At 40.7% G+C, this 144,179-nt stretch overlaps 6 protein-coding genes across 16 annotated transcripts in view; 3 read left to right on the forward strand and 3 right to left on the reverse strand.

Moving 5' to 3' along the window:
- Positions 1 to 4,024: 4,024 nt before the first annotated feature.
- On the reverse strand, positions 4,025 to 35,577 carry aspa (aspartoacylase). Its single transcript, XM_061897925.1, has 6 exons — positions 35,111 to 35,577; positions 15,857 to 16,052; positions 10,984 to 11,077; positions 10,779 to 10,886; positions 6,080 to 6,189; positions 4,025 to 5,022 (listed from the first exon to the last, which is right to left on the reverse strand). Exons 1-6 carry the CDS (start codon positions 35,353 to 35,355, stop codon positions 4,831 to 4,833), a joined length of 945 nt encoding a protein of 314 aa, XP_061753909.1. The 5' UTR covers positions 35,356 to 35,577; the 3' UTR covers positions 4,025 to 4,830.
- Positions 35,578 to 46,510: 10,933 nt separating this feature from the next.
- LOC133551330 (uncharacterized) lies at positions 46,511 to 58,105 on the reverse strand. 2 transcript variants are annotated; one of them, XM_061897927.1, is made up of 5 exons: positions 57,693 to 58,105; positions 55,325 to 55,574; positions 55,125 to 55,240; positions 52,203 to 52,242; positions 46,511 to 48,788 (listed from the first exon to the last, which is right to left on the reverse strand). In XM_061897927.1, exons 1-5 carry the CDS (start codon positions 57,941 to 57,943, stop codon positions 47,046 to 47,048), a joined length of 2,400 nt encoding a protein of 799 aa, XP_061753911.1. In that variant the 5' UTR covers positions 57,944 to 58,105; the 3' UTR covers positions 46,511 to 47,045. The 2 variants fall into 2 exon arrangements, with proteins under 2 accessions (XP_061753911.1, XP_061753910.1); XM_061897926.1 differs by having other exon boundaries at positions 52,197 to 52,242; positions 57,693 to 58,104.
- A 475-nt stretch (positions 58,106 to 58,580) lies between these two features.
- LOC133550558 (ester hydrolase C11orf54 homolog) lies at positions 58,581 to 77,894 on the forward strand. Of its 2 annotated transcripts, none has more exons than XM_061896517.1 (8): positions 58,581 to 58,728; positions 59,869 to 59,967; positions 66,344 to 66,417; positions 66,494 to 66,595; positions 68,875 to 69,051; positions 69,160 to 69,309; positions 69,378 to 69,494; positions 77,440 to 77,894. In XM_061896517.1, the coding sequence occupies exons 1-8, from the start codon at positions 58,662 to 58,664 to the stop codon at positions 77,584 to 77,586; spliced, it is 933 nt and encodes a 310-aa protein (XP_061752501.1). In that variant the 5' UTR covers positions 58,581 to 58,661; the 3' UTR covers positions 77,587 to 77,894. The 2 variants fall into 2 exon arrangements, with proteins under 2 accessions (XP_061752501.1, XP_061752502.1); XM_061896518.1 differs by lacking the exon at positions 77,440 to 77,894 and adding an exon at positions 69,635 to 69,758.
- Positions 77,895 to 82,331: 4,437 nt separating this feature from the next.
- Positions 82,332 to 122,090, forward strand: LOC133551331 (tRNA selenocysteine 1-associated protein 1-like). Of its 4 annotated transcripts, none has more exons than XM_061897929.1 (9): positions 82,334 to 82,532; positions 87,741 to 87,838; positions 87,923 to 88,022; positions 88,105 to 88,154; positions 103,103 to 103,234; positions 112,713 to 112,829; positions 116,809 to 117,007; positions 117,092 to 117,125; positions 121,490 to 122,090. In XM_061897929.1, exons 1-9 carry the CDS (start codon positions 82,509 to 82,511, stop codon positions 121,648 to 121,650), a joined length of 915 nt encoding a protein of 304 aa, XP_061753913.1. In that variant the 5' UTR covers positions 82,334 to 82,508; the 3' UTR covers positions 121,651 to 122,090. The 4 variants fall into 4 exon arrangements, with proteins under 4 accessions (XP_061753915.1, XP_061753913.1, XP_061753914.1 ...); XM_061897930.1 differs by having other exon boundaries at positions 87,926 to 88,022; XM_061897928.1 differs by having other exon boundaries at positions 82,335 to 82,532; positions 87,908 to 88,022.
- Positions 122,091 to 128,248: 6,158 nt separating this feature from the next.
- Positions 128,249 to 138,336, forward strand: LOC133551333 (ester hydrolase C11orf54 homolog). Of its 5 annotated transcripts, none has more exons than XM_061897933.1 (9): positions 128,249 to 128,355; positions 128,715 to 128,861; positions 128,934 to 129,032; positions 133,174 to 133,247; positions 133,326 to 133,427; positions 136,672 to 136,848; positions 136,947 to 137,096; positions 137,172 to 137,288; positions 137,655 to 138,336. In XM_061897933.1, exons 2-9 carry the CDS (start codon positions 128,795 to 128,797, stop codon positions 137,826 to 137,828), a joined length of 960 nt encoding a protein of 319 aa, XP_061753917.1. In that variant the 5' UTR covers positions 128,249 to 128,355; positions 128,715 to 128,794; the 3' UTR covers positions 137,829 to 138,336. The 5 variants fall into 5 exon arrangements, with proteins under 5 accessions (XP_061753917.1, XP_061753919.1, XP_061753916.1 ...); XM_061897935.1 differs by having other exon boundaries at positions 128,301 to 128,627; positions 137,172 to 137,292; XM_061897932.1 differs by having other exon boundaries at positions 128,303 to 128,627.
- Positions 138,337 to 138,813: 477 nt separating this feature from the next.
- The window catches only part of timm22 (translocase of inner mitochondrial membrane 22 homolog (yeast)), an 8,509-nt gene continuing 3,143 nt past the window's right edge, over positions 138,814 to 144,179 (reverse strand). The window contains exons 2-5 of one of the 2 annotated variants that reach the window (XM_061897937.1): positions 144,105 to 144,179; positions 143,726 to 143,847; positions 139,385 to 139,457; positions 139,247 to 139,313 (exon numbers count right to left, since the gene is read on the reverse strand). The exon at positions 144,105 to 144,179 is cut by the window's right edge and continues 122 nt beyond it. In XM_061897937.1, the coding sequence (XP_061753921.1) occupies positions 139,409 to 139,457; positions 143,726 to 143,847; positions 144,105 to 144,179 (246 nt within the window). In that variant the 3' untranslated portion in view covers positions 139,247 to 139,313; positions 139,385 to 139,408. Of the gene's footprint in view, positions 139,314 to 139,384; positions 139,458 to 143,725; positions 143,848 to 144,104 lie in introns of both variants that reach the window. The other variant, XM_061897938.1, reaches the window with a different exon arrangement.

Genomic DNA, 144,179 nt, shown 5'->3' on the forward strand with positions numbered 1-144,179 from the left:
GGGTGAAGCGTCTTGCTCAGGACACAACGGACGTGACGAGGTTGGTATTAGGTGGGGATTGAACCAGGGACCTTCGGGTTGCGCACGGCCACTCTCCCACTGCGCCACGCCGTCCCCCATACATAAACATATATATATGCACACTGCATGTGAATAATAAATCATTATCGCTTTATTATAAATGGATGAAGATTAATCACACTATTTGTTATGACCGCACGTAAACCCTGAAGTCGGCGTTCATTATTACATGTTGCAAAGATAAACGATGGGAGGCAGACAGTTTTGCTTCAAAACACTCAATCCTAACTTTAATTAAAACTGAGGTTATTTGTTGGCACTGCAGCGACAAACTTTCTTATCATCGGCGAACAACAAGATTAAAATTGCATCTCTGCTAGCATGAATGCTACTTTGACACCAACTTGACCAAGCGAATAACGACAAACAACATCCACGCTGGTGGAGTTTATCTGCGTCAATGTTGTCAACAAAAGTAGCAAAGATAAGTTAAACATAGCCTTCATTAAATGGTGTGGCGCATTCATTTAAAAAACGCATCACAATGTTCGCTTTTTTTTCAAACATCACTGATTGTTACTCACTGCAGAATTCATGAGAGCCAACAAACATAATAAAACATCACTTACTGTACAATGTCCGCTGTCACTAGAATGCAGACTGATAGAATCTTGTTGTATGAAGAATGACTCATAATCCTTGCAAACAAAAGTGGGGTGGAATCAAGTGTCTTTTTGTGTCGTTTTTTTGGGGGGCCATCTCCGGGTCTAAATTGGCTGTCAAAGTGTACCAACATGTCTGAATACGTCTTCATCCTTTTACTATCAAGGTGAGCGGCATGATTTATGGTTTACAATAGAATAGTTTGACGAGCAAGGAAGCGAGGAAGCATCTGATCAGTCGATCATGTCAACATTAGCACTCAAGCTCATTTTTTTGATTGACTGATACTTTTATTAGTAGATTGCACAGTTCAGTACATATTCCGTACAATTGACCACTAAATGGTAACACCCGAATAAGTTTTTCATCTTGTTTAAGTCGGGGTCCACGTTAATCAATTCATGGTGAATCAATTCATGATCACGGCGCCGCTATAAATAGTTTGTTTGCGTTCGCGCTTATAAAAACAATATCATTAATACTTGGTTGATATTCAAATCACTAAATGTAAATGAGTAATTTTGGCCGTTTTCAGATGGTTATTTATTGGATTTTATGGGCAGAATAGAGGACAACTCATTGGCTCCGTTGTAAACTGACTTTTATTTACACTTAAATAAATTCCCAGAAATAGCCAATTTGCTCAATTTACCTTTAATAAATAAATCTAAATATATATTAAAAAAATGGGTATTTCTTTCTGTAATTCCGTCGTACATTTTTTTTCCTTTTACGGAAGGTTTTTTGTAGAGAACAAATGATGGAAAAAACACTTAATTGAACTGTTTAAAAGAGAAAACAGGAAAAAAATGAAAATTTAATTTTGAAACATAGTTTATCTTCAATTTTGAATCTTTAAAATTCAAAATTCCACCGAAAAAAAGAAGAGAAAAAGTAGCTAATTCAAATCTTTTTTAAAAAATTTAAAAAATAATTTATGGAACATCATTAGTAATTTTTCCTGATTAAAATACATTTGAGAATTTTGATGACATTTTTTAAATAGGTTAAAATCCAATCTGCATTTTGTTAGAATTTATAACAAATTGGACCAAGCTGTATTTCTAACAAAGACCAATAATTATTTCTTCTAGATTTTCCAGAACAAAAATTTTAAAAGAAATTCAAAAGACTTTGAAATAAGATTTCTAGATTTGCCAGAATAATCATTTTGAATTTTAAGGCCCTGCGATGATGTGGCGACTTGTCCAGGGTGTAAACCGCTTTCCGTCCAATTGTAGCTGAGATAGACGCCAGCGCCCCCCACGACCCCAAAAGGGAATAAGCGGTAGAAAATGGATGGATGGATCATAAGTTTGAAGAAATATTTCACAAATATTCTTCTTTGAAAAAACAAAAACTAAAATGAAGAATTAAATCAAAATTTATTTATTATTCTTTACAATAAAAAAAAATAATTTACTTGAACATTGATTTAAATTGTCAGTAAAGAAGAGAAAGGAATTTAAAAGGTAAAAAGGTACATGTGTTTAAAAATCCTAAAATCATCTTTAAGGTTGTATTTTTTCTCTAAAATTGTCTTTCTGAAAGTTATAAGAAGCAAAGTAAAAAATTAATGAATTTAGAGTTAAACAAGTGAAGAACAAGTCTTTAAAACATTTTCTTGGATTTTCAAATTCTATTTGAGTTTTGTCTCTCTTAAAATTAAAAATGTCAAGCAAAGCAAGACCAGCTTGCTAGTAAATAAATAAAATTATAAAAATAGAGGCAGCTCACTGGTAAGTGCTGCTATTTGAGCTATTTTTAGAACAGGCCAGTGGGCTACTCATCTGTCCTTGCGGGCTACCTGGTGCCCGCGGGCACCGCGTTGGTGACCGCTGGTGTATATTATTCAGACAAGTTTGTTGATAAAAAAAACAAAAAACATTTTGTTTGCTTAACATCTTTACAATCATAATCAACACAAAAAAAATATAATCATAAAGTATCGGTATCCGTATCGGCAATACTGTACTGCAAGGGGTCACCAACGCGGTGCCCTCGGGAACCAAGTAGCCCATAAGGACCAGATGAGTCGCCCGCTGGGCTGTTCTAAAAATAGCTCAAATAGCAGCACTTACCAGTGAGCTGCCTCTATTTTATAAATTGTATTTATTTACTAGCAAGCTGGTCTTGCTTTGCTTGACATTTTTAATTTTAAGAGAGACAAAACTCAAATAGAATTTGAAAATCCAAGAATATGTTTTAAAGACTTGTTCTTCACTTGTTTAACTCTAAATTCATTAATTTTTTACTTTGCTTCTTATAACTTTCAGAAAGACAATTTTAGAGAAAAAATCCAACTTTAAAAAAGATTTTAGGATTTTTAAACACATATACCTTTTTACCTTTTAAATTCCTTCCTCTTCTTTCCTGAAAATTTAAATCAATGTTCAAGTAATTATTTTGTTTTTATTGTAAAGAATAATAAATACATTTTAATTTAATTCTTCATTTTAGCTTCTGTTTTTTTAACGAAGAATATTTGTGAAATATTCCTTCAAACTTATGATTAAAATTAAAAAAAAATATTCTGGCAAATCCAGAAAATCTGTAGAATCAAATTTAAATCTTATTTCAAAGTATTTAGAATTTCTTTTAAAAATTTGTTCTGGAAAATCTAGAACAAATAATTATTTGTCTTTGTTAGAAATATAGCTTGGTCCAATTTGTTATATATTCTAACAAAGTGCAGATTGGATCTTAACCTATTTAAAACATGTCATCAAAATTCTAAAATTAATCTTAATCAGGAAAAATTACTAATGATGTTCCATAAATTATTATTATTTTTTTTTTTTAAAAAAGATTCGAATTAGCTAGTTTTTGTCTTCATTTTTTTCGGTTGAATTTTGAGTTTTAAAGAGTCGAAATTGAAGATAAACTATGTTTCAAAATTTTATTTTCATTTTTTTCGTGTTTTCTCCTCTTTTAAACCATTAAATTAAGTGTTTTTTTTCATCATTTATTCTCTACAAAAAACCTTTCGTAAAAGGAAAAAAAAATGTACGACGGAATTACAGACAGAAATACCCATTTGTATATATATAAATAGATTTATTTATTAAAGGTAAATTGAGCAAATTGGCTATTTCTGGCAATTTATTTAAGTGTGTATCAAACTGGTAGCCCTTCGCATTAATCAGTACCCAAGAAGTAGCTCTTGTTTTCAAAACGGTTGGTGACCCCTGCTGTACTGTATTCGGATTATCGTCCAACTTTAGTCTCTAGCAGTAAGTGCTGTTGCCATTTAAATGATAGTTAACTGGCGCCCTCTACCTGCACCAATGTGTTACTACACAGACAGAGCAATTTAACATGGGAGATTACAGCATCAACACATGTTTTTCTGTGTTTATTGGTTGGATGATTTCCACATGATTGAAAGGACAGTGAACTTGATTTTTTTTATCATACAAATGTTGGTAACACCCATAGTTATTAAACATAATGAGTGACCTTCATGACAACAATGACAAAAAACAACACCTGCCTTGACACAACTACACAGCACATCAAACATACAGTACAAGAATATCAAAATAGACACATATATTACTTTTTGTGTGTAGAAAGGAAAGAAACATACTATTATTATTAAAATATGTCGTTATCCAACACGTTTATAGTTCAATTTGGCAGTGCAATCAAGTCTCTTTTAAGGCAACAATGGGAGAGCACCACAGATGCAACCACAGGAGTTACAGGAAGGTAGTGTCAAAGGCCACAAATACCCTCCCAGAATGTCACAAACATATGTAAAGAGGAAGACAAACCACTACAGTTTCGGGTCAAAGTTTGTAGGTCATGCTCCTTAATTAGCTTCCTGAGCATCAAAAGGAAAATATACAGCAACTAAAAAATGATTAAGCTGGAGATTTCATCCCATAAAAGGCGTTGATTTAATAAAAGTATCTCTTTAAATAACAGTATCATATAACCACAATGTTTAATCAGATCGCCACTGCAAAGATTCCACCTCTTTGCATAGTTAACAGATTTGCTGTCAGTAAATGCGCCAAAAAAATAAAATCACTGGGCAGAAGATGGCGTCTATCGTTATGTCTGAATGGTCAAATTTGCTAAGAGAAGAAAGTGCAAAAGTTATATACAAATAGTTCTGGCGGCTCGCGTGTTCTCGCCATTCTAAGCTTTTCTTATGCCACTCGCCACCAGAGTTTCTCTCCTGGTGGTCACAAAAGCCTGTTGTTTTTCATAATAGGCTGCTTCGTTTATAAACGTGGGATAAACAGTGCCGGATCCTTGGAAGGCGATGGTTTTCCCGTCAAATGTTTGGAACATGGGGTCACCGGGGTTCAGTGGCTCCCAGTCGCAGTCCTGGAACAAAAAGTGACTCATTGTAACATTATACTAGGGTTGTATAACGGCTAAAAGTATAGTACCGCAATACTAATGAATCAGAGCGGCTAAAGTCCATCCGCAGTCAGCAGTGTTTTAACTACTTCTAAATCACTAATCCCCGCCTACATGGTGACAAATAAAATAAGTTTCTTACAAATATCATCCTGCAAGGATGAGGAATAGCTAAACATGCTTCACTACACACCGTAGCTCACCAGCGTCAAAATATAAACAAACGGCAACTAAGAAATGATTAAGCTGGAGATTTCATATCAAGTACAGTAGCGTATCTAGTCGATACTACTATGATATTATGATATGATACTACTATTTTCCTGAGGGAACTCTCTTGAAGGAATCAATAAAATACTATCTATCTATCTATATATGATTATGTCGATATTTGTTGGCATCACAACATCGTCTTTCGTTTTTTTTTAAATGTATGTTATGTTTATAAACTCAGAAAATATGTCCCTGGATCCTGTAACGACTTGTTGTTGGATTCATACCAAAATTTGTGGTAACATCCATAACTAATGTAAAGCCTCCAAACAACAGAAAAATAAGTGATTATTCCATTTTAACAGAAGTGTAGATAGAACATGTTGAAAGAGAAAGTAAGCAGATATTAATAGTAAATGAACAAGTAGATTAATAATTCATTTTTTTCCACTTGTCCTTCATAATTTGGACAAAATAATAGAAGGGGAAAATGATACAATATGTTACTGCATACGTCAGCAACTATATTAGGAGCCTTTATTTGCTTACTTAGTACTAAAAGACAAATTGTCTTGTATGTTCACTATTTTATTTAAGGACAAACTTGCAATACAAAAAACATGTTTAATTTACCCTAAGATTTTTTGTTAAAATAAAGCCAATAATGCATTTTTTTGTGGTCCCCTTTGTTTAGAAAAGTATCGAAAAAGTTTTGGTACCAAAATATTGGTAATGGGACAACACTACCTTATACTATGTGTTTTACAACCATTTCTCATGTCCTTTTCCTTGTTTGGTTTTTTTTCACCTGTAGATTGGGGTGCACCATGGCTATGATGTTTCCGTTGGCGTCTCTTGGGTAGTCGACCCGCTCAGAAACGCGGAAAACTTCAACAGTGCAAGAAGGGAATTCCATGCCTGAAAGACACATGGCAAACAAACAATGTTAACCAAAAAACTTCTAAAATAACTACGAGATAGCGCAGTACCATCCACAGCACCATCTTGAAAACCAATCAGGCAAACAGGTTGGTTAAGAATGCAGTCAACATGGAACTAAACCACATTCTGCATCACCTCGACTCTTCAGGGACCGAGGCTGGGATCCTGTTTGTGGACTTCACACTATAATTCCGTATATTCTGCACCATAAACTCACCCAGCTCCTAGTGACTGGCCTCCACCTGTCAGTGGAGCACCAACTTCCTGACTGACAGAAGGTAGCAAATAAGGCTGACATTGCATCCCTCATTATAATCAGTACTGGTGCTCCCCAGGGCTGTGTTCTCTCCCCACTGCTCTTCTCCCTCTCCACCAATGACTGCATCTCAAGAGAGCCTACTGTGAAACTATTGAAGTTTGCAGACAACACCACCATGTTGCCATTTCATCCAAGTTGGAAACAAGTCTGCCTACAGACAGGAAGGTGGAACAGCTGGCTCTCTGGTGCAGTTAAAACCATCTGGAGCTGAATTCGCTCAAGATTGTGGAGATGACAGTGGACTACAGGAGAAGCCCTCCTTCGGGACTGTAGAAAAGGTAATTGGTGTTGCCGTTTCCCCCATCAAAGACTTATACAGGTCCAGGGTCAGGAAACAGGCAGATAGCATTACTGCAGACCCCTTACACTGTTCACAACCTGTTCAACCTCCTCTTTTCCAGCAAGCATGACAGATCACTGTACGCCAAAACAACTTAAGAACAGTTTCTTTCCCCAAGCTACCACTCTGATGAACACTAAACAGTCATGTGAATGTACTATCTCCACCTCTACCAACTAATACAACTTAAAAAAGGAAGGAGAAAAGGTCAAACTGAATCTACTGCAGGTGTGCCAAGCTTGCGGCATCACTTTATATCTTGATAAAAGACTAAGAGGGGAAATGCAGTTTTTTGGGAATTTTGCCTATCGTTCGCAATCATAAGAGACATGACAGATTGTTTTTTTTTTTAATGCATTCTAACTTGTAAATAAACGTCTGCTTACAGCGGAGCCGATATAAGGTTCTCTATTCCGCCCTTAAAACCCAATATCATCATCATAGGCATCCGTCCGTCAGTAGTGACGATGGGTTGCGCCTGGGGGAGTTCATTCCCTCTCCGTGGCGCAAGCCTGGGCAGAAAGTATGGAGATCTTGGGTTGCCCAGACATCAAGATCCCCCTCTCGGCCGTGTCGATGTGGCCCAGAGGAAAGCAAGGCAATACATCTGGCATCGGCTTGGCTGCAGGAGCTGCCGGCAGGGGGTCAGCAATGACACCCAGTCGCCTCAGGGGCTCCACTCCTGATTTTCTGTCTGGGTTTTCTCCCGTAGCCTTTCCTTCTCCCAAAGGTACCACAAGGCAGCGGGTGTGGGGGGGTGCGGGGGTTGGGTAATGACAACTATTTGACCCATAGATGGGGCAGTGGTTGGCGGATGCCAGGGCGTGTCCACACACCGGTGGGCCTGCACACCTCGCCTCTGGGGCCCACTGCTGCTCTGAGATTATCTACAGTTTAGCCTGAGACCGCCAGGTCCCAGTTACCGTGTGTGGCCGCGAGGAGGCACTGTAGGAGTCTTGGTGGTGGAGAGGCTGTGTACCGGCAAGAGGAGGCTTAGCGCTCGGCTCCTCTTTTCACCCCCCGTAAAGACAGTAGCAGGCAGAAGCAGCATGCAACATGCAACATGCGCCAACTACAAGCACTTCTACACAGTGCTACTGCACTGACGCATCACACACACCCTGTTTTACAAACAACCCAATATATATCCGGCCAAAAAGCGCCAAAAATACTCAATTTACGTTTAGTGACTTAAATATTAACAAACCCCCCGCAACCCCGAACACGACAAGCGGTAGAAGATGGATGGAATATTAACTAAGTAATAGAGTGATATTGTTATTATAAGCGCTAACTCAGACAAACTATAGCGGCGCCGTGAGCACTACTGACATCGAGTAGTCTGACGCTTTCTCGCTTCCTTGCTACCTGGAAATTTATTGTAAATCATAAATCATGCATCTTGCATAGGATAAGACTGAAGACAAACTCAGACATGTTGGTGCACTTTGACAGTCAAATTAGACCCAAAATTGGCGAGAACGACACGAAAAACACTCGGTCCCAGGCGCCGTCTCTTCGTGAGGTTTATGAGTCATTCTTCATTTAAACGTGATTATAACAAGATTCTTTAAATCGGCATGCTAATGACAGCAGACCGTGTACAGTAAGTGATGTTTTATTATGTTTGTTGGCTCTCATGAAGTCTGCAGTGAGTAATAATTAGTGATGTTGGAAAAAATAAAAGCGAATGTCATGATGCGTTTTTTTTTATTAATGCGTCGTGTATGCTTAAAATCATCAAAATACATAAATATCAAATGTTGTAAATAAGCCTGTTACTACATTACATATATACTTACATCATGTATATAAAACCTTAATAGAGGTGTTTTTTGGCTTTGTAGGCAGAATAGAGCACCTGCCGTAAACTCCATTGTAAACAGACTCGTGGTCAAATTTAATATTAAAAAATCCATACGTCGTTATGTCTCTCATAATGATTGTGAACAATAAGCAAAATTCCAAAAAAAGTACAGTTCCTCTTTAAGACAAACTGAAATTGAGAAAAGGCTTTCGTACCTGTGAGTTCTTATCTTTTAATTACCATGCAAATATTAAAAAAAATTATGTCATTATGTTGTTGTATTGGGAAATGTTTTTACTTATTTTATTTCGGAATAAGGCTGTAACATAGGAAAATGGGGGAAAAAAGCACAGTTGGTGTTTGTTATTGACATGTCCCTTACACTCTTAAGAGAAATGTGATCTTGTATACCAAAACAGGTTATTTCCTCAAGTAACTCGGCTTCCGAAAGCGTCAACATTGATTCATTACCATGTCACAGCATTCATCAGCACAACCAGGGTGGCCGTGAGACAGAAGATTGCTCCACCATTGGCACGGAAGACATGGAAGCTGACCAGCTCTGAACAAACAAGAGTATTCAACAACTGCCCAGTTTTGTGCAAAGCGACGGACTGCAACTCATATGGAGAAGAAAAGGGTTGCCTTGCTGCGTGTCAACATAGAACACGCTGTACCATTCCGTCGGGCAGGCACTGGACTCGATCTATTCAGACTTCTGAGTGCAGGTACGTGTGAGTGAAATTGTGGCGCACCCATGAGCAACTTGTCATCTCTCATTGTGTGTCTTGCTCTGCTGAGAGGACTGTACAAGGACCAATTAGACCATAGCTTAGCATCATCCTATTACATAACCCTTTGAATAATCATAGTAGGTTCAAAAATACAAGCTGAACTAGGAGACATTTCATTGGACAATTTCACTGGATTTCTTTGAATAAATAAATTGTTTTATGTATGTATTTAGGGTACATTGAATGTACACTGCACACCAGGAATTAAACTCAATTGTTCTGGGGACATTTTCAGAACGACTTCTACCTGTACTATTATTCTTATTTTTTACATAAGGTCAATGCTAGGGAACGATCCTCTGTGCTGGGTATGTTCTCACTGCTAGTCAATTCCGATTGGTGATTGATGAACTGGATGAGAATGAATTGAACTGGTTGAACTGAGTACGGCCAGAGAGAGATGAATGGAACCAGTCGAGGGGTGTGTGGGATATATGAGAGTTGGTGACAAAGGTGGCGCTCAGATTGAGAGGGAAGGATAATAGTCCCGTGTTTGCCACCAACAGGAGGTCATTTGTGATTTTAAGGAGGGCTGTTTCAGTGCTCTGGTGGGGAACTAAAACTGCTCTGTATTGTTGGAGAGATGAACATGAATCTGCGAAGCCAGTGTTTTTTTCAGGATTTTGAAAAAAATGCCAGGCTGGCAATGGGACGGAGGTTTTTGAAAATATTGTGGTCTGAATTAGATTTCAGTGTTACAGCAGCGGTTTTAAAATAAAAAAATCAGATGTATTAAAGATTGCACAGGCACTAATCCAAACACATGTTTGTTACATTCCAATTAACATGGAATTGATCTCAGATGTCTCCTGCTTGGGCAGCCCAGACCATGCCACCTTATAAATACACAAATCATATTGAAATTAGCCATGTGACTGAGATCTGGACACTCTGCCCAATCAGAATTCACCCCCAAGCATTCTTTCTCGTGTTTCCAGCGAAGGAAAGAGGATTGAGATTGTGAGCCTGTCAATGCTCTGTCCTCCAAGAACCACACACAGGCTGAAATAAAATAAGAAATGGTCGACATCTTCAAGAAAGTTAAGAAGATGGATGTGCCAGCCAAAACATACAAAATGACCAGAGATAAAGTAGTGCTGCACCTCGTTTGAAAAAACTTTAGAAGAGGTGAGTGACTCTGATTACCCCCAAAATAAATATAATTTGTTGTAACTTGAAAAAAATGTGTTCGTACAATAGCCTGCTAATTGTACATAATTGACCATCATTCATTACTATGCCCGTTCTTATTGGCCATGTTTGCAAGTAAGTACATGTTAACAGCTGTGGTCATTTCTGTCTTACCTTCATTAAACAAAGCAATGAAGTCCAGGGCATGTCTGAGTATGACCCTCATAGCTTCAAATATGTTACTCCTCAAAACTCCTTGAGGCTGAGGACCGACCTCCAGGCCTAAAACAACAATCAAAAAGATGCAGATGTTGTACCTGCCCTGCAAATATTCTTACAGCTACGTCACCAATGAACCAATTTGCTTTAAGGTACTCACCCACAGGATGTTTGGCTATGGAGCGTGAAGTGGAATACTTGAGCAGTGGATGTTCATTCAGCAGAACAAGACAACTTGCAGGGGCCATGGCTTTCTGCAAAACAGCAAAAATAAACAATGATACAATCAAGTTTTTACATAAGTTTTTATCATTACCTTTGTTTGCTTATTTGCTAAAAGAAGTCAATATATTGAGGCATGTGGCAGCTATTCTAATTATGTTGGTTCCCATTAGAGGTGAGCAGATTGATACACATTTCAATATTATCGACACCAATAAGTAATAGCGTTGAGAGTTATATTGTTCACTTTTCTTTGTTTATTTGACACAATATCTGTATTTTTTATTGTGTTTTTCAAATATATATTGTCTCTATTATAATATTGTTGTATGTATTGTTTAAAAACCCAGGGAATAAGTCATTGGACACAGGAGGGCTTTGAGGCAAAAAGCCAAATAATTTGAATGAGAGTCAGTAATTTTTGCTTTTCTTTACTATTGAATTTATTTTGCTCAATTGTATGTAAAAAAAAAAAAAGAAATAAGGGAATTGTTTATTCATGTTTTTGCTATTGTTACACCGTATTTCACTTGTTCTCTCACAATACATATAGATTTTTTTGCATTAAATATTTATCCCGCACTTTATTCTCATAAAAATCATTAGTAACAAATTCAAATCACAAAAACATTAAATGTTCCTGAAAATGTGGAAGTAAAAATTATTGGCGATACTGCTCCTGTATTTATTTGGTATGGATACAAGATTTGTAGTCTTAACCACTTCTAGTTTTTGTCACACCTATGGATCATGTTTTGTTTTGTCATGTTATGTTTTGTTTGTGATTTTGGACAATCAGTCACGTTTTGCACTTCCTGGTTTGTTTGTTTCCATGCCAACCTCATTAGTTTTCACCTGTCACGTCCCTGTTCTCAGCCTCACCTGTTTTCACTAATCATCACAGCTATTTAGGTCACTCTTTTTCTTGTCTTCGTCCTGGGATCTACACACCAACTTTCATTGTTATCTACGACCTTGCTGCTCATTCTCCATGCCCACGATCACCTGCCACGCACCTTGCTATTCTTGCCTCCTGTTTTTGTTGTCACAGAGCACACACAATCCAAGTCCAAGCCTGACAGAAAGATCCCAGCATAAGAGCTCCTTCGCAGATGGTCATTTGTACGAGGCTTCGTTGGCGGTGCTGCGCGCTATGGAGGAGGAAGCGCTCCGCTATTCCTCCATGGTGCTCAAAGATATGATGTGGGGGCCAAATGGCAAATTGGCGCCAATAACATCCATTTGGTCCGAAGATGACACCATGCCGTCTTCCCGGAAGCGTCACCCTCAACGAAGGACGTTGGGGAAGGCTTCCAGGTGCGGAAAGGAAGCGTCGCGCCAGCAAGCTCCTCCCACTCAGGGCGGAAGTGGACCGCGAGCTGCCCGGACTCTCCACGACAACGTCACGCCATCGTCAACAGACATCACAGACCAGGATTTTTTTTCCAAATCTTTCACAGTTAATCACCCACCTCCATCAGAAGACTCAGACCCCATAGCAATGATAAATCATTACCAAAACATGATTTTGAACATTAGAGCACATGAATCACAGCCATCCAAAGTACATGCCACGCGCCCCAGGACTCAAGCCCCCCCCAAGCCACAAGATTTTTTTTCAGATAATCAAACAAAGACAATAAAAAGACAATATGGACAATTTAAAGGGGAAGATTCTGCCCTCCTCCTCACCTCCCTCCGCCCACCCCAAAAGACTTTAAAAGGTCATGATGAAAGTGTCTGGCAGCCACTCCTTGAGGGGGGGGGGGGGCTGGGCTGGGAGCTTGTGGGTTGGTTCTGCCCGGTGCGGTTCCAAGCCACAGCGACCAGCACATCCCCCACTTCCAGTTCTTCAACCGGCCAAGCCACAGCGGCCAACACGGCCACATCCACCAGTCTTTCAGCCTGCTAAGCCGCAGCTTCCAGCGAGGCCACCTGCACCAAGATCAAGTCCACGTCCAGCTCCAAGACCAAGTCCACGTCCAGCTCCAAGACCAAGTCCACGTCCAGCTCCAAGTCCACGCCAAAGTCCAAGTCCATGCCGCCAAGCGCCGCCAGTGTCAGCTCCACGTCGAAGCCAAGCGCCGCCAGTGTCAGCTCCACGTCGAAGCCAAGCGCCGCCAGTGTCAGCTCCACGTCGAAGCCAAGCGCCGCCAGCGTCAGCTCCACGTCGAAGCCAAGCGCCGCCAGTGTCAGCTCCACGTCGAAGCCAAGCGCCGCCAGTGTCAGCTCCACGTCGAAGCCAAGCGCCGACAGTGGCAGCTCCACGTCGAAGCCAAGCGCCGACAGTGGCAGCTCCACGAAGCCAAGCGCCGCCAGTGTCAGCTCCACGTCGAAGCCAAGCGCCGCCAGTGTCAGATCCACGTCGAAGCCAAGCGCCGCCAGTGTCAGATCCACGTCGAAGCCAAGCGCCGCCAGTGTCAGCTCCACGTCGAAGCCAAGCGCCGCCAGCGGCAGCTCCACGTCGAAGCCAAGCGCCGCCAGTGTCAGCTCCACGTCGAAGCCAAGCGCCGCCAGCGTCAGCTCCACGTCGAAGCCAAGCGCCGCCAGTGTCAGCTCCACGTCGAAGCCAAGCGCCGCCAGTGTCAGCTCCACGTCGAAGCCAAGCGCCGACAGTGGCAGCTCCACGTCGAAGCCAAGCGCCGACAGTGGCAGCTCCACGAAGCCAAGCGCCGCCAGTGTCAGCTCCACGTCGAAGCCAAGCGCCGCCAGTGTCAGATCCACGTCGAAGCCAAGCGCCGCCAGTGTCAGATCCACGTCGAAGCCAAGCGCCGCCAGTGTCAGCTCCACGTCGAAGCCAAGCGCCGCCAGTGGCAGCTCCACGTCGAAGCCAAGCGCCGCCAGTGGCAGCTCCACGTCGAAGCCAAGCGCCGCCAGTGGCAGCTCCAAGTCCAAGTCCAAGTCCAAGTCCAAGTCCAAGTCCAAGTCCAAGTCCAAGTCCAAGTCCACGACCAAGTCCACGCCGACCGCCAACACCTGCCACGATGACGATGCGCCCGCCTCCTTGTTGGCCACGGAAGTGGCTGCTACATGGGTGTCCACCACGCCAAAGATGCCGACCTCGTCGGCCACAATTATGGCCATTACGTGGTCGTCGGCCACTACGTGGTCGTCCGCCACGCCAAGGGGGTCGGCCACGGATATGGCCGTTCCCGGGTCGCCCACCTCGGTCCTCCACGCGTCGCCGCCACCTGACCTTGCCCTGTTGGATACGGGGACATGTGGTTTGGCGATCCACCGCCATGTCCCCCTCCCGCCCTCCCATGACTCTCGATCATAGTTTTGTTTTGTTTTTTGTTTTGGACATCTGGGAGCTGTCTTTAACGGGGGGGGGGGCTCTGTCACACCTATGGATCATGTTTTGTTTTGTCATGTTATGTTTTTGATTTTGGACAATCAGTCACGTTTTGCACTTCCTGGTTTTGTTTGTTTCCATGCCAACCTCATTAGTTTTCACCTGTCACGTCCCTGTTCTCAGCCTCACCTGTTTTCACTAATCATCACAGCTATTTAAGTCACTCTTTTTCTTGTCTTCGTCCTGTTATCTACACACCAACTTTCATTGTTATCTACGACCTTGCTGCTCATTCTCCAAGCCCACGATCACCCGCCACGCACCTTGCTATTCTTGCCTCCTGTTTTTGTTGTCACAGAGCACACACAATCCAAGTCCAAGCCTGACAGTTTTTTGCCGTATGAAGTGTGTAAATTTATTTCAAGCAGTCATTTTTAAATTGTATGAAAAAAATTCAATTTTCTTTTCTTTTCGGAGAGAAACATGTAAGATTTTAAAGTATATAGGGAGTGTAGTAAAACTTCTAACTTAGAAACTTTATTGGGAATATTTGAGCATTTGTCGGAATCTTAAAATAAATAAATATAAATTTAAACAACTGTGTTTCTCCCAAACAAAACCTAAAACCAACACACTGCTTGACTCAAAAAAAAGAATACGTAAAAGTTGGTTTCCATGCATGTCTGCTTCTCACAAAAATATAATGAATATGCTTGTGTACGTTTATGCACAAAATTCCAGTGAATTTCCTTTCATTCCCACAAAAAGTTTCCAAACTTCCAACTAAATATTACAAAAATTAATTTCCAAATTGGTTTTGGAAATGTTGGTACAAAACTGACCCATAATTGACCCTACGTACTCAGTGGCTTAGTGGTTTGAGTGTCCGCCCTGAGATCGTTAAGTTGTGAGTTCAAACCCCGCCCGAGTCATACCAAAGACTATAAAAATGGGACCCATCACCTCCCTGCTTGGCACTCAGCATCAATGGTTGGGATTGGGGTTAAATCACCAAAAATAATTTCCCGGCGCGGCACAGCTGCTGCCCACTGCTCCCCTCACCTCCCAGGAGGTGGAACAAGGGGATGGGTCAAATGCTGAGGACAAATTTCACCACACCTAGTGTGTGTGTGACAATCATTGGTACTTTAACTTTAACTTGGGTGATAGCCTACGCATACTGTTTTTTAAATGTGCTTGTATATTAATAAAGGGGTGTACTTATAATCATGAAACCAACAACATAAATCTTTAGCTGGACCTAGCACATAATATTTACAGCCTAACTGGGTTGTTATCGCTCCTGCCTTAACCACATTAAGCTGGGGTAACCTAATGACACGGGTCACTAGGGGACAAAACAGTTTACTGAATCTCCCCAGTGACACATTAACTATTCTGCACATGAAAAAATAACAGTAAGGAAGATGTGATATGTGTCCACCTATTATTGTTTTTCATTGGGTGCTTTAAAAAACATATTGACACATGAATAATAATCAATATCAAAAACAACCTTGATGTAGTTCATCATCTGCAGATTGAAGTGGTCTTTAGAGTCCTCCAGAATAAGAGTGCAGCCCATGTTGGACGTGGTGTTGTGGAGGTCAAAGATGACGTCATAGGCCTCGGGACTTCCTTTGGGTCCGAATATTCTGTTGATCTCCTGGGCTCTCTGCACCTCGTAAGGCAATTCTTTGCCTCCCGCAGCACTGCACACACAACATTAAAACATGCTAACTTGCAAGGGTTTGGTACTATTTGACTCTCAACTGGGCAGTAAAGCCAAAAGAGAGTACACAACGGTTTCTATTCATAATTGAGGTCTTCTGAAATTTTTATCATTTCTGTGGATAAAATTCACGGTAAATATGACGTTCTTCATTAGAGAAAGATGAAGGAAGTATTAAATAACACAGGTCCTTATGGTTTGATGATTTCACACAGAAAACATTTGCGTAGAAACCAATGCCGTCTATTATTGATGCATCTAAACTTTCTATTTCACTTTTATATTAAAGGAAAACTGCACTTTGTTTGTTTTGCCCACCATCCAAAAATCCATATGTGAGACAAATCCCACGTCTGTACCTTTAATGCAGGGGTCGGGAACCTTTTTGGCTGAGAGAGTCATGAAAGCCAAATACTTTAAAATGTATTTTCGTGACAGCCATATCGTCATTTTCTAACATTGAATACAACTAAATGCGTGCGGGGCGTGGCAAAGAGTCAAGTATTTCATATATATATATAACTGTATATTCCATCCATCATCTTCCGCTTATCCGAGGTCGGGTCGCGGGGGCAACAGCCTAAGCAGGGAAACCCAGACTTCCCTCTCCCCAGCCACTTCGTCTAGCTCTTCCCGGGGGATCCCGAGGCGTTCCCAGGCCAGCCGGGAGACATAGTCTTCCCAACGTGTCCTGGGTCTTCCCCGTGGCCTCCTACCAGTTGGACGTGCCCTAAACACCTCCCTAGGGAGGCGTTCGGGTGGCATCCTGACCAGATGCCCGAACCACCTCATCTGGCTCCTCTCGATGTGGAGGAGCAGCGGCTTTACTTTGAGTTCCTCCCGGATGGCAGAGCTTCACACCCTATCTCTAAGGGAGAGCCCCGCCACACGGCGGAGGAAACTCATTTCGGCCGCTTGTACCCGTGATCTTATCCTTTCGGTCATGACCCAAAGCTCATGACCATAGGTGAGGATGGGAACGTAGATCGACCGGTAAATTGAGAGCTTTGCCTTCCGGCTCAGCTCCTTCTTCACCACAACGGATCGGTACAACGTCCGCATTACTGAAGACGCCGCACCGATCCGCCTGTCGATCTCACGATCCACTCTTCCCTCACTCGTGAACAAGACTCCTAGGTACTTGAACTCCTCCACTTGGGGCAGGGTCTCCTCCCCAACCCGGAGATGGCACTCCACCCTTTTCCGGGCGAGAACCATGGACTCGGACTTGGAGGTGCTGATTCTCATTCCGGTCGCTTCACACTCGGCTGCGAACCGATCCAGCGAGAGCTGAAGATCCCGGTCAGATGAAGCCATCAGGACCACATCATCTGCAAAAAGCAGAGACCTAATCCTGCGGTTACCAAACCGGAACCCCTCAACGCCTTGACTGCGCCTAGAAATTCTGTCCATAAAAGTTATGAACAGAATCGGTGACAAAGGACAGCCTTGGCGGAGTCCAACCTTCACTGGAAATGTGTTCGACTTACTGCCGGCAATGCGAACCAAGCTCTGGCACTGATCGTACAGGGAACGGACCGCCACAATAAGACAGTCCGATACCCCATACCCTCTGAGCACTCCCCACAGGAGTTCCCGAGGGACACGGTCGAATGCCTTCTCCAAGTCCACAAAGCACATATAGACTGGTTGGGCAAACTCCCATGCACCCTCAAGAACCCTGCCGAGAGTATAGAGCTGGTCCACAGTTCCGCGACCACGACGAAAACCACACTGTTCCTCCTGAATCCGAGGTTCGACTATCCGACGTAGCCTCCTCTCCAGTACACCTGAATAAACCTTACCGGGAAGGCTGAGGAGTGTGATCCCACGATAGTTGGAACACACCCTCCGGTCCCCCTTCTTAAAGAGAGGAACCACCACCCCGGTCTGCCAATCCAGAGGTACCGCCCCCGATGTCCACGCGATGCTGCAAAGTCTTGTCAACCAAGACAGCCCCACAGCATCCAGAGCCTTAAGGAACTCCGGGCGGATCTCGTCCACCCCTGGGGCCTTGCCACCGAGGAGCTTTTTAACTACCTCAGCGACCTCAGCCCCAGAAATAGGAGAGTCCACCACAGATTCCCCAGGCACTGCTTCCTCATAGGAAGACGTGTTGGTGGGATTGAGGAGGTCTTCGAAGTATTCCTTCCACCTATCCACAACATCCGCAGTCGAGGTCAGCAGAACACCATCCGCACCATACACGGTGTTGATAGTGCACTGCTTCCCCTTCCTGAGGCGGCGGACGGTGGTCCAGAATCGCTTCGAAGCCGTCCGGAAGTCGTTTTCCATGGCTTCCCCGAACTCTTCCCATGTCCGAGTTTTTGCCTCCACGACCGCTGAAGCTGCACACCGCTTGGCCTGTCGGTACCTGTCCACTGCCTCCGGAGCCCTATGAGCCAAAAGGACCCGATAGGACTCCTTCTTCAGCTTGACGGCATCCCTCACCGCTGGTGTCCACCAAGGGGTTTTAGGATTGCCGCCCCGACAGGCACCAACTACCTTGCGGCCACAGCTCCGATCTGCCGCCTCGACAATAGAGGTGCGGAACATGGTCCACTCGGACTCAATGTCCAGCACCTCCCTCGTGACATGTTCAAAGTTCTTCCGGAGGTGGGAATTGAAACTTTGTCTGACAGGAGACTCTGCCAGACGTTCCCAGCAGACCCTCACAATGCGTTTGGGCCTCCCAGGTCTGTCCGGCATCCTCCCCCACCATCGCAGCCAACTCACCACCAGGTGGTGATCGGTAGAAAGCTCCGCCCCTCTCTTCACCCGAGTGTCCAAAACATGAGGCCGCAAATCCGATGACACAACTACAAAGTCGATCATGGAACTGCGGCCTAGGGTGTCCTGGTGCCAAGTGCACATATGGACACCCTTATGTTTGAACATGGTGTTTGTTATCGACAAACTGTGACGAGCACAAAAGTCCAATAACAAAACACCACTCGGGTTCAGATCCGGGCGGCCATTCTTCCCAATCACGCCTCTCCAGGTTTCACTGTCGTTGCCAACGTGAGCGTTGAAGTCTCCCAGTAGGACAAGGGAATCACCCGGGGGAGCACTTTCCAGTACTCCCTCGAGTGTTCCCAAAAAGGGTGGGTACTCTGAACTGCTGTTTGGTGCATAAGCACAAACAACAGTCAGGACCCGTCCCCCCACCCGAAGGCGGAGGGAGGCTACCCTTTCGTCCACCGGGTTGAACTCCAACGTACAGGCTTTGAGCCGGGGGGAAACAAGAATTGCCACCCCAGCCCGTCGCCTCTCACTGCCGGCAACGCCAGAGTGGAAGAGAGTCCAATCCCTCTCGAGAGAAGTGGTTCCAGAGCCCTTGCTGTGCGTCGAAGTGAGTCCGACTATATCCAGCCGGAATTTCTCGACTTCGCGCACTAGCTCAGGCTCTTTCCCCCCCAGTGACGTGACGTTCCACGTCCCAAGAGCTAGCTTCTGTAGCCGAGGATCGGACCGCCAAGTGCCCTGCCTTCGGCTGTCGCCCAGCTCACAATGCACCCGACCTTTATGGCCCCTGCTATGGGTGGTGAGCCCATTGGAGGGGTGACCCACGTTGCCTCTTCGGGCTGTGCCCGGCCGGGCCCCATGGGTACAGGCCCGGCCACCAGGCGCTCGCCATCGTGCCCCACCTCCGGGCCTGGCTCCAGAGGGGGGCCCCGGTGACCCGCGTCCGGGCGAGGGAAATCTGGGTCCATGGTTTATCATCTTCATAAAGGTCTTCGAGCTGCTCTTTGTCTGATCCCTCACCTAGAACCTGTTTGCCTTGGGAGACCCTACCAGGGGGCTTTATGCCCCCGGACAACATAGCTCCTAGGATCATTGGGACACGCAAACTCCTCTACCACGATAAGGTTGCAGCTCAGAGAGGAGTATATATACTGTATATATATATATATAAGAAATACTTGACTTTCAGTGAATTCTAGCTATATATATGTATAAATAAAGGAAATACTTGAAATTCAGTGTTCATTTATTTACACATCTACACACACATAACACTCATCTACTCATTGTTGAGTTAAGGGTTAAATCGTCCATATTCTCTGTCACTATTTTTCCAAACATATGCATGCACAGCTAGACTCTCTGGCGGTGGTGTCAGAGAGAAGAAGTCTAGCAAAACTCCTAGCCTTTATGGACAACACCTCCCACCCACTACACTTGGACCTTGCGGAGAGAATGAGCATGTTCAGTGGAAGGCTCAGACCCCCAAAATGTAACACGGAACCACACAGGAGGTCCTTCATACCGACAGCCATCAGACTGTATAATGCATATGTTCCTTGATTGCACTTAAATGTAAAATATATGTAGAATATATATTATTCATATATTATATATTATATATAACATATATTATATTATTTATTATTATCATAGTTTATTGTGAGCGAACTGTGGTGCTGAATTTCCCCCAGGGATCAATAAAGTACATTCTATTCTATTGTATGTACAGTAGATGGCAGTATTGTCCGGTTTAAGAGTGCCACAACATTGCTAGACGAAAACGTGACTACTCTTGTTGTGTGTTGTTACCGGGCTGGGAGGAAATTAATGAAACTGCCTAACAATAAACCCACATAAGAAACCAAGAACTCGCCCTCGATCATTCTACAGTTATAACGTCATTGGGCAGGCTCGCTGTTTAGGGAAAGCGTACGTGAAAACAGGCTGTCGACACGTCACTCAGGTCCGCATGGACCTGGAGGGGGCGTTGCCTCCAGCTCCGCCTGAATTTCGGGAGAAAATTTTTCCCGGGAGGTTTTTTGGAGAGGCGCTGAATTTCAGGAGTCTCCCGGAAAATCCGGTAGGATTGGCAAGTATGCTTTAATGTGCAATCTAAATAGTAAAAAACTGCTTGTAAGACGCAGCAAAACAGTGCAGTTAATGGGGACTCATCTATTTCACCTATAAAGACATCTCAAAACATCCAAAAACCACCAACAATGATTTATGTACATGCTTTAAGTTTGTATTTATTATTGTAGAAAACGCATTCATGATAAACTCTATTATTTAAAGTATTTTGGTCATTTAAAGCATTTGTGGGACTTCTTCCCTTGGGCGCATTGATTTCACAGAGCGCATAGCAACCAACGCTACCCACGTCAACAAGAACAACAATAGAGGTAGTAAAATGGTGGAATCTCCGATGCATCACAATTAGAACGTCGGAGATTCAGAAATCAATGGATACATGTCCACACATTGATTATTTAGGTATGTTAAAGCCCCACTTAAGACATTTTTGGTTTTGGTTGTTTGGCGGCGCCAGTGGTCGAAGGTGGTGGTGTCTTGCCAGAAGAACACCACATTTCCTATGAGGAATAGCACATACAGTGTCAAACTGACGCTGTACTATTGCCACTAAGCTACGTGTCTCTAATGGCTGTGAAAGTTTGATCATATTACGCCTGTACTGGCTCACCTGCACTGGCTTCCTGTGCACTTAAGATGTGACTTTAAGGTTTTACTAATTACGTATAAAATACTACACGGTCTAGCTCCAGCCTATCTTGCCAATTGTATTGTACCATATGTCCGGGCAAGAAATCCGCGTTCAAAGGACTCCGGCTTATTAGTAATTCCCAGAGTCCAAAAAAAGTCTGCGGGCTGTAGTGCGTTTTCCATTCGGGCTCCAGTACCCTGGAATGCCCTATCCGGTAACAGTTCGAGATGCTACCTCAGTAGCAGCATTTAAGTCTCATCCTAAAACTCATTTGTATACTCTAGCCTTTAAATAGACCCCCCTTTTTAGACCAGTTGATCTGCCATTTATTTTCTTTTTCTCCTATGTCCCCCCCTCTTTTGTGGAGGGGGTCCGGTCCGGTGGCCATGGATAAAGTACTGGCTGTCCAGAGTCGGGACCCAGGATGGACCGCTCGTCCAGAGTCGGGACCCAGGATGGACCGCTCGCCTGTGTATCGGCTGGGGACATCTCTGCGCTGCTGATCCGCCTCTGCTTGGGATGGTTTCCTGCTGGCTCCACTATGGACGGGACTCTCGCTACTATATTGGATCCACTTTGGACTGGATTTTTGCGGTTATGTTAGATCCACTATGGATTGGACTTTCACAATATCATGATAGATCCGCTCGACATCCATTGCTTTCGGTCCCCTGGCGGGGGGGTTTGCCCACATATGCGGTCCTCTCCAAGGTTTCTCATAGTCATCATTGTCGACGTCCCACTGGGGTGAGTTTCTCCTTGCCCTTATGTGGGCTCTATAGAGGATGTCGTCGTGGTTTGTGCAGCCTTTTGAGGCACTTGTGATTTAGGGCTATATAAATAAACATTGATTGATTGATTGATTTACTAGTCCAGCAGGAACACAGCCAAGACAACATTGGTCTGAAAGTCCTCATCTTTGTGCTCACACCAGCGAGTGAAAGGGGGAAATGTTGATCCTGACTGACCTTGTATCCCAGTAAGCTCCACTTTTCTTTTTGTGTCTCCTCAGACCAAACTTTTCATTTCTTTGGTTGTTTCGGAGTTTGGCCATGATATAAGTAATTACACGTAGGCCTTCTTCATCTTCTTCTTTTTGTTTTCTAGCGACACGTATGCGTTCGCATCGACTTCCAACTTGTTAACGAATGGGGAAACAGTTTTTTGTGTGGCATGGTTCCTGCCACCCTCCTCAACAGAGGTGGGAATCTTTGGGCACCTCATGATTTGACGATTCAGGAGCTACGATTTGATTAAAAATCGGTTACTGATACATCTTTAATTTATATATATATATTAATGCAGTTCTACATTTCTTTTCATTTCTTTAAATACTTGTTTATCACTTGCAACTTTGAAAAACAGTGCATTTGTAATCAAAAACGGTTAAATTAATTTTGACATTTTTTAAATTAATGGAAATGTGCGCAAAACTGGAACATAAGTGCCATAAAATAAAGGAGCTTGTCGGATCTCTCGCTGAGGTGAATTTTAATACTGTCTTCTTTACTGTATTTACAACAAATACATCGATTATCAATGTTTACTAATTGATTTTAAAATCGTCCATGTCGGAATTGCAATGCATCTAAAAATCGATTATTTCACCCATCTCTACTCCTCAATAAACGGAGTACTAAAAGCGATACAGACCCCTTCAGGCCATGACAGAGGTGTCATTAAACGAGTTGTAAGTCGATGTATCATCCCAAAAGTTATGAAAATATTTTATAAAGGTTGAGAAGTTACCTAGTGCTGCTGTATGTAAACTAATACGGACGTTTCCAAAATGCGGTATTAATGATTATGTTTTCTAAACGTTAGTTCTAGGTTTGGTTCCATCTAACCATGGGAGAACCATTAACTAACATTATTTCAACATTATGTGTTGAAAGAATGTTGAAAGAACCTATTATATCACTTACTGTAGCAGACAGCACATCTCTAGTCGTTCATATATATGTATATACACACATATATTATATATATGTATATACACACATATATTATATATATGTATATACACACGTATATTATATATATCTATATACACACATATATTATATATATGTATATACACACATATATTATATTCAGATCATTATCCATGCGTTTGTGACGTCTCGCCTCGACTACTGTAACGTATTATTTTCAGGTCTCCCCATGTCTAGCATTAAAAGATTACAGTTGGTAAAAAATGCGGCTGCTAGACTTTTGACAAGAACAAGAAAGTTTGATCACATTACGCCTGTACTGGCTCACCTGCACTGGCTTCCTGTGCACTTAAGATGTGACTTTAAGGTTTTACTACTTACGTATAAAATACTACACGGTCTAGCTCCATCCTATCTTGCCGATTGTATTGTACCATATGTCCCGGCAAGAAATCTGCGTTCAAAGGACTCCGGCTTATTAGTGATTCCCAAAGCCCAAAAAAAGTCTGCGGGCTATAGAGCGTTTTCCGTTCGGGCTCCAGTACTCTGGAATGCCCTCCCGGTAACAGTTCGAGATGCCACCTCAGTAGAAGCATTTAAGTCTCACCTTAAAACTCATTTGTATACTCTAGCCTTTAAATAAACTCCCTTTTTAGACCAGTTGATCTGCCGGTGGCCATGTACTGCTTGCCTGTGTATCGGCTGGGGACATCTCTGCGCTGCTGATACGCCTCCGCTTGGGATGGTTTCCTGATGGCTCCGCTGTGAACGGGACTCTCGCTGCTGTTGTTGGATCCACTATGGACTGTGGTTGTTTGTGCAGCCCTTTGAGACACTAGTGATTTAGGGCTATATAAGTAAACATTGATTGATGATTGATTGATGTATATATATACATACATGTGTGTGTGTGCATGTGCACTAATACAAAAAAACGCAAATGACGCAATACTGCATATGTCAGTAGCCAAAGGAGGAACCTTGTAGACAACTAAACATATTATTAATATTAATAATTAAATATAATACATATATAATATATCATAATAATAACATAACATACATTAACACTAAACAATTTAATCATTATACACAATATAATAATTAAAGCTGTATGTATAATCGATTCGTAGCTCCTGAATTGTAATCGTAATCGAACTGTGAGGTGCCCAAAGATTCCCATTTCCAAACAACAGCATAGGGAGCACTTTTTATGTTTGCTACCAATAATTATGGCAGACTTTGTGAAAGCCTTGGAGCGTTATCATGTCGGACAACGGCTCAACAGTCACAATGTGCCCCCGCTCACTGAGATGGTTGTATCTTTCAGCACTGGACATGTGCTTCCCATTGAGCTGGAACATTCTGTATAATTCTCACTCCTATAATAAAGAATGTTTGGAGCAAATGAGCATTAGCTTAAAGGCCTAATAAAATGAGATTTTCTTATTTAAACGGGGATAGTAGGTCCATTCTATGTGTCATACTTGATCATTTTGCGATATTGCCATACTTTTGCTGAAAAGATTTAATAGAGAACATCTACGATAAAGTTCGCAACTTTTAGTCGCTAATAGAAAAGCCCCGCCTTTACCGAAAGTCGCAGACGATGACGTCACCCGTTGAGGGCTCCTCACATCCTCACATTGTTTTTAATGGGAGCCTCCAACAAAAAGAGCTTTTCGGACCGAGAAAACGACAATTTCCCCATTAATTTAAGATAGGATGAAAGATTTGTGTTTGAGGATATTGATAGCGACGGCCTAGAAAAAAATAAATCTATCAATCAAGTTAAAAAAAAAAAATTGTATTGGGACGGATTCAGATGTTTTTAGACACATTTACTAGGATAATTCTGGGAAATCCCTTATCTTTCTATTGTGTTGCTAGTGTTTTAGTGAGTTTAATAGTACCTGATAGTCAGAGGGGTTTGTCCACGGGTGTCTTGAGGCCAGTGTCTGATGGAAGTCGACGGCAGCTGTATGGATGCCACAAGCTCATCTGATCTCCGGTAAGTGGCGACTTTTTACCACAATTTTCTCACTGAAAACTGCTGGTTGACATTTGGTCGGGATCCATGTTCGCTTGACCGCTCTGAACTATAGGAAAGCTTCACCTCCGGGAATTTTAAACAAGGAATCACTGTGTGTTTGTGTGGCTCAAGGCTAAAGCTTCCCAACTCCATATTTTTACTTTGACTTCTCCATTATTAATTGAACAAATTGCAAAAGATTCGGCAACACAGATGTCCAAAATACTGTGTAATTATGCGGTTAAAGCAGACTACTTTTAGCTGTGTGAGTGCGCAGCGCTAATATTTCCTAACAGTTTGTGACGTCATGCGTACACGTCATCATTCCGCGACGTTTCCAACAAGAAACTCCCGGGAAATTTAAAATTGCAATTTAGTAAACTAAAAAGGCCGTATTGGCATGTGTTGCAATGTTAATATTTCATCATTGATATATAAACTATCAGACTGCGTGGTCGATAGTAGTGGGTTTCAGTAGGCCTTTAAGTCTTCTGAGCGATTTTGTCATGTTGTATAATTTGTTCCATTTTCTGCGAGCCATGTTTAATGTAACTATCCACTGCTTGAGTCAGTCTGGATTTTTACTTTCAAATTAATTCTTAAAGCTGACTTACTTCGGCTTGGTGCCACAACCTTCTACTAAACAGATGAGAGACATGATTTATAACTAAGCATTAACTTTTCCAAACTCACAAATGACACAGCAGCAGCACACAGAAGTTGAAGTGGCTGGCTTACCTGTCGCTAGAGGCCAAATGAGCAGTGGGACCAAGGCGATGTCTCACTACGCAAGAAAAGTAGTTCCTCTGTGATAGCTCTAACAACAAAAATGCTGTTATAGCTTGGTTAATATGCAGGTGACGGCATGGCCTGGGAATGCCTCGGGATCCCCCGGCAGGAGCTGGACGAAGTGGCTGGGGAGAAGGAAGTCTAGGTTTCCGTGCTTAGGCTACTGCCCCCGTGACCCGACCTCGGATAAGGGGAAGAAGGTGGATGGATGAATCGATGGATGGCATGTAAATTGAGAGTTGTTAGAAGTTTTTGGACAATTTTTAGAGGGCTTTAAATGACTAAAGATGACTCCCACTACTAGTAGTTTTTCACTATTTATATATCAACACCTGCTTTTGGAAAGCCAAATACAAAGAAATTACAAACTTTGTCTATTTCAGCAGGTTTTCAATAGCAGTGCAATGACTAATGGTATATGCTCGACAGTTGTTTGATGGTTTTGCCTCTCAAAACCTAAAAGTACATAAACATCTGTCCTTTTCAGACTTGTTTTTCGGGGGACAAAATACCCTCTTGCGTTGGGGTCAATATTATCCACATGATGGCAGAACTTTTCAAGGGACTGATTTTCATTTTACTCATGGTCAATCAAGTAATGTTGCACAGTGCTCATCACAAGATTCTATTCCTGTAAAAAAAAAAATCTTTTTTTTTTTTAAAGAAACAGGCTGTAAATACATCAAAGATGTTTTTAACTGAAACTCTTTCAAGTTGCAGTTGAAAATTGAATAAGAACTGGCGATCACAGTAATACAAGAGTACTTATGTTAATGCTAGTCTAAGTATTATTTATGAGCTTAAATGCAAAAGCGGCACTCTGTAGAACAGTGGCCTCCTTTTGTGAGGAAACTGAGTCCATTCACTCTGACATGCGTGGTCCAAATGATCCTTGAGACGTGTGTATTGACAGCCTCCACCCCCTTCATCGCAACCCCCCAACAGTTCAGCCCTTTGCTGCTAAAACAAGAGCTGACGTTTTTGTCTCTGATCTCTTTAAAAATGTCTATATACCACCATGTCTAGGACGTTCTCCAAACTACTGTACAACGGCACCTCTGCTGCCATTATTGTCTCTCCATGCACGCATCTGCACTTTAGACCCCATTTTCAGTGAATATCTGCTATTGTTTGGCCCGCCTGTACATGAGTACAGGAGCCAGCACAGTGTGTGTTGATGAGCAGTGATGCCCTGTGACAGGAGGATCCAGATGGAACACAAAAAGGAGGAAGAAAAGAGCTGTCAGTCTATTTAAGTTGAAGAGCAGCGCAAGATGGGCTGTTTTTAGCATGCCTGTAAGCTTTTTATAATGCCGTCAAAAAAAATTGTTAGCTGGAGGGAGTGTGCAGAAGATATTTAAAGATAAAACTATCAGCAGAATGAGTCAATAACTTCCTATCTGGGCTTGGACCAGCTCTTCACTCTAAGTAGATTCTTAGACATGATACAGCACATCATCACTGTCAAGTGCACTCATTATTGTGGGCACCAAACCAGGAAGTTGTGTGAGGATAGTGGGTTGACTGACGCAATTATTGCTGGTATCAAAAGAGCCAATACAGCTTTTGTTTAGTTTTTTTTTTCATTTCTAACTTAAAAATATTATTCTATTTTTATATTGTAAAGACGTAAGAATATGAACACTTCAAATCACAATTATCACTGTACTTAAAGATGGCCTTTTTCCTCAATTCTTAGTACAATGCCATGTTTTATTGTCAATTGTGTTGTGTGTGTTTTCTTATCTCCTATCTTTTTTGATGTGAAGCAAGTTGTGTTGCCACTTGCTGTGTATCAAAAGTGCTCTATGAATCAAATTTGATTGATTATCAATATCGCAGTATTGTTGAATGTGCTCAAAAAGTACTTTCATGCACACTGAAATCTTTTGACCAAGTTATTAAAAAATAATAACTAGTATACACACAATATGCACACTCTCACGGTCAGAATACCTACTATTTTGCATGTTTCTTATGCTTTATTGATGGTGTTTTAGTCCAGTATTATATCTGTTTAAATGGCTAAGCTTGTATTGTATTAAATAATGGTTTGAATTGTAGAACTACCTGACACTTTTCATATTATAGCAGTTTTATCCCATTTCTTTGTTCTCTGTTTGTAACAGAACAGTGAAAGAAGAAATAAGGAAATAAAAAAATATACCATAAGTAAGTAAACAACCGACAAGCACAGCTTGTAGGTTTAATGCACACAATTGAATATCTTAGTTGCTCAGACAGCAATGTGTTTGTATAAGTTTAGAGACGCTCAGTGTCCACGGGCGGGACAAGGCTAAGCATTTATTAAATGATTGTCTAGCTGGCTGCAGTGGAACAACCCACTCTATGCTCCCGTATTGAAGTCAATGGACACTCGGCTTTTAGTTTTTTTGCCTATTATTTACTATCATTATGAAAGACAAGAATACACATGTCTTTTTGGGGGGTCGGTGGGGTGTTAAAGATGTAAAGGTGATAAAAAACATATGCTTTCAAGATGCGGTAATGGGAGCCACTGTTGTAGCCTTCAATCAATCAATCGATAATGTTTACTTATAGAGCCCTAAATCACGAGTGTCTCAAAGGGCTGCAAAAGCCACAGCTTCAAAGCCCTCTAAACAATTTCAAAACCCTCCATCAACATGTTATAGACATGCTGCAAGTATATATATAATGTTCTATCAGACACGTTCGTAACAATATGTAATACGTACAATATATGCCGTATTTAGGTAATTTTAATCAATAGCGGGACTTCTATGTCAGGAGAATTTATTTCCGTTTCCATAGCATTGCAAATCTGACTTCCAGCATTTACTGTGTTCCTATTTCAGCAAACAATCACACAAGTCTGTTCTAATCATGGCACACTTTGTAACAGACAACAAAGTCGACTATTTTTGGCCAAAAGAGGATTTACAACCTTATCTTTTTTAACCTGAATATACGAACAGAAGATGAATTGCTGCTTCCAGAAGCAAACACGGAGAAGAGGGTGAAACGATGGAGCAGATGGAAGTCAAGAGAGTCAAGTTGTTGCAATTTGGAAACTCTGCAAAAGGTATACATTCTGACTAGGGATGTAGTGATAAACAGTATCAATGATAACTCTGGCAAAACTCCCGACGGTTAGTATTAATGTTTTGAATTGAAATTATCAAAAAACTGTGATTAATAACTGCAGTTTGATAAACTCACAGACTGACTGGCGCATGATTGCTATCTTAAATGCTGACATGAAAAAAAGAGACATTAATGTCTTTCCCCATTAAGAAACGACACACTCTAATCTAAATTGATAAACATATTCCAGCCTGAGCAACTAAAGACCTAAATTTTGCACATTGAACCTACAAGCTGTGCTCTCTTAGGACACAATGATCGTTCCATACTCAGAGGAATACGAGACAATGGTGATTTTTACGCTGCGTTCAAGGACCGCTGAACAAAGTAGGATGTCACAAGGACCGCCAGAAATAATAATAGATTGTATTTGTTGCACACTTTTCATTTAAATAAAACCTTAAAATGATACAGTACAAACCAATAAATACATTGATTATACTTATATATAGCGCTTCTCTACCTGCAGGGTACTGAAAGCGCTTTAACACTATTTCCACATTCACACAGTAGCTATGTGAACGTGGACATTTTAGCGGATTAAAAGCCTACCGGAATAAAAATTCTTCATGTAAACACCCCATCCGGAATATTCTGACCCGATCACACATCTAATTCCGATTGAGACGGGTGGTTTATGCCAATAGTCATTCGAATTGTAGCGCATGAAAACACATATTCTGAAATTCGTTTTTTGCGCATGTCTTTGATGTCAGCTATACTTATATGGAGGTGGGACTAAATGTAATAGTGTCGGAATGAGGCGAAGGTCTTGCTGCTGTCTCCCCCCTATGCAACGTAGCGTTATACACTGTTGAATTTGTTGCTTTATAACAAGACTACCCAAAAAAGTATGTTCTTGAGTGTCATGTATCGATCTAACAATAAAATAAGTGATCCAGTTGCCGTTTTAACGAGTTGTTTTATTCACAACATTACAGCTACTCCAAGTGCTAACTGCTAGCATCAAGCTCATACAAAGAATGTCGTAACACGAAGACGTGCCACAACACGTAAACAATCACAACATAAAAAGCACAAAACAGCTCCATTTCAAAAAGATAGGGTAAAATAAAAGTAGTGAACGGAAGAAACTAATTATAAACAAATACCATGATAACATCGGACAAGCAGAAATGCACAAAGCCATGTTTGTTTACAATGGAATGTTTACTGCTTCTTCAGCACCTGCAGCGAGCCGACTCGGACAAAAGATAGCACCACAGCACAAACAAAAACACACCTGTCCGTATATGTTAGGTTCTGCGCATGTCAAAGTATTCCGATTTAAGGTGTGATGCATGATCATTGTTTTCAAGGTGCACAGTAACATTCTAATACGAATGATGTACAGATTAGATAAACGTTGTCCATGTACACATAGCTAATGATGGCGGAAAGCTGCCACAACCCAGCAGAAGCAAGGGTGAAGTGTCTTGCCCAAAGACACAGCGGATGTGACTGGATTAGAACCTGGAACCCTCAAATTGCTGGCGCGACTGCTGTGCCATCTGCGCCACGCCACACCACCCCCCTATATTTAAAACAATAAAAGCTTAACCAAAAAAAGGAAAAATTACACAGTCTAAAACACTATCAGTGAAGCATAAGAAACTCAAAAGATGTAAAAAAAAAAAAAAGTGGGGTTTCTAACAGTGTGACTATTTATTGTACTTATTTATTTTCTTTATTAACTTGGTCAGGGCAGCACGGTGGTAAAGAGGGGTTACTGCGTCTGCCTCACAATACAAAGGTCCTGAGTAGTCCTGGGTTTAATCCCGGGCTCGGGATCTTTCTGTGTGGAGTTTGCATATTCGCCCCGTGACTGCGTGGGTTCCCTCCGGTTACTCCGGCATCCTCCCACTTCCAAAGACATGCACCTGGGGATAGGTTGATTGGCAACACTAAATTGGCCCTAGTGTGTGAATTTGAGTGCGAATGTTGGCTGCCTATCTGTGTTGGCCCTGTGATGAGGTGGCGGCTTGTCCAGAGTGTACCCCGCTAGGGCTGGGCGATATGGCCTTTTTTTAATGTCGCGATATTTTTAGGCCATATCGCGATAAACAATATATATCTCGGTATTTTGCCTTAGCCTTGAATGAACACTTGATGCATATAATCACAGCAGTATGATGATTCCTTGAGTCTACATTAAAACATTCTTCTTCATACTGCATTAATATATGCTATTTTTAAACTTTCATGTAGAGAAGGAAATCACAACTAAGTCAATTGACCAAAACTGTATTTATTAAACAGTTATTAGCAGGTGACTTTTCAAACGATGCTACATATTAGCAGTAATTCTACTTTTGGTAGCAACGCTTGTGCCCCACACTTGACAAATTAAAGTTGTCTATTCGACATATTCCCGCTTGCAGCCGAACCACCGCCGGACGATGGACTCCCTGCTGTTTTTCTAGGGAATTAATTCTTCCTTTATTTGTTACCATATTCACACCTTCTTTATCTTGTATTATCACTCGCAACACTCCGCTAGCATCAAAGCTAACGTTAGCAAGGCTGCTACCTCTTTGCTCCACGAGGGCGTATACGTATGTGACGTATGACGTGACAGTATGTGACGTACGTAAGAACCTGCGCTCAATGTCTGTGAGAAGGAGACACAAGAAGGAGTGGGAAGAGCCTGTAGTGTAATGCCCGCAGCTAAAAGCAACTGCGTGAGAATGTATACTCGAATATTACGATATACAGTGGGGCAAAAAAGTATTTAGTCAGCAACCGATTGTGCAAGTTCTCCCACTTAAAATGATGACAGAGGTCTGTAATTTTCATTATAGGTACACTTCAACTGTGAGAGACAGAATGTGAAAAAAAAATCCAGGAATTCACATTGTAGGAATTTTAAAGAATTTATTTGTAAATTATGGTGGAAAATAAGTATTTGGTCAACCATTCAAAGCTCTCACTGATTAAAGGAGGTTTTGGCTCAAAATCTCACGATACATGGCCCCATTCATTCTTTCCTTAACACGGATCAATCGTCCTGTCCCCTTAGCAGAAAAACGGCCCAAAGCATGATGTTTCCACCCCCATGCTTCACAGTAGGTGTGGTGTTCTTGGGATGTAACTCAGTATTCTTCTTCCTCCAAACATGACGAGTTGAGTTTATACCAAAATGGATACATGGATGATACAGCAGAGGATTGGGAGATTGTCATGTGGTCAGATAAAACCAAAATAGAACTTTTTGGTATAAACTCAACTCGTCGTGTTTGGAGGAAGAAGAATACTGAGTTGCATTCCAAGGACACCTCACCTACTGTGAAGCATGGTGGTGGAAACATCATGCTTTGGGGCTGTTTTTCTGCTAAGGGGACAGGACCATGGATCCGTGTTATCGTGAGATTTTGAGCCAAAACCTCCTTCCATCAGTGAGAGCTTTGAATGGTTGACCAAATACGTATTTTCCACCATAATTTACAAATAAATTCTTTAAAATTCCTTCAGTGTAAATTCCTGTTTTTTTTTTTGCACATTCAGTCTCTCACAGTTGAAGTGTACCTATGAGGAAAATTACAGACCTCTGTCATCATTTTAAGTGGGAGAACTTGCACAATTGGTGGCTGACTAAATACTTTTTTGCCCCACTGTAGTCATTTTCTATATCGCACAGAGACAAACCCGCGATATAGTGAGTATACCGATATATCGCCCAGCCCTATACCCCGCTTTCCGCTCGATTGTAGCTGAGATAGGCACCAGTGCCCCCCGCGATCCCCAAAGGGAATAAATAAGTGGTAGAAAATGAATGGCTATTAACTTGGTCAAAAAAATTTCAGCGTGTCTATAAGTATTTTTTGTGCACTATCAACAATACTGCGATAATATTGACAACCATGATAATGTTGGTCACGATAACCGTAATTTGAAATATTTGGATCGTTAAAGGCCTACTGAAATTAGATTTTCTCATTTAAACGGGGATAGCAGGTCCATTCTATGTGTCATACTTGATCATTTCGCGATATTGCCATATTTTTGCTCAAAGGATTTAGAAGAGAACATCCACAATAAAGTTCGCAACTTTCGGTCCTAAGAGAAATGCCCAACCTCTACCGGAAGTCGCAGACGATGACGTCACCCGTATGATGGCTCCTCACATATTCACATTGTTTTTAATGGGAGCCTCCAACAAAAAGTGATATTCGTACCGTGAAAACGGCAATTTCCCCATTAATATGAGCGAGGATGAAAGATTTGTGTTTGAGGATATTGATAGCGACGGACTAGAAAAAAAAAGTAAAAAAAAAAAAACGTGATTGCATTGGGACGGATTCCGATGTTTTTAGACACATTTACTAAGTTAATTAATTGAAATCCCTTATCTTTCTATTGTGTTGCTTGTGTTTTACTGAGTTAAATAGTACCTGATAGTTGGAAGGGTGTCTCCACGGGTGTCTTGACGCGCAGTGTCTCAGGGGAGTCGACGGCAGCTATGGACAGCACAAGCTCAGCTTTTCTCCGGTAAGAAGCGACTTTTTAACCACAATTTTCTCACCGAAACCTGCTGGTTGATATTTGTTAGGGATCCATGTTAGCTTGACCGCGCTCTGATCCATAGGAAAGTTTCACCTCCAGGAATTTTAAACAAGGAATCACCGTTTGTTTTTGTGGCTAAAGGCTAAAGCTTACCAACTCCATCTTTCTACTGTGACTTCTCCAATATTAATTGAACAAATTGCAAAAGATTCAGCAACACAGATCTCCAAAATATTGTATAATTATGCCGTTAAAGCAGACGACTTTTAGCTGTGTGTGCGCGCAGCGCTCATACTTCCTAAAAACCCGTGACGTCTTGCGTACACGTCATCATTACACAACGTTTCAAAGACGAAACTCCTGGGAAATTTAAAATTGTAATTTAGTAAACTAAAAAGGCCGTATTGGCATGTGTTGCAATGTTAATATTTCATCATGGTTATATAAACTATCAGATGGGTAGTAGAGGGTTTCAGTAGGCCTTTAACATCGATAATGCCGACTTACACTAAAAATGTCGAAAGTCCATCCATCCATTTTTTACAACTTGTCTCTCTCGGGGTGAAGGCGGGCTGGAACCTATCCTAGCTACACTCGGGCGGAACTTCAGAAGGCAGGGCCAACATAGACGTGTTCATGAAAAAAAAACTCCTTTGTGTCCTTAGTATCAAATCGAATAAGAATTTCCCACCCTAATTTGTGATAGTAACAGCTCTCATGAATAATTAGTCCTGATGCTTTTACTTGCTTGTGATGTTGCTATTGTTGACCATGTGAGAGAGCCAGGCTTTGCATAAGACTTCATTTCCGCTAAAGTGCACACAAAAAGGGGCGCATAGAAGCAGGATTTGCAGCTCGGTCACGTTTGGCTCACGTTTCTGAGCTGGCCGCCCGTCAGCTGACGACCAGGAGGAGGGGCTTGTTGCTGGAACATGTAAACACTAACACCGCGGCCACGTGAGCACGCCAATGGCACATTGTAAAATAGCCCCGGGATGAAATCGCGACTTGTCCGGGGTGTAAACCGCCTTCCGCCCGATTGTAGCTGAGATAGGCGCCAGCGCCCCCCGCGACCCCAAAAGGGAATAAGCGGTAGAACTGGATGGATGGAAAATAGTAATAATAATAATATATAATGATATTAAAAAATTAAACATGTCGGGGTGGTGATTAGGTCACGTTACCTGAGGTTATCTGGGGTGAAAGCTCGGTTCAGGTCGGTGTCCACGTATCTAGTGCATTTCTCCACTGCCCTCGGGTTGGTGATGAAAGGTTTGGTGTCCACCGTCTTCCTCTGGATCTCGGCGCTGTTCTTCATCCACAGGTTGACGAGCGTCACGCCGGCCATCTCGTTGCCGTGAGTCCCCCCGAAGATAGCCACCCTCTTGGCCTCCTTCAAGCGCGCGCTGTGGCTGTAGGACGCGGACATGGCAGGCGGGACAAGTTGGAGCTGCTTCCAGAGCTCGAGACAAAAAAATTTAAATAAAGTTTCCAGCCGAAGCGTGGCAGTTTTTCCTTCTTTTAAACGCCTCCTCCTGTGGTTCTGCGCTTGCGTAACGTCGCCGCGGGATCATTTGAGCCCGCCACTGAGCAAGACATGTCTACCTGCAACACAGCTGTTGTCCTACCCACACTATTCAGCGTGAACTGTACCGCGTTGCCAGATGTAAAATGACAAATTATCCTACCAGAAGCTTGACATCGTATTTTGAGGAAATGAAGGCACACACCCGCTGTGTGCGTTCATCTGGAACATCTGCAACAATAAAATGTCGTGTACAGTATAGTTTATAATGCAGTGTTATCTTTAAATAATCATTCATGTTTGGAAACGCTCACACCTGGCTGTAAAGCGACACGCGAGACAACGCCCAACATAATGCTTCTTATTTATCTATGCTAAAAGTCATATATTAAAGAATTACAGCACGAAATATACTTTTTTTTAATTTATTGTCGAATAAAGAAAGATATAATCAAGAACAAATATCGTACGTCTGGCAACACTGATTGTACCATAGCAAACAATCATACCGAATATATACTTCCGACAAAGTCCTTTCAAAATAAACTCACAGAAAAACATATAAAGCAGTGGTTCTTAACCTTGTTGGAGGTACCGAACCCCACCAGTTTTATATGCACATTCACCGAACCCTTCTTTAGTGAAAAATACATTTATTTATATTTTTTTCAAATTCAAGACAAAATTATATATTTTTGGTAACACTTTAGTATGGAGAACATATTCTAAGTAACAAAGACTTAATTTAGAGTTATTTGGACACTAGGGGAACATATTCTGAATAATAAAGACTTAATTTAGAGTTATTTGGACACTAGGGGAACATATTCTGAATAATAAAGACTTAATTTAGAGTTATTTGGACACTAGGGGAACATATTCTGAGAAATAAAAACTTAATTTAGAGTTATTTGGACACTAGGGGAACATATTCTACGTAATACAGACTTAATTTAGAGTTATTTGGTTAGGGTTAGGGCCAGGGTTAGAGGGTTAGGGTTATAATAAAGCCATGCTGAATAAGGCATTAATAAGTACTTAATAATGACTAGTTAAGAACCATTATGTTACTAATTTGCATGTTAATAAGCGACTAATTAATGGTGAATATGTCCCCCATAGTAAAGTGTTACCATGTTTTTTTTACTGTTGAACAAAAAGAACCATGCATGAACATCACCTTGTTCAAACAACAAAACCAACGCAGTGCGTAAACTCACAACAAATTACACGCCTGCAAATCAGTCAGCTGTTGCTGTATCCGTAATACGCCGATAGGGAGAAGTTTGTATTTACACGATGAGTCGGGTGTGTTTTGACCTCCGCCGAACCCCTCGGGTCGATTCACCGAACCCAGGTTAAGAACCACTGATATAATGGTTAGGTGTTACTTCCTGTAATTACCTTTCTCATTAAAACGGAATCATGCATGCTTCATTTGTTGCCGTAAATGATTTCCACAGTGCATGAAATGTATCTTAACCTGAATGCATTATACATACACAACTGGAAATATGGGTTACATTTTAGTATGGAGGAACACATGCATTCACCATTGATTAATTGCTTAATAACATGCAAATTAGTAACATATTGGCTCTTAATTAGTCATTTTTAGGTACTTATTCAAGCCTTAATCTGCTTGGCCTTATTTTACAACCAGTAAGCCATTTACTAAGAGTCTTCCCTTGATAACCTCAAAATTATTGCTTATTAGTAACCCTAACTCTTACATGTTCCCCTAGTGTCCAAATAACTCTACATTAATTCTTTGTTACTTTAATAAGCAACTAATTAATGGTAATATGTTCCCCATACTAAAGTGTTACCGAAATATGTGATGCATTACATTGTATCGTATGCATGTTGGAAAAAAACTGAAACTGAACTAAACCCCATCCATCCATTTTCTACCGCTTATTCCCTTTTGGGGTTGCGGGGGGCGCTGGCGCCTGTCTCAGCTACAATCGGGCGGAAGGCGGTGTACACCCTGGACAAGTCGCCATCTCATCGCAGGGCCAACACAGATAGACAGACAACATTCACACTCACATTCACACACTAGGGCCAATTTAGTATTGCCAATCAACCTATCCCCAGGTGCATGTCTTTGGAAGTGGGAGGAAGCCGGAGTACCCGGAGTAAACCCACGCATTCATGGGGAGAACATGCAAACTCCAAACAGAAAGATCCCGAGCCTGGGATTGAACCCCAGACTCAGGACCTTCGTATTGTGAGGCAGACGCACTAACCCCTCTGCCACTGTGAAAGCCCGCTAATACTAGTGTATGAATGAAAATGAATATTTGGTGGTAATCAAAGAGGCCGTAAGCGCAAATTGGCAGCCATGTTTCCATCAGGCTACCACAGGGCAGCTGTTGCCAAATGTAGCTTAATATTACCATCAATGTGTGAATGCGAAGTGAATTAACGACTCTGATTGGTTCTCAGTTCTCAATATAAACCGCGTTGAGTGTCTAGAAAAATCCCTATATAAATGTTAATATTATTCAAACAGGTGTTATGTAATAGGTTTAAATATTTGTCTTTAAAAAAAAATCTATATATTTAATTTCAGTGTGCGGCGCCCCAGTGGAAAACGTTTGGATGCCTGTTGTAGTGTGACACAGACAATGATTAAAAGTGTACATACCTTTTCATGACAAACTATCTCTGAAAATGTTTCACCTCTATCATGACAGCAGTATTACCTATTAACCTTAGAAATGAGTTGCAGCACGGGTTCCACTTAACATAGCTGTGTTATTTTGTGTAGAACTACACAAGTTGCACACGACATAGAGTAACTTCACTTTACCTGGGCAGGACAGCACAAAAACGCATTTGACAATATAGAGTAGTATTCAAAACAATGCAATAGTACACAAAGATTGTCCTTCAATATTCAAGTTTATATCAATGTCCCCAGCTGTCAGGAGTACAGTAGTTATCCAAGGGGGTCACAGTCCTTGAAAGCAGTAAATGGCGATAAATCCGCGAATGGATGCATCCACAACAAGTCCTAAAAATCCTTAGGTTTCATACTCCAGGTGTCTTAAGAGTAGCTTGTGATTATGAAAAGCGTATCAAAGGGTTAAATATTTGTTTACACGCCCAATATTAGTGTAACCTTTCAGTGACAAGCCTGACATAACTGTTCAATTCACACAATGAGCCTATATTTAATGACAAACTACCACAAAGTAACACAACAACAATGACTACACTGTTTGGATGCAGATCTGCTTCCTAACATAAAGTACTTAGAGGATGCCAAAAAACTGAATTATTTCTGTCAAAGTAGCTCTAATAGTGATACAGTATATATATATATATATATATATATATATATATATATATATATATATATATACATATATATATATATACATATACAGTGGCGCAAAAAAGTATTTAGTCAGCCACCGATTGTGCAAGTTCTCCCGCTTAAAATGATGACAGAGGTCTGTAATTTTCATCCCAGGTACACTTCAACTGTGAGAGACAGAATGTGAACATTTTAAAGAATTTATTTGTAAATGATGGTGGAAAATAAGTATTTGGTCAATAACAAAAAATCAACTCAATACTTTGTAATATAACCTTTGTTGGCAATAACAGAGGTCAAACGATTACTATAGGTCTTTACCAGGTTTGCACACAGTAGCTGTTTTTTTTTGGCCCATTCCTCTATGCAGATCTTCTCGAGAGCAGTGATGTTTTGGGGCTGTCGCCGAGCAACACAGACTTTCAAGTCCCTCCACAGATTTTCTATGGGGTTGAGGTATGGAGACTGGCTAGGCCACTCCAGGACTTTCAAATGCTTCTTACGGAGCCACTCCTTCGTTGCCCGGGCGGTGTGTTTGGGATCATTGTCATGCTGGAAGACCAGGCCACGTTTCATCTTCAAAGCTCTCACTGGTGGAAGGAGGTTTTGGCTCAAAATCTCACGATACGTGGCCCCATTTATTCTTTCCTTAACACGGATCAGTCGTCCTGTCCCCTTAGCAGAAAAACAGCCCAAAAGCACTATTTTTCCACCCCCATGCTTTACAGTAGGTGTGGTGTTCTTGGGATGCAACTCAGTATTCTTCTTCCTCCAAACACGACGAGTTGAGTTTATACCAAAAAGTTGTATTTTGGTTTCATCTGACCACATGACATTCTCCCAATCCTCTGCTGTATCATCCATGTGCTCTCTGGCAAACTTCAGACGGGCCTGGACATGCACTGGCTTAAGCAGGGGGACACGTCTGGCACTGCAAGATTTGATTCCCTGTCGGCGTAGTGCTTTACTGATGGTAACCTTTGTTACTTTGGTCCCAGCTCTCTGCAGGTCATTCATCAGGTTCCCTCATGTGGTTCTGGGATTTTTTCTCACCGTTCTCATGATCATTTTGACCCCACGGGAAGAGATCTTGAGTGGAGCCCCAGATCGAGGGAGATTATCAGTGGTCTTGTATGTCTTCCATTTTCTGATAATTACTCCAACAGTTGATTTTTTCACACCAAGCTGCTTACCTATTGTAGATTCACTCTTCCCAGTCTGGTGCAGGTCTACAATTCTTTTTCTGGTGTCCTTCGACAGCTCTTAGGTCTTGGCCATAGTGGAGTTTGGAGTCTGACTGTTTGAGGCTGTGGACAGGTGTCTTTTATACAGATAACGAGTTCAAACAGGTTCCAATAATACAGGTAACGAGTGGAGGACAGAAGAGCTTCTTAAAGAAGAAGTTACAGGTCTGTGAGAGCCAGAGATCTTCCTGCACGTAAGCAATATTACAGACTTTTGATCCCTCAGGCGGTACGGCATCAAAAACCGACATCAGTGTATAAAAGATATCACCACATGGGCTCAGGAACACTTCATAAAACCAATGTTAGTAACTACAGTTGGTCGCTACATCCGTAAGTGCAAGTTAAAACTCTACCATGCAAAGCCAAACCCATTTATCAACAATATCCTGAAACGCTGCCAGCTTGGCTGGGCCCGAGCTCATCTAAGATGGACTGATGCAAAGTGGAAAGGTGTTCCGTGGTCTGACGAGTCCACATTTCAAATTATATTTGGAAACAGAGGAGTTGGTGTCATCCAGAACAAAGAGGAAAATAACCATTCGGATTGTTATAGGTGCAAAGTTCAAAAGCCAGCATCTGTGATGGTATGGGGGTGCATTAGTGCCCAAGGCATAGGTAACTTACACATCTGTGAAGGCACCATTAATGCTGAAAGGTCCATACAGGTTTTGGAGCAACATATGTTGTCATCCAAGCAATGTTATCATGGACGCCCCTGCTTAATTCAGTAAGACAAGTGTTACAACAGCGTGGCTTCGTAAAAAAAAAAGTGTGGGTACTTTCCTAGCCCGCCTGCAGTCCAGACCTGTCTCCCATCGAAAATGTGTGGCGCATTATGAAGCGTAAAATATGACAGCGGAGACCCCGGATTGTTAAACGACTGAAGCTCTACATAAAACAAAAATGGTAAAGAATTCCACTTTCAAAGCTTCATTAATTATTTTCCTCAGTTCCCAAATGTTTATTGAGTATTGTTAAAAGAAAAGGTGATGTAACACAGTGGTGAACATGTCCTTTCCCAACTACTTTGGCACGTGTTGCAGCCATGAAATTCTAAATTAATTATTATTTGCAAAAATAAGTCAAGTTTATGAGTTTGAACATCAAATGTCTTGTCTTTGTAGTGCATTCCATTGAATATGGGTTGAAAAGGACTCCCAAATAATTGTATTCCGTTTATATGTACCAGAGGTGTGGACTCGAGTCACATGACTTGGACTCGAGTCAGACTCGAGTCATGAATTTGATGACTTTAGACTCGACTTGACAAAATGTGAAAAGACTTGCAACTCGATTTAGACTTTAACATCAATGACTTGTGACTTCACTTGGACTTGAGCCTTTTGACTTGACATGACTTGCTACTTTCCCCAAAACCCAACGATTAAAACGTTATTCAGGAGCGCTCCGTATCTGTCCGTGTCTGTCAGCGTGTGTGCGATGACAGTGTGTGCGCTACCTGTCAGTACAACAGCCAATCAAATTACATCCACGTTATTTTAGTCACACAGCATTCAGCCAATCAAATTGCAGGAAAACCAATGACAAAGAGCTCTCAAACAACACGCCATTGAGGAAAAATGATGCCAAAAATTATTTTGGTCGGGTATTAAAACTACGACTTGGTCAACAGAAAAACGAATTCCAGTATGCACAGCATGCGGTTCGAAAATTACAGACAGAGACGCAACAAATTCCAACTTCGCTCGACATTTGAAGATGCACAAATCAGAGTACGTTTTGAATATAAATTAACGTTTATTGGCTGAGTAACGTAACTTTTATTTGCTGTGTAGTTAAATAAGTGAGGCTGTAAACCCACTGCTAACGTTATAACCACAGACATCTTATACGGGTAAGCAGCATCGACCACTACTGCCTACTGGCGCTGACGAGGCGCGGGGCCGCCATCTTGGAGTGGTGATCCACTCCACTCAGTGCAATTCATTTGGCAGGAGCAATGAACTGTCAGCGCATTTTAATTACCGTAATTTTACCTCCCTGAATACCATTGATATTCACGTGCTTTTTTGTCATACGTGTAACTATGATAAAGGACAAATGTTTTGGCGTGTTCATAGTTTGCTTAACAGTAATAGAATATTCTTATCTGCTATAAGTGCCCAGACGTCCAAGATCAAAACTGGGAATAATAATCCCAAAAAGGGGGAAAAAACGTTCAGCTATTTTTAAATTGACGAAACAATATGATTATGTTGTATATACATGCGTATATCCTACATAAACAATGTATGAATACATTAGACATCTATATATATTAGGGACCTATAAACTGTATGCCTGTTGCTGCAGCAGCAGTTTATTCTGTCTTGACACTTTGTATTAATATTTTGTATTACATTCTTCCCTTAAATTATCATGTTTACAGTGATTGTTTTATATGTATGTCGCTTTGAATAAAAGTGTATGCCAAATACGTAAACATACATAAACACCTGACAGTCTTTATATCAGCTAAAACCAACAATCTGTTTCACTGGATTCAGAATAAAAACAAATTCTGTTTTACCCAACAATGTTAGTATTTGAATATTGTTACTTGAAGACTTATTCCTGGTTACAATTATCCTGTTAGGAAAATAATGTCTTATACTTTGCCTAAAATGAGAATGCATCATAATCAGTGGCGGCTGGTGAATTTTGTTTTAGGTGGGCTGAAAGTTTGTAAACCAAACCCCTGGAGGGGCGTCATCCTCCCCCAGAAGATTTCTCTGTGATTTTCACATACAAATATTGAAGATCTTTGTTCCTTCTCAACTCTGTGGGAATATTCTTTTCACAAAATACAACCAATAGTATGTTAATATTAAATCTTACTTGTGAAAAGTAATCCCCCGATTCCTATTTTCAACGGTCCGCTCATTTGAGCAGTAAAACGCTGAACACCAGCCCAGTATCTTTGTTTTCTACCTGTCAACTGTCTGTTTAGGCTGCTCGCCGGCTCCTCATCACCACTTCAAGATGGCGGGCCAATTGCTCGCGTCACAGCAGCCAATGCTGCGTCTACTTATGTCTTTGGTTATAACGTCATTGCAAACACGACAATCTGTTGCGTCCACTGCAGTTCGTTACCTTATTCATACTTTTTGTCAAGTGATTTTTTTTAAGGAGGGTTGCATGAGGTACCTACACATGATGTTACGTTAGTCAATGTATCACACACAGTAACGTAACGTTAGACGGTGGTCAGCAGCACGTATTTTAGCCACCTACAAAAAGACAAACATAGTCAAATAAAGGTTAGTTAAAATGTATACTATATTAAGAATATGTGTACATATTCCGTAAGGCCGTGAAATCTAAAAAGTACGACTCTGTTCATTGTTATGTTCATGTATTTGTTATGTTTTTCATGTGTACGTACACATCAACACACATACAGTATGAGATGAGATCAATGAGATAAGGTAAGAACAGGATGGAAACTGCTGTGGAACTAGTTACAATGCAATATGTCATGGAAATACAATGTCAACACCTTTGTGCAAATAAGTACAGTTGCACTTGTTTTTTAAAATGTGTTTATTATGTAAAGGAATGAGTTAAATGTTTAAAATAACTGGTTAATAGTGCTATTATGAAGTGCAATGTCAGCACTATTTTTTTTAAATAATAAATACATACAGGGTTTTAAAAGTATACACAATCTGTGTAAATATATTAGTCTGCGGTTAAAAGGACTTGAAATGACAAAAATGACTCGAAACTAAAATGCAGGACTTGGGACTTGACTTGATACTTTCCAGTCTTGACTCGGGACTTGCCTGTCTTGATCCGACGGCAAAGACTTGAGACTTACTTGTGACTTGCAAAACAATGACTTGGTCCCACCTCTGATATTTACATCTAACACAATTTCCCGACTAATAGGGAAACGGGGTTTGTATTTTGTAAAAGTAACTCTCAAAGGAAAAAAGATCGGACGCAGATCCTTGCATAGACATTTTAACCTTACTCGCAAACTGCAATAAAGGGCGGTGGGGTCCAAACTTGTGGTTTTCATAGCGAAGGCGTTCCCCGACGCAGTTTTAGGTTCTCACCTGTTTGGCTGTTATACGTTTTTTGTGATGTGATTTATGTAACCAAGGTGTTGCCATAGCTTGTTGACTTGAAATGCAGTCAGTAGTCATTTGTTCAACCTATTTATATGAGTGGTCCTCTCTTTTTCATCATTTGAGCTATTCAACTAGTGTCCCACGAGTTGTTTAAAGAAAAAGTGACACACATTTTTGCATAAGATCTTTAAAAACAGGAGATGCTCCTGTAACTCTTACAATATAATTAGACAAAAATTAAAGTGGCTCATTAGTATATACAAAATTAGACTAATAATGAAGGGAGAAGTCCGGGCCTCCGGTCCTTAGCTTTCTGGAAACATGGCCCCCAAAACAATTTAGTTGAAAATTCCTGCTCTAAACTATGTATTAGGCCTCTAAAAGGCATTTTTTGCAAGTTTTCCACTATAGGGAATAATTACAGAGCTACAGGATACAGTATTGTGCTTAAAACATGTACAGTACATTCACCCAACATATATTGTCATATTAATCATTCTGGTTGAAAATATTGAGTGAAATGCCTGAGACTGTTAGGTTTGAGATTGTGGCGGCAAGGAAGGTGTACCTAATTGCAAGCAAGGCAATGACAACAGTGGTGTGCTACTTATAAGAGGTTTATTCCAAAACCACTTGAGGAAGTCAGGATGTAAAAGGTACCACATGGTAACCATATGTCTGAAACGCAAACACAGGCAAAAGCTAGGAGCATGAAAATAATGACTGGCTTAGAGCAAGACTCACCATGACAAATGATGTTTGACAACCAGATAGCAAAATGAGAACTAAATAAAGACTATAAATAGACAACATAGCTGGACAAGACACAAGAGGAAGGAGCGAGCTGACTGGAGGAAACAGCTGTAAGGGTAAGGCACAGGTGCAACTCAGGACACAAATTACATGACAACCAGAAACAGATTGCACCATAGTTGCATCACTTTCCTTCCTGTAAATAGCGCCATCAAACCACTTTCTTTAAGTTACAATACCCACACAGAAATATAAAAAATTTTAATTAGCGAAAATACATTTGTAAATAAAAATCTGAATTTACAGTATCACTCATTTCAATTTTTTTTTATAAAAAGCCCACAAATGTGCAGTCTAAGTTAGCTCCAAACACATTGAAATACATACACTAATACATATATGTATATGTATACATATGTACATACATATTAGGGCTGCGAATCTTTGGGTGTCCCACGATTCGATTCAACATCGATTCTTGGGGTCACGATTCGATAATATATCGATTTTTTCGATTCAACGCGATTCTCCATTAAAAAACGATTCTGTATTCATTCAATACATAGGATTTCGGCAGGATCTACCCCTGTCTGCTTACATGCTAGCAGAGTAGTAGATTTTTGCAAAAAAGCTTTTGTACTGGTAATAATAAAGGACAATGTTTTATCAACTGTTTGCAATAATGTAAATTTGTTTGAACTATTAAACGAACCAAAAATATGACTTATTTTATCTTTGTGAAAGCATTAGACAGTGTGTTGTCTAGCATATGAGATGCGATGCAAGCGTAAGCCACTGTGACACTATTGTTTTTTAAATTTTTATAAATGTCTAATGATAATGTCAGTGAAGGATTTTTAATCACTGCTATGCTGAAATTATAACTAATATTGATACTGTTGTTGATAATATTCATTTTTGTTTCACTACTTCTGGTTTGTTCTGTGTCGTGTTTGTGTCTCCTCTAAATTGCTCTGTTTATTGCAGTTCTTCGTGTTGCTGGGTCAGGTTTGGTTTTGGAATTAGATTGCATTGTTATGGGATTGCTGTGTATTGTTTTGTTGGATTGATAATAAAAAAATAAAAAAAATTTAATAAATTTTTTAAAAATGAGAATTGATTCTGAATCGCACAACGTGAGAATCGCGATTCAAATTTGAATCGATTTTTTCCCACACCCCTAATGGAAATATAAATAAAACATTTCATAATATTGTTGCTGGGTCAGGTTTGGTTTTAGAATTGGATTGCATTGTTATGGTATTGCTGTGTAGTGGTTTATTGGATTGATTAAAAAAAATTAAAAATTAAAAAATAAAAATATAAATAAAAATCGATTTAAAAAAATGAGAATCGATTCTGAATCGCACAACGTATTCGATTCGATTTTCCCCTCACCCTTAATACATATATACACATATATATACATATATATACATACACATATATATACATATATACATACACATACATACATACATACATATATATATATATATATATATATATATATACATATATATACATACACATACATACATACATACATACATACATATATATATATATATATATACATATATATATATATATATATATATATATATATATATATATATATATATATATATATATATATACATACACATACATATATATATATATTTTTTTTTATGTTTTACTTTAATGTATGTAATTTATTTGCACAAAACGTGGTTTATCTAAAGGTCCTTCATGTTGTAGTTTGGAGAGAAATTTGCCAGCGAGCACACCAGTCGGCATCTCCTTCCCCATTTTTTGTACGGACGTATGCATTGATCTAAATAATGAACATAGCGATTAAGGTAAAATATTTTGTATAATCAAAATAAAGTGCATAATTAATCTAAGTATGTTTAATAATTTAAGCAAAAATGTTTTTTGATTAATCATATAAGTTAACTTGTTAATTTTGACAGCCCTAATATGAATATGTAAGTGTATCATAAAACAATCTGATTCCAATAATAGTTAGCTAACAGTCAACTGTTTTTTGAATGGCATGGTCTTAAAAAAACAAAATTTAAATAAATGATTACAAGTTGTATGAAAATTACCAATGCTATTTATATCATATTCTATTTACATTATTATTATGTAGGTATCATTGTTCTTGGGGTACTCAATGGGTTAAATATTGGACTTTGTGTACTAAATTTGCGCTATCTCATGTGTGATTGAATCTTTAAAAGAGGACTTTTTTGATTTTCTCGATACTTTCTTATGAGGACTTTGAATGAGGGAGTCAGTTTTTCTTATCATAGAATTCTTATTTTTGTTACATTTATCAGCCTCATCAGACGTCAGCTGTTCTTCTCGTGCCTCCTGCATAATGTGCTGCTTTTTTCGCTTCTTTTTCGTACGTTTTAAGTCCCTGAACATCTGCTCTTCAAGTTCCCACATAGAGGTAAGAGAATCAGTATCGTGCTTTTCATTCCGTGTTGTGACTTTCTTACATGACTTGATGGTGGAGCTCTCTGATTCAGTTTGATTTTCCTTGGGCTCGCCATGACGTAAATCTTTATGCTTCTTCTTCTTCTTTTTCTTTTTCTTTGTTTTCACCTCAGCCTGGTCAAGTTGCAAGGGTTCCAAACAAACTGCATTTTCGGGGGTTACCTTAATGTCTGAGCCCACTTTGGCAGTTTCAGACGAATCACTCTGACATGATGCTCTACCAACATCCACAGTGTTCTGGGGGTCAGCTGACTTCTTTTTCTTCTTCTTCTTTTTCCGATCATGTGAGTCTGCCTCTACACAATCAGCAACGAGGAAGGAAGAGGTCTGGTTTTCTTGGATGTTTCCACAAGATCTTTTCCTCTTGAGTTCAGAATCTTTGTCGTCAGTCGTCTTCTGGGTTTTGTCAGCAACATTTTGAGGGTTATATATAGACGCCTCCTCAGATACACAGGAAGAAACTTTCTTCCTCTTTCTTGTACGCCCAGTCAAAGGTTCAACTTCATTGATGGGTTTCTCACTTATGTCATCGTCTTCTTGAGTTTTATGATATTTTTTTTTCTTTTTTCTTTTTATAGTTTCCTGAGAAGCTGCCATCAAGTGTAAATGACACTCTGGTTCTTTTAATGGCTCTGTTGATATTTCATGCGATTTCTTTTTGTTCCTCTTTTTCCTTGGACTCTCATCTCTGGTGGCGCAGGAAGAGAATTCTTCAACATTGTCACTCTCCTCCACTCTTTTGTTTTTCTTCTTCTCGCAGCTGCTCTGTCTTGGCACAGAAAACACGCAATCTAGTTTCACACTGAGGTTATGCTCCAAGTTTGCATTCTCATCCTCCTGTCTGTTCTTTCTCTTCTTTTTCTTTTGTTTTAGTGGGGCAATGTCACTTTCCCCCCTGCAATTATCCTCTGACCTTATTGTGTTCGCATTATGTGATATGTTCTCCATCTCTTTGTATCCATTAAGCAGCAGGTTGTCATGGGCTGATGTTGCAACACAACCAATTTTTTCCTGTATGAAGACAAAATCCGTTCCTTTTTCTTGGTCAGTCTCATCTACATTGTCTGTGTTGTTGAGATGATCATTAATTTCATTGACAGCATCCTGTCCTTCCAACGACAGTTCATCACAATAAGTGTCCACTTGGCTTTTCTCTTGATTGACTGGCTCATGTCCAACCAAGGTAGCCAAGAAAATGCTCTTTGTTTTTTGTGTTGGACACTTTGATGTTTGGGTCTGTACTACATCATTGCTTATGAGTTTAATATTTCTGGTAGAAGTGGACCCAACATTGGTTTTCTCTTTCGTCAAAGTTGACATTTGGACATTTTTCTCTCTTTGTTGAGAAGCAGCACCTTTTTCATTCATGATACACGGCGGTGGTGAGTACCAAGTGTGAAGGTTCTTTGCTTTGGATTTTGCCAGGAAACACTTTCTTTCCTGCAGCATAACACACAAACAGCGAGGATTACTTTCAATTTCAGGATATACAGTGCATCTGGAAAGTACTATAGACTTCACCGGCCAATTAGCCACACCCACTACATTTTAGGAGAAAAAATATTTTTTCCATATATTAGCTGCACCGGCCTATAAACCGCAGATATAAAAGTCGCGAAAAGAGTTATTTACAAAGAAACATCCTGTAAATGTTTATTTAAATACCTTAATGGTTTCCAAACAGTGTCTGTAATATGGCAGTAAAGCAACTAATCAAACTGAATAGAAGTCCATCCATCCATCCATTTTTCTACGGCTTATCCCCTTTGGGGTCGCGGGGGGCACTGGTGCCTATCTCAGCTACGAACGGGCGGAAGGCGGCGTACACCCTGGACAAGTCGCCACTTCAACGCAGGGCCAACACAGATAGGCAGACAACATTCACACTCACATTCACACACTAGGGCCAATTGAGTGTTGCCAATCAACCTATCCCCAGGTGCATGTCTTTGGAAGTGGGAGGAAGCCGGAGTACCTGGAGGGAACCCCCGCATTCACGGGGAGAACATTCAAACTCCACACAGAAAGATCCTGAGCCCGGGATTGAACCCAGGACTACTCAGGACCTTCGTGTTGTGAGGCAGACGCACTAACCCCTCTTCCACCGTGAAGCCCTGAATAGAAGTCATGAACCCAATAGCTACGGAAGCTAGCTCTCCAATCAGCTAAACAGGCCTAATAACTCCATGGTGAAGTCTCTGTGAAGTTATTGAGTAATTTTTGCAACTGAAACAATACAAAAATAATTCAGTTGTAAGTTAATAATACTAACACAGACACTTGTAAATGTGCTAGAATATTAGCTAATGCTAACGACGCTAGCGTCATTACATTACGACAGCATGTACATATTTGCATGAAAACACTCCTAGAGAGGACGGGTTAGTAAGTATAAACAGTTTCAGTTATACCGTAAAACTTACAATCGTTGCTTGGAGTTATGAATGAAGAATTCATGCAAGTAGAAAGTAATGGACGGCTAGAGGACTGAACGGCACTCTATTTCCTGTTGAAAGCAGTACCGATAAATCGAAGGACACTGCAGCTGCTACAGTGAGCAAACTCAACCAAAAGATGGCGCCACAGCACAAACAATAAAACACATTCTCTGTGTATTTCATTTTATTTTTTTTTAACTTTTTATTATAGTTTTTAGCAAAAAAAAATACACGAAGTAGCCGCACTGTCTCTTAAGTCGCAGGGTTCAAAGTGTAGGGGAAAAAAAGTAGTGACTTATTGACCGGAAATTACGGTGCTTCACTTTTTCCACATTTTGTTATCTTGCAGCTAGGGGTGTAATGGTACACAAAAATTTCGGTTCGGTACGTACCTCGGTTCAGAGGTCACAGTTCGGTTCATTTTCGGTACAGTAAGAAAACAACAAAATATAAATTTTTTGATTATTTATTTAACACATTTGCTAAATCTTCCACCAAAAATATTTTTCTTAGTGGAATATTAGATGTGAAGTGAAAATTGGATAGGTCCGTAATTCATAATAACATAGATTTTGATTCAATATTATGTTTTGAGCAATGACCGTTTGAAAGAAATAATACACCTTTTTTTTATTAGTCAACGTTGTAACTTTTTCTAAATTACATTTAGCCTTTAAGCTTTTTTATTTCACTTTTGTTTATGTATTTGTTTATTTGAATAGTATTTTTAGAATGTGCCGTGGGCCTTTAAAACACTAGCTGTCGGCCGCAAATGGACTCCGGGGCACACTTTTGACACCCCTGCTATTGATAAAAAAATTAAAATCTGATAAATCCATGGGTAAAAAGCAGAGCCTGGCGACGCATGCGCATTTATCATAACTCCCTCGCTCTCTCTGTCTCTGCCCCGCCCTCACGAATGTTGCTGCATGCAGCACTTTTTTTTTTGCTTTTAACCCCTTCTTAATCCTGAACGTACATTGAAAATACACGCAACCCTAACTTAAAATGCCGGACATTCGAGGCATTTAAGAAACTCCACCTGGACAGTTCCGCAAAAAGGACATATCCCGTGAAAAGAGGAGGTGTGGTCAGTCTATCATAGCCTAGTCGTTGCTAGCATGCCGTGTGTTGTTTTTTTGATTGATTGAAACTTTTATTAGTAGATTGCACAGTACAGTACACTAAATGGTAACACCCGAATAAATTTTTCAACTTGTTTAATTCGGGGTCCACGTAAATCAATTCATGGTGCCTCGGTGTGCATTGTTTACACAACGTGCGGCGCTACTTAATATGTCCGTGTCGTTCGGTACACCTCCGAACCGAACCAAAACCCCCGTACCGAAACGGTTCAATACAAATACACATACCGTTACACCCGTAGTTGCAGCCTTTTTCCAAAATGGAATAAATTCACGCTAGACCTCAAAATTCTACAGAAAATACTCCATAACAATGTGAAAAGTTTTTTATCAATTTTGCAAAAATATTAAAATTAAAAACAAAATTTAAAACAATCATATGCCGTTAAGCTTTTTGGGGCGAAACTGCCCAAATAATACTTTGTTGATGCACCTTTGGCAGCAATTAAAGCCTCAAGTCTTCTTGAATACGAGGCCACAAGCTTGGCACACCTATCTTTGGGCAGTTTTGCCCACACCTCTTAGCAGCAACTCTCTAGCTCCAGCAGGTTGGATAGGAAGCATTGATTTTCATCCAGAATGTCTCTGTACATCGCTGCATTAATATTTCCCTCTATTGTGACTTGCCTCTCAGTTCCTGCTGCTGAAAAATACCCCCACAACTTGAGGCTACCACCACCATGCTTCACCGTAAACCTGGTATTGGCCTGGTGATTAACTGTGCCTGGTTTCTTTCAAACATGATGCCTGGAATTCACGCCAAAGAGTTCAATATTTGTCTCATCAGACTGGATAATTTTGTTTCTCATGGTCAAAGTCTTTTTGGTGCATGTTGGCCAACCTTTTAATAAGAAATGGCTATTATCCGGCCACTCTACCATACAGGCCTGATAGGTGGCCAGCTGCAGAGCTAGTTGTCTTTCTGGAAAGTTTTACTCTCTCCACAGATGAATGCTGTAGCTCAGACAGAATGACTATTGGGTTCTTGGTCACTTCTCTGACTAGACTAGGATGAATGCAGCAATGCACAGAGACATCCTGGATGTAAACCAACACTTCCCATCAAACCTGATGGAGCTATAAAAGGTGCTGCAAAGAGGAATGGGCGAAACTGCCCAAAGACAGGTGTGCCAAGCTTGTGGCATTGTATTAAAAAAGATTTGAGGCTGTACTTGCTGCCAAAGATGCATTTATTAACAAATTTTATGAGCTTGGGGGCTTTTTTTATTTAGTAAACACCACTATATTGCGTCATGTTTGCTTACCACTACCTTGAAGTCCTCGTCTCCAGAGTTTTCTTCTCCCTCGTCCCTATATAAATACAAAATTGTTCTTAATTACAGGCATCATCATTTTCACAAATCAAATTTGTCACTGAGCAGTGCCAAAATGCACAAGTCAACTTTCGAATCTAAACTTTTGCGGTCCGAGGGCCATTTGTGGCCCGCAGCTAATTGTTTAGTGGCCCGCCACACATTGTGGAAATGCTATTGCAAGAATAAATAAATAAAAAAAACATAAAAAAAAGTGGAATGAGGTGAAATTAACTAGAAAAAAGTTGCAATGTTGACACAAAGCTGCCATGCAAGCTCTTTTTTTTTTTGGTCAATCTTTATTCTTTTTTTGCCATTGCTCCAAAAAAAACAATGCTATAATGAATTATTGACCTATTCAAGGCTTCAATTATTTCAAATATTTCACGTAAAAATGTTTTATGTGCAAAATATTGCATATATTGTGTGGTTGCCAATGCCATACAAAATCATCAACGTTTACTTTGACAAAAGAGCATAAAACAAACAAAATAAAAGTTCAAACGTAAAATTGACAGATATATCTGAAGTTGATCTCGTAACTTAAATGTTGAAAGTAAAAACAAACTAATAGAAATTTATCACTTTATGAGTGGGGCACCTTTTGGATCCCAAATATTTTTAATGGGATTTTATTTATCTTTTCACTGTGATTACTCAAAATAATGATTATAAAATAATTAAAATCAATGGTGTCCTGCATTATTGATTTTTTTGAGGCTCTAATTACCTCACATCAAACATTGCTTTCTGAATGTTTAGGTCAGTGGGGGAAATACTGCATATTTCGGTTTTATTATAAAAAACAAAATTGTCTTTGACAGAAAAGGCATAAAACCTTTTTTTTTTTTTACTTTATATCAACCTGAAGTTGATATACTGCAGACATTTACTGTAAGTGTTAAATTAAAAATAATAATAATAATAATAATGTGACTTGTTTTTAACATTATAATGACTTAGACCCTTTATGGTCCCCAGGAGCCCTAAAAGTTAAAAAAAATAAATAAATAAAAATAATCCATATATTTTGTTATGGTTTGAAAATTGAAAATATCACAATGCAAAATTGCTTCAATTTTTCTGTGTGCGGCCCTCGGTGGAAAAAGTTTGGACACCCCTGGTGTAGACAAACCAAGAAGAGCAACATGTAACAATATTGCAGCTCATTGCTCTAACCACACAACTTTCATCCTCTCCTCACTCATAGCTCAGAACCTCTTCCTGTTTCTGTATCGAGCACTGAGCCTTCTGGGTAATGTAGTACAGTGGAACTTCCATTTAGAAACTGTATTGGTTCTTGAACATGGTTCGTAAACCAAAATAATTCATACAGTGAGCAGAGTTCCCCATAAGATTTAATGTAAACATAAATAATTGGTTCTAGCCTCGACAAAAGTCCCTATTTTAGTAAAAACGGGACATTTTGAAGATACTATAATTTATATGCATTATGGCAGTGGTTCTCAACCTTTTTTCAGTTATGTACCCCCTGTGAACATTTTTTTTAATTCAAGTACCCCCTAATCAGAGCAAAACATTTTTGGTTGAAAAAAACAGATAAAGAAGTAAAATACAGCATTATGCCATCAGTTTATGATTTATTAAATTGTATAACTGTTCGAAATATTGCTCATTTGTAGTGGTCTTTCTTGAACTATTTGGAAGAAAAGATATAAAAATAACTAAAAACTTGATGAAAAATAAACAAGTGATTCAATTATAAATAAAGAATTTTACAGATAGAAGTAATCATCAATTTAAAGTGTACACTTTGGGGAGTGTAATAGAGATCCATCTGGATTCATGAACTTAATTCTAAACATTTCTTCACAAAAAAAGGAAATCTTTAACATCAATAATTATTGAACATGGCCACAAAAATCTAGTTGTCAACACTGAATATTGCATTGTTGCGTTTCTTTTCACAGTTTATGAACTTACATTCATATTTTGTTGAAGTATTATTTAACAAATATATTTATAAAGGATTTGTGAATTGTTGCTTTTTTTAGAATATTTTTTAAAAATCTCACGTACCCCTTGGGATACTTTCAAGTATGCCCCAGGGGTACGCGTACCCCCATTTGAGAAACACTGCATTATGGTGTTAACAATAGGTTCCTTTAACAGCAATAATTTTTTTTAATATCATTTTGCACCTGGTTACTGTTGAGCCACAGGCTCAAAAATAACTAGCAAAACTGCAAAGACAGGGGAACCTGATGGAAATCTCAGATCCAAAGCCATGGCAAGTCGTTCTCCGAACATGACAAGACAATTTACCTTCAATCGTCGTGAGACGAGATCAGTGGAGGGAACGCGGAGTGCGCATTGCTGCTTCGAGTGAAGAGAAGCTTCACGTCCACGTTTAGATTACAGTTAAGTGCATTAAAAACATAAAATATCGATTGTTACTCAAACTGCTTTAGTAAGATGCAATACTAACTCAGAAGAAACAAAGACGGCAGAGACATGTCAAGACTTTTCTCATACCAATCACAGACGTCTGGTTGGCGACTCAACTTACATTCGGTCCAACCAACAAAACAACAAAAATTTGTTTTACAACACGATCATGCTGGGATATTTCTACCTAAAAAAATGTTTTCTGGCAGATTGAAATTAAGAGTATTGTATGCTTTCTGCGATAAGATGGCGACTTGTCCAGGGTGTACACCGCCTTCCCCCCTAATGTAGCTGAGATGGGTTCCAGCATGCCTGCGACCCCGAAGGGGACAAACGGTAGAAAACGGATGGATGGATGTAGATTCCAAGTACACAACACCAGGTACCAATAAGTAAGAAAAGTTTGTTTTGCATAATAATGCCCTTTCAATGACTCGACACATTCCTTGAAAAAAAGCTATATAAACTCACTCTGTCAGGGGTGATATGTTCTCTCCATCTTGGTCAATTGTGGGTAATGCTGCTTGGAAATTATGTGCAGTCTGCCAGACATCTAGACATTTAAAGAAGCCCCCAATCACATAATTCTGAAAAGGAAAGAAAACAAAATATGGAATTAGCATACATGTTGCAGAACGGTGACAAACCAGAATGCACATTGAACGCCTTACATGGAGTTTGTTATTCTTTTTGGTGGTTAACCGAGTGCTTTTGGCCTTCCCCCTTCTCTCCGTGAGAAAAGGAAAGCTATATTTCGGAACAGTGATCTTTCTTTTCTTTCCCCGTCGGACATAAAACGATGAAGCGGATCCCTCACTGTCCTCGAGCTCGAAGGGAAAGTTATGCGCTGTTGATCTTCGGCGTCTGGTGGTCCTCACAGGCTGGGACAATTGCGTGAGAAAGAGGCTGTCTCCTGAATCACTGCACACACACAAGCACCAATTGATTGATTGATTGATTGGATTGTTTATTGAATGGATCCCCATTAGCTGACGCCAAGGCAACTGCTAGTTTTCCTGGGGTCCATATAGGAGCATACAAAATTAAAATACAAAGAATACATGCATTACCAAACATTATGCAAAGGAAAAATACAACATGAGATAAAAAAGCTAGTTAAAACCAGTATTAAAATTTCACATCATGTGGGCAGCTGCAATAGGTGTATCTTCAAAGCTGTCTTGGAAGACAATTTACTTTGTGAGAGATTAATGTGTGATGGCAATATATCAATCAATCAAAGTTTACTTATATAGCCCTAAATCACAAGTGTCTCAATATATTACAGAATGATATATATCTATACATGACTGTATGTTTGAGGAGATTGGTCCTGGGAGCAGGAAGTGCCAAATAGCCATTGCTGGCATTCCTAGTGTCATAAGTATGTGTCTTAGTTGATTTTAAAAACTGTTTGTAAAAGTAATCTGGTGATTGATCTAAAATGATAGTTCTAAAGAACATAAGGAGACTACACTGCATCTTTTGTTCAACAGACAACCAGAACAGGCGTGAATGCATACATGACATATTAGCGCGCAATGAACATTTAAGTAACAGTCTAGCCGCTCGGTTTTGAACAAGTTGAAGTTTGTTCAGGTCAGACTTAGTTGTAACGGACCATATTATAGGACAGTAATGAAGATGACAGAAAACCAAGGACTGTATAACTTGTTGAGGATGTCAAGAAGGTGGAGCACTTTCTGACCATGGCTAAACCTCTTCCCATTTTCATTCAAATACTATCGATATGATCGGACCATGACAGTTGACTGTCTAATAGCACACCAAGCAGTTTTGCTTTTTTTAAACTTTGATTGAAACTTTTATTAGTATATTGCACAGTACAGTACATATTCCGTACAATTGACCACTAAATGGTAACACCCGAATAAGTTTTCCAACTTGTTTAAGTCCGTGTCCATCCATCCATCCATTTTCTACCGCTTATTCCCTTTAGGAGTGGCTGGGGGCGCTGGCGCCTATCTCAGCTAAAATCGGGCGGAAGGCGGCGTACACTCTGGACAAGTTGCCACCTCATCGCAGGGCCAACACAGAGAGACAGACAACATTCACACTCACATTCACACACTAGGGCAGTGGTTCATAACCAGGGTTCGATCGAACCCTAGGGGTTCGGTGAGTCGACCTCAGGGGTTTGGCGGAGATCAAAACACACCTGACTCTTCGTGTAAGTACAAACTTCTCCCTGTTGGCATATTACGGATACGGCAACAGCTGATTAATTTGCAGGTGTGTAATTTGTTGTGAGTTTATGCACTGTCTTGTTTTTGTTCTTTGAACAAGGTGATGTTCATGCACGGTTCATTTTGTGCACCAGTAAAAAAAACATGGTAACACTTTAGTATAGGGAATATATTCACCATTGATTAGTTGCTTATTAACATGCAAATAAGTCACATATTGGCTCTTAACTAGTCATTACGTACTAATTAATGCCTTATTCAACATGGCCTTATTATAACCGTAACTCTCTAACCCTGACCCTATCCCTAAACAAATAACTCTAAATTAAGTCTTTATTCCTTAGAATATGTTCCCTTAGTGTCCAAATAACTCTAAATTAAGTCTTTATTACTTGGAATATATTCCCTTAGTGTCCAAATAACTCTAAATTAAGTCTTTGTTACTTAGAATATGTTCCCCATACTAAAGTGTTAACAAAAACATATAACTTCGTCTTTAATTTGGAAAAAAAATCCACTTTATTTTTCACTAACAAGGTTTCGTTGAATGCGCATACGAAACTGGTGGGGTTCGGTACCTCCAACAAGGTTGAGAACCACTGCACTAGGGCCAATTTAGTGTTGCCAATCAAGCTATCCCCAGGTGCATGTCTTTGGAAGTGGGAGGAAGCCGGAGTACCCGGAGGGAACTCCACACAGAAAGATCCCCGCACTAACCCCTCTGCCACCGTGAAGCCCAAGTCCGTGTCCACGTTCATCAATTCATGGTAAATTGTAAATGGACTACAGCAACGCAACCTCTGTTGTGATATTCAGATGGACTAAAACGTACCTTTCTGGTCCAGGTGGACCATCATCACACATGGGATTTTGGCTGAACAGACCCGCCGAACCATCGAGAAATGTAGATATTTTCCTCACATAGTCAGGGGGGGACTTTTCCACAAGCAGGTGGCATGAGTCGGACAAAAACGCACCTTTACTCCAATCTACATCTTTATCCGCTTCGGACATGCTGTCGAGGTAAAGTTTGTACACTATTCGCAGTTCCCGAGACTGGTTTTCCGTTATGAATGGGAACATACAAAATATCAGCCGTGTAATTAAAAACACAGCTTAAGTGGATAAAAGAAAACATTTAAACATCCCATTACATCCTACTTGCTACACGCATGGTAGTACTTCTTCTTCTTCTTCCTTTAGTACTTCCTGCGGTATCCGCGGCTGCGGCAACGCGTCCTCCGCCGCGCTTTACTGCCACCTCCGTTGCTTCGCGAACATTACACTATCCACCATTGGTTAAAAATATGTTCGTCAATGTGTTATAATCCAATATTATTTGTTGTTGGTCAAGTCCACCATTCCTCTTCGCCTCGTCCCCTTTCTTTGTTATATAATGTACATTTTCAAATAAAGGCAATGCGAGTGGTTGCAGACAAACCCGGAAGTGATTCACGTACCCTCAAGTGACATCACAGACAAGGTAACAGTCAAGCAATTATTACATTGTAACTATTTATAATCTTTTTTTTTTTTTTGGCCTCGACTAATTTACTGTACGCTAATTACCTTATCACATGACCCACATTTTATACAAACAACACTATTTACACCTGTTATGGATTTATAGGTCATAATCAACTAAAGACTGACTGGACGATAACTCTCTCAACCTTATTTACTCTTTGGCTGCTTCAACGCAACGCACCATCTACTGCACAGGTGAAACCTTGCATCCAGTTTTCGCTCAGGTTTCCTGCGTTTCAGCAAAAATTGCATTTAGGTACAGTAAAGTAAAATCATGGTGGATATTAGCAAGACTGAAAAGGTTCAGTTGCACGTCCCAGAACTGGATGAACTAAGTACTGGTAAGAACCTTCAGTAATCTGTAAATATGATACACTTCGCTTATTTCTGTTCCTTTTTGGGCTAATACCATGTGCTTTTGTGTTTTAATTAAAACTATTAATTATATATGTATGTATGTATGTATATGTATATATATATATATATATATATATATATATATATATATATATATATATGTATATATATATATATGTATGTATATGTATGTATATGTATGTGTAGAGAAAGTCACAAGACTACTTCATCTCCACAGAACTGTTTCATGGGGGTTCCCTCAATCGTCAGGAGATTTAGGGAACCCCTCATGAAACGGTTCTGTAGAGATGAAGTAGTCTTGTAATTTTTCCCACACATACATATATTGCGCTCTACCACGGTATCGAGCACTATTCTCTGGATAATCTAATTACGACATATATATGTATGTGTGTTGGGGGCATTCTTCTTCCTCCAAACACAACGAGTTGAGTTTATACCAAAAAGTTCTATTTTGGTTTCATCTGACCACATGACATTTTCCCAATCCTCTGCTGTATCATCCATGTATCCATTTTGGTATAAACTCAACTTGTCGTATTTGGAGGAAGAAGAATACTGAGTTGGATCCCAAGAACACCACACCTACTGTGAAGCATGGGGGTGGAAACGTCATGCTTTGGGGCTGTTTTTCTGCTAAGGGGACAGGACGATTGATCCGTGTTAAGGAAAGAATGAATGGAGCCATGTATCGTGAGATTTTGAGCCAAAACCTCCTTCCATCAGTGAGAGCTTTGAATGGTTGACCAAATACTTATTTTCCACCATAATTTACAAATAAATTCTTTAAAATTCCTACAATGTGAATTCCTGGATTTTTTTTTCACATTCTGTCTCTCACAGTTGAAGTGTACCTATGATGAAAATTACAGACCTCATGTCATCAATTTAAGTGGGAGAACTTGTACAATAGGTGGCTGACTAAATACTTTTTCGCCCCACTGTATATATGTATATATATATGAAGCTATCCTGTTTGAATTGTCTCGATGGGGAGTATTTTTGGTTGCTATGTTCAAAATAAATGTAATTAAATTCAATGCATAAGAACATACTAAGACACAATATCGTTGCCATGTGACAAGAGTGTCAAATGTTTGCAGTGTTAAAAAAAGGATTGGAAGAAAACTTTGCAGAAGTTGCAGTGAGAGTTGTGGAATGTCCGGACCTCACGAAGGAGCCGTTCTGCTTTCCTGTTAAAGGTAATTAAGATTGGGTCCAACGCACAGCAAGGTCCACACGGTCCAAACACTTGAAATGATACCATACCAAAAACAATTGACCACCGTAAAAAAAATAAAAGAATGCAGGATTAACTAAAACGCAAAGGGAAAAGGCCGCAAATGCCCAAAACCAATATAAAGTCCCAAAACATATGCATGATAAAAATACAAGTTCACTGAAACCCAGCTGAGAAATATCCTGAGTGAGAGGAAAAGCACCATTTTTCATAATGACTTTGTAGAACACTTGGCCCTAAAAATCTCTTGCTCTGACCAGGGCCACCTTCACATCCGCTGATTACGTGTGCTTAGGGGCCACGCAATTCATTGGGCATCCAGTTTTGAATAAGGGCATATAAAGTGTCAATAAATGATAAGGCGCTTCATATGAAAATTTACTGCAAAGTTATTCCAATCCATCTCCTGCTATGTCACTGATAATTCACTGATAAAAAAAAATGGCAATTTTTCCATGACATTGTCATTGGTGTGCATCATTAGAGGCCTACTGAAATGAGATTTTCTTATTTACACGTGAATAGCAGGCCCATTCTATGTGTAATACTTGATCATTTTGCGATATTGCCATATTTTTGCTGAAAGGATTTAGTAGAAAACATCCACGATAAAGTTTGCAACATTTGGTCGCTAATAAAAAAGCCTTGCCTGTACCGGAAGTAGCAGACGATGTGCGCGTGACGTCACCGGTGTGAGGGCTCCTCACATCCTCACATTGTTAATAATGTAAGCCACCAGCAGTAAGAGCAATTCGGACCAAGAAAGCGACGATTTCCCCATTAATTTGAGCGAGGATGAAAGATTCGTGGATGAGTAAAGTTAGAGTGAAGCACTTAAAAAAAAAAAAAAAAAAGGCGACGGCTCCGGATGGCGGCAGTGGGAGAGTTTCAGATGTAGATACATTTATTAGGATCATTCTTAATTAGACACATTTACTAGGATAATTCTTGAAAATCCATTATCTGCTTATTGTGTTAATAGTATTTTAGTGAGATTATAAAGTCATACCTGAAATTCGGATGGCTGCGGTGAACGCCAGTGTCTCTGAGAGAAACCGAGGAGCCAAGATCACAGCTGCCTTTTTGAGCTGTAGGATGAGATCGCGTAATCCACTCAAGTCTCCGGTAAGAGCCGACTTCATATCACAATTTTCCCACCCAAAATCTTGCTGGTTGACGTAAAGAAACATGTTTGCTTGACCACTCTGTGTTAAAGCTTCACAACAAACAAACACCGGCTGTGTTTCGGTTGCTAAAGGCAGCTGCAATCCACCGCTTTCCACCAACAGCATTTTTATTTGACGTCTCCATTATTAATTGAACAAATTGCAAAAGATTCAGCAACACTGATGTCCAAAATACTGTGTAATTGTGCGATGAAAAGAGACGACTTTTAGGCGTAAGTAGTGCTGGGCTAAAATCTCCCCTCCAACAAATAACGTCACAAACACGCGTCATTATTCCGCGTCATCATTCCGCGTCATCATTCCCGTCATCATTCCGCGATGTTTTCAACAGGAAACTCTGCTGGAAATTTAAAATTGTAATTTAGTAAACTTAACCGGCCGTATTGGCATGTGTTGCAATGTTAATATTTCATCATTGATATATAAACTGTCAGACTGCGTGGTCGGTAGTAGTGGGTTTCAGTAGGCCTTTAGGCCATTTGCCTTCCTCTGGTTCCTGGAGCTATGGGTTCCTGAAGAAGTGGGTGGTTTGTGTTTCCACTGCATTTCACAGTTCATTGTAGTTCCTACAAATCAGGCTGATAACATATGGAGGAGTGGTTTCTATCCTGATACCATGTAAATAAACACACAATATTAGGTCATAGTTATTTCACTAAAAAGCAAGTCAATTAAATACAAAGCAATCACATACAAAATGAGAGGATTTAAAAAATAAAGTGTACAAAATTGTTGATAAAAACTCAGGCTTTGTCCGCAATGGCCAACAGTCAGAAAGTTGTCCTCTTGGTGATGAATTCATGAAGGTCAGGCGATCCCTTCTGGTCCATTTCAGCTGTAAATAACAATATATAAATAATTAACTATCAGTGTTTATCTCACGCCGACAGCACAAACACACCGGCTTTAGCGTTAGCTTGTTAGGATTAGCATTCTGTTCACTCGGGTTGAGGCTAATAACTTCACAAATGGAGTGCCACTGACTACTTTTACACTTTAATCAAGTAAATAGTTAATATTTGATGTTGTGTACCTTTGTTCCACCCATGTGCTGCCTCTTTTTTTCACATTTATCCAACAAAGTCCGAGTAGTAAGCAGCTCATTTTGCCGCTTCGAGTCTGGTTTCATACTCCTTCGTAAATACGTTTAAAAGTGTCTGTCCACTTCCTGTAGCTTTGCGTAACAAATTTACGTTGGTAAAAACTAATAAACAACAATGAATGAATTTACAACGTGTAAATCGAATAAAACAAACAACATGTTTACTTGACCCTTTTCCTGGGAAACTGATCAAGGAGCTCTTTGTATTATTAGGTCCATCAGTGCTAAATATTATAAACGTATCACTTTCTTCGGGCACTGTTCCCCTAGCATTCAAATAAGCGGTTATTCATCCTCTTCTTAAAAGACCTAACCTCGATCCTGACCTCATGGTAAACTACCGAGTCTCACCTTCCCTTTATTTCAAAAATCCTTGAAAAAATTGTTGCGGAGCAGTTAAATGACCACTTAGCGTCTAACAATCTATGTGAAACCTTTCAATCCGGTTTCAGGGCAAATCACTCCACGGAGACAGCCCTCGCAAAAATGACTAATGATCTATTGCTAACGATGGATACTGATGCGTCATCTATGTTGCGGCTCCTCGATCTTAGCGCTGCTTTCGATACTGTCGATCATAATATTTTATTAGAACGTATCAAAACACGAATTGGTATGTCAGACTTAGCCCTGTCTTGGTTTAACTCTTATCTTACCGATAGGATGCAGTGTGTCTCCCATAACAATGTGACCTCGGACTACGTTAAGGTAATGTGTGGAGTTCCCCAGGGTTCGGTCCTTGGCCCTGCACTCTTCAGCATCTACATGCTGCCGCTAGGTGACATCATACGCAAATACGGTATTAGCTTTCACTGTTATGCTGATGACACCCAACTCTACATGCCCCAAAAGCTGACCAACACGCCGGATTGTAGTCAGCTGGAGGCGTGTCTTAATGAGATTAAACAATGGATGTCCGCTAACTTTTTGCAACTCAACGCCAAAAAAACGGAAATGCTGATTATCGGTCCTGCTAGACACCGACCTCTATTTAATAATACAACTCTAACATTTGACAACCAAACAATTAAACAAGGCGACACGGTAAAGAATCTGGGTATTATCTTCGACCCAACTCTCTCCTTTGAGGCACACATTAAAAGCGTTACTAAAACGGCCTTCTTTCATCTCCGTAATATCGCTAAAATTCGCTCCATTCTGTCCACTAAAGACGCTGAGATCATTATCCATGCGTTTGTTACGTCTCGCCTCGACTACTGTAACGTATTATTTTCGGGTCTCCCCATGTCTGGCATTAAAAGATTACAGTTGGTACAAAATGCGGCTGCTAGACTTTTGACAAGAACAAGAAAGTTTGATCACATTACGCCTGTACTGGCTCACCTGCACTGGTTTCCTGTGCACTTAAGATGTGACTTTAAGGTTTTACTACTTACGTATAAAATACTACACGGTCTAGCTCCATCCTATCTTGCCGATTGTATTGTACCATATGTCCCGGCAAGAAATCTGCGTTCAAAGGACTCCGGCTTATTAGTGATTCCCAAAGCCCAAAAAAAGTCTGCGGGCTATAGAGCTTTTTCATTTCGGGCTCCAGTACTCTGGAATGCCCTCCCGGTAACAGTTCGAGATGCCACCACAGTAGAAGCATTTAAGTCTCACCTTAAAACTCATTTGTATACTCTAGCCTTTAAATAGACTCCCTTTTTAGACCAGTTGATCTGCCGTTTCTTTTCTTTTTCTCCTATGTCCCACTCTCCCTTGTGGAGGGGGTCCGGTCCGATCCGGTGGCCATGTACTGCTTGCCTGTGTATCGGCTGGGGACATCTCTGCGCTGCTGATCCGCCTCCGCTTGGGATGGTTTCCTGCTGGCTCCGCTGTGAACGGGACTCTCGCTGCTGTGTTGGATCCGCTTTGGACTGGACTCTCGCGACTGTGTTGGATCCATTATGGATTGAACTTTCACAGTATTATGTTAGACCCGCTCGACATCCATTGCTTTCCTCCTCTCCAAGGTTCTCATAGTCATCATTGTCACCGACGTCCCACTGGGTCATCATTGTCACCGATGTCCCACTGGGTGTGGGTTTTCCTTGCCCTTATGTGGGCCTACCGAGGATGTCGTAGTGGTTTGTGCAGCCCTTTGAGACACTAGTGATTTAGGGCTATATAAGTAAACATTGATTGATTGATTGATTGATGAACTGCATATAGTTTAAAGACTACGGCTGAGTAAAAACACTCCGAAATACTGGCACTGATCAGCGTTCTTCAGCACAAAGATGCCACACACAGGTTCCTGCATTTCGAAAGCTCCTTTTGTTGTTCTTTTTCTGCTGTCAAGTATGTTGTAATACAAATTCACAAGAAATAAGAAATAAACAAGTCGCCGCTTACATTCCAATGGCATGGGTCTGAAAAATATGTTTTAGGAACGCACTCAACCCCCAAAAACATTCCTGTTTGCTTGTAAAAGTCTCACCTTCGAACGGTTCCTGTAGGACTAAATCTACCCGGGTTGTATATGGTAGAAAACGTATTTTCCCGTGTTAGTGGGAAAGTGCCTGAAAAAGTTCCTGAGGCTGATAAGGGCCTATTAGTGCTGGGCTGGTAAACACAATCATGTATAAAATATGCGAAATTGTGTCTTTTTTTTTTTTTTGCACCACTTTAAATACATGTCTGAACAATGTATTTCATATGAATTTATTTCAAGTACAAAATATGCACCTAATTAAATAAAAAATATTATTTAAAAAAACTATAAAAATCGATCTGCAACAGTAAGTTGGCCCTAGTGTGTGAATGTAAGTGTGAATGTTGTCTATCTATCTGATCTGCGATGAGCTGGCGACTTGTCCAGGGTGTACACCGCCTTCCGCCCCAGTGCAGCTGGGATAGGCTCTTTACTGGGTTGTTGACTGATGGGATGGTTGTATTTTTCAGCACAAACTTGTGCTCTTTTTGAGCTGCTAAATTCAGCGTAGTCCTCACCCCTCAGACAAAGAATGCTGGGAGCAAATATGCATTTGCTTAAAGTCTTCTGTGCGATGTTGACAGGTCTCATGAATTTCAAAGTCACCCAACGTCTGGGCTTGGTGCAACAACCTTCTACTATACAGGTGAGCGGAATGATTTATAACCCGAGAATTAACTTTTACCAACTCAAGACAACACAGCAGCAACGGAAGAAGCTCAAGTAGGCAGCCTCGCAATGTGTCACTACACCAGAATAGTAGTTTCTGCGTGTTACCACATACAATAACAATATCGCTGGCGATAAAATAATAGAATAGAATAGAATAGAATAGAAAGTACTTTATGGATCCCTGGGGGAAATTCAGCACGACAGTTCGCTCACAATAAACAATAATAATAATAAATAATATATGACATATATCATATATAATATATGAATAATATAAATATATTCTACATATATTCTACATTTAAGTGCAGCCAAGAAGGAACATATGCATTATACAGTCTGATGGCTGTCGGTATGAAAGACCTCCTGTGTCGTTCCGTGTTACATTTTGGGAGTCTGAGCCTTCCACTGAACATGCTCATTCTCTCTGCAAGGTCCGAGTGTAGTGGGTGGGAGGTGTTGTCCATAATGGCTAGGAGTTTTGCTAGACTTCTCCTCTCTGACACCACCGCCAGAGAGTCCAGCTCCACTCCCACCACGTTACTGGCCTTCTCAACCAACTAAAGGGCAGGTCACGGAATGTAAACGGAGAATTTTTGGCAGTTTTGGGATGTTTTTTAGAGAGCTTTATAGACAGAATAGATGACTCCCCTTTACATACATTGATAGCCACCACTCGCTAGCAGTTTTTCATTATTTAGAGTGCAACATTTAGGGATTGTGAATGATGGCATTTTTTTGTTTGGTGCTGTTGGACCTTGCTGCGCGTTTGCCCTTGTTGGCAAGCATGAAATTGTTAACCCAAAATGTGTTCCTGTAAATTTCTGTATGCAAATGCATAACTGACAAGTTGTAAAACCAAAACCATCCATAAATACAGATGTCGCATGTTGGTGTGTTTGTAGGCCTGTGTTATTTTGCCCTGTTCTTCCTCCTTAAGGTTTGTGTGGAAGTCCTCGGGTCACAGATGTGGGAGGAAAGCCTAACCTGGTACCCGTGGTTCAAAAGCACAAGGTAATTTTTGCAACACGTCACCTGGAGAGCAGTATGATGCTGATATTTTCATGATGTTGTCTCATCTTCTTTCAAGGAGTATGACATGAATGCAATATCAAAGGTGGTGGAGCTACCAGGAGCGTTCTTTCTCGGGGCAGGAGCTGCATCTCCCAGAGTGGTGGGAATGAACGCAGAGGTATGAATGCCAACAACGACAGCACATATAAGCAACTTTATTGAGCCAAGGCACATATTTTGCACGAGAATCCCAAGACTCCCTTGTTGTATGAATGGTAACAGGTCAACAACAACATCCATCCATCCATCCATTTTCTACCGCTTATTCCCTTTTGGGGTTGCGGGGGGCGCTGGCGCCTATCTCAGCTACAATCGGGCGGAAGGCGGGGTACACTCTCGACAAGTCGCAAACTCATCGCAGGGTCAACAACAACAGTAACAGTTCAAACCCCAGCTGAGTCATACCAAAGACTATAAAAATGGGACCCATTACCTCCCTGCTTGGCACTCAGCATCAGGGGTCGGAATTGGGGGTTCAATGACCAAAAGGTTTCCCAAGCGTGGCCACCGCTGCCGCTCACTGCTCCTCTCACCTCCCAAGGGGTGGAACATGGGGATGGGTCAAATGCAGACACACACCTAGTGTGTGTGTGTGTGACTATCAGTGGTACTTACACTTTACTTTTATTTATGTACTGTATCTCTTGCCTTCTAGTGGAATGACATTCATTGTTTACCCATTGCTGGGTAAAACATTTTTATGTTTGAATAAATTTTTATTGCTTTTTTCGCATTATCTCAGGATTCTACGGAGCCCCTAAATTGACATGGGGAAAATTTTATTTTGGGGGGGGGGATTTAAAAAAATTTTTTTTTTTTTTAGATATGTATTTCCTGCGCACGGGAAACTTTTGCGTGCGCATGACATACATATCTAAAAAATAGAAATAAAATCCCACCCCCAAACAAAATTTCCCACATGTCCCTTTTGGGGCTCCGTAGGAAAGTCCTAGTTGGAAAGACAGCCAAATTAACTCCTGAACTGGCATTTTTACACACAACTCAAACCACCCGCACGGACCCAATGCTTTCTCGTGCACACAAGAAACTTTAGCGTGCGCACAAGATACATATCTAAACCCCCCCCCCCAAAAAAATCCCCCATGTCTCTATAAGGGCTCCGTATATAACAAAGAGGGTGATTACATTTCAATGAAATTAAATTAAATAAATAATTTACAATAACAGTTTAGAGTATTAAGTCATGACGTTGCAGTGGAAAAGTGGAAGAAGATAACGGTTCAGTCAGGTACAATAAATGAATACATAAAATGGCAAGAAGTAATACAAAATGGCAAGTTGCCATATGACAATCCAGACATCTCAGACGTCTAAATCCTGCCTCCTGGTTTCAACTGACTCAATGGTGGCGATCAGGGGATTCCAGATTAGTTCAAACTTCTTTAGTGAATAACCTTTTGGAATATATCTTCGCTTTTAAGCTTTTAAAAATATAACAATCAGAAGTGCATATCCATCTGGCCGTGCACAGGAGAGTAACTGTTTTGTGCACACGATAAACTGTGAACTAGCAAAAAGAGCTAACTTCTGCTTTTTACGGACTAGCTGTGCGACTCGACTACTCGTGTGTGGGTGTGGCGCAGGTGACTCGGGCTGCTGCCCATCATCTAAGTCCAGCCACCACGCTGTGCATGTGTTTACGCAAGCAGCTAAACCAACAATCATAGATGCCAAGAGGTGACGGAACAGCACCACCGACACACTGGATTGCTTCTCCCAGGCAGCAGGATGCAGAGGACTCCATGAAGCCCCTCAGAAAAGATATTATATTTCACGGAACTTACTTAATTTGCTAGACAAGGCTTTTTCTGTGGTGGGTCCTAAACTATGGAATGTTCTGCTCCCTGGTGTCAGAATGGCCCCCCACAGTTGAATGTTGTAAAGAGGATCTGTTATACAAAACCAGCTTTTCTTACCTATTGGCACCCGTTTTTGTATATTTGTGATCCCAATAACCACCTATAATCTGAATCTAAACCATGGTATTCATAAACTACTTTTGCCTCACATCTGAGACCTTTGTGATGTATTTTGCATTAACATCAAACGATAGTAGAGGTTTACTTGTGGGTTCTTCCGAGGATGTCGTAGTCGTAATGGTTTGTACAGTCCTTTGAGACATTTGTGATTTAGGGCTATATAAATAAACATTGATTGATTGATTGAGAGGTACAAGTGGTAGAAAATGGATGAATGGATAATGTGCAGCAGTGTGAAAACATTGTTTGGTAATAGAGCTATATGAACAAAGTGGGTTTGGAATATTGAAATAGTAAAGAACATTTTACTTTGACAAGCAGATTTTCACACCAACTTATGATACTGCTTTACACTGTTTTAATTCAAACCATTTTGACTTAATAAATATTTCCACAGCTGATACCTCTGTGTCTAACTGAAGCAGAAGGAAGGCCTGCAGTGAACAGCAGCTACTTCTCCTCCATCAAACCAGCGGATGGTCAGTGTCTGCAAGAAAGATACAGCGACAAATTCTCAGACTGTAACTTTGCTCTGCTCGGGAATTTTTACGTTTGTGAGGGGAAGCCGGGAAAGGTAATTAGACATTAAAATAAACGGATGCTTCATCAGTATTGTCGGTTTGTTTAAACATGAGCTCACTTAACAGAACAAACTGACAATGCTGCCTCTCCTCTCCCTCAGGTCATTGAGGTACATGCCAAGAAGAGAACAGGAGACTACAGCATAGTGACGGCCTTGAGAAAGACTCTGGAAGTGGAGTACCCTGATAAAAGCCTTGCTCTGGGGGGCACCTTCATCATCCAGAAGGGGAAAGCCAAAATCCACATTATGGTGAAAAAATTAGTGTGATGCAATAACTGTTTGTACATATGAACATCGAAATGATCTCATGTTGACAGGTCAGAGAGTTCTCCGTCTGTCCACTGGTCACCGTTGAAGCGGTCAACCACCGTCTGAAGCACTTTGAGGTGAACGCCCCCCTCATCTGCCTGTCTGTGCTTGTATCCAAGGACCCTGTGAGTAAGCATCAGTAACATTCCGTCATTTAAAAGTCTTAGCCCACCATTAGATTTTTTATAATATAATTAGAATTAGCAATGTCCCGATCAATATTTTTGGCTTCTGATCATGATCCCATTTCTTTTTTTGGTGTTAGGCTCGATCTGATCTTAAGTCTTGATCCGAAACATTGACGAAAGAGTTAGTCAAATTTAGAATTTGCTTGTATGGTTGTAAATCAGATGTGGTGAATGAGAAGTACAAGTTTTTAAACAAAATAAAATGGCTCGTGTACAATACCAAAACAAAAGCAAAAACTACGATTGGGGAACTCCACTTTTTAAATTTTGCCTATCATTCACAATCCTTTATTCTAAGACAAGAACTTATATATTTTTCTTTTTTTATGCATTCTAAGCATTAAATCGATCAACAGTCGCCACAATATTAACATTTAATATTTACGTGTTTTGATCATTTTACACATACGCAGAGCGTTAATTTACATCACTGATTACTGCTAACTGCAGACGTCATGAGAGTCAACAAACATAATAAAACATCACTTACTGTGTAAAGTCTGCTGTCATTGAGATGCTGACTAATAGATTCTTGCTAGTGATAACGGCGCCGCTATAAATAGTTTGTCTGCATTAGCGCTTATAACAACATCCATAGTACTTGGTTAATATTCGAGTCACAAGATGTAAATGTTTTTGTAATTGTTTTTTACGGGCGGAATAGAGGACTTCCCATTGGCTCCGCTGTAAGCGGACTACGGTAGTCCTGATACCAATGTTTTGGTACCGGTATCAAAACATATTTCGATACTTTTCTAATTAAAAGGCACCACAAAAACGGCATTATTGGCTTTATTTTAATAACAAATCTTACGGTACATTAAACATATGTTTCTTTTTACAATCCAAGAACAATGTTGTCCTTAAATAAAATAGTGAAAATACAAGACAACTTGTCTTTTATTAGTAAGTAAGCAAACAAAGGCTCCTAATTTGGGTGCTGACATATGCAGTAACTTGTTCACGAGCGACGGAAGAGTGTATCGTGAGGTCAATAGGCTGATCGGTGCGGCGTCTTCAGTAATGCGGACGCTGTATCGATCCGTTGTGGTGAAGAAGGAGCTGAGCTGGAAGGCAAAACTCTCGATTTACCGGTCGATCTACGTTCCCATCCTCACCTATGGTCATGAGCAATTGGTTATGACCGAAAGGATAAGATCACGGGTACAAGCGGCCGAAATGAGTTTCCTCCGTCGGGTGGCGGGGCTCTCCCTTAGAGATAGGGTGAGAAGCTCTGTCCTCCGGGAGGAGCTCAAACTAAAGCCGCTGCTCCTCCACATCAAGAGGAGCCAGATGAGGTGGTTTGGGCATCTGGTCAGGATGCCACCCAAACACCTCCCTAGGGAGGTGTTTAGGGCACTTCCAACCCGTAGAAGGCCACAGGGAAGACCCAGGACACGTTGGGAAGACTATGTCTCCCAGCTGGCCTGGGAGTGCTTTGATTTCCCGGGAGGAGCTGGATATAATGGCTGCGGAGAGGGAAGTCTGAGCTTCCCTGCTTAGGCTGCTGCCCCCGCGACCCGACCTCGGATAAGCGGAAGAAGATGGATGGATATTGTGTCATTTCCCATTCTATTATTTTGTCAAAATAATGAAAGACAAACGGTAGAAAATTAATTATTAATCTACTTGTTAATTTACTGTTATTATTTGCTTACTTTCTGGTTTAACATGTTCCATCTACACTTGTGTTAAAACGTAATAAACACTTACTCTTGTTTGGATGCTTTACATTAGTTTTGGATGATACCACAAATTCGGGTATTGATCCGATGCCAAATAATTACAGGTTCATCACACTCTTGTACTTGGTATCAGAGTGGATTTCAGGTGTAGATCCACTTATGGCGTTTGTTTACATTGTGAAGCGCCAGCTTCCTCCTTCGATGTGTATTGAAGCATGTTTAGTTATTCCTCGTCCTGCAGGGATGATAACTGTAAGAAACTTACTTTATTTGTCGCCATGGAGGAGAGGATTAGTGATTTAGAAGTAGCTACAGCACTGCCGACTGTGGGTAACCATTGTAACAGGTCTCCGACCCGGATCCTCTCTTGCGTCACGGAAACACCGCACCCTGGCGCAGTGGTTACAATTGTTTTAATGGTTTTTCACAATATCAAAATCTTCAAAAGTCTTTTAGCTTTTCAGCTCATGTACAAGGTTATCTTTTCAGATTGCTCTCTCGTCTGGCAGTCCCACTCTCGTTTGCCAGCCCTGTCATGGTCTCCAACGCTGCTGATAAAGGGAACAGGTGATTAGATAACTCATCCCAGCTGAGGTATCTGCTCACCTGCACATGCCCCGCCCGCAGGGGACGCGTAGGACACGCCCCTCTCCACAGCCATGTCTTAAAGCACTTCTTCCTGAGGGCGTTTTAGTGTTACAGCTTCACCTTTATCGTTAGTTTTTCAGCCAAAATGCATCTTTATCCCTTTTCTGTCTACACACTGTGTCTGCTTGTAAGTACTCTGTGATTGTGTGTGGACAAACATGCTCCTCTGCTTGTAAACCAGCAATGTCACAACATGACGACAGCGCACCGTTATGCCCGTAAAAAATTTGGAACCGGTACTTTTTAGAGGCGGATTTTTATTTACGAGTTAGAATGCATTGAAAAAATGTCCATTGTCATCCATCCATCCATCTTTTTCCGCTTATCCGAGGTCGGGTCACGGGGGCAGCAGCCTAAGCAGGGAAGCCCAGACTTCCTTCTCCCCAGCCACTTTGTCTAGCTCTTCCCGGGGGATCCCAAGGTGTTCCCAGGCCTGTCAGGAGACATAGTCTTCCCAACGAGTCCTGGGTCTTCTCCGTGGCCTCCTACCGGTTGGACGTGCCTTAAACACCTCCCTAGCGAGGCGTTCGGGTGGCATCCTGACCAGATACCCAAACCACCTCATCTGGCTCCTCTCGATGTGGAGGAGCAGCTGCTTTACTTTGAGTTCCTCCCAGAGGACAGAGCTTCTCACCCTATCTCTAAGGGAGAGCCCCGCCACACGGCGGAGGAAAGTCATTTCGGCCGCATGTACCCGTGATCTTATCCTTTCGATCATGACCTAAAACTCATGACCATAGGTGAGGATGGGAACTTAGATCGACCGGTAAATTGAGAGTTTTGCCTTCCGGCTCAGCTCCTTCTTCACCGAAAAGGGATCGGTACAACGTTCGCATTACTGAAGACGCCGCACCGATCCGCTTGTCGATCTCACAATCCACTCTTCCCCCACTCATGAACAAGCCTCCTAGGTACCTGAACCCCTCCACTTGGGGCAGGGTCTCCTCCCCAACCCGGAGATGGCACTCCACCCTTTTCCTGGAGAGAACCATGGACTCTGACTTGGAGGTGCTGATTCTCATTCCAGTCGCTTCACACTCGGCTGCGAACCGATCCAGTGATAGCTGAAGATCCCGGCCAGATGAAGCCATCAGGACCACATCATCTGCAAAAAGCAGAGACCTAATCCCGCGGCCACCAAACCGGAACCCCTCAACGCCTTAACTGCGCCTAGAAATTCTGTCCATTAAGGTTTTGAACAGAATCGGTGACAAAGGGCAGCCTTGGCGGAGTCCAACCCTCACTGGAAACGTGTCCAACTTACTGCCGGCAATGCGGACCAAGCTCTGGCACTGATCGTACAGGGAGCAGACCGCCACAATAAGACAGTCCGAAACTCCATACTCTCTGAGCACTCCCCACAGGACTTCCGGAGGGACACGGTCAAATGCCTTCTCCAAGTCCACAAAGCACATGTAGACTAGTTGGGCAAACTCCCATGCACCCTCAAGATCCCTGCCGAGAGTATAAAGCTGGTCCACAGTTCCACGACCAGGACGAAAACCACACTGTTCCTCCTGAATCCGAGGTTCAACTGTCCGGCGTAGCCACCTCTCCAGTACACCTAAATAAACCTTACTGGGAAGGCTGAGGAGTGTGATCCCACGATAGTTGGAACACACCCTCCGGTCCCCCTTCTTAAAGAGAGGGACCACCACCCCCATCCGCCAATCCAGAGGTACCGCCCCCGATGTCCACGCGATGCTGCAGAGTCATGTCCATTGTCATGTTTTTCATTATGATTATGAACGACGGGCAAAAGTCCAAAAAATTGCAGTTCCTTTTTAAATAATTTGTGTTGGGCCCCTGAGAAACCTCCTCTATCCACAGATTTAGTCCCAAGAACAAGAAAATATATCTTCAATGTGCCCAATTAAATAGCTTAGTTGCACAAACAGCTAGGGATGGCGATTGAAAAACACATCGGAAAACTTAAGAACCTGTTCCTAGTGTTTCGATTTCTGAAAATCATTTGCCAGTTTTGTCAACAGTTTTCTTATTGATCCTTGTGAAAGGATGACAAGAGCGCAACTTTAAATATCTGTGGATATTTCATCAAAGACATAAAATACATACCAGAAACATTAGCACACACAAAATGTGATAACTTCAAATGAATGATGCATTTTGGATCCCATTGGAGCTTGAAGTGCATCTGCACTAGCAGTTAATACTGCAGATAACCAATGAAATAACACTGTGGATCATGTTAGTGCTTCTTTGTAAGCTCTGCTGTTATTAACTGTTAACATGAAATTATTGCTCCAATGCTTGACTGGTGCAGGAGTGGCACACCTTTGTCTGTAGAGACACTGTCGTTAGTCAGAAGGATCGCGTATGCTTCCTAAAAAAGCAGATTAGCATTTTTTCCTGCAAACTACCGTAAATTCTAGACTATAAGCCACTACTTGTTTCCTCCGCTTTGAACTCTGCAGCTTATAAAACAGTGCAGCTAATAATAATGCAAATAATTCTCATAAAACACAAGAAAATACACTGCCGCCGTCTTTTGGGCGAGTTTACTCACTGCAGGTGCTGCAGGGCCAACGTTTTCATTATTTCCTTCTGTTTAGTGCTTTGAACCGGAAGTACTAGTGCCGTTCCTTCTTCTTTTCGTCGATAGCGTTTCTACTCGTATGGATTCTTGATTCATCACTCAAAGCAACGTTTCTATGGTTTTAAGGCCACAATAGGATATTATTGTGGTGGTCTTGTGGTTAGCGTACCATGAGATCGGTAGGTCGTGAGTTCAAACCCCGGCCAAGTCTTACCAAAGACTATAAGAATGGGACCCATTGCCTCCCTGCTTAGCACTCAGCATCAAAGGTTGGAATTGGGGCTCAAATCACCAAAATAATTCCCGAGCGTGGCCACCGCTGCTGCTCACTGATCCCCTCACCTCCCAGGAAGGGAAAAAAGGGGATGGGTCAAACGCAGAGAGTAATTTCACCACAATTTCACCAATGTTTAGGATAACACACTTACTGTAATTGACCACCAATATAATGCTAAAATATTCTAATCATATTTATTACTACAAACATATATTTTTAAGCCCAAATAGTTGTGCAGGAACATCCACGTTTTCAAGAAAAAAAAATAAATATATGTATATATATTTTTTTGTGGCACCAGCTTGTAGCTATGGAGGGATTCAAATTTTCCGGGAAGTGCATTGCGGCAGCCATTTTGAAGGGCGAGCGCCATCGTTTACGACATCTCTACACGTAATATTTCCGAACTATTCAGTGGGAAAATAACACTGCTCCGGCTGTGATACAATGGAGAAATACTGTGAGTCATTACATAAGAAGTCCCTTCGTTGTTTTAAGTAGCAAACATCCTTAATTGGATGTAATGTTACATACCTGTATTTTGTGAACTACCTAATTGTTCAACCCAGCCCTTTTTACACTTGGAAAAACTTTCAAAATTATAGGAGTCAAGATAGCCATGGCGGCTTGGTTTGTTAAGTTAAGTTAAGTGTGGTGAAATTTGTCGTCTGCATTTGACCCATCTCCTTGTTCACCCCCTGGGAGGTGAGGGTAGCAGTGAGTAGCAGCGGTGGCCACGCCCGAGAATTATTTTGGTGATTTAGCCCCCAATTCCAACCTTTGATGCTGAGTGCCAAGCAGGGAGGTAATGTGGATGGATTCGTGACAGAAATGAGCCGACCCAAGTTTGACACCCTGGATAATCATGGATAACCAATCTAACATCTCAGCACACTGTGACTGTAAGGCAGGATTGAAAGAATGTTGTTTTCATGTCTCTTCCCTTTTGTTTTATGTGAAGGCTACAGTCTGGATAAAAGAAAGTGCGTACTATTTTGATTGAATACAATTACTACCAAAGTTCTTCGACCAAGCATATCAAGTTACTGCAAAGTGGGGCTGTTATTTACTTTAAATAATTGTTTTACTTCCGAAATGATTTACCTGAAATAATCTGAACAAACACAAAGTCGTCAGCACGTCAAATCCTGGTTGATTGAAGGAATTAATCTATGCTCGCCTTTGCCGTTCACTCTTCTTTTCAGCCGCTTCGGTTTGTGCAGGAATGCGCTTAGGAATGCAAACAAGCTGAGAATATCTCCCCCACCTCGATTGTGGCAGTGGACAATGGCACACGTCGTCGGCAATATGAATATTACTGGACAAATTATCGTTGACGATTAGCGTTTCACTAACTTCGACCCTATAATATGGATATCGGCAATGCATTGTGGGAAATGTAAAAAAATTCGAACACCTCCTATAGAAATCAGCGGTGCTAGCTTTTTTGTCTAGGAAAGAAGCACTATCACCAGTCAATGGGTTTATCAAATTGCGATAACCAATCACAGTTTTACGACAGTTTGAAAGGGTAATACTAACCGTCAGGGGTTTATCATTAATACCAATAATTGTTACATTTCTACATGGAATAGATTTGTTGTTGTATAGCATGTCATAACTACTTCACACATGGTTTGATTGATTGTCCCAACAGTTTTCATGTTGGGTTCGCACCAATGTAACTACACATACTCTGATCCTCTCCAAATTGTATATGGCGGCTAAGTGTACCACTTAGTACCTGATCGCATGATTTTTGAGTCACTTCCTACTGATGGAAAATAACAGTCATCACTCCCTACCACACATTCCCTCCAAAAAATGTTATGACGGATAAGGTTGCCTTCCAGCGGGTGACTATGTTTGCATCGACCAGAGATTCTCAAACTTTGGTATGTATGCCACTAGCAGTACGCGGGCTCTATCTAGCGGTACGACAAATAATCGCTTGGCTAAAGTACAGTGTTGTATTTTCCTGTAGTCAAACACAATGTTACTGTTCAAACTGTGTGTAAAGTTACAGTGGCCAAAACAATGAAATATACCTGTTAAATAAAACCTTCAATGTTGGACATTATGGTGGTACCTGGAAAGCTAAGTGTTTTCTGAGGTAGTACTTTGTAAAAAAAAGTTTGAGAACCATTGGCATAGACTCAAATAGTTCTCCTTACTGGTTAAATAGTATCCATGTGTAAATTATGCTTGCCCGTTCAACACAACTTGCAACTTTAATTATTATTGACTCCTGAATCACCATTTTTGAGGACTTTAACATACTCAAACATACCAAATGATGTGATGTGCTGTATACCCTATGCATGACAAACTGCAACCAGTGGTCAGGCTTTGGGGCATGAGCTATGAAGTTTTGGAAAGTGGACTCACCCATCAAATACCATCACTCCCAGATTCACTCTGACATGGAGTGATAGTATCTGCAAGGTTCCCAGCTATGGCGAAATAGTATTGCATTTGGCAGCAAAGATGCTCCTTAAGAGTTCTAGCGGAGGTTCCACTATACAGAGCGCAGCCTTCCACCACTTAAAGTAAGGAAAAAAGTGTCCTAATTGTGTTTGCCAACCTGTATTAACCATTAAGACAACAAAGCTAATGGTGGCCTAATATTTTTGTATGGCACCTTTCAATGAACAAAGCTACTCTGTATTTTAAATGAGAGTTTCAGGAGCATTATATGTGTTGCTTTGCATGAAGGGACTGGACCTATGTGTGGAGCACACACACTGCTTCAGCCACCATGGAGAAGGTGGCCACTACTACATCGACACCACACCTGACAGTGTGGAGTACCTCGGCTACTTCATGCCTGCAGAGTTTATTTACCGCATCGACAGACCCTAAGAGAAACATACAGTGGCGAGAGATTGAAAAACAAAGCTCAAGTACGACCTTGTGCCAATCAATCACTCAATTATGAAGTACAGAACCACACAATTGCAAACCCTGTAAAACTCTTGATTTTGAGTGTACAATTTGAAATACACTACATTTAGAATACAGATACGATTTTTATTTTCCATGAACGAATAATGAATGCCAAGATGAAATTATTAACAATCATACCAACCTAGCTGTCAAGACAAGTCTTGCATTAGGCTATGTCTACACTAATGCACAAAATGTGCACACAGACATATCTAATGTAACAATTTGAGTAAGTAAACATTTGTACTTATCGAATAACTTGAGTATTCAATATACATTTTTTGGAAAATATATTCAATAAAAAATAAAATGTTGTGTATTGTTTTTTTGTAAATATATTTGTTTTAATGATTTAACAAATGAATGGTTTCCTATGGGTATAACAAATTCCCAGTAAAACAATTATGTTTTGATACTATACCAGACAGAATTCTGTCAAACATTGCGAGATGCAAGTAATTCTTAACCATGCTGTGATTTTTTCTATTTTAAATGAAGCAATACATTGGTCACAATTTTTATTGTAGAAGTCATTACTATTATGCTTATTGAGATCAGTAGCTAATCAGGGTGGGTGGATTGATACCAACTAGGGTAGGATCAGTATTGGATCCATACTAGCTAGATGAATTTATTACTTTTCAGGGCTCCCTGGTTTTTTCCCCACAAATGTTCGTGTTTTTTCTACTGATAATGTGTTTATACTGTATATTGTTTACAAATTCAGGGAATAGGTTCAGTTTATTTCCAACATGCATTTGATACAATGTAATGCATCACATATTTCCAGTTGTTTCATTACAGCATGTCTGAAAAGGAGTAAAGACAAGCATAACTTATTTAATTCTACCCCTTTTCATATTATAGCAATTTTATCCCATTTCCTTGTTCTCTATAACAGAACAATGAATATGTACATAAAAAATAAATAATATACCATAAGTAGACGAATATTAAATGTAATGAAAATCAGCTTAATCCGAGAAAAGTGAGTTAAATCTGAGAAATACATCTGTATGACTGAACTTTTCCATCCGGGAACCAATACTGCAGTGGATGTATGATATCCCAAATGTAGATATGCAAGACGTTTAATTTCTTACCAAATAGACGAATGGATTGAGGAAATGTATTCAGAGAATAACATAATATATAAAGATGCATCTAAAACTATAAATAATAAAGCAGGACCTTCAGCAATTATTCCACAAGAAAACATATATCTGAATAAAAGAATTAGCGTCAATAATCGTGTTTTATGGGGAAATTAATAGGAATTTACATGGCCGGTAATTGGGCAGAGGAAAATAAAGCAAGTTAAGGAGTTGTCTGCTCAGACTCCATGAATTGATTAACGTGGACCCCAACTTAAACAAGTTGAAAAACTTATTCGGATGTTACCATTTAGTGGTCAATGGTACGGAATATGTACTGTACTGTGCAATGTACTAATAAAAGTTTCAATCAATCAATCAAAAGCAGTGCATTGATCAGCATACAAACATAACTTCAGAAAAAATACATTTAATATATGAAATAGTTCTGGCAATTTATAGAATATATCAAGTGGGAAGTGTGGTTAAATTTCTGTGTAGGAGTTGTGGGGAACAAATTAGCAGATAGGTACTCAATTAAGCAAGTAACATTTGAAACAGAAATAAACTTGGCGATCAACCACAGTAAATCAGAAGTGAAGAATCACAGAAGGCCGTATGATTTTAAACATCCAAGAGTAAGAAACAGATTTGAAACAAATGTGCTTGTCCGTTGTTGGTGCGAGAGCATGGAGTTCTCTAAAGAAAGTCTTAAAAAGTTGCAAGAATATTTAAAAATTCAAAAAGAATTACAAAAAGAAACAACCGGAATTATAGAAGAACCACCTCCAGTTTAATGTGACGAAAACCAAGGAGCTGGTTGTGGAACTGGGAAGGAGGAGGAGTACTTCAGCGACTCCTGTTTCCATCCGGGGGGGTCAATGTGGACATGGTAGAGGATTATAAATACCTCGGTGTACACATCGACAACAAGCTAAATGGGTCAAAACACGCTGAGGCCCTCTACAAGAAGGGACAGAGCCGCCTCTACTTCCTCAGGAGGCTAAGATCCTTCACCGTCTGTACAAAGATGTTGAAGATGTTCTACGAGTCGGTGGTGGCGAGCGCTTTATTGCACGCCGTGGCTTGCTGGGGAAGCGGGCTGAGAGTGAGGGACGCAAACAGACTGGACAAGTTGGTAGAGAAGGCCAGTAACGTGGTGGGAGTGGAGCTGGACTATGGCGGTGGTGTCAGAGAGGAGAAGTCTAGCAAAACTCCTAGCCATTATAGACAACACCTCCCACTCACTACACTTGGACCTTGCGGAGAGAATGAGCACGTTCAGTGGAAGGCTCAGACTCCCTAAATACAACACGGAGCGACACAGGAGTTGCTTCATGCCGACAGCCTTCAGACTGTATAATGCATATGTTCCTTCTTGACTGGACTTAAATTAAGAATATATGTAGAATATATTTATACTATGCATATATTATATATTTAATATATGTTGTATATTATGTATTATTATTATTGTCTATTGTGAGCGAACTGTGGTGCTGAATTTTCCCCAGGGATCAACAAAGTACTTTCTATTTTATTCTATTCTATTCTATATCAAACTGATTTTTTATTTTGATTGGACGTGTCATTGTTGAAATGCTTAAACGAAAATTAAAAGTATGTTGGAGTTCGGGTGTTGGTGGAGGGAACAGTGATAAAGTCATCTAAAATATTTTGTGTTACAAAATGGGGTCAGATAAATATAAAAATATTATTCTTCCATCTGCTCCTTTCTGATCATGGAAATGTATAAGAAACAAAAAACAATGAAAGTGTGAACTGTACATAGCTTGTATACATGCATTTTAATGAAATGAATACAAATAAATTATGATGAAGAATATGGTTAAGAAAATATGGTTAATAAAAAGGGGGCAGGATAATTGGACTGAAGAAAAAAAAGGTCTGGAGTATTACAAAGTCCATAAAAGAGTATAGGCATAACGAGAGGAGGTACTGGAAATAGGAAGGAAGATTACATTATTACTATAATGAGGTTAGGACATGCAAATAGTTCATTGAAAATGATAGGGTAACATAGCACATGGCTGTGTGATTATTGTCATCATGTGTAGGGCATACATATGAGGGGCCGTTAGGGACATTATTCAGAATTACCTCTTACATACACTACTGAAATGCTCTTACATACACCACTGAAATGCTCTTACATACACCACTGAAATGCTCTTACATACACCACTGAAATGCTCTTACATACACCACTGAAATGCTCTTACATACACTACTGAAATGCTCTCACATAAACAACTAAAATGCTCTCACATAAACAACTAAAATGCTCTCACAAAAACAACTAAAATGCTCTCACATAAACAACTAAAATGCTTTACACTTCGTATTAAATACAGTGTAGGAAATATAATCGAGATAGGGAGATATTAGAAAATAAGTTAGCAAAGGAGAAGTTTAGGTCAGTACTGGAAGATATTTTAGGATTGCACTCGGAATACGTGGGGTGCAAAGCTGGCATGTGCACACATAGGGGCCCTATGGGTTCTTGAGCCCCTGCCCTTTTTTGCCTCGTCTTAAAAAGTGCCCTCTGCCTGTGTGTGTGTGTGTGTATTTTTTTTTTCTTTAAACCACATTCATAAATTCCTGTTATCCATCCATCCATCCATCATCTTCCGCTTATCCGAGGTCGGGTCGCGGGGGCAACAGCCTAAGCAGGGAAACCCATAAATTCCTGTTAGGGATGTAAAAAAACAAAACAAAAAAAAACTGCGGTACAAAAACTCCACGTTTTCTTGTAATACCGGGTTGTTTGAGCGTGCGCTTCCGCCAGAGAAAGGGAGAGAGGGCGAGTGAGTGAGTAAGTGAGAGGAGAGAGAGCCAACTGCGCCCCTGAGGAGACGTGTCAGTGGAGCAACTTGAACCTGTGAGTTATGGTCTAGTCGCCGTCCACTTATTCAGCATCTAATATGGGTCATATTTCAGAAAAACGCTGTATTATTCTATTATTGAATGTGTCAGCTTCTGTTTTTGTCGGACGTCGGAGCACAGCGCATCAATTGAGCACAGCACATCAATTCCGCGCAGAGCGGATCGTGCGGGACAGGAAGTAGTGCACAAAATAAAACACCGGGTTAATTTTCAAAATAAAATGCACTGTGTTTACGGCGGATCACATTTCTCTCACAGTAGAGGTTTAGATATAAAGTTGTATTACGTTTCAGTTGTTTAGTCTGAGCATTAAGTGAGAACGACCATCAAGTTAAGGGAAGAAGGACAGATTTTCACATTGAAGTTTTTTCCATTTGGGTATTTTAATTTTTTTATTTTTTTTCGAAGTTCATGTTGCACTGTTCAATGTTCAATATTAAAGTGCTTATCTTTAACAATAAATAGCCTAATAATAAACCAGTGTTTTGTTGCTTTTCATGTCTTCCAAGCCTATGATAATGCACTGCAAAGCATGACCTACATTTAAAAAAAAAAAGAAGACAGGGTTAAATCGAAGAATATAACGTAGGGTTCCAGCTCGGTTCACACTCCATATCAGAAGGTGGCGGTAATGCGCATTACAAGGTTCCTTGCCGACTGCCGTCGAACCAAAGAAGAAGAAGAAGACGTACAGGAGTGACGCACTACGTCAGCGCGACGTTCGGTCGTGGCTCTTTCCATACTTTGCTTGTTAGCATGTTGTGGCTAAACTCTTTTTCTCCAACTTATATCGTCTAAAAAATTACACTTTTTGAACTTCCCGCTCTTGAGGGCGCCATGAGTACGCTATGGATGGGAAACGTGAGTTCATCGTTACTTCCTTGCTTTGTGTGGTGAATATTGTTGTAATGTAGCTTGGCGGTCATGTTAGCTAGTCTGCGCACATGAAGTAGGGATATTTACTCTCACATTTTAAAAATACAAACCTTTCCTTACACGTTTCCTTTCGCGCAATTTGTTGATTTTGTATTTATTTTTTGAATCAAAAATACTGAAATTCCACGACATAGTGAATTTGCAAACACCTAATTATACACAAAGCAAACCATACACTGCTATCCAAGAATATACAACACATTTTCTCAAAAAATGTAATTTAAAACATTTGTACGCACGTACAACACTTAAGACCTTCAGTATATCAGTATGTGGAATTAAATTAAGGAATACATTAAGCAAATAAATCAATGTACTAATATGATCCTCTTCAGGAAACTCTTCAAACTTTAAGTGTTTACAATGTACAAAGAAGAAGAACCATTGAAATTAAGTGAAGTGATTTATATATACAGTGGGGCAAAAAAGTATTTAGTCAGCCACCGAATGTGCAAGTTCTCCCACTTAAAATGATGAGAGAGGTCAGTAATTTTCATCATAGGTACAATTCAACTTTGAGAGACAGAATGTGAAAAAAAAATCCAGGAATTCCCATTGTAGGATTTTTAAAGAATTTATTTGTAAATTATGGTGGAAAATAAGTATTTGGTCACTTCAAACAAGGAAGATATCTGGCTTTCACAGACCTGTAACTTCTTCTTTAAGAAGCTCTTCTGTCCTCCACTCGTTGCCTGTATTAATTGAACCTGTTTGAACTCGTGATCTGTATAAAAGACACCTGTCCACAGCCTCAAGCAGTCAGACTCCAAACTCCACTATGGCCAAGACCAAAGAGCTGTCGAAGGACACCAGGAAAATAATTGTAGACCTGCACCAGACTGGGAAGAGTGAATCTACAATAGGCAAGCAGCTTGGTGTGAAAAAATCAACTGTGGGAGCAATTATCAGAAAATGGAAGACATACATACCACTGATAATCTCCCTCGATCTGGGGCTCCACATAAGATCTTATCCCGTGGGGTCAAAATTATCGTGAGAACGGTGAGCAAAAATCCCTGAACCACACGGGTGGACCTGGTGAATGATCTGCAGAGAGCTGGGATCAAAGTAACGAAGGTTACCATCAGTAACACTCTACGTTGACAGGGAATAAAATCCTGGAGTGCCAGACGTGTCCCCCTGCTTAAGCCAGTGCATGTCCAGGCCCGTCTGAAGTTTGCCAGAGAGCACATGGGAGAATGTGATGTGGTCAGATGAAACCAAAATATAACTTTTTTGTATAAACTCAACTCGTTGTGTTTGGAGGAAGAAGAATACTGAGTTGCATCTCAAGAACACCATACCTATTGTGAAGCATGGGGGTGGAAACATCATGCTTTGGGGCTGTTTTTCTGCTAACAGGACGATTGATCCGTGTTAAGGAAAGAATGAATGGGGCCATGTATCGTGAGATTTTGAGCCAAAACCTCCTTCCATCAGTGAGAGCTTTGAATGATTGACCAAATACTTATTTTCCACCATAATTTACAAATAAATTCTTTAAAATTCCTACAATGTGAATTCCTGGATTTTTTTTTCACATTCTGTCTCTCACAGTTGATGAAAATTACAGACCTCTGTCATCATTTCAAGTGGGAGAACATGCACAATCGGTGGCTGACTAAATACTTTTTTGCCCCACTGTATATAGCGCTTTTCTCTAGTGACTCAAAGCGCTTTACATAGTGAAACCCAATATCCAAGTTACATTTTTTTTTTCAAACCAGTGTGGGTGGCACTGGGACCAGGTGGGTAAAGTGTCTTGCCCAAGGACACAACGACAGTGACTAGGTTGGCAGAAGCGGGGATCGAACCTGGAACCCTCAAGTTGCTGGCACGGCCCCTCTACCGACCAAGCTATACCGCCCCGCATTGGGCAAGAAATTATGATAATCATGTTCCAAGGCGTGCATACATTATTTAATGCTTAAACTCTAGAGTCAATTTCAGATCTATCCGTCAATTCTAAGTTGTTGTTTTTTTAATGTTGAAGTTTTGTTAGTTTTCTGCCCTTTTTGTCAAATAAAACTTTTTTTTTATGGCAAACACACAAAATAGGCAAAATCTTCCACAAAAAAAAAGTTTTAAAAAGTGGAATATTTGATGTGAAGTAATCGGATAGGTCAATAATTCATAAAAACATTGATTTTGATTCAATATTATGTTTTGAGCAATGACAGTTTTAAAGAATAAAAAAGCTTTGTTTTATTAGTCAACATTGCAACTTTTTCTAAATTACATTTCACCTGCAAGCGTTTTTATTCCATCAATAATTCATAAAAAAAACATTGATTTTGATTCAATATTGTTTTTTGGGCAATGACAGTTTTAAAGAAAAAAAAACAGCTTTGTTTTATCGGTCAACATTGCCACTTTTTCTAAATTGCATTTCACCTGTAAGCTTTTTTTTTTATTCCACTTTTGTTATGTTATAATTTATTATAATTTTTAGAATGTGCTGTGGGCCTTTAAAACATTAGCTGTGGGCTGCAAATGGCCTCTGAGCAACACTTTGGACACCCCTGCTATAGAAAAGTGAATCTGATAAGTGTATCGATAAAAAGCAGAGCCTGGTGACGCATGCGCGTTTATAATAACGCATAGTCAGCATCTCTGCTTCAGTAAACAGTGACGGTGATGACATCACTGTCAGCGATGCATGCGACACGTAGTGAAGTGAATTATATTTATATTGCGCTTTTCTGTAGTGACTCAAAGCGCTTTTACATAGTGAAACCCAATATCTAAGTTACATTTAAACAAGTGTGGGTGGCACTGGGAGCAGGCGGGTAAAGTGTCTTGCCCAAGGACACAACGGCAGTGACTAAGATGGCGGAAGCGGGGATTGAACCTGGAACCCTCAAGTTGCTGGCACGGCCACTCTTCCAACTGAGCTATAGCGCCCCACTTGCTAACTTGTCAGCCACTTCTCTAAGAGACTCCTTCCGAACACTCCTTGCACATTAACACTTCAAAAGGCTCATATTTGCCCCGTTTGTTGACCTGCAAAGTATGTTTTTGGGGTGGAGAAGTCTGGCCGGGTGCTGGCAAGCTTGAAGCTAACAGCTAGCCTGTCTCCATCCTCAAACAATGTCGATCCAGCGAGAGATAAAAGTGAAGTTTCCATGGCTTCACAAAGACTAAAACAACTCATTTAATGGCACAGGATAAAGTTTAAAAGAAAGGTTCACTTTACACTCACCTTAGTGTTAACCATAAATGGGTTGTACTTGTATAGCGCTTTTCTACCTTCAAGGTACTCAAAGCGCTTTGACACTACTTCCACATTTACCCATTCACACACACATTCACACACTGATGGAGGGAGCTGCCATGCAAGGCGCCAACCAGCGCCCATCAGGAGCAAGGGTGAAGTGTCTTGCTCAGGACACAACGGACGTGACGAGGTTGGTACTAGGTGGGATTTGAACCAGGGCCCCTCGGGTTGCGCACGACCATTCTCCCACTGCGCCACGCCGTCCTGAAGTCTTTCTTTTGACAGCTCCTCGCGGTTAAGTCCGAGTGCGAATTGGGGCAGTATTTGTGATTGATAAACCTTTCGGCGAATCAAAATGTAATTAAATGTACCAGAGAGTTCATTACTTTGAAGACGACCAATAAAAACGTGGAGAAGGCAGGGTCGGTAAAAAAAAAAGAGCCTATAGAAGTGGGCTGCGGGGGCTTTCTAGGGAAATCTGTGCATCAAAACATTCAGACCTCTTGGAATCCGAGGGTTGCTGGAGAAAAAAGCCTCCAGAAATATCAGCGAGGCTGCTGAGAAAGCCTCAAGGTGGTTGTGGATCAAGAGGGAAGACTGATGGAGTAGCACGCTGCTTGGACACAAGCCAGTGCCTGATCAGCCCCGGTTGGGTCGCCTAGATGAGGTTGTCTAGAGATCAAAGACCCGAAACACCCAATGAACCTCGGATCTTTACTGAAGATGTGTCCAACCTGCACCACAAGGTGTTTCTCAAATCTAGCCTCAAGGCATATTTTAAGGATAACAACACAGAAAAAGGATGAAAGCTGCGTCGCAAGGGCAGTGTTTTGGGGTGATTTATGTTCTCGCTCAACTGTTTAACAGCAGCACGGCGGCCATTGGATCCTTTTGTAATCCGCGGCTGTGGATTAAAAAAAGTGTACGAGACCGCTCCGATAGACAGCCATGAAAGTCTCCGACAAGTGATTAATTTTTTGAAAAGTTAACTTCTATTTGTGAGTCCATGGTTCTCGCCCGGAAAAGGGTGGAATGCCATCTCCGGGTTGGGGAGGAGACCCTGCCCCAAGTGGAGGAGTTCAAGTACCTAGGAGTCTTGTTCACGAGTGGGGGAAGAGTGGATCCTGAGATCGACAGGCGGATCGGTGCGGCGTCTTCAGTAATGCGGACGTTGTACCGATCCGTTGTGGTGAAGAAGGAGCTGAGCCGGAAGGCAAAGCTCTCAATTTACCGGTCGATCTACGTTCCCATCCTCACCTATGGTCATGAGCTTTGGGTCATGACCGAAAGGATAAGATCACGGGTACAAGCGGCCGAAATGAGTTTCCTCCGCCGTGTGGCGGGGCTCTCCCTTAGAGATAGGGTGAGAAGCTCTGCCATCCGGGAGGAACTCAAAGTAAAGCCGCTGCTCCTTCACATCGAGAGGAGCCAGATGAGGTGGTTCGGGCATCTGGTCAGGATGCCACCCGAACGCCTCGCTAGGGAGGTGTTTAAGGCACGTCCAACCGGTAGGAGGCCACGGAGAAGACCCAGGACACGTTGGGAAGACTATGTCTCCCGGCTGGCCTGGGAACGCCTCGGGATCCCCCGGGAAGAGCTAGACGAAGTGGCTGGGGAAAGAAAGAAATATAGACATTTAGTTGTTAAATGTGTTAGTTTAAAACCACAGTTGGTAGCCATTGGTTGATTTTTAAATTTTGGGGTGGGCTAAAAAATTGTGGAATCTTGAGCCAGTGACATACAGCACCTTTTAAGTGTGACTCTCGAGTAGAGGGTTGATGGTGCAGCTCCTACTAACCGAAGGGATTACATCTATTTTGAGATTCCACCATCATTGATTTGATTGTTGCTTTGCCTCAAACCATCCTTAACTTAATAAAACTTGGATTGAATAAAATATTTTAAATTTGATTTAGCTGGATTCCTACATGGATGAGAAGTTCATCACTCGAGCCTTTTCTACCATGGGGGAGCAGGCGGTCAGTGTTCGGATTATACGCAACAAATTGACAGGGTGAGTGCCAAAACCACACATTGTATATTTTGGTAATTGTTGCTGTCAGTCTAATTTTACTTTAAACAGTGTCCCATCCTCCAGCAGTGCTCTAGGTTATTGTTTTGTTGAGATGGCAGATGAGGCCACAGCTGAAAGGTGTCTTCGTAAAATCAATGGAAAATCACTACCAGGAGCCAGCCCGGTATGAATAAAATAACTGAAAGTGTATCAATATTTCAGTTCAAGTGACATATGTTATTTGTAAATGTGCTTCCTACTCACAGCCTACAAGATTCAAGTTAAATCGAGCCACCTTTGGGAAACAAGAGACTGGGTGAGTCCAAATTATAAACAGGACATCAGCAAAAGACTACTAATACATAACTTAAGTAGAATCCGGAATTTAGTCACATTTTACACATTTTCTGATGTTACTGCCTGATTCACCCCAAAAAAATTACAAAATATTTTTTTGTGATTTTTGCAAATTTATCAAAATTTTAAAAGAAATCGCATGTACTTAAGTATTTAAAGCTTTCCTCTGTTTTGTATTGCCGAACTGGAGTCCATCTGTGGTGAATTGGACATGATTCAGGCCATGAACACTTATACCTTAAAAAAATGCCTCCTGTATTAAAACTGTCCATCCGCACGTGTAGTTTCAATACTGTCTCTGTCTAAACAAAAATTCATTCAGCCCAGTTGTTTGATCAGAAACAGTAAAGGCAACCCTTGCTGCTTGGTGGCATTACAATGTCAAGCGATTTAAAATAAATTAATACGTACAAATAAAAGAGGGATTTATTAATTATGATATGTAAATCATTTTATTAGTTTCTCTTTTATATACATTATTGTGGTGTATCAAAAGATTGCTAAATAGGGCTGAGCAGTATGCCAATAATAGAAGTTATACCGGTATGTTTTACACAGAGATTTGTATTTGAGACAATACTGCCATACCAATATATCATATCTTCATATGCTGCCATTGGTAGTTAGTCGTGATTTTTACCTGTGCTTCATTAAATTTCTTCACTTTGACATTCAGAGAGCACTGGGCAGAAATCGCCATGCTTTGTTTTAATTGTGTGAAAGCATTCATACATAAAAGATTCTTTAAAACAGTCGGATTGCTCTGGTCAGTACCAGATCCGACCTTCAGCAATACACTTTGATGGAACGTGGCTCACTACTTTTGATATGGTTTTATTTGAACAAGATAGCGTTCAATGCAGGAAACATTTTTTTACTAATAAAAGCAACAACCAACACCATGCTAAAATGTACTTAATATCATATTTTTGTCTGCTGTTTATCAAATAGAGTTGTTTTGTTCGTGACCGCAGACAACAGCACGTGCACACATACACAATAGTACTATGTGCCGTTGGAATAAAGAACTACAAATCAATGATTAAAGTGAAAAGCTTTCAATACAAACTATGCCCCATTTGTTGACAATAACAAATGACAGCCATCGAAGCACATTCAATCTCTTTATTAACCAGTTGTAACACAATCCGGTGAAAAGATTAAACAGAGCAGCCGTCAGAACCGACAAACTGCCGCTTTTAACTGCTAAAGCTAACAAATGCACAAAGCTGGAAACCCTTGCTGATGTTACAGACACCACCTTTTAAAAGGCTTACTGAAATTAGATTTTCCTATTTAAACGGGGATAGCAGTTCCTTCTATGTATCATATTTGATCATTTCGCGATATTGCCATATTTTTGCTGAAAGGATTTAGTAGAGAACATCGACGATAAAGTTCGCAACTTTTGGTGCTGATAAAAAAGCTTTGCCTGTACCGGAAGTAGCAGGCGATATGTGCGTGACGTCACGGGTTGTGGAGCTCCTCACATCTTAACATTGTTTACAATCATGGCCACTAGCAGCCAGAGTGATTCGGACCGAGAAAGTAACGATTTCCCCATTAATTTGAGCGAGGATGAAAGATTCGTGGATGAGGAAAGGGAGAGTGAAGGACTAGATAAAAAAAAAAGACTATACAGTGGGAGCGATTCAGATGTTATTAGACAGATTTACTAGGATAATTCTGGAAAATCCCCTATCTGCTTATTGTGTTACTAGTGTTTTAGTGAGATTATATGGTCGTACCTGTACAACCTGAAGGTCGGCCCCGCACCTTTCTTCAGCACCAGTCGACGGGTGGTGGCGATGCCCATCTCTGCCCTTCGCAAGGGACCCTCTTCGAAACACGATCTTTCGAAATGATCGCTGCATAATACACTGTACTTTGTGTGTGTGGTCCAATCCAACCGTGTTCGCTTGACCGCTCTGTTCCATAGTAAAGTTTCACCGTCATCTTTCGGGAATGTAAACAATGAAACACCGGCTGTGTTTGTGTTGCTAAAGGCGGCCGCAATGCACTGCTTCCCACCTACAGCTTTCTTCTTTGATGTCTCCATTATTCATTGAACAAATTGCAAAAGATTCAGCAACACAGATGTCCAGAATACTGTGGAATCATGCGATGAAAACAGACAACTTATAGCTGGGAACCGTGCTGGAACAAAATGTCCTCTCCAATGCGTGACGTCACGCGTCATCATACCGCAACGTTTCAGCAGGATACTTCGGCGTGAAATTTAAAATTGCAATTTAGTAAACTAACCCGGCCGTATTGGCATGTGTTGCAATGTTAAGATTTCATCATTGATATATCAAATATCAGACTGCGTGGTCGATAGTAGTGGGTTTCAGTAGGCCTTTAAAGGCACACACACATGTGCACGCACTTCTCTCATACAAAACATCTCTCAACTGTATATGACATATCTGATTTTTTTTTTTGTTAAGTAACACATTAATTACTTTCTCCGGTAATGAATAAGATTTATTCAAGTGTAATTCCATTAGTAATGAAATTACTTTTTGGGTTAAGTAACGAGTAACTGTAATGAATTACTGTGTAAGGAATTTTCAGAAAACTGGTAATAGCAGTCATGTGGTGTTGAGTTTAAACTAAACAGTTTGCACGTTTTGGTCCATGTCGTGTAGCCCTATTGCTACAACCAAAACAAATGGACTTTATGAAGTCGTTGATTTTTTTTTAACAAACTTAAACAGATTCAGTTTTTTATTAAAAAACATCAGTTCCAATTAAATGTTGACATGAAAGCATCAAAACACAGTAAAATCACTTTTCTGAACAATACAGTTTTCATTAAGTATTGAATATTGAACATTTGCTTTTCCTCTGCTTCAGAAAATACGGTAAACATGACAGACCCGTCAATCTCAGCGCTCTTAGATTAAACTGCATGTTTTTGGAATTTTGCCAATCATTCACAATCCTTTATATAAGACGAGAACACATTTCTTTCTCTTTTTCTGTTTAAAAACCTCCAACAACGTTTTTATAAACATGCTGTAAGTATATATGTAATGTAGTAACAGTCTCTTCCATTATAACATGTAATATTTAAGTATTTTGGTAATTTTAAACATTGTCGGAAAATTTTTGGGGGGCATATTGATTCCACAAAGTGCATTGGAACGTTCACATTTTGTTTTTTCAACCATTCTAACTGCTACTAATCATGGCAGAGTTTGTGAGAGACAACTTCTACTTAGGACAAATATTTTTTAGCTTAGATTTACAGAGGAGTTTTACAAGCTGTATGCTTAGCTGATTTAGCTCTAGTTAAACACTAACCATCATGTAGCAGTATTGTTAAGTGCTAAACAATAAATACAGACATAATTAAAGCTGCGTGCAACTTTGAGGGCCCGCGCCTTGGGGTTCACAGGAGTTGGCAGGCTTCCATGACTCTTGTAGTGACGTCCTTCCCAATGGCCAACCCACCATCAAAAATTTCAAGAAGATTGGAGCATGCGGAAGGTTATAATTTTCCACCACAAGGGGGACCTATGTCTGATAATTTTTGGTGCAATGACAGTCCGATGGTTGAGGAAGAGTATCAGTTTTTACCTCCACTACGAATGTATAAGAATAGGTACTGACCAACCCAAACTTCAGGGTCTCATTGCATTTTTACCTATTTTGATCAAGTTCTGAGTTTGTGGAGCCAAGTTATAAAGGTTTAAAAGATTAATTGCGAACTGTCAACTCAAAGAGTAACGCCATATCACGCTTACTTAATGGTATAAGCAAAATTAAATTGCAATTTATCATTGGCTATCAGTCCAGTACAGGGGCACCCATTACGTCGATCGCGAGTTACCGGTCAATCGCAAAGAGTGTGTCAGTCAATCGCTAGCCAGGCATCACTGGTTGCAGCGAGCTCAGTATTATCAAAAAACAACGGACAGGTTGGCGATAAACACCTTTTATTTCAACAGACTCTCGCGCTGCACCTACCTGTGCTAACAAAATAGAGTCTTAGGAAGCTAGCAAGCTACAGAGTTTGCTGTCAATGTATTTATTGTAAAGTGTATAAAAAACAATATGAAAGCTGGAAAAAATAAGATGCCAAAAAACAACCACTTTCATGTGGTATTGGACAGAAAGGAAAACTTTTTCTTTTCCACAATGTAAATTCAAAAATGTGGAAGTTAGCAGCACTACTGTGAATCCTGTCCGATTCGAATCAATGCAAGTCATGAGAATCAGGTAATACACCAACTTATATTCTTGTCTTCATAAAAGAAAGGAATCTAAATGTTATGGTTTGAGGTTATTTCGAACGTGCATACAATTACGACATTACACAGGTGTTAAAAATATGCTTGTAATTTTATTAAACACCTTTAACATGTTAACAAAAAAATGATTTCATAAAAAAATAAATAAAAATATTAGTTATAAATATATATATAAATTAGTTTGCATGTTCTCCCCGTGACTGCGTGGGTTCCCTCCGGGTACTCCTGGCTTCCTCCCACCTCCAAAGACATGCACCTGGGGATAGGTTGATTAGCAACACTAAATTGGCCCTAGTGTGTGAATGTGAGTGTGAATGTTGTCCATCTGTGTTTGCTCTGCCATGAGGTGGCGCCTTGTCCAGGGTGTACCTTGCCTTTAGCCTGAATGCAGCTGAGATAGGCTCCAGCACCCCCTGCGACCCCGATAGGGACAAGCGGTAGGAAATGGATGGATGGATTTGCATATAATTATAATGTGTATATTTAAATAATATGTGTAAATATTATATATATATACATACATACATACAGTCAGTCTAGAAAATAAGTATTTGAACACCCTGTTATTTTGCAAGTTGTCCCACTGAGAAATCATGGAGGGGTCTGAAATTTTCACGGTAGGTGCATGTCCACTGTATGAGATAAAAACTACTATGATTTTTTAACAATTTATTCGTGTGATACAGCTGAAAATAACTATTTGAACACCTGTCTATCAGCTAGAATTCTGACCCTCAAAGACCTGTTAGTCCGCCTTTAAAAGTCCTCCTCCACTACACTGTATTATCCTGAATCAGATGCACCTCTGTGAGGTCGTTAGCTGCTTAAGGACACCTGTCCACCCCATACAATCAGTAAGACCCAAACATTCAGCATGGCTAAGAGCAAAGAGCTGTCCAAAGACACCAGAGACAAAATTGTACAACTCCACAAAAATGGAAAGGGCTCTGGAGAAATTGCCAAGCAGCTTAGTGAAAAAAGGTCCACTGTTGGAGCAATCATTAGAAAATGGAAGAAGCTAAACATGACTGTCAATCTCAATCGGAGTGGAGCCCCATGCAAGAAATCACCTCTTGGGGTCTCAATGATGCTAAGAAAGGTGAGGAATCAGCCCAGGACTACACGGCAGATATTGGTCAATGACCTGAAAAGAGCTGGGGCCACTGTTTCCATGGTCACTGTTGGTAATACAGTAAAACGTCATGGTTTGAAATCATGCATGGCACGGAATGTTTCCCTGCTTAAACCAGCACATGTTAAGGCCCGTCTTAAGTTTGCCAATGACCATTTAGATGATCCAGAGAAGTCATGGGAGAAAGTTTTGTGGACAGATGAGACCAAAATTGACCTTTTGGTCAGAATCCCACTATGCGTGTTTGGAGGAAGAAGAACGATGCGTACCATCCCAAGAACACCATCTCTACTGTGAAGCGTGGGGGTGGTAGCATCATGCTTTGGGGGTGTTTTTCTGCTCATGGGACAGGACGACTGTACTGTGTTAAGGAGAGGATGACTGCAGCCATGTATTGTGAGGTTTTGGCCAAAAACCTCCTTCCCTTAGTCAGATAATTGAAGATGAGTCGTGGCTGGATCTTCCAACATGACAATGACCCAAAGCACACAGCCAGGAAAACATAAAAGTGACTTCGTAAGAACCATATCAAGGTTCTGGAATGGCCTAGCCAGTCTCCAGACCTAAATCCAATTGAAAATCTTTGGAGGGAGCTGAAAGTCTGTGTTACTCAGCGACAGCCAAGAAACCTGACTGATCTAGAGAAGATCTGTGTGGAGGAGTGTGCCAAAATCCCTCCTGCAGTCTGTGCAAACCTGGTGAAGAACTATAAGAAACATTTGACCTCTATGTTGGTGTTCAAAAACTTATTTTCAGCTTTATCACACAAATAAATTGTTAAAAAATCATAGATTGTGATTCCTGGATTTTTCTTTAGGTTATCTCTCATACAGTGGACATGCACCTACCGTGAACATTTCAGACTCCTCAATGATTTCTAAGTGGGAGAACTTGCAAAATAGCAGTGTGTTCAAATAATTATTTTCTTCACTGTATATATATATATATATATATATATATATTTATATTTATATATATATATTTATATTTATATACATATATACACAGTGGGGCAAAAAAGTATTTAGTCAGCCACCGATTGTGCAAGTTCTCCTGCTTAAAATGATGACAGAGGTCTGTAATTTTCATCATAGGAACACTTCAACTGTGACAGACAGAATGTGGAAAAAAAATCCAGGAATTCACATTGTAGGAATTTTAAATAATTTATATGTGAATTATGGTGGAAAGTTAGTATTTGGTCAACCATTCAAAGCTCTCACTGATGGAAGGAGGTTTTGGCTCAAAATCTCACGATACATGGCCCCATTCATTCTTTCCTTAGCACGGATCAATCGTCCTGTTCCCTTAGCAGAAAAACAATCCCAAAGTTCCACTCCCATGCTTCACAGTAGGTATGGTGTTCTGGGGATGCAACTCAGTATTATTCTTCCTCCAAACACGAAGAGTTTAGTTTATAACAAACATTTCTATTTTGGTTTCATGTGACCACATGACTTTCTCCCAAACCTCTGCTGTATCATCCATGTATCCATTTTGGTATAAACTCAACTCGTCGTGTTTGGAGGAAGAAGAATATTGAGTCGCATCCCAAGAGCACCATACCTACTCTGAAGCATGGGGATGGAAACATCATGCTTTGGGGCACTTTTTCTGCTAAGGGTACAGGACGGTTGATCCGTGTTAAGGAAAGAATGAATGGGGCCATGTATCATGAGATTTTGAACCAAAACCTCCTTCCATCAGTGAGAGCTTTAAATGGTTGACCAAATACTTATTTTCCACCATAATTTACAAATAAATTCTTTAAATTTCCTACAATGTGAATTCCTGGATTTTTTTTCACATTCTGTCTCTCACAGTTGAAGTGTACCTATGATGAAAATTACAGACCTCTGTCATAATTTTAAGTGGGAGAACTTGCACAATCGGTTACTAAATACTTTTTTGCCCCACTGTGGGTGTGTGTGTGTGTGTGTGTGTGTGTATATATATATATATATATATATATGTGGGAAAAAGGAGATCTCCTGATGATGGAGGGAACCCCTCATGAAACAGTTCTGTAGAGATGAAGTAGTCTTGTGATTTTTTCCCACACCTACATATTGCGCTCTACCACGGTATCGAGCACTATTCTCTGGATAATCCAATCAAGACATATATATATATATATAAGGGGAAGGGGCTGTGTGTAAGGAACAGTATAATTTGGCCCCACCATCACGTCTCCATCTCATCACTGCCTGGGGCTGGGGGGGAATAGACTACAGACTGTGGTGAAGTAGGCCGGCTTTGTCGCATGAAGAAGCCTACAATTTTTCGTTGTGTTTACTGCTCCGTATGCTGAATGGCAATGTACAATATATATCTCAATATTTTTCCTGTAAAGTAAAAACAAAACAGTTGTCTTTACCTTGGATACTAAATATGTCATTATTTTGACTTGGTAAATATTGACCTTCTAAGACAAAATTATTAAATCAACTTAATGACTTATTGTAAATAAGCGTTTGCAATAAGCATTTGGAAAAAAAAAATTAAAAGTGGGGCCCCATGCTAGCATATGCTCAACTCATCATGCTCAATTTATTACAGCATTTGGGAAGCCTGTAGTTGATTTTAATTATGTAAATGTTATATTTTTATCAACATGTGATAGCAGGGACCCTGCCGTTCAAAACTAGGCTGCTACATTACTAATGAGTAATGTAACTATAGCTGAAAAAATAGTACAATAGCAATAGAAGAGACTATTCATCCCTGAACACCATGGAGTTCATGTAGGCTTTATGATGCAGTTACATAATTATATCAACTATCAGAGACGGAAACTCTTCATTTAACATAATGTCCTTTTTTGCCGCTTCAACACGGATAAAGGTAAAGTGAAATAACTTAGTTGTTAACTGTAGGTCTATATTGCTTGTCTTTCTCTCATACAGACGGGGCTTTGCTGTCCGTAACGCACGCACGCACGCATGCATGCACACACCGCAAAATTAGCTAATGTTACGCTAAAAGCTAATTAGCTTTCACCTCAAGGACTGTGAGCGAGCTGAGCTGCCGCTTATATTTCTCGAACGTCAACGGGCTCATAGTGATGTTAGTAGTTGTTGACTGGGAGGTGTTTATTATAATTTGGGGAGAGTTCGTTGCATTACGCTCACCTGCTAAACACCTTTCTCCTCTCTGCCTGCCTCTGCCATGAGCACTGACTCCATGGGCTCTGAATACTCACTGCTGATTGCGTGTAACCAATCAAATGGTTGTGTGGGTGGGACAATGCTGGGTGCTGCATAGAAGTACTCACAGAGGCAGAGGGAGTATGAAGCGTAGCAGCTTTAGTTTAGCACCAAATGATAATAAGCTGGACAGGACAAAAATGTATGTATGTACTGTATGTATGTGACTATATGTATATTTGTGTATATGTATATATATATATATATATATATATATGTATGTATGTGTGTAAATGTATGTGTGTGTGTGTGTATATATATATTAGGGCTGCAACTAACGATTAATTTGATAAACGATCAATCTGTCGATTGTTACGTCGATTAATCGGTTAATAATCAGATAAAAAAGAAAAACTACATTTCTATCCTTTCCAATACTTTTAGAAAACCGCATACTAGTACCATGTCCTTTCGACTTGCCAAACAACAACAAGGCAAGTTTTAGAAAAATGTTTTTTTTTTTTTTATAAAGTGCACAATTGTCATGCACAATAGCAATAATTTTGCTTAGGGGAATTTCAAACCTGCCTGCTACCTATTCCAACCATTCTGCAATATTGGATGCTGAATGTCTTTCCTCTAGTGGCATGGTCGTAAGGCAGATTGACTTCATGTTCCATTCGTCTCCAATGTAGTGGCATGTATTGCCGAGGTAGGCTTCCGTGGCTACACTTGTCCACACATCAGTGGTCAGAACAATTTTGCTCTGGGTGGCTTTAATGTCAGTTTACACAGCTTGAAATGTCTGCTCATACTTCCTCTCCATCAGTTTCGTAAAATGGGTCCTCGAAGGAAGAGTGTAACCTTGGTTGAGGACGTAAATCATTTTTCTGAAACAGTCATCCTCCACCATTGATAGTCGCCTCATGTCAGTTAGCAACATATTCAGGATAGCATCAGTCAATGCAGCCGCTTGCTTTGGTGTGCACACCTTCCTTTGCATGAAGTCGCTAATGCTGGCTTGTTTCTTTCTGCAATGAGAGAAAACATATCATGAACGTACATAGTAGCAACATATACATGTAACTCAATACATACTTAGTTGATTTATTTAATAATTTCTGATGTAAAAGGCAAATTTTGTCATATGGTCACTGCTGCCTAGTTTTTCTTTTTATATTGTTATTTTAACTGTTATATTTGTATTCTTATGTTGCTTTTTTATTTTTATTCTTATTGTAATATTTTTTTTCTCCCATTTAAACCCCGGTTATTTACTTTTTAAATTCGATGTCAATTCTGTACACTGCTGCTGGAATTTAAATGTTCCTGAGGAAACTCCCTGAGGGAATCAATAAAAGTTCTATCTATCTATCTATCCATCCATCCATCCATCCATCCATCCATCCATCCATCCATCCATCCATCCATCCATCCATCCATCCATCTATCTATCCAATTACACCACCACATTAAAAAAAAGCTAAATGAAATAAATGGACATTGGGGATGCAGCATACAACAATAATACACAGAAATGTAACTCATCAGATCAGAACGGGGTCAGATATTGTACACGTTTCTGTTCTGAATAATAAAGGATTAATTTAGGCTGCCTGTGAATAATAGAATGATATATTCCAGCACCTTCATTACGTTTATTTTACTAAAGCGTCACTCAAATATTATATAGCTTTATCGGGTCCGGCTACATAGATCCATTATGAAACCAACCTGAGATATTTTTGTCCGTTTATTCCCTTATAATAATCTCCTCGTTAACAACATATTAAAAACACAGAAAGACGGACACAACAGATCAATATATTCGGAAAATGGACTTAAAAAAGTTACGTACAATGAGTTCTGTTCATCCATGGCTCCTCTTTAAGTGCTGCCGAAGCAATCTTGTCTTTCGTGCCACGTACGCGAGGTCCATGCTGCTTGTTTTGCAGGAAATGTCGTCTTCGAAGTCTTTAAAGTAAAGTGTTCCGACACTTTAGACTACTTAGGTCGTACACTTTTATAACCTCGAGATGTTTCTCCGCTGAACTATCCGCACTGTTTCCCTCCGCCATTTTTCGAATGTTTCCAGACAAAGGATACGGCGTGGTCACGTGAGCTGCACATGACACATCATTGGCTGGCTTACTGCTACCTCATGAGACGAAGCCTCAGCGCTGCCCTGGCGCTGTTTTGTACTGTTTTTGTACTTATTTTGATTATTGTTTTTCAGCTTTTTGTAAATGTTGCAGTTTATAAATAAAAGTTTAGGGGGGGAACAAATATTAAAAAATAAAAAACTCTGCGCATGCGCATTGCATACATCCAACGAATCGATGATTAAATTAATCGCCAACAATGTTTATAATCGATTTTAATCGATTAGTTGTTGCAGCCCTAATATTTATATTTATATACAAATCCCGTTTACATATGAGTTGGGAAATTGTGTTAGATGTAAATATAAACGGAATACAATGATTTGCACATCCTTTTTAACCCATATTCAATTGAATGCACTACAAAGACAAGATATTTGATGTTCAAACTCATAAACTTTATTTTTTTTTTGCAAATAATAATTAACTCTAAATATCATGGCTGCAACACGTTTCAAAGTAATTGGGAAAGGACATGTTCAGCACTGTGTTACATTACCTTTTCTTTTAACAACACTCAATAAACGTTTGGGAACTGAGGAAACTAATTAGTGAAGCTTTGAAAGTGGAATTCTTTCCCATTCTTGTTTTATGTAGAGCTATAGTCGTTCAACAGTGCGGGGTCTCCGCTATCGTATTTTATGCTTCATAATGTGGCACACATTTTCGATGGGAGACAGTTCTGGACTCCAGGCGGATCAGGAAAGTACCAACACTCTTTTTTTTTACGAAGCCACGCTGTTGTAACACTTGTCTTGCAGAAATAAGCAGGGGCGTCCATGATAACGTTGCTTGGAGGACAACATATGTTGGTCCAAAATCTGTATGGACCTTTCAGCATTAATGGTGCCTTCACAGATGTGTAAGTTACCCATGCCTTGGGCACTTATGCACCCCCATACCATCACAGATGCTGGATTTTGAACTTTGCGCTTATAACAATCCCAATGGTTATTTTCCTCTTTGTTCTAGAGGACACCACGTCCACAGTTTCCAAATATAATTTGAAATGTGGACTCGTCAGACCACAGAATACCTTTCCACTTTGCATCAGTCCATCTTAGGTGAGCTCGGGCCCAGCCAAGCTGGCGGCGTTTCAGGATATTGTTGATAAATGGGTTTTGCTTCTCATAGTAGAGCTTTAACTTGCACTTACAGATGCAGTTACTGAAAGTGGTTTTATGAAGTGTTCCTTAGCCCATGTGGTGATATCCTTTACACACCGATGTCGGTTTCTGATGCAGTACCGCCCGAGGGATCAAAAGTACGTAATATCGCTTACGTGCAGTGATTTCTCCAGATTCTCTGAACTTTTTGATGATTTTACGGACCGTAGATGGTAAAATTTCTTGCAATAGCTCGTTGAGAAGTGTTTTTCTAAAACTGTTCAACAATTTGCTTACAAAGTGGTGACTTTCACCCCATCCTTGTTTGTTAATTACTTAGCATTTCATGGAATCTGCTTTTATACCCAATCATGGCACCCAACTGTTCCCAATTAGCCTGCACACCTGTGGGATGTTCAATGTAAGTGTTTGATGAGCATTCCTCAACTTTATCAGTATTTATTGCCACCTTTCCCAACTTCTTTGTCATTTGTTGCTGGCATCAAATTGTAAAGTTAATGATTATTTGCACACAAAAAAATATTTACCAGTTTGAACATCAAATATGTTGTCTTTGTAGCATATTCAACTGAATATGGGTTGAAAATGATTTGCAAATCATTGTATTCCGTTTATATTTACAGCCAACACAATTTCCCAACTCATATGGAAACAGGGTTTGCATATATATATATATATATATATATATATATATATATATATATATATATATATATATATATATATATATATATATATTGTGGATATTTGTATATATATATGTGTGTGTGTGTGTGTGTGTGTGTGTGTGTGTGTGTGTGTGTTAGGGGTGTAACGGTACACAAAAATTTCGGTTCGGTACATACTTTGGTTCATTTTCGGTACAGTAAGAAAACGACAAAATATAAATTTTTGGGGTTATTTACCGAATTTGCAAAATCTTCCCCCAAAAATATTTTTCTTAGTGGAATATTTGATGTGAAGTAATCGGAACCTTGGATAGGTCAATAATTCATTATAACATTGATTTTGATTCACTATTATGTTTCTGAGCAATGACAGTTTGAAAGAAAAAAAAAGCTTTGTTTTATTCAACATTGCAACTTCTTCTAAATTACATTTAACTTTCAAGCTTTTTTATTTCACTTTTGTTATGTTTTTGTTTATTTTAATAGTATTTTTAGAATGTGCCTTTGGCCTTTAAAACATTAGCTGTGGGCCGCAAATGGCCTACGGGGCACACTTCTGACACCCCTGCTATAGATAATGAAAAATTAAATCTGATAAATCAATGGGTAAAAAGCAGAGCCTGGTGACGCATGCGTTTATCATAACTCTCTTGCTCTCTGCCCCTCCCTCACAAATGCTGCTGCGTGCACAATTTGTTTAGTTTTTAACCCCTTCTTCATCCTGAACGTACATTGTTATTACACGCAACCATAACTCAAAATGCGGGACATTTGAGGCATTTAAGAAACTCTGCCCTGACAGCCCCGCAAAAGAGGACATGTCCAGTGAAAAGAGGACGTATGGTCAAAATATAAACAAATCTCCAGACCATACACGCTCGCAAACTTTGAGTTTTTGTGCATGTTAAAGGCCTCAAAAATGGGATCAATGTGGGACAAAAATAATGCATGGAGCAATTACAATACGTCTTTCACGACCTTTGCTGCTCGGGCTCTAATAAAACTATCAATTACGGCAGTGGTCCCCAACCTTTTTGTATCCGTGGACCGGTCAACGCTTAATAATTTGTCCCGCGGCCTGGGGGGGTGTCCTTTTTTTTTCTTTTTTCTTTCTTTCTTCTTTGTCATGAAAAAAGGAGTTTTTTGTGGTTGGTGCACTATTTGTAAGTGTATATTGTGTTTTTTATGTTGATTTAATAAAAAAAATTTTTTATTTATTTATTTTTTTTAATAAAAAAATCTTCTGCGGCCCGGTACCAATCGGGCCGCGGCCCGGTGGTTGGGGACCACTGAATTACGGTACAAAATTCGCTCTCAATAGGATGCTAGCTAATGGGATGTTTTTATCTTCCAGTATAAGGCTTCTGTTTCCCATTTAAACGATGAATTCATAATAATCCTCATTACACAGTTAAAAATGCTGTGAGCAAACAAGCTTCTTGCTGTGTCTTCCTTGCCATGTATTCAGGTCTAACGTAAATTTCAAAGTTGACCAATTTCTCGGTTTATGGCCACTTCAACTATACTAGTAAGAGGCATGATTTATTATTTAGCACAAACTTTTACCAACTCAGAGGCGATGCAGCAGCTCGTCAGCTCAGTATGTCAATAGCTGCATATGCTAGTTACCGCTCTGACCAATGCGCCATGTTACTAAAGATAGTTCCTATACATTAGCTCTTATAATAACAATGTTGGTAATACTTGGTTAACATGCAGGTAACAACATGTAAATGGAGCATTTTTGGCGGTTTTCACAAAACATTTTTAGAGGGCTGTATAGACGGAATAGATTAATCCCATTAGCTGCATTGTTAGTCATCTTGATGAGCTGTTTTTTACATTCTAAAATCTACAAAGAAGAGAGACGTTATGTGTTCTTGTCTCACATAGGGATTGTAAATAATAGGCTAAATAAAATTTTAAAAAGTACAGTTCCCCTCTAAGTAAGAACATTAAAAACTCAATTGTTTATCCTCACAGCATAAAGTCCAGTTCAGTTTGGGGAAAGCTAATTTTGTATGTACATTTGATATTTTAAAATCTTTTTTCAAAAATACCTCTATGTGGAGTTTGCATGTTCTCCCCGTGACTGCGTGGGTTCCCTCCGGTTACTCCGGCTTCCTCCCACCTCCAAAGACATGCACCTGAGGATCGGTTGATTGGCAACACTAAATTGGCCTAGAGTGTTAATGTGTGTGTGAATGTTGTCTGTGTTGGCCCTGCGATGAGGTGTCGACTTGTCCAGGGTGTTCACCGCCTTCCACTCGAATGCAGCTGGGAAAGGCTTCAGCACCCCCTGCAACCCCGATAGGGACAAGCGGTAGAAAAATGGATGGATGAATATAGCTGTAACACAACAAAATGTGGCACTCCAGATGTCGTCTTAACCAATCCCTTTCTCCTTATGTAGTCAGATGTATTCTTTGTTTGTGGGAGATCTGACTCCAGAGGTGGATGATGGAATGCTGTACGAGTTCTTCTACAATCGCTACCCTTCTTGTCGTGGAGGAAAAGTGGTTTTGGACAGTATGGGAAACTCGAAGTAAGTGTTTTTTTTGTTTGTTTTTAGCTCATTCTTACACACATTTACTATATGGATAATAACTTATTATACTTTTTTTTTCAAAATAAATACAATTACATAATTACATCAAATCAGTAGAGATGTTAATTAATGGCTTTTAATTACCGATTCCGATATCAACCGTGGAATTAACACATTATTATGCCAAATTTCTTGTGATGCCCCGCTGGTTGCATTAAACAATGTAACATGGTTTTCCAAAATAAATCAACTCAAGTCATGGAAAAAAATGCCAACATGGCACTGCCATATTTATTATTGAAGTCACAAAGTTTCTTATTTTTTAACATGCCTCAAAACAGCTGCTTGGAATTTGGGACATGCGAGAGACATGAGAGCATAAGGAGGTTGGGGGGGTGTATATTGTAGTAGCGTCCCGAAAGAGTTAGTGCTCCAAGGGGTTCTGGGTATTTGTTCTGTTGTGTTACGGTGCGGATGTTCTCCCGAAATGTTTGTCATTCTTGTTTGGTGTGGGTTCACAGTGTGGCGCATATATGTAACAGTGTTAAAGTTCTTTATACGGCCACCCTCAGTGTGAACTGTATGGCTGTTGACCTGAACCACTTCTTTCAGGACTCTCTGAAAGCTCTGTCCTATCTCTATTTGAACTACTGGTGTGCGTGTGTGTGTGCGTGCGCGTATACATCCATCCATCCCTCTTCTTTCGCTTATCCGGTGGCCGGGTTGCGGGGGCAGCAGCCTAAGCAGGGAAGCCCAGACTTCCCTCTCCCCAGCCATTCCGTCCAGCTCCTCCAGGGGGATCCCGAGGAGTTCCCAGGCCAGCCGGGAGAGATCGTCTTCCCAACGTGTCCTGGGTTTTCCCCGTGGCCTCCTACCGGTCGGACGTGCCCGAAACGCCTCCCTAGGGAGGCGTTTCGGGTGGCATCTTGACCAGATGCCCGAACCACCTCATCTGGCTCCTCTCGATGTGAAGGAGCAGTGGCTATACTTTGAGCTCCTCCCGGCTGGCAGAGCTTCTCACCCTATCTCTAAGGGAGAGCCCCGCCACCCGGCGGAGGAAACTTATTTCGGCCGCATGTACCCGTGATCTTGTCCTTTCGGTCATGACCCAAAGCTCATGACCATAGGTGAGGATGGCAACGTAGATCGACCGGTAAATTGAGAGCTTTGCCTTCCGGCTCAGCTCCTTCTTCACCACAACAGATCGATACAGCGTCCGCATTACTGAATACGCCACATCGATCCGCCTGTCGGTCTCACGATACACTCTTCCCTCACTCGTGAACAATACTCCGAGTTACTTGAACTCCTCCACTTGGGGCAAGATCTCCTCCCCAACCCGGAGATTGCTATATAGACGGACATATATATGTGTGTATGAAAATATATATATATATATATATATATATATATATATATATATATATATATATATATATATTGGGGCTGCAACTAACGATTAATTTGATAATCGATTAATCTGTTGATTATTACTTCGATTAATAATCGGATAAAAAAGACAAACTACATTTCTATCCTTTCCAATACTTTATTTAAAAAAAACGCATACTGGCACCATGTCCTTTCGATTTGCCAAACATAACAGTAACAAGGCAAGTGTTAGAAAAAGTTTTTTTTTTTTTATAAAGTGCACCATTGTCATGCACACTAGCAATAATTTTGCTTAGGGAAATTTCAAACCTGCCTACTACCTATTCCAACCATTCTTCAATGTTGGATGCTGAATGTCTTTCCTCTAGTGGCATGGTCGTAAGACAGATTGACTTCATGTTCCATTCCTCTCCGATGTAGTGGCATGTATTACCAAGGTAGGCTACACTTGTCCACACATCAGTGGTCAGAACAATTTTGCTCTGGGTGGCTTTAATGTCAGTTTACACAGCTCAAAATGTCTGCTCATACCTCCCCTCCATCATTTTCGTAAAATGGGTTGAGGACGTAAATCATTTTTCTGAAACCGTCATCCTCCACCATTGATAGTGGCCTCATGTCAGTTACCAACATATTTAGGACACTTATCAGTCAATGCACCCGCTTGCTGTGGTGTGCACACCTTCCTTTGGACCAAGTCTCTAATGCTGGCTTGTTTCTTTCTGAAATGAGAGAAACCATATAATGAACGTACATAGTAGCAACCTTTACATGTAACTCAATACATACTTAGTTGATTTATTAAATCATTTCTGATGTTAAAGGCACATTTTTTCATATCATGGTCACTACTGCCTAGTTTTTCTTGTTATATTGTTATTTTTACTGTTATATTTTTATTCTTATGTTGCTTTTTCATTTTTATTCTTATTGTAATATTTTCTCTTTTTTTTCCATTTAAACCCCCGTTATTTACTTTTTAAATTCGATCTAAATTCTGTAAACTGCTGCTGGAATTTAAATGTTCCTTAGGAAACTCCCTGAGGGAATCAATAAAAGTACTATCTATCTATCTATCTATCTATCTATCTATCTATCTATCTAATTACACCACCACATTAAAAAAAAAGCTAAATGAAATAAATGGACATTGGGGATGCAGCATACAACAATAATAAGACAGAAATGTAACTCACCAGATCAGAACTGAATCAGATATTGTACACGTTTCTGTTCTGAATAATAAAGCATTCATTTTAGGCTGCCTGTGAATAATAGCATGAAATATTCCAGCACCTTCATAACGTTTATTTTACTAAAGCGTCACTCAAATATTATATAGCTTTATCGGGACCGGTTACATTGATCCATTATGAAACCAACCTGAGATATTTCTGTCCGTTTTTTGCCTTAAAGGGGAACATTATCACAATTTCAAAAGGGTTAAAAACAATAAAAATCAGTTCCCAGTGGCTTGTTGTATTTTTTGAAGTTTTTTTCAAAATTTTACCGGTCCCGGAATATCCCTAAATAAAGCTTTAAAGGGCCTTATTTTCGCTATCTTCGAAACCACTATCCATTTCCCTGTGACGTCATACAGGGCTGCCAATACAAACAACATGGCGGTTACCACAGCAAGATATAGCGACATTAGCTCGGATTCAGACTCGGATTTCAGCGGCTTAAGCGATTCAACAGATTACGCATGTATTGAAACAGATGGTCGGAGTATGGAGGCAGATAGCGAAAACGAAATTGAAGAAGAAATTGAAGCTATTGAGCGAATAGCTATTGTCGCTATTCGGCCATAGCGTGGGTGTACCTAATGAAGTGGCCCATAGCATGGCTGCCTTATTAGCATCGCCGGTAAAATGTGCAGACCAAACGATCAGGACTTTCGCATCTTAAATCCGTTGATTGGTAAGTGTTTGTTTCGCATTAAATGTGGGTATCTAGTTTCAAATGTACATACAGCTAGCGTAAATAGCATGTTATCATCGATTAGCATAGCATGTTAGCATCGATTAGCTGGCAGTCATGCCGTGACCAAATATGTCTGATTAGCACATAAGTCAACAACATCAACAAAACTCACCTTTGTGATTTCGTTGACTTAATCGTTGCAAATGCATCTGCAGGTTATCCATACATCTCTGTGCCATGTCTGTCTTAGCATCGCCGGTCAAATGTGAAGACACTTTGGTACATTCAATGGGGGTATGGCGGAAGATTTCTTGCCAGTGGTGCAACTTGAATCCCTCCCTGTTAGTGTTGTTACACCCTCCGACAACACACCGACAAGGCATGATGTCTCCAAGGTTCCAAAAAATTGTCGAAAAAACGGAAAATAACAGAGTTGAGACCCAGTGTTTGTAATGTGAAAATGAAAATGGCGGGTGTGTTACCTCGGTGACATCACGTTCTGACGTCATCGCTAAAAGACCGATAAACAGAAAGGCGTTTAATTTGCCAAAATTCACCCATTTAGAGTTCGGAAATCGGTTAAAATAATACTTGGTCTTTTTTATGCAAAATCAAGGTATATATTGACGCTTGCATAGGTTTGGTGATAATGTCCCCTTTAAAAAAATCTCCTCAACATATTAAAAAGACACAAAGACGGACACAACGGATCAATATACTCAGACTATGGACTTAAAAAGTTACGTACCGTGAGTTCTTCTCTTCATCCATGGCTCCAACATGCTTCCTCTTATGGTGCTTTTGAAGCGATGTCGTACTTCCGTGCCACGCAAGGTCGATGCTGCACGTTTTTCAGGAAACCGTCTTCTTTGCAGTGTTTAGGGTGAAGAATTTCTCCTCTCTGAGCTGCTACCTTACCGTGGTAGAGGAGTTTGCGTGTCCCAATGATCCTAGGAGCTATGTTGTCTGGGGGTTTTCATGCCCCCTGGTAGGGTCTCCCAAGACAAACAGGTCCTAGGTGAGTGATCAGACAAAGAGCAGCTCAAAGACTTCTATGGAATTACAACGAAATGAACCCAGATTTCCCTCGCCCGGACGTGGGTCACCGGGGCCCCGCTCTGGAGCCAGGCCCGGAGTTGGGGCACGATGGCGAGCGCCTGGTGGTCGGGCCTGTTCCCATGGGGCCCGGCCGGGCACAGCCCGAAGAGGCAACGTGGGTCATCCCTCAAATGGGCTCACCACTCATAGGAGGGGCCATAGAGGTCGGGTGCATTGTGAGCTGGGCGGCAGCCGAAGGCAGGGCACTTGGCGGTCCGATCCTCGGCTACAGAAGCTAGCTCTTGGGACGTGGAATGTCACCTCACTGGGGGGGAAGGAGCCTGAGCTAGTGCGCGAGGTAGAGAAGTTCCGGCTGGATATAGTCGGACTCACCTCGACGCACAGCAAGGGCTCTGGAACCAGTTCTCTCGAGAGGGACTGGACCCTCTTCCACTCTGGCGTTGCCGGCAGTGAGAGGCGACGGGCTGGGGTGGCAATTCTGGTTGCCCCCCGGCTCAAAGCCTGTACGTTTGAGTTCAACCCAGTGGACGAGAGGGTAGCTTCCCTTCGCCTTCGGGTGGGGGGACGGGTCCTGACTGTTGTTTGTGCTTACGCACCAAACAGCAGTTCAGAATACCCACCCTTTTTGGGTACACTCGAGGGAGTACTGGAAAGTGCTCCTCCGGGTGATTCCCTTGTCCTACTGGGAGACTTCAACGCTCATGTTGGCAACGACAGTGAAACCTGGAGAGGCGTGATTGGGAAGAATGGTCGCCCGGATCTAAACCCGAGTGGTGTTTTGTTATTGGACTTTTGTGCTCGTCACAGTTTGTCGATAACAAACACCATGTTCAAACATAAGGGTGTCCATATGTGCACTTGGCACCAGGACACCCTAGGCCGCAGTTCCATGATCGACTTTGTAGTTGTGTCATCGGATTTGCGGCCTTATGTTTTGGACACTCGGGTGAAGAGAGGGGCGGAGCTTTCTACCGATCACCACCTGGTGGTGAGTTGGCTGCGATGGTGGGGGAGGATGCCGGACAGACCTGGCAGGCCCAAACGCATTGTGAGGGTCTGCTGGGAACGTCTGGCAGAGTCTCCTGTCAGAGAGAGTTTCAATTCACACCTCCGGGAGAACTTTGAACATGTCACGAGGGAGGTGCGGGACATTGAGTCCGAGTGGACCATGTTCCGAACCTCTATTGTCGAGGCGGCTGATTGGAGCTGTGGCCGCAAGGTTGTTGGTGCCTGTCGTGGCGGTAATCCCAGAACCCGTTGGTGGACACCAGCAGTGAGGGATGCCGTCAAGCTGAAGAAGGAGTCCTATCGGGTTCTTTTGGCTCATAGGACTCCGGAGGCAGTGGACGGGTACCGACGGGCCAAGCGGTGTGCAGCTTTAGCGGTCGCGGAGGCAAAAACTAGGACATGGGAAGAGTTCGGGGAAGCCATGGAAAACGACTTCCGGACGGCTTCGAAGCGATTCTGGACCACCATACGGCGCCTCAGGAAGGGGAAGCAGTGCACTATCAACACCGTGTATGGTGCGGATGGTGTTCTGCTGACTTCGACTGCGGATGTTGTGGATCGGTGGAGGGAATACTTCGAAGACCTCCTCAATCCCACCAACACGTCTTTCTTTGAGGAAGCGGTGCCTGGGGAATCTGTAGTGGACTCTCCTATTTCTGGGGCTGAGGTCGCTGAGGTAGTTAAAAAGCTCCTCGGCGGCAAGGCCCCGGGGGTGGACGAGATCCGCCCGGAGTTCCTTAAGGCTCTGGATGCTGTGGGGCTGTCTTGGTTGACAAGACTCTGCAGCATCGCGTGGACATCGGGGGCGGTACCTCTGGATTGGCAGACCGGGGTGGTGGTCCCTCTCTTTAAGAAGGGGGACCGGAGGGTGTGTTCCAACTATCGTGGGATCACACTCCTCAGCCTTCCCGGTAAGGTTTATTCAGGTGTACTGGAGAGGAGGCTTCGCCGGATAGTCGAACCTCGGATTCAGGAGGAACAGTGTGGTTTTCGTCCTGGTCGTGGAACTGTGGACCAGCTCTATACTCTCGGCAGGGTTCTTGAGGGTGCATGGGAGTTTGCCCAACCAGTCTACATGTGCTTTGTGGACTTGGAGAAGGCATTCGACCGTGTCCCTCGGGAAGTCCTGTGGGGAGTGCTCAGAGAGTATGGGGTATCGGAATGTCTTATTCTGGCAGTCCGCTCCCTGTATGATCAGTGTCAGAGCTTGGTCCGCATTGCTGGCAGTAAGTCGGACACGTTTCCAGTGAAGGTTGGACTCCGCCAAGGCTGTCCTTTGTCACCGATTCTGTTCATAACTTTTATGGACAGAATTTCTAGGCGCAGCCAAGGCGTTGAGGGATTCCGGTTTGGTGGCCACGGGATTAGGTCTCTGCTTTTTGCAGATGATGTAGTCCTGATGGCTTCATCTGGCCGGGATCTTCAGCTCTCACTGGATCGGTTCGTAGCCGAGTGTGAAGCGACCGGAATGAGAATCAGCACCTCCAAGTCCGAGTCCATGGTTCTCGCCCGTAAAAGGGTGGAGTGCCATCTCCGGGTTGGGGAGGAGACCCTGCCCCAAGTGGAGGAGTTCAAGTACCTAGGAGTCTTGTTCACGAGTGGGGGTAGAGTGGATCGTGAGATCGACAGGCGGATCGGTGCGGCGTCTTCAGTAATGCGGACGTTGTATCGATCCGTTGTGGTGAAGAAGGAGCTGAGCCGGAAGGCAAAGCTCTCAATTTACCGGTCGATCTACGTTCCCATCCTCACCTATGGTCATGAGCTTTGGGTCATGACCGAAAGGATAAGATCACGGGTACAAGCGGCCGAAATGAGTTTCCTCCGCCGGGTGGCGGGGCTCTCCCTTAGAGATAGGGTGAGAAGCTCTGCCATCCGGGAGGAGCTCAACGTAAAGCCGCTGCTCCTCCACATTGAGAGGAGCCAGATGAGGTGGTTCGGGCATCTGGTCAGGATGCCACCCGAACTTCTCCCTAGGGATGTGTTTAGGGCACGTCCAGCTGGTAGGAGGCCACGGGGAAGACCCAGGACACGTTGGGAAGACTATGTCTCCCGGCTGGCCTGGGAACGCCTCGGGATCCCCCGGGAAGAGCTAGACGAAGTGGCTGGAGATAGGGAAGTCTGGGCTTCCCTGCTTAGGCTGCTGCCCCCGCGACCCGACCTCGGATAAGCGGAAGATGATGGATGGATGGAGGGTGAAGAATTCCCACACTTTTGTCGACTTAGGTCGTACTTAGGTCTTTTCTTTTTTGCACTTACACTATCGCTCCTGCTTTTCTCCACCATTTTTCGAATGTTTCCAGACAAAGAGTACGGTGTGGTCACGTGAGTTGCACATGACACATCATTGGCTGGCTTACTGCCACCTCATGAGACTAGCCTGAGCGCCGCCCTGGCGCTGTTACGTACTTTTTTGTACTTATTTTGATTATTGTTTCTCAGCTTTTTGTAAATGTTGCAGTTCATAAATAAAGGTTTAGGAAAGAACGAAAGGGGGAAAAAAAAAGCCTCAGCGCATGCGCACTGCATACATCCAACGAATCGATGACTAAATTAATCGCCAACTATTTTTATAATCGATTTTAATCCATTAGTTGTTGCAGCCCTAATATATATATATATATATATATATATATATATATATATATATATATATATATATATATATATATATATATATATATATATATATATATATATACCCCCGCTACCCCAAAAGGGAATAAGCGGTAGAAAATGGATGGATGGATATACACACACATACATACATACACACACAGTCGCGATTGAAAGTTTACCTACACTCGTAAAGAACATAATGTCATGGCTGTCTTGAGTTTCCAATACTTTCTACAACTCTTATTTTTTTGTGATAGAGATATTGGAGCACATACTTGTTGGTCACAAAAAACATAAATGAAATTAGGTTATTTTATGAATTTATTATGGGTCTACTGAAAATGTGACCAAATCTGCTGGGTCTAAAGTATACATACAGCAACGTTAATATTTGGTTACAGGGCCCTTTGCAAGTTTCACTGCAATAAGGCGCTTTTGGTAGCCATCCACAAGCTTCTGGCAAGCTTCTGCTTGAATCTTTCGGCAAAACAGGCCCAGGGTACAATACTATTGTGGCCTAACAGCTCAATTTTTGTTTCATCTGACCACAGAACTTTCCTCCAGAAGGTCTTATCTTTGTCCATGTGATGTCAGATGAAACAAAACTTCAGCTGTTTGGCCACAATACCCAGCAATATTTTTGGAGGAGAAAAGGCGAGGCCTTTAATCCCAGGAACACCAGGAGGTCTGGTCGGGTGCTTGTTAGCTTAAAGCTAACAGCTAGCCTGTGAAGTGTGAAGTGAAGTGAATTATATTTATATAGCGTTTTTTCTCTAGTGACTCAAAGCGCTTTACATAGTGAAACCCAATATCTAAGTTACATTTAAACCAGTGTGGGTGGCACTGGGAGCAGGTGGGTAAAGTGTCTTGCCCAAGGACACAACGGCAGTGACCAGGATGGTGTAAGCGGGGATCGAACCTGCAACCCTCAAGTTGCTGGCACGGCCGCTCTACCAACCGAGCTATATCCCTCCTCAAACGATCTCGCTTCAGCGGGGGATAAAAGTGAAGTTTCCATGGACTCTCAAAGACTAAAACTACTCATTTACTGGACACATGGCATAGGATGAAGTTAAAATGGTTGACTTTACACTCACCTTAGTGTTTACCAGGAAGTCATTCTTTTGACAGCCCCTCGTGGTTAAGTTGTCAGAGTGCAAACCGAGGCAGTATTTGTCATAGATAAAGCTTTCGGTGAATCAAAATTTACGACCAATAAAAACGCAATAAATGGGGACGGAAATTTGATCCGGCAAAAATTAACAAAACAAAACAAAGGCGGAAAGCGATAATCGATCAAATGTATATTAAAAAAATAAAAAACAAGCTAACTGGCAGTAAAATATATATATATGTCTGCGTCCGGGTGATGGAATTGTGCATCCTTTCTGATTTCAATGCGTAAAAAGACACACAAAGCGCTGTATATATGTGTATATATATATATAATAATGTATGTATGTGTAACTTTCTGTAGGGGCTGCGGCTTTGTTCAGTTCCCAGATGAGCGTCTGCAGAAGAAAGCATTGGACGATTGCCAGGGAGCTTTGGGCCTGGGTAGTAAACCTCTGCGACTAAGCTTGGCTGCTAACAAGTGAGTAACTTTCCGGTAATACAAATTTTGTAGTACAGGTATTAGTATTGTACCGCGATACTAATGAATCACTATATCACCTCTGAAAAGTGTGTGTGTGTGTGTATATATATATATATATATATATATATATATATGTGCGTGTGTGTGTATATATATATATATATATATATATATATATATATATATATATATCATCAGTCTTTATTGCAGACCTTAAGATCTATTAAACATATAAAACACAATACAAAATATTACAAACTTCAGACTCAGATGCCCTACACATAAACTTATACATAAGATTGCGTAGCAACGCTGAGAAACTGGGCACCCCAACACTAACAAACATCTTGTTGGCACTGGTGCTTCTTGGAATTCCCAGGAAAAGCCTCATACAATCATTATAAGCAACCTTCAGCTTCTGTAAGCTTTTTTGCTTATACTTTACCCACAGGGCGGCAGTATACAAAGGAGTGCAATAGGCTCTGAATAAGTTGATCTTAACATAATTTGTACAATAATAAAATTTATTTCTCAGCATATATATATATATATATATATATATATATATATATATATATATATATATATATATATATATATATATATATATATATACATTTCCTTGAATTGCCGCCGGGGCGCTAATTAATTTAAAACCTCTTCTCACTCCGGCGCTTATCAAAGGCATGCAGTAAAAATTTGAATGTGATGTAAGGATACCATCAATGAAAGCACATTTAATAAAAAAATCTTTATTATGGTCTTACCTTATAAATATAGTCCATGCCAGCTCCTTCTGATCAAAAGAATCAATAACTTGTTTATAGAAGTCTTCCTTATCTTTCTTCAGTTTTAAAAGTCTCTGTCTCGATGGAGATCTTCCTTTTATTACCTCCTGCTTCGATTGAAATTCCAGTTTAGAAAACTGTTTTATTTTAATAAACACAAGCTGCTCACTCTTGCTGGTCCAGTTCATGGTCGGTCGGTGTGTAGTCATAGCGCGGTCTCGTTTGGGTTGCTCCCGACGTGCTGACCGCTGCTATCAGTTAGCTCGGCTCCTCACGGGCGATGACAGAATTATCCTCGACAATTCCCCCTCTCGTTCTGCTCCGTGGGTGATCTTTTTATCCCACCGCTGCCACCAGGAAGTAGTGTTATTGTATAAATAATACACTGGGTATTTAGGACTGGAACATGCTTTATTTCAGCCCGGTTGTTTACATAGCCAGCATACGAGTGTTTAGTCCTAAAAGGTCCGTCATATCCGTCCCAGCACATATCACGTCACTCATTGTCACTTCTTCTGCAGCCGAGTAGTCGCAAGAAGGATCACTAGCGCCATCTACCACCAGGAGGCGGGAGTCATTTAATGACTCATATTTGACACACGCAGCTACGGTATTGTGGCGGTCTCAAGCCGTCGTCTTGCGGGTTCCCAGACCACCAAAGAAGGACATGGCTTGAGCAGTTTGACTTTATTTTTCAATAAAACCTCAGTCCAGGTCGCTCTTCCACTCCTCCTCTCCGCTCGCTCGCCGTCTCCTCGCCGCCATCTTGGGCCGGGCTCCAGCATGCCCTGCCTATCTGTCAGACCGTCGGCTCCACCTCTCCACAGTTCACTCACTCACTCACTCATCCCATGGCCTAGGAGGCCGTAGGAGTGTCATGGTGGATGCTAGGGCAGTCAGGGATCTCCAGCGCTCATGATCCTCTGCTGTTCGTAGCAGGGTTTGGAAGCTACAGCCAGTCCATTCTTTGATTTTCTCCACAGGTACCGGTACATTATCAGTATATTGTTCTTTACTGTTCTTTTTAGCATACCGGTATTCAACAGCTTGGACCTTAAATCCTGCTAAATAGCTCTTAATCTTCTTCCCTTTATGCGATTTCAAATTATTGGTATTGAAATCAGCCTCCTCCATTTTGAAAATGATGACAGGGGGACGTGTCACTCGTGACGTCACGAGTTTCACCTGGCGGTAATACCAAGCATGCGCTAATTATTTTGCGAAGCCATTTTGACCCGGCAGTAATTCATGGCAGGCGCATACTATATGCCCGGCGGCAATTCATGGAAATACGGAGTATATATATATATATATATATATATATATTAGGGGTGGGTAAATTAATGCGTTAATTATGAGTTAACTCATCAATCTATTAACGCCGACAATTATTTTATCGCACATTTGCGTATGTTGTTTACATGCTTTTATTTTGTTAACGCCTTTTCTTAACAAGATGGCGTCGCCCGGCGTCGAGGGGCTCTTGGTAAAGATGCAACATTTGGCAAAAATACCAGACAATTCTGCAAATTTCATGGCTGGCTTACAGCGTGGTCACTCCGGGATCACTTACGACCGCCAGACAATTCTGAATGTGGATAGATCGGGCCGTTTTGGACTGAATGACGCGTGCTTGCTAGACCGGCTAGCTAGCATGGGAATACTTTGCCGGCTACATCCAGCGGCCTGTGAAGCAGCGGAGTATATGTGTTGTCTATTTATGAATAATGCAGACGAGGAGTGTTGGCTGAGTTCTTAACGTTTGCTTTCAGAGCGTGCATATCACAACATACAAGATGCCGTCATGGCGACACAACCTATACCGGGCTACCGCGCATGCTCGTCACTCCTGTTGCATGCTGGGTAGGGTAGTTCTTTTATTCCCTGGCTCATAACATCAAACAATCGGAAAATTCCCATCAAATCAATTCCTAGATATGGTCATAATTATTTTAAGTGCACTACGCAGAATAAACACAACATTATTAATATTGCTACTACGGATAATTTGATCAAAAATTCCCTAAAACAGCCCACTACCTATAACATAGGTTTTTTAAACATAAGATCCCTGATAAAAAAAATGTTTCTGCTGTTACCTCAGAAATTGCCTGTTCAGATGTTATGATTGTGGCTCAGAGATTTGTATGTAGATTATATTTATTTTCCATAACAAACAGGATAACTTAAATACCCTGGCAGTGGTACTAATAAGCTTAAATGTTTGTATTTACATTTTTTGAGTTGATTTTCATAAAATATGCTATTTAACTGCTACTGTTTAACAAGGACTGATTTAAATTGTGTTTGCACAAGAAATGTTTTGGCGCTTTTGTTCATGTGGGGGAATATTCCAATAAAGGTGCACTACACACTACTTTTGAATTCATTATTGGGCTTTGCGTATACAATGCAGTTAATCGCGATTAATCAGAGAAATAGTGCGATTAACTTCAATTAAAATTTTAAATCGTTGCCCAGCCCTAATATAAATATATATATATATATATATATATATATATATATATATATATACACACACACACACCGTTTTTTTCCCGGAGTATAAGTCGCACCTGCCGAAAATGCATAATAAAGAAGGAAGAAAACATATAAGTCGCACTGGAGTATAAGTCGCATTTTTTGGGGAAATGTATTTGATATAACCCAACACCAAGAATAGACATTTAAAAAAAATAATAGTGAACAATAGGCTGAATAAGTGTACGTTATATGACGCATAAATAACCAACTGAGAACGTGCCTGGTATGTTAACGTAATATTATGGTAAGAGTCATTCAAATAACGATAACATATTGAACATGCTATACGTTTACCAAACAATCTGTCACTCCTAATCGCTAAATCCCATGAAAACTATACGTATAGTCTCTTACGTGAATGAGCTAAATAATATTATTTGGTATTTTACGGTAATGTGTTAATAATTTCACACACAAGTCGCTCCTGAGTATAAGTCGCACCCCTGGCCAAACTATGAAAAAAAACTGTGACTTATAGTACAAAAAATACCGTATGCACATATATATAAATATATATATATACACACACACACACACACAAATATATATATATATATATATACATATATATATATATGTATATATTCTTGTAACATCATGCTAAAATGCCATAGGTTTACCTTTGACTTTCCCTGTGTGCTCAGTTTGAGGAACAGGCCGCCACAGACTGAGACCAAAACCTGGCCAACTACTGCCTCCTACACTACAACCTATGACCAGTACAGCCAGTACCAACAGCAGGCTTATCCTAACTATTACTCTTCTTGGGGCTACGATCAGACTGCAGCAACGTATGGCTACGACTATTCACAGTATGACTACTCACAGTATGCCCAACAACAGGTATGCTTTCATGACCTTAGTTGATGACCATTTCCATATTTTGGAAGTGGAAACGATGACATTGCCTTTGTTTTTATGTTTTAGGAACCAGAGGTTCCTGAGGATGATGGACTTGAAGGTTTGTATGTAGATGCTAGCACAGTGCTATTATTAATTGCCTGGTTGTACTTTCACAACGTATCTTGAACAAAAGTTTAAAATATGGATCGATTTTTGACTTAAAAACCGATATTGGTTTTTCAGTTGATAATTTTGTAGGCCTACTGCATTAAACTGCTCCATGCTCCACAGAGCAACAAGCAGGCTGCTCCTAGGATTATATACATTTGAGAGACGATAACAAGTTTTTAATACTAACGTGATAATGCATTTTGATTATCTGCAAATTTGACAGCAACAAGTGAGCAAACGCGTCCTCAAAGCAATGTAACATTCTCGCTAGTGGCCAGCGTCCCTCAAAAGTTCAAAGCTACTTACAAGTCTGCCTCCATGGTGGCAGGTAAAGTAATTTTCTTAGTGTCATCCCCAAAGGACAATGAATAGCTAAACTTGTTAAACGACACACTGTAGGACGTGCCAACTGCAAATGGGCAAGGCTTTTATTTTTACCGGCTGCTACGGCAAAGACGCATCAATTTCGCACAGATAAGCTTAGAGCAGAACAGGAAGTTTAACATGTAAACAATATAAATCTGGTTAATTTTCAGAATAATAATAGCTTACTTACTCTTTTTAAAAACACAAAACTCGGGATATAAGACAGGTCCACCTCTCTTCTCCATCTACAATTGGATCTTCTGCCTGTTTGTTACACACAATATGTAAAATAGTTCCTTATTCTTTTTTATTACATACAATTATTTAAACAAAACAAAGTCAATACTATACTAACTAAACAAAAGCAAGAAATACCGTCTACTGTGCTGCTGACTTAAATCATTTGGTTTTTGCCCTAAAGGTCCTCCTATGTCCAGGGATGTATTCCCTGAGTTTATTAAGATGAATAAAATTTAATTTGTGAAAATAAATATATTGATCAAATCACTTTAGTTTTGATTACATCTTAATACTACGCTTGTATGGACACTGCCGATATATGGATCGATCCACTCGGCTGCAAGCTCAGCATATCTCAGCGTACTTCCAACTTATTCGGCTTGTGAGACTTTTCCACTGCACTTTCCCAGGACACGGTGTGCTCAATGATGTTAACTGAAAAAAAAAAATTGGGATCGAGCAGAAATGACACTTTTCTCATGCAGGGCAAAAGGGCAGTTGCACAAGTGGTCTGTTTGTACACTTAGCTGTACTTTAATAGTAATTTCCTCTGGTATTAAGATTTTATTCAGGACTGTACACTGTATGTACCATTCCTATATTGATGTCGGATATTGGTCCAATTTCTAGCAAAAAAACAAGTATCAAATGAAATTGGTTTGCATCGTTATAATCCGATCTAAGCTCCGATACAAGCAGTCTTCCAACATGTTTACTTGTGTAAAGCTGAACAGCCAATTAACATTTAAATATCCTGCGCTAAGCACACAGTTTGTCTTTTCTTGTATTTCAGTCAAGTCATTTAGCAAATGTAAACATGGTTGGCTATAGGCTACTAGGAGTCAGCAGCTAAAGAGCTAAACACACAATAGTGCACAAGCTAGACATACGTAATAAAGACTCCTTCATTGAACAATATTGCAGTTTTAAACATGACATTTGTCAATATGAAATACTATCAAATAATTATTGTTGCATATTACTTACATATGCAAAGTCTCCAAGGCAAAATGAAGCTTAGAAAGTATCTAGTAACAAACTTGTTTGCATCATTTAATTTTTTGCGTCTTGATTTGGCAGCACGGTAAAACGGGGGTTAGTGCGTCTGCCTCACAATACAAAGGTCCTGGGTTCGATCCTGCGCTCTGGAGCTTTCTGTGTGGAGTTTGCATGTTCTCCCCCTGACTGGGTGGGTTGCCTGTGGGTACTCCGGCTTCCTCCCACCTCCAAAGACATGCACCTGGAGATAGGTTGATTGGCAACACTAAATTGACCCTAGTGTGTGAATGTTGTCTGTCTATCTGTGTTGGCCCTGCGACGAGGTAGCGACTTGTCCAGGGTGTACGCTGCATTCTGCCTGAATTCAGCTGAGATAGACTTCAGTACCCCCGAACGGGACAAGCAATAGAAAAATGGATGGATGGATGAATTTTATGAATCATTGTCACCACTTGGTGTAACCAAAACACAGATTAACAATTCCATCCATCCATTTCCTACCGCTTCTCCTTTTAGAGGTTGCGGGGGGTGGTGGAGCCTATCTCAGCTGCATTTGGGCGGTAGGCGGGGTACACCCTGGTCAAGTCGCCACCTCATCAGTTTAAAAGCATAAATCTGTCATATGGTTAGTGTTTTTGGCCCTGTCCACACTGCACACCTAATATGATTTTTTTTGTCCCTCAAATGACACGAGCTGATTTTTTTTTTGCCAGTCTAAATGTTACAAAGTGCTATAAATCACATTTTTTTGGCATCAGATTCTGGTAGGAATCTATTTCCAATATGACTTTAGTTTAAACCGGGGATGTCAAACTCATTTTAGCTCAGGGGCCGCATAGAGTATAACCTATTTCCATGCGGGCCGGACTGGTAAAATCATGGCATAATAACTTAAAAGTACAACTACGACAAATTCAGATTGTTTTCCTTGTTTTACTCTGGCCCAAAATAGACCAAGCACATTCAGAAAATGTACATATCAATAATCCTCTTGACAAAACACTTAAAGTTAGTGTAAAATTCTGAGGAAAAAATCGGTGCAGTTTCAAAAACACCATGAAGAACACAATGCATTTAGACTTAATCTCAGCGTATCTACAAAGCAATTACATTTTAAGTCATAGCCCATTTAGGATTGAACAAAAAAAAACCTAAAAGCATAAATGAAAACTCTTCTATGTATCAACTACCTCATTTGCCATTTCCACATGTTAATCCTGTGCTAACTCAACAAACCATAAAAACTGAGGTAAAAACATTTTAAAAGGGTTGTTACTCTCTACATTTCAGGCATCACTGTGTATTGATCGAAAAATAAAAGCTGTGCAATGTGTGAACAATTTCAACAAACCAAACATAAAAACTTAAGACAGAGGGTATTGCAGTAAATCACACTGTTGACTTTGTTTAAATTTACCCAGAAGACAATCATCTTCCCATAACTATGTCAATGTGCAGTGTCTCATGCATCATTTTAAGTGGGGTTACTAATTGTTTATTTTACCCCTGTTGGTTTTACGTTGGGTCGAGGGGGAGGAGTTGCAGCTTGCTTGGTATATCTGCTCGCCCCGGTATAAACTATTTGCTTGCCTAACAGAATTGCTATTGCGTCATCCAGTGGACTCATTTAGGAACAGCCTTTTGTTTGTTTTTAAATGCAGCTCAATTTTACACAAAGCAAACTCATCTCACCGCAGGCCTGATGTTTGACATCCCTGGTCTAAATATAATGCGACCTTAATGTGACTCGATGGGACATTTTCGTCAGCTTTGGGCAAGCTACGTCATTCTTGTGCGCTGTAAAAATGCAGTCGCCAGCGGAAATGGATATTTCATTACAACATCCTGTTTCGGTTTCTATTTAAGACGACCCAATTGTCAATAGTGCGCAAATAATAGGCTTTATGTAATATAATAATATATATTTTGATTCCAAAGAAATAGCGGTTGTTGAAAGACCGAATTTGACGCTGTGGCGCATTTGCTTAAAAATAAAGCTCCCGTATATCCACGCTGATGTCCGTGTCTCCTCTACTTAACAGCCATAAAAATATTACCACCCTCCTAAATATATTACACTATATACATCCATTCATACATTAATTTAATTTACTCATGTTGCGACTTTTATCTTATTTTATATTAGTAGCGTCTTCTTCCCGGTCAACTTCCTTTGTTTTCATTTTATCGAAGTGCGCATGCAAGTGACGTCAAGGCCACGTTGGGGCCACGTTGGGGCCTGTGCACGTTTACATTGGAGTCTGATTAAATTCACATTTTATTTGCAGTGTAAACAGTCAACTGGAAAAAATCACATCTCAAAAATATCTGATTTGGGCCACTTTGGCCTGCATTGTAAACCTCATCCATATGCGTACCATTTTCTATGAGTAAACTCACTTGATTAAACCTTTTAATAACATTCAACAATACAAAATGATAAAAGTAGGAACTTTTATGGCTTAACTCAGTGTTTTTCAGACCTACTGTTGTTCTCTGACTAATGTTGCTTTATCAAGCCTATTTTAACATGCCACACGTATGATTTATGCTCATATTTTTTCGGGGTAATAATATTGGTACTGGCCAACACTCAAGGCTTCAATATTGGTATCGTATCGGAAGTAAAAAAAAGTCGTATCAGTACACCCCTGGTGTGTACAATGATCAATTACAGTCCAATCACATTGCTGTCACTTTTTCCAGACCCTTCGCCACAACTGGATGTGGCAGAAACCAACAGGAGCTTCATAGAAAGCAGTGAAGAACTGTATGATGCTCTAATTGAGTGTCCTTGGCAATCAGTGGAGTTCGCCTTGGAGCAGGACCAAGTGATGGCAACCATACCTGAACCACTTTGCTACTAAGTCCACAGGAAGTTGCCCCATATGATTTTATCTACAGCTGTCCACAGGAGGTTTGATAATATAATCCATCTTTTTTAAGGAAAAATAGTTTCATTGAGTGTTCACAGGATAAAACTCAATTGCTGGCAATTCACATCCTCAATGCTTTTGCCCCTAATCTCAAGTGTGTCGTCTTAAAATGGTTTATTTCTAAAAAACAAAACAAACTAACCTTTCATCCATCCATTTTCTACCGCTTGTCCCTTTTGGGGTCGCGGGGGGTGCTGGTGCCTATCTTAGCTGGATTCAATACAAAACACATTTCCACATTACATAAAATACAATTGTTTTTGTTCATGTGAAATTATTTGTACTTTGTGGTTTAATATAGACATCTGCAAGTGTTGTATTGAGTTATGCTGTTGCATTAAAATACAATAAAGCTGGAAAGATCAAATGTATATCTTGAGGTCTGGTTTAGATATGTTAATACAAAACTTGGAGTGAAAATGGATCATACAGATAGGGATGGGTACCTCTGGGAATTTACTTGAGATAACCTCCACCCCATTATACTGATGGTCCAGGCTCTCTTGTCCAGCAAGCTTTTAGAGTCAATTGAAGCAAAAAAAACCAAAACAAAACCTTGAGTTGGCAACACCATCTAGTGCCTTGAGAATGTAAAACCAAAGCTCTAAAATCCTACTGATGATCTGGATGTTTGTTTCTCTGTCAAACACACCATCAGCACCTTCTCCATATGTTCATGGATACATGTGATGTCCACCGTTTAGATATTTTAATATAAATTGAGTTTATCTCTGCTCGTCTGCACCATACTAAAGCAAAATGAGTATAATGTCAGCCAAAGATGTTAAACTAATAGATCGTACTTTATTTGATCTATCTAGCAGAGATACACTCAATTTATTTTGTCAAACAGCTTTACGCTCATTTGTATTTTTAAAGAGGTATTTCTTCAAATTAATACCACCCATTTCTTCTTAGCACTGTCCTTCATCTCTTAAGTTGAGGCACCATTATATTTCTAATTGCTATGCATTAAGTTTGCAAGCAAGAATTAGATTTACAAGTATTTCCGCCATTAATTGGCATAGTAAAGTGAACCCTGTAAGATCGGCCCAAAATGTATGTTTTTTTTTCTTGCTAGCATTAGCCTAAAGCTAGAGATCTACATAACTTGTACCTACCATGGGAAGGGAGAAGGTGAGTGTGAAGAACAGTGCTGAGAAGAAATGGATTATATTCATTGAATTAAATAAATAAATCATCCAGAATATGACTGAGCGTGCTGCCAATTTGGCGAAGCAATTTGAGTGTACTGGGGAGGTGTTTAGGGCACGTCCCACTGGTAGGAGTCCACCGGGAAGACCCAGTACACGTTGGGGAGACTGTCTCCCGGCTGTCCTGGGAACGCCCGGGAGGAGCTGGACATAGTGGCTGAGGAGAGGGAAGTCTGAGCTTCTCTGCGTAGGCTGCTACCTCCGCGACCCGACCTCAGATAAGTGGAAGTAAGTGTGTCATTGCTGGTCTGCATCATACTGAAGCAGAATGAGTAATGCTGGCCAAGAATGTTAAGATAATGTCCAAGCGGCAGACATTTATCAATGAAAATGTCAAAGTTGCTGAGGCTGCTTGAGAAAGAGAATCAATTAGAAGGAAATACCATATAATTCCACTGTGACAGTCGCTTTTGTCGTGTGGGTTGCGTGGACCACCCAGGAAGGACATCGTTTTTCGGCACAGGTTTGACTCTATTTTTAAATAAAGTTTTTTCGGCAGCTCGGATCGCTCTTTCAGCTCCTCTCCGCTGCTCGCTCCTCGGTCGCTCTTTCAGCCGGCCACGTCGCCTCTCGTGTGCTGTTCTCTGTCGATCTTTGATTGCTCCTGCGCTGCATCTGCTGCGGACACTCCACCTCCTTCTCTTATCTTTCCTCCTCCCCTTCTATATACTGCGAGGAGATATGTAGATTGATTACTGGTGTGTGAGCCAAGCACCTGATCCAGATTGCAGCGGCGTTGCTCCTGGCATTCCGCCGCATTCTCTGCCTCTTTGCCGCCATCTTGAGCAGGGCTACAACGTGTCCTTCCCCGCCGTCGGCTCCGCCTCTCCACAGTCCTCCATCGCCAGACGCAAGCCGGGTTTCTGTCTGGCTGAGCCTACTTTCCCCTCCCTTTTTTGAAGGGGCGGGAAATGAAGAATGCCATGGCCACGTGTCTTTTCTTCCTGTCTCCTCTCCATCTTGTCTGCTGCATCATCTACTTTGTCTTCTGGTTCTTCCTTCTTGTCAGCTGGCTCTTTGTCCTTTTCTTCATCCTCTGTCCTTTTCTTCATTATAATTTTCTAGAATTTCTTCCACTATTTCTTCTTTATCATTTTCTTGAATTTCTTCAACTATTTCTTCATCATTTTCTTGAATTTCTTCAACTATTTCTTCTTCTTTTTCTTCTTCTTCTTTATCATTTTCTGATCTGGATTGCAGCGGCGTTGCTCCCGGCACGCCCCGCCTTTCCGCCTCCTTGCCGCCATCTTGAGCAGGGCTACAGCGTGTCCTGCCCCCCCCCCCCCCCCCCCCCCCCGTCGGCTCCGCCTCTCCACATCCACTCTTCAAGGTAAATGCTGTGCGTTATTACATTACTACATACAATTACTATTGTAAATAGTAAATTCAATTTAATTGTTTTATGTAATATTTCTGTCCTAAAATGTTTCTTTTAGAAAGGCATGTTACATGTTAAATTTGTGTGATTTTGGGGGGGGCCAATTGATTTAAATTCACTCCAATGGGAGATGTTGATTTGAGATACAAGTGTTTTGAGTTAAAAGCTCCATCAAATAACCATTAAGCCCGTAAGTAGTGGTACAACTGTTTTATCACTGTCAATGTTTTAACAGTTTTTCGCCTTTTTGAAAATGTTTACAATGTTGTAATATATTTTCTTGGTTTAATTGTATTTTAAGGATTTACTATGGGCTGAGAAAATAAAAACTGTTTCCTAATTCATGTAGGGTTCTTGTCGGGAGACCTTGATAAAGCATACTAGCCAACCTTGAGACTTCCGAATTCTGGAGATTGGGGTGGGTTTGGGGGATTAACAGGGGAGGAGTATATTTAAAGATAGAATATAAATAAAATAGATACTTGAATTTCAGTGTTTATTTATTAACACATATACACACACACATGACACTCCTCTACTCATTGTTATATTTGAAAGTGAAATGCTTTGCAGCCAGTAGCAAAGCCTTTGAAGGGGCATAGGAATGCCATACTTGCCAACCCTCCCAAATTTTCCGGGAGAGTCCCGAATTTCAGTTCCTCTCCCGAAAATGTCCCGGGACAGCCATTCTTCTGAATTTCTCCCGATTTCCAGTCGGACCTGAGTGAGGACAGCCTGTCGTCATGTCCACTTTTTCTCCATATAAACAGCGTGCCAGCCCAGTCATGCCATAACATCTACGTGACTGGGCTGGCACGCTCTTAGGTCTCAGTGATCACGTTGGCCTCAATCATCCGTAATTGGAAGAAGTTTGGAACCACCAGGACTCTTCCGAGAGCTGGCCGGCCGTCTACTTGAGCGATCAGGGGAGAAGGATCCTAGTCAGGAAGGTGACCAAGAATCCGATGATCACTCTTGTCAGAGCTACAGCATTCCTCTGGGAAGAGAGAACCACATCCCAGAAGGACAACCATATCTGCAGCATTTCACCAATCCGGTATTATATAGTGGCTAGACGGAAGCCAAGCCTTAGTAAAAGTTTGCCAAAAGGCACCTGAAAGACTCTCAGACCCATAAGAAACATAATTCTTTGTTAATAATTCTTTAATGTGAATGCCTGTTGTCATATTTGGAGGAAACGAGGCCAATACCATCCTTGCGGTATAGCATGATGGTGGCAGCATCATGCTGTGGGGATGGGGAACTGGGAGACTAGTCAGGGTAGAGGGAAAGATAAATACAGCAATGTACAGAGATAACCTGGATGAAAGCCTGCTCCAGAGCACGCTTGCACTCAGACTGGGGCGACGGTTCATCTTTCACAGGAAAAGGACCATAAGCACACAGCCAATATATCAAAGCAATGGCTTTAGGACAACTGAGTGGCTTAGCCAGAACCCAGACTTGAATCTGATTGAACATCTCTGGAGAGATTGGAAAAGGGCTGTGCAACAACACTTCCCATCCAACCTGATGGACCGTGAGAGGTTCTACAAACAGGTATGGGCGAAACTGCCCAAAGATAGTTGTGCCAAGCTTGTGGCGTCGTATTCAAAAAGACTTGAGGCTGTAATCGCTGATGCACTTTTGGCAGCAAAGTATTGAGCAAAGGCTGTGAAGACCTATATATATTGTTGCATTCGACCAGGCGTTCCTCTGGTGGGAATCCATGCTGCCGGTCTCTTCCCAAATTCTTTTGATGACACAAGCTGATTCTCAATGAATCCCAGACAATGAGTAGGATATATGATACTTTAATCCAAAGCTTTGGATGAGACCAATCTAGATACTACAGTTCATCGCATTGCCCAAATCGATCTAACATTCTAACGGCAAAAGACTTCTTCATGAATCCTCTAACAGCCCCCACCTCCCGGAATGAATACACGTCTTTTTGTTCTCCTTAGTTGCTACAGGATGAGATAAGGAAAAAGGGAGTGTTTTACTCCTAACATTCTAAAGCTCCAAGGTTAACACACATACAAATCAAGGCAAACAGAGAGAGCAAATGGAGGAATACCAGCTGTTTTAAAACAAGACTATGAATATAAAGAAATAACTCTGAAATATGAATATAGATAGATATCTATCTCCGTCAATACATGGGATTTTTTTAGTATTTAATTTTAATACATTTACGAAAAGCTAAAAAAAGGTGTTCACATTCTCATTAGGGGCTATTGTGTGTATACTTGTGAGGACCAACATTTTGGAATGAAGCTGTAACATAAAATGTGGAAAAAGTGAAGTGCTGTGAACACTCCAGATGCACTATAATACATGTACACAGTATGTGTATATTATACAATGTCGAAATGAAAAATGCTGTAGAAAATGCCCATAAATGTGAACATGGACAATGTTTATAATATAAATTAAAAGGATGACCCTATTTTTTTTTATATACTTGAGGTAATGTCCTATCAGTACTCATAAGGTTTATGTCTATTTTGCCACACTATATTGTATGACATCCTATGTCATGAGGGTCCTCGAGAGACTTGTGCTGGATCAGCTGCGACCCCTGGTAGCTCCTTCCTTGGATCTTCTACAGTTTGCTTATCAGCCCCATGTAGGAGTGGATGATGCTGTTATCTACCTGCTGTACAATGCTCACTCTCACCTGGATGGTGGGAAGGGCACTGTGAGGATCATGTTCTTTGATTTCTCTAGCGCCTTTAATACCATTCAGCCAATTCTGATGAGTGACAAGTTGCTCAAGATGGTTGTCAGTTCATCCATTGTCTCCTGGATCACTGATTACTTGTCTGACAGGCCTCAGTTTGTGCGACTTGGGAGCTCCCTGTCGGATACTTTTTTCAGTGGTGTAGGTGCTCCACAGGGGACCGTCCTGTCTCCTTTCCTGTTCACCCTATACACCTCAGACTTCCAGTACAGTTCCAGGTTCTGCCACCTGCAGAAATACTCTGACAACTCTGCTGTGGCCGGGTGTATCGGAGAGGGACAGGAATCGGAGTACAGGACACTGATCGCTGACTTTGTGGAGTGGTCTCAGGCGAACCATCTGGTTCTTAATGTGGACAAGACCAAAGAGCTGGTCATCGACTACAGGAAGATAATGACCCCGGTGGAGCCCATCTAGATCCAGGGCCAGGAGTTGGCAGTCGTGGGGCAGTACAAGTACCTGGGAGCCCACTTGAACAGCAGACTGGACTGGAAGGACAACAGCACAGCTGTTTACAAGAAGGGCATGAGCAGACTCTTTTTTTTCTGAGGAAGCTTAGGTCCTTTAATGTGTGCAGCAAGCTTTTGAAGATCTTTTATCAGTCTGTTGTGGCCAGTGCCCTGTACTTTGCAGACTTGCAGTGGTCTGTTGGGGGAGCAGCACCACCAAAAGGGACTCAAACCGGATTGACAAACCGATGCGGAAAGCCGGCCAAACTATTGGCACGCAGTTGGAGGCGTTTGTGTCAGCGAGGGACAAGAGTGCACTGGACAAACTGCTGGCCATCATGGACAATCCTGCCCACCCACTCCACCAGACAATTGAGGGACAGCGGAGTTCTTACTCCAACAGGCTCCTTCAGCTTAGTTCCCACAGTGTTCGATTCAAAAACTCCTTCATTCTGCACTCCATCCAGCTGTATAATCACTCGCCATACAGCAAAAGATATCTGTCACGTATACTGTAATATTGTACATGGTAGTTGTTATATATTATATATATGTTATAGACATAATATATATCTGTATATATAATATACTGTACATATATTATGTAAATATTACATAAATATGTTATATATTTTATTGCTATCCTTTCCATCCTTACACTTTCCATCATAGTATCTGAGCTACCGTGTGGAAGAATTTGTGGATCATTAATTGTCTAAGTGTAATGTTGTTTTTTGCCAGCAGAGTGCGCTGTAGTTCCTGCAGCAGTTGCTGAAGCCAAGGTAGAAGAAGTAGTCAGTAGGTGATGAGAAAGTAGACGAACCCCAGACGTCTGCTTCTGTGTCTTAGGTAGACGAAATGTCCCTCTATATATGTGTAATATATGTTCGTATTCAGTAATTTATGTATGTATACGTTAGTATTTTGTCTTTTTAACTTGTGTACAATGGACATCGCCCATAATAAGCGCCCTCACGTGACGACTCGAGGGCGCCAATAACAAAGTCCTAATTTGTTTTGTTTGTTTCCTTAAACGCTTACTTTGCGCTACACGGGACAGTTTATACTGTGACGAACAAGATTAATCAACGATATGTTTATTGGGCGACTTTGGGTCAAATGTAAGCAAGAACTTGTGTAGGCAACTAACCACTGACGAGACTGGGAACTCTCCTAACCTTGTTTACTCTTGGACTGTACACAAGCAGGAGGAGCATTGGAGGCGAAGATTGGTGCACTTTTCCTGCCCTGGAGCCTAACTTGCACTTTGGTACTGTGAAGCACAGTCATGTCAGCTATTAGTAAAACTGAAAAGGTTCAGCTGCATGTCCCTGACCTGGAGGAACTAACCACTGGTAAGAACATCATTTGTAACGCATACTACTGTAAGAGGCGTTGATAATGTGAGAGTGACATATGTTTTGCAGTGTTAAAAAAAGGACTGGAAGATAACTTTGCAGAAGTTACAGTGAGTGTTGTGGAGTGTCCCGACCTTACCAAGGAGCCCTTCTACTTTCCTGTCAAAGGTAAAGAATACTGTACTTTGAAACATTACGTCCTAAATATTTAAGAGGGATTATCTTGGGTCTGGTGCGTTCTGTAGCCTGGCTAACTTCCCAATTTTACGATACAAAATGCAAATCCATGTCCAATATTATACAGTTTGCCAAACACAGCTCAACACCTGGTATGTAAAAGGTTATACTTGTACATTGCTTTTCTACCTTCAAGGTACTCAAAGCGCTTTGACACTATTTCCACATTTACCCATTCACACACACTGATGGAGGGAGCTGCCATGCAAGGCGCTAACATCAGGAGCAAGGGTGAAGTGTCTTGCTCAAGGACACAACGGACGTGACTAGGATGCAGGGATGGGAATTTTCCGCGGATCCGCAGAATTCCGCCGATTTTAGCGCCGCCAGGGTCATTTATATAATATAATGCTAATGTGTGAAGGCACCAGATTGGCTAGCTCTACTGTCAGCTGACAACATCAACAAATGACATTGCCCGTTATAGGCGTCTGCACGCATCTGCACCAATGACATTGCCCGTTATAGGCGTCTGCACGCGTCGTTTGCCGACAATATTTAGTCCCTGATCCCTAATTATTGTGAGCGTTTCTGAACTCGTATTCTGTTTATATTGGTTGTGTTTATCGGCGACTAATCTGGAAAGAAAACACAGTAGCTCTCAATTAACACGTTTCTTCATTGACTAAACAGTTTCAGACATCCATCCATCCATTTTCTACCGCTTATTCCCTTTCGGGGTCACGGGGGGCGCTGGTGCCTATCTCAGCTACAATCGGGCGGAAGGCAGGGTACACCCTGGACAAGTCGCCACCTCATCGCAGGGCCAACACAGATAGACAGACAACATGGTTAAGCTTATTCAAGATAGGAATGCTTCATTAGCAAAAGATATTGATAAGGGCGTGAGAAACAAGTGGAAGTGAGCATGGCTCAATATATCTATCAAACTGAAAGTGAAGATTAACAACAATATCGTAGAACTAGACGAACTGATCAGCGATTTCATTGCAAAGTGCGATGAACCGGGACGTGCTCAGTGCTTATATTGCAAGGACATTGTGAACTATGGATCTCGGGGAAAGGTGGCACTCTTTGAGCACGCGAAATCGGCAAGGCACCTAAGTAAAGTGAGTTTACGGAGAAGTAATTTTTCACTGGAATTTGCCTATAAGCTGAAGTCAAACATTGTCACAAATGCAGCCTCAAATAAACTATCGAAGCCTCCCACCTCCGACTCTGCTCCTCTCACACCAATCTACGACAGACGAGTCCATTCAGAGGTACATTACAAGATCTTATGTATTTCAAAATGTTCATATTTTGAATTCTGGTTAATCCATTTGTAGGCCTATTTTTGTCTATAATCCAAACGTGTGTAAGCATTTGATATATGTGTAAACTTGTATACATACATTTCATCACATGATACATTTTTATGAAAATATTTGCTAATAAATGTGAAACTTTGGTCAGTAGAATATTGTTAGATTTTGACTCAAAATAGCAGGACATGCATCCTAAACTAACATAGATTTCAATTTTTTTCTGGGGGAGCATGCCCCCAGACCTGCCACGCAGGCGTGCACTCGGGTGCGGACGCTGTGCGGCCTTCCGCAAAACGGTGTTTTAGGATTAATACATTTTCAGCTGATTTTGGATGGTAGAAGGTGAGGATCGAACCAGGAACCCTCAGATTGCTGGCACGACCACTCTCCCAACTTCGCCACACCGTGCACATAGACTAAAGAAAAGACAGAAAACACCAAAGAAGAAAAAACAAGATAAATAGAAACATGTTTTAAATGAAACAAGAGAAAGCAAAGAAAATTACAGTAATCCATGGGTTTGAAGCCTGGTGTATTGCTTGGATTTTAACGACGTCACCTCCGGCTCATTAAATATGCTTAGTGGTCAAGCAATGTTTGGTCTCAATGGGTACTAAGCGCCATTTAGCATTTCTTGAAGAAAAATGCCAGAAAGGAACCAAAAGATTTTATGAAAGACGACGACAAAAGCGGCACGAATTCCAGTCCAAGGGAGCAGAGTCGAAGAATGCGCAAGTTTGCAGTGACCAATTTGTTGAACGTTTGTTTATATATTTTTAATATAATTTAATTGTTTAGTATTTGCCATTGAAGTATTATTTTGATATTATTTGAATTTTACTTTTTAACAAACAGAAACCAGAAAGCCAGAGTCAACGTTACTTTGTCAGGTTAGGCACTTTTATGTTTCCCCTCCTTTTTATTTTCTACACAAATGTGTGATAATGTGATATGATATGATGATTCAGTAATTGTTAGTTTTTTAATTGGATATGCAGTCATGTTGTGGCAGTTGTTGGTTATTACATGGACATGTCCTCACGAGACGCAAAGTTAAATCATGAAATGTGACCGTAATCAAACAAAAGCGATGCATGATTTATTAGTCTTGTTACCAATTTCCTTGACCCAGCCACACACAAAGAAGTTGTAGGCCTCCATGTTTTTCCAAGTTTATGTGTTTTGTCCTGTAGAATGATGTCATAGTTCAAGATAGTTCGATATTTCTGGGAATTCCACTGACGGATAATCCTTGATATCACTGGAAAATGTTTTTTTTTTTGGATAAAGTATAGGATCTATTCTATTGCATGGTTGGATTATTTTGCTTGTATCTGCTTTTGCAGGAAGATCTAGGCCACTTGCATACTTAAATAGTTCGCTCGCTACTTGCTGCACAACATATCTATCTTGGCTGGGTTGACCACCACTAGTTTTCACCTTCAGAAGAAGTCACGTGACGGAATACAAGCAATATTCTTGTGTTCTGTAACTTGTGTAAAACCTGGAATATACTCTCGCGTCGCAACGTTGTACTGTTTGATTTATAGTTCTTCCGTGGGGGGTGGTACCAAACTTGTAATTCTCTTCCAAAACACTAAGGGGCAGTGTCTCCGAAAGGAACAACTGCAGACAAGATACTGTGTATTTCCTTCCTGTGAAGAGTGACTATATAACAACCACTGAACCACGATATGAACATCTTTGTATACACAGGAACTAATCATTCACAATCATCAGGTTACTTTTAATGGACATTTTACTTATTAACCTTTGTGAAGATGGACTGTGCAACTTCTGAACGAGTAGCGGCAGAGGACGTTATTATTTGCAACAATATTTGTCCGTTTGGGACATGGGACAAGAGTGATCCAACATGTCATTGTTATTAAAAAAAAATGATTAAAAAAACTATTGTAAGTTAATGACATGCTGGTGTTAATGTGTGCGGTCATGTTCAGAGAACACAAATGTTTGTAAATATATCGTGCCTGAAAGATTATTGACGTTGAAAGAGAAATGTTGTGTGTGAGAAAAAGATGTATGTGCATGAGAAAGGATATGTGTAGGAACATCAAAATATATTAGGGTCGTAGACATAAATATTCATAAAAAAGTCAGAGGTTTTATTCAACAAGTATATTTAAAATGTACGGCCACTGTAATATGACACACACTTTGAACAGTAATACAGTGTTTGAATATTTAATTAAGCGCACCTCGAGTCTATAAATAGAGCCCGCATACCACAGTTTGAGAATCATTGGGTTATTGTATGGGCTACAGATTTTAATTGACTTTTTCTTTGTTTTGTGTTAAATTGTATTGAAAGTATTGTCTCAGGTTGTCATCGTAATAAAGTGGGCTTGGTTTATTTTGTGATCATTTGATGTACTGGAAAAATCAATAAACAATAAATATCACATGTAAACATAATATTGCAAATTATACAAAATAATAGAGGGGTACAGTGTATAACTGATATTTAATTTGAAAGAGTACTATTCAAAACTTTAATAATCACGTCTGAAATTTCTATTAATTGATATTACATGTATATATTAATAGATAAATGCATGCCATTTGGTTTTATGTATGTGGTATTTGGCAATTGCCTGATAGCTGGTTGGGCTTTGCTGCGAGTTTTGCTCTTGTTGGGCACCTTGAAATTATTATCCTAAAATGTTCTTGTAAAATCCTGCAAATGTATATGACAAGTTGGAAAATCAATAATTCCCGTAAATCCAGATGTTGCATGTCAGTTTGCAGGCCTGTGTTATTTTGCCATATTCTTCATCTTTGAGGTTTGTGTGGAAGTCCTCGGGTCACGGATGTGGGAGGAGTACCTTACCTGGTACCTGTGGTTCAGAGCCATAAGGTCAATTTTGCAACACGTCACTTTGAGAGCAGTATAATGTTGATATTATCATGATGTTATGTCTTATCCTCTTTGAAGGAGTATGACTTGAATGCAATATCAAAGGAGGTGGAGCTACCAGGAGCGTTCTTTCTCGGGGCAGGAGCTGTTCCTTCCAGAGTCTTGGGAATGAACGCAGAGGTATGCCTTACTACCTAACTAATGTTAACTTGTCAAAAGACACATATATTGTAGGTAATCCTTTTTCAGAAAACTATATCTATAAATGTTGCAAAATATAGGCATCAGCCATGACCCTAATAGTGTTACAGATCAGGAGTCTTCAACCTTCTCGAGGTCAGGTACCCTCAAACTGACGGAGTGAATAAGTAGGAACCACTACTTATATACTGTAACTTAGTACAGCGGTACCTCAATTTACAAACCCCTCTCTGTGCAAACTTTTTGATTAATATGCCTCTGTGTGCCAACCATGTCTCTGTGGACAAACGCTTCATTCAGGCACCTGCTGGCAAGAGAGCAGGGCAAAACATTGTTGGGGAGGCGGAGCCATCCACTTGACTTGCTGCATGTCTCAACACACCAGCATTTTGACTATTTTAATCCATTTTGCTAACTCTGTAAGAGTCCCAAAAACTCAACAGACCAGCGTGGAAAGGAGGGAATCGCTCTGAACTAAAAAAAAAAAAAAAAAAAAGACTATTTGCAAGGAGAACTGTATTTTTCGGATTATAAATCGCCCAGGATTATACGTCGCACCGACCGAAAATGCATAATAAAGAAGGAAAAAAACATATACCTCGCACAGGAGTATAAATCGCATTTTTGGGGGAAATTTATTTGATAAAATCCAACACCAAGAATAGACATTTCATCAATCAATCAATCAATGTTCATTTATATAGCCCTAAATCACTAGTGTCTCAAAGGGCTGCACAAACCACTACGACATCCTCGGTAGGCCCACATAAGGGCAAGAAAAACTCAAACCCAGTGGGACGTCGGTGACAATGATGACTATGAGAAACCTTGGAGAAGACCACATATGTGGCAACCCCCCCCCCCCTCCCCCCTCTAGGGGACCGAAAGCAATGGATGTCGAGCGTGTCTAACATGATACTGTGAAAGTTCAGTCCATAGTGGATCCAACACAGCCGCGAGAGTCCAGTCCAAAGCGGATCCAACACAGCAGTGAGAGTCCCGTCCACAGCGGAGCCAGCAGGAAACCATCTCAAGCGGAGGTGGATCAGCAGCGCTGAGATGTCCCCAGCCGATACAGAGGTGAGCGGTCCATCCTGGGTCCCGACTCCAGATGAGTGGTCCATCCTGGGTCCCGACTCTGGACATCCAGGACTTCATCCATGGACATCGGACCGGACCCCCTCCACAAGGGAGAGTGGGACATAGGAGAAAAAGAAAAGAAGCGGCAGATAGAAAAAGAAAAGAAACGGCAGATCAACTGTCCAAAAAGGGAGTCTATTTGAAGGCTAGAGTATACAAATTAGTTTTAAGATGAGACTTAAATGTTTCTACTGAGGAGGCATCTCGAACTGTTACCGGGAGGGCATTCCAGAGTACTGGAGCCCGAACGGAAAACGCTCTATAGCCCGCAGACTTTTTTTGGGCTCTGGGAATCACCAATAAGCGGGAGTCCTTTCAACGCAAATTTCTTGCCGGGACATATGGTACAATACAATTGGTTAGATAGGCTGGAGCTAGACCGTGTAGTATTTTATATGTAAGTAGTAAAACCTTAAAGTCACATCTTAAGTGCACAGGAAGCCAGTGCAGGTGAGCCAGTACAGGCGTAATGTGATCAAACTTTCTTGTTCTTGTCAAAAGTCTAGCAGCCGAATATTGTACCAACTGTAATCTTTTAATGCTAGACATGGGGAGACCCGAAAATAATACGTTACAGTAGTCGAGGCGAGACGTAACAAACGCATGGATAATGAAAGGCAATTTAAAATAAATAAAGAATAGTGAACAACAGGCTGAATAAGTGTACGTTATATGACGCGTAAATAACCAACGGAGAAAGTGCCTGGTATGTTAACGTAACATATTATGGTAAGAGTCATTCAAATAACTATAACATATAGAACATGCTATAAGTTTACCAAACAATCTGTCACTCCTAATCGATAAATCCTATGAAATCTTCTTGCTCGATGTCGCTTCTAAACAACTCTGCCAACTCCAAAGGTATGCGCCGCTTCCTCTTTTTGTTTTCTGCTGCATATTACACTACGTCCAGCTTGTAATCTGCAGTACATGATTTCCTTTTCGGTGCCATTTTTGTTCAGCCCTTCTCAGTTTTTATAAGTTACCGCCAACGATGAAATGATCCATTTTAATACCTACGGCAGTAACATATAACATATATCACTTAGCATCCCATGACCCACAATGCACTTCTGCCATGACCCTCCCCCGCCAAATTCTTATTGGTTGACGTGTGTGTGTGACAATTGCTGACATTTTCTTCGTCTCTTCCGCGAATGAGATAAATAATATTATTTGATATTTTACGGTAATGTGTTAATAATTTCACACATAAGTCGCTACGGAGTATATGTCGCACCCCTGGCCAAACTATGAAAAAAAACTGCGATTTATAATCCGAAAAATACGGTATATGGTACTCACAAGCATGACCACAGCACAGTAGGTAACCACATCAAGTTTAAATTTTCATGAAGGAAAAGGAAAAGGAAAAGATGCCTGAACAGTATTGTATCACAGCGGAGGAGAAGACAATATCTCTTCTCTCGTTCCAGCACGGCCCCTCGCTCTTGCAAAGCACAAACACGCAAACACGGCTTTCCCTTCCTCCTTCTCACGTTCCTTCTCTTTTTGTCTGCCTCTTTCTCATCAGTTCTCTGTCGTTGTGAATTTGGGTGCATTTTACTATTGTAGCAGTATGGTTGTTAAAGTTAACGATTTTGTAAATTTTGTTTTTGAGAGGACACCAGAGTGACTTTTGTGTGTGTGTGCATTTTGGCAGAGCAGTGCATAGAACAGCTTGTTGTTGATGATTAAACGTATTTATTACATAGAAAGTTAATCCATCATCTCTTTAAGTTTATTTGATATACAGTACGGTATAGCACTTTATATTGTGTTCAAAGTGTACAAACCTTCACTAAAATATGAACTTTTGTCAAGATCCGAACCCATTATTCATGTTTACATTGTTTCTTATGAGGAACTCGGATCCACTATACACACTTTTCAATTTACGGACCATGTTTAGAAACCAATTAAATTTGCAAATGGAGGTTTTACTGAAGTATTATGTGAAAAGCTTTCTTCAATGACAAGAGTTTAGATCACACACATGGCATTCATGTGCAGAACAAAACAGCACCAACGTATAACAATTAATTAATAAACGATGTTGACTTAAAAAATATTTCCACAGCTGATACCTCTAGTTCTGACTGAAGCAGAAGGAAGGCCTGCAGTGAACAGCAGCTACTTCTCCTCCATCAATCCAGCGGATGGTCAGTGTCTGCAAGAAAGATACAGCGACAAATTCTCAGACTGTAAATTTGCTCTGCTCGGGAATCTTTACGCTAGTGAGGGGAAGCCGGGAAAGGTAATGAGACTTTTTACAGCTTATTAAAAGAAACTGATGCTTCATAATGAGCCCACTTACTAGAACAAACTGACAAGGCTGCTTCTCCTCTCCCTCAGGTCATTGAGGTACATGCCAAGAAGAGAACAGGAGACTACAGCATAGTGACGGCCTTGAGAAAGACTCTGGAAGTGGAGTACCCTGATAAAAGCCTTGCTCTGGGGGGCACCTTCATCATCCAGAAGGGGAAAGCCAAAATCCACATCATGGTGAATATTACATGTCAGAAAGCCTGACGCAAAAAATTTAAATATATAGGTGTAGTAATGATGTCATGCTGATAGCCCAGAGAGTTCTCCAGCTGTCCACTGGACACAGATGAAGCGGTCAACAACTGGCTGAAGCACTTTGAGGTGAACGCCCCCCTCATCTGCCAGTCTGTGCTTGTATCCAAGGACCCTGTGAGTAAGCATCAATAATAATGTCATTACAAGTCTTATTAATAACAACTGTAGTAATGGATTAGATTTGTATAAAGCTTTTCTAGACACTCAAAGCGCTATACAATGAGAACTCATCCTTCACTCACGCAATTTTCAGATGTTGTTTTTTCATCGTAGTGATATTGCATAATCCGAGGTGGTGTAGTGGTATATGTTTCTGCCTAACGTGGCAGAGGGCGTTGGTTTGATTCCTGACCAGGATCAGGAAAGACTCTTAAACCAAAACTATTCATAGGAATATCCTGCTGAGAATGATGAATGATTATGGACAAAGCTACTTTGTTTTAAACTGGAGTTGCAGTGTATTTTGTGCTTTGTATGAAGGGACTGGACCTACGTGTGGAGCACACACACTGCTTCAGCCACCATGGAGAAGGTGGCCACTACTACATCGACACCACACCTGACAGTGTGGAGTACCTGGGCTACTTCATGCCTGCAGAGTTTATTTACCGCATCGACAGACCTAAAGAGACACATACAGTGGGAAGAGATTGAAAAAAACAAAAACTCAACTACAACTTACAGTGCTATTCAATTAATCAATTACAAAAGTACAGTATCACACAAATAGCAGTTTCTGTTAAAGTCATTATTTTGACTTTACATACTGTATTGAAAATAATTACAGATATTGAATAAAGATATATTTTCTCATTCCTGTCAAAAAATGCATGCCAAAATAGAATGATTAATGACAATTATACAAATCAATTTGGCTAAATCCCATACCGTCTAGCAGTTATGCTTCCAAGCATTAACCCAGGGGGCCTGGGTTTCACTCTACATGTACAGGAACTATTTTTCTGTTAATTTCTCTTGAAGATGAATAAAGCATTCGTCTGTCTAAACAAGAAAGTCGATATTGCGCAATATTGTGCACATAGATAATATTTAACCAAACATTGTGTGTAAAAAAAACCTTTGTACTCTGCAAAGAATTTGAGGAATAAAAACACATTTTGTGGAATATGAATTCAATGAAAATAAATTGGTCTGCCTCAAACTGGGTTATCTCTTTGTCAAGTATTGTCCATTTGATTATTCAGTAAATAAATTGTGTGAATGCATCTAATAAATATTTCCAGTCAATGACTATGATGATATTGTGGTCTTCACCCCGAAGATCACCATGGGAAGAATGCAATGTCGACCATTTCCTCCAACACTGTGCCGTCGCCACCTAGGACTAAGGAGACGTCATAGCCGCCCCGCTACAGCAGAGAGGAGTTTCCAGAGACGTACTTGTCAAGATCCAGTTGGCAGATCAATTTAACGGTCATCCACAGGTACGGCATATTAAGATGCTGATTGGACAGCATAATCATTGGTTACTTAAACATGTATGCCAAAACGTAAAGTATTACTTAAGATTTTGGTACTGGGTCAAATTTTCTACATATTAAATAAAGCTACCTGCCATAGTAATGTTGGAATAGATGGAGGACAATGTCAAATTAATCGGAGAAAAAAAAAGCAAGCATTCAATTTAACAACACATGAATGTAATGTTTAATACAAGTTTCATAATACAGGACAATTTAAAAAGGACACTAGCAATCTCTTATTTACACTGATTGAGAATGTTTTGCACACAGAAACAAAATAAAATGGTTACTTTTAAATGACAAAGCTCAATGAAAAGAAGTATGAGGGGTGTAAAGTGTTTTTCCAGACCCTTTTTACTATTGCCACAGGATAACTCTGCTAAACATAAAAAAAACAAGGCTTTAGTCCCCCTTTAACACTATTGTCCAACTTTGGAAATGTTGCAAATCATCTCATCTGCTTCTACAGCAGTTCTCCACTTTCAGGCCAAAAAGTTGGACTTCTTTCATCGCATTTGTCATAGTTGAACTTCCAGACGTCCAAAGAGACAAACTGGTACTACACAGTCTTTCATGGTTCATCGCAGGTAATATTCAATGGCAGCAGAAAAAGCAGCAAATCCTCCACATCCTAGGACACCAGCCTTAAGACCAGCTACAAAAAAACAAGTGTGGACATAAGACAATAATATAGTTATACAAGCAATATGAATCATAGTTACATACCACGAAAGCCAATTGCTCCTCCAGTTATACAGCCACTGTACACTGCATTCTTCCAGTCAGACTTTCCTCTGTGCTGCAAATATAAAGAGAAACTAGACGTGTTTGTACATTCAACCAAGCAGGGCAAAAAAACATCTTAAATCATAGCTGGTTTTATAATGCATAATTATTTAGAGAACTGTAAACCTGTATTTCAATACTCCTAAAATTTTCAACATCTTGCCGACAGTTGATCACCGGGAGACGCCATCGTTCAAAGCGGAATGTAATGCAATTTCTTAATTGCACCTATTTACAATAGGACAAAACACTGTCTAAGGACTGTTATGATTCTAGATGCAAGACAAACCTAAAGAAGGGTGTTAAAAGAGGGATGGAAAAAGAGAAGATGAGGGAGGACAAACATGTAAAGTGAGGCGAGTAGACTCCCATTCAAAGCAGTAAGACTACAGCGTCACCATGTTTGAACCCTTAACCTTCTGCTTCGAAACAAGCCTTTAAGCTATGCGGCAGGAATAACTTTACGATGAAATGTCATAATAGGTGCTCTGGCATTTTACATCCACTTCTTCACGCAAAATGCACCTCTTATTATTTCAATTGTTTTTAAGCACACATACTTAAACACTAGATGGCAGTAAAGCCCATTCTCAGAGCTCACTGTCAAATCACTGGACTGCTTGAATTCACTACAACTACTTATGGCAGGGGTGTCAAGCTCATTTTAGACCAGGGGCCACATGGAGAAACATCAACTCCCAAGTGGTAAAATCACGGCATGATAACTTAAAAGATTGTTTTCTTTGTTTAAAAATAGAACAAACACATTCTGAAAATATATCCTTCTAGCCATCCATTTCCTACCGCTTGTCCCTCTCAGGGTTGCAGGGTGTGCTGGTGCCTCTCACAGTTGCATTTATTTATGAAAGACATGTTTTGTTAACATGTTAAAAGGTGTTTAATAAAATAACAATCATGTTTTTAACACATGTATAATGTTGTAAATGTACAAGAATATAAGTACAAATCCCAATGTTTTTTTTCTTGTTACACTTTCATGTTGTGGTTAATAGTAATCTATCTTTATTTGTCATTATTAATACTGAATAAATTATCTGATAATATTCAGTCAACTCGGTGTTGATTTTCAATATATCAAAATAAAAAAGTATATAAAAATCAAATTACAGGATGTTATTGATGTAGTTTGCTCCTTTTCCTCGACTGAAATACTAACATCACGTGGTTTATTTTTATTTTTTTACATATGTAGCATAAACTACAAAGATAAAATTAACTGCTATTGCGATATCTAGTGGACACATTTGGAAAAGCAGTTTCTTTCATTCAAAAATTTCGGCTAATTTCAATACTTAGCAAACTCATCCCGTGGGTTGGATAAAATCAGTTTTGCAGGCCTAATCTAGCCCGAGGGCCGTACGTTTGACACCGCTGACTTATAATAATTATAAAATACAATTTTGGTAGAAAGTGCGTGTGAACGCTCAAAAGCCATAGGCAAATTGAAATGCTAACAGCGCAATAGTAGATAGCATCAAGTAAGAAAATATAATTTTTTTTTTCAGATGTGTATCAGCATTATGAGCCAAAAAATTGGATGGAGAACAGTAATGACTATGACGTTTTACCCCCCAACAATACTCTAAGTGCTCTGAATGAGTGACACAAACTACTGGCAACAATTTCCATGTGTGGTTGATCATACCTGGCCAGAAGACCTTGAAAGGTCATGTAATTTGGCAAGGCATTCTGGGGTCTGAGTAGCCATTGTTGCTGGACAATGTTTTTGTTTACAAAGCTGAAATAACATTAAAAGGAACTACTATGGCGTGTAAATGGGATAAAAAATAAAAAATAAAAAACATGTTTACTTGACCCACTTCCTGGGAAACTTAGCAAGGAACTGTTTGTAATATTAGGACCATCAGTGCCAAATATTATAAACTTATCACTTTCCTCTGGCACTGTTCCCCTAGCATTCAAATAAGTGGTTATTCATCCTCTGCTCAAAAGACCTAACCTCGATTCTGACCTCATGGTAAACTACCGGCCGGTGTCCCACCATCCCGTTATTTCGAAAATCCTCGAAAAAAATTGTTTTATAGCAGATAAATCAAACACTTAGCATCTAACAATTACTGTGAACCCCTTCAATCCGGTTTCAGGGCAAATCACTCTACTGAGACAGCCATCGCAAAAATGACTAATGATCTATTGCAAACGATGGATTCTTATGCATCATCTATGTTGCTGCTTCTTGATCTTAGCACTGCTTTCGATACCGTCGATCATAATATTTCATTAGAGCGTATCAAAACACGTTTTGGTATGTCAGACTTAGCCTTGTCTTGGTTTAACTCCTATCTTACTGACAGGATGCAGTGTCTCCCATAACAATGTGACCTCGGACTATGTTAAGGTAACGTGTGGAGTTCCCCAGGGTTCGGTCCTTGGCCCTGCACTCTTCAGCATCTACATGCTGCCGCTAGGTGACATCACACGCAAATACGGTGATATTTTTCACTGTTATGCTGATGACACCCAACTCTACATGCCCCTAAAGCTGACCAACACCCCGGATTGTAGTCAGCTGGAGGCGTGTCTTAATGAAATTAAACAATGGATATCCGCTAACTTTTTGCAACTTAACGCTAAGAAAACGGAAATGCTGATTATCAATCCTGCTAGACACCGGTAAATATTTAATAAAACCACCTTAACATTTGACAACAAAACAATTACACAAAGCAACTCTAAAGAATCTGGGTACTATCTTCGACCCAACTCTTTCGTTTGAGTCACACATTAAGAGTGTTACTAAAACGGCCTGATCATTATTCATGCGTTCGTTACGTCTTGTCTCGATTACTGTAACGTATTATTTTCGGGTCTCCCCATGTCTAGCACTAAACGATTACAGTTGGTACAAAAGAGCTAAAGAGCATTTTTTATTCGGGCTCCAGTATTCTGGAATGCCTTCCCGGTAACAGTTCGAGATGCTACCTCAGTAGAAGCATTTAAGTCCCATCTTTAAATTCATTTGTATACACTAGCCTTTAAATAGACCCTCCTTTTAGACCAGTTGATCTGCTGTTCCATTTCTGCTCAGCCCCCCTCTCCTTCGTGGACGGCGGGGTCACAGATTCGGTGACCACAGATGACGTGCTAGCTGTCCAAACTCAGGACCCAGGGTGGACCATTCATCTGTGCATCAGTTGGGGATGTCTCTGCGCTGCTGACCTGTCTCCGCTCGGGATGGTCTCCTACTGGCCCCACCATGGACTTTCCATCCATCCATCCATTTTCTACCACTTGTCCCTTCTGGGGTGGCGGGGGGGTCGGAGTCTCACTATTATGGACTACACTCTCAGATTATGCTAGTTCCACTCCACGTCCATTGCACTGGTCGCCCGGGGGGGGGGGGTTATGTCCCCACATCTACAGTCCCCTCCAAGGTTTCTCATTGTTATCCCATTGGGTTGAGTTTTTTTCTTGCCCTGATGTGGGATCTGAGCAGAGGATGTTGTTGTGGCTTGTGCAGCCCTTTGAGACATTCGTGATTTAGGGCTATACAAGTAAACACTGATTGGTTGAACTAGAGTGGTATTGTGAGAAAGAGCAACAAATTGGATTAAAATAAATCGTACGAAAGAAAAAAAAATCAATTGACTATATCGTAACAAAGTGGACCTTGTTCCAAACGCTCCCCACCTTAAAGTATAGTTAAGTTGTTGGAATGTATCTATATGAGCACGTAAAATAGACGAGATTTGAGCAAGCTGCCTTACTGGTATGTCGGTCGTCAACCAGGTCAGTTTTTATACAGGACAAATGTTTCGGAATGTCAAGTTGGTAAAGGCTCACGGACAAACCAACTTTGGGTGTTTGCAAGACCTCTAAATTTTACATCAGAAAGAGAAGAGTATTGTCCTTTCAGAGCTAAGTCAACAGGACTTGTCACTATGTGGTGTCTCCTGGAGAAATGTGTTTCAAACTAAACATATTTCAAGTCTGAAATACACTGTGTATCAATGCAGGAAATATTTTAAGTCTTCTCAATTACTGATCTATGAATGGGGGTATTGCTTTTTCCCCGAAATACTGTACGTTCTTTGTAAACCGCAGCTAGCTTAGCTTAATTTAGCTAATTCTAACATGCTGCTAAATGTTGTGCAACACAATAAAACATTCTTCTGTTTCAAACTAACCAATGTAAAAATGCTGCAAACACACCATCATATACCAGGTGATGCCTTTAAAAGTGTAGTTTGATCATCTTACGGCAGCGATCAAGGCTATTCGTCGTCCCTACTAACTCACCAATCTGACTTCCTTGGCTTTGATTCTGCGCTGGAAATAAAACAAATCTTGTTTGTTCCTGAAGCGATCATGCAAACCGCTGTGGCAGTTAACAGTGTCGCATGTTTGTCCCATGTTTTGAACTTGGGAAAGAAAAGAACACAACTTTAGGACAGAGTCCTGCATTTTGTCATGTAAATAAGCTATTCAAAGGCCATTAAAAACCGCAACGCATTGCGCTTACAAGTCACACTGTCGAGCCCTATACAGAGGATTTTGACTAATATCAGTGGTTTCGAGTAGATAGTGTAAATGGAAAGATGCCCATTTTGAAGCCGTTTTAGAGGAAAATATGGGGTTATATTATCTAAATGCATACGATACAGAGTTGTGGCATTACCGATTCGATGATGCACTCCGTACAGGAGAACATGGCGCCCACAATAGCAAAATTCTTAGCGTAGGACATGCCCCG

The sequence above is a fragment of the Nerophis ophidion genome, linkage group LG04, assembly GCF_033978795.1.
Source record: "Nerophis ophidion isolate RoL-2023_Sa linkage group LG04, RoL_Noph_v1.0, whole genome shotgun sequence".
In the NCBI taxonomy this organism is placed as follows: domain Eukaryota; kingdom Metazoa; phylum Chordata; class Actinopteri; order Syngnathiformes; family Syngnathidae; genus Nerophis; species Nerophis ophidion.

Coding starts and splice junctions, on each gene's coding strand:
- aspa (XM_061897925.1), bottom strand. CDS start 35,355: ATGTCCGCGTCCTACAGCCACAGCGCGCGCTTGAAGGAGGCCAAGAGG. Junction 11,078..15,856: donor AGATGATGAACTACATCAAG/GTTGTTTTTGAT, acceptor GCTGTTTTGCAG/AAAGCCATGGCCCCTGCAAG. Junction 5,023..6,079: donor TGGTGCACCCCAATCTACAG/GTGAAAAAAAAC, acceptor TTTTTGTTCCAG/GACTGCGACTGGGAGCCACT.
- LOC133551330 (XM_061897926.1), bottom strand. CDS start 57,943: ATGTTCCCATTCATAACGGAAAACCAGTCTCGGGAACTGCGAATAGTG. Junction 52,243..55,124: donor AACATATCACCCCTGACAGA/GTGAGTTTATAT, acceptor GTATTTATATAG/GGACGAGGGAGAAGAAAACT. Junction 48,789..52,196: donor ACGAGGACTTCAAGGTAGTG/GTAAGCAAACAT, acceptor GTTATGCTGCAG/GAAAGAAAGTGTTTCCTGGC.
- LOC133550558 (XM_061896517.1), top strand. CDS start 58,662: ATGGTGGATATTAGCAAGACTGAAAAGGTTCAGTTGCACGTCCCAGAA. Junction 58,729..59,868: donor ACTGGATGAACTAAGTACTG/GTAAGAACCTTC, acceptor AAATGTTTGCAG/TGTTAAAAAAAGGATTGGAA. Junction 69,495..77,439: donor TGCTTGTATCCAAGGACCCT/GTGAGTAAGCAT, acceptor CTTTGCATGAAG/GGACTGGACCTATGTGTGGA.
- LOC133551331 (XM_061897928.1), top strand. CDS start 82,509: ATGAGTACGCTATGGATGGGAAAC. Junction 88,155..103,102: donor TTTGGGAAACAAGAGACTGG/GTGAGTCCAAAT, acceptor CTCCTTATGTAG/TCAGATGTATTCTTTGTTTG. Junction 117,126..121,489: donor TGAGGATGATGGACTTGAAG/GTTTGTATGTAG, acceptor CACTTTTTCCAG/ACCCTTCGCCACAACTGGAT.
- LOC133551333 (XM_061897933.1), top strand. CDS start 128,795: ATGTCAGCTATTAGTAAAACTGAAAAGGTTCAGCTGCATGTCCCTGAC. Junction 133,428..136,671: donor TCTTGGGAATGAACGCAGAG/GTATGCCTTACT, acceptor ATATTTCCACAG/CTGATACCTCTAGTTCTGAC. Junction 137,097..137,171: donor AAGCCAAAATCCACATCATG/GTGAATATTACA, acceptor TCATGCTGATAG/CCCAGAGAGTTCTCCAGCTG.